General features: G+C 34.2%; 3 protein-coding genes across 3 annotated transcripts; all 3 read left to right on the top strand.

The window, feature by feature from the left end:
* The first annotated feature begins 7,600 nt into the window (after positions 1–7,600).
* Positions 7,601–68,543, top strand: LOC145685149 (uncharacterized). The gene is made up of 9 exons (XM_081757501.1): positions 7,601–7,785; positions 8,700–8,853; positions 42,461–42,579; positions 47,927–48,026; positions 49,516–49,795; positions 50,079–50,135; positions 54,964–55,045; positions 59,760–59,866; positions 68,233–68,543. The coding sequence occupies exons 1-9, from the start codon at positions 7,601–7,603 to the stop codon at positions 68,541–68,543; spliced, it is 1,395 nt and encodes a 464-aa protein (XP_081613627.1).
* A 5,865-nt stretch (positions 68,544–74,408) lies between these two features.
* On the top strand, positions 74,409–81,866 carry LOC145685148 (uncharacterized). The gene is made up of 4 exons (XM_081757499.1): positions 74,409–74,925; positions 78,408–78,642; positions 80,010–80,234; positions 81,604–81,866. Exons 1-4 carry the CDS (start codon positions 74,836–74,838, stop codon positions 81,864–81,866), a joined length of 813 nt encoding a protein of 270 aa, XP_081613625.1. The 5' UTR covers positions 74,409–74,835.
* A 2,546-nt stretch (positions 81,867–84,412) lies between these two features.
* On the top strand, positions 84,413–89,584 carry LOC145685968 (uncharacterized). The gene is made up of 3 exons (XM_081758761.1): positions 84,413–84,617; positions 86,040–86,199; positions 88,032–89,584. Exons 1-3 carry the CDS (start codon positions 84,450–84,452, stop codon positions 88,259–88,261), a joined length of 558 nt encoding a protein of 185 aa, XP_081614887.1. The 5' UTR covers positions 84,413–84,449; the 3' UTR covers positions 88,262–89,584.
* The last annotated feature ends 35,981 nt before the right edge of the window (positions 89,585–125,565 follow it).

Genomic DNA, 125,565 nt, shown 5'->3' with positions numbered 1-125,565 from the left:
CTACTCTCGATGATGTCTGACCAAAAACGAAATACCGCAAGCTACTTAGTATACAATTGCTCAGAAAGACTCGTAATTTTGTATTATATCGTAACAACTTTGAAAGTACAATATATTAATTATAAACACACACAATTATGCACAGTAAACAGAACCCAGTAATATATATGGAGGACCCAAATGCTAGTTCATACAGACTTAATTATATGGACGTAGCTACGTGATCTTGAATCAACAAGTGCTAGTAAAATAGTACACTTGTTATAGATCATAGTTGCATACCTGATTTTATGTTGTCGTAGGATGCAACATTGATGATTAGTTCATAACCGCGTGCATACGCCTGCTTCACTTCTTCATAAAATACATCTTTCACACCGGTCAGCAGTTCATTTCGGAATCTTTTCCGATACTGTGTTACTATTCTTCTCACTTCATTAGGAGCGACGTCACTGAGACGTTTCTCGTATATAATTCTGTCACATTGAGTTCTCAATTTCTCACGACATTTTTGCTTATTTTCCAATACACAACGCCAAGATGTAATGTCATCTTTACCGTGTCCAACTCGGTAACGACAACCATTTCGTATTAAAGAAGACCTTCTTTTATCAGTCTGTACAATTTCAAATTCACCAGCCATTTCTTTCACTTCACTCATCTCACTACTGTCATCAGACATGTACTGTACAAACTCGGTTGATAGTAGATAATAAAATTCTTGAAAAGTGAAAGGCCACGCCCCCTCGGTATCTCATTGGTATCAAAGAACAGGGAGAACCAATCAAGAGATGAACAACAAAAATAAACTCTTTCTACAGATAAACTTTTTAATTGTACTCAAGTTTCTTTCAATGAACGCAAAATAAATTTATATTTAAATGTTTATTTTAAGTACTTAATTACTTGTTTCCGTGTGAAAATATTGCACCTGTTATTGTGCATCTCTTAGTGCACTTGATATTATTCATATGCTTAATTGGAAACTAACATGGAAAATGGATTTTAAAAATTATAAATTTATGTTGTTCCTTTCTTAATGGTATAACTCTCACACACTTAACCAGCGAAAAAAAAGTTTTAAAAAATAATGGACGCCCGTGAAAGCTATACAAAATATAGCCAGTCAAGGTCAACCAGTATTTTGTGTTGCGCTCAGGACACACCAGACACCTGCTGTTGCGCTCAGTGCACTGACCCGGTGACTCAGTGGTAGAGCGTTCACCTCCGGTTCTTGGGGTCCCTGGTTCGATCCCAGCTCGCGCCGTGTGGACTTTGTGGTAAACACCATGCTCGTGGGTTTTCTCAGGGTTCTCCCGTTTCCTCCTACTTTCTTCATTCTACCATCTCACTCATCTCTCATCATCACCATCTCCTTTAGCCTAGCCGGCATAACCTTGGGACGTAAAACTTCAAGATTTCATTTCTTTTTTTTTAACAAAAGTAGTGAAAAGATCTAAGTGTAAGTTATATCACTTTCTTGTACTCAGGATTCATTTAGCACTCACAAGGAGAATCGATCCGTATAATCTTACATATTAGTTAGTGTAGACGTAGTTTAAGATCTAGATCAGATTAAGAGAAGCGCTAAACTTGTGTAGGATCGGAATATGACAATTAGAGTTCAATTACTTGCAGTAGAAAAACTTTTAAAATAAGATTGTGAAAAATTTTTACGAATACTGGGATTCAGAACTGCAAGTTCATACTTAAATGTTCTGAAATAAAGATTATGAGGATCTGCACTGACAACATATCTCCCACTCATTAGCCCTCATGCCCTACAGTGATGTATCCAGAAGGGACAAATTTAATAAAACATAACATTCAATCTGTGAAACTTAAGAGAAGAGCGGGATTGAAAGGGTAAACAGCTAACTTATAACTAGCATCTGCAGCATGTGATGTATGAGGATGCCTTAGCTTATATCATTGTAGCTTATATCATAAACAATAAGGTTGGTTATTTAGGCCAATATATCAATCCAAGAATTCTAAGAAACAGACATTTTGAATAATATTACTGAAATCGGGACCGGGTTGCTTTCGTAAGATGAAACTTGGTACACTAATGAGAAAAGAAGTTACTATTCCGTTGTATCTGTCAAAGAATAGAAGCACTCCCTCACATCGAAACGTGTATTCTGATTTTGATCATCCTGATGGGTCAATGAATTCTCCGTTCATTGATTCTATGACGCGAAAAGGAAAAGTACTATTTATATATGAGTGTCATAACAAATGAACTTTAGAAATGTAGGAAGAAAGGGTTTAACAACCTACTGGTTTATTTCTACTACCACTTACAGAAAAGAAAAAGATTGAGTTAACACTTTAAATAAATTCTTACATCTCTGGATGTAAGGAAAATATACGATGTTTTAAAAAAAATGGGAATTTAAATGTAAACTAATTTTAAATTAAATTTTCTTCGTATAATTCTCGTAAAGCTTATTCGATTTTAATGAAACTCGATATGTTTCTTCCTCCAATCTTTCAAAACAACCTTAATGTTTGATATTCAAGACTCTATCCTGTATAAGGGAGTAAAAAAAGAACAAAATGTCCCTAATGTAAATTTTCTCATATAGGAAACCGTTTTCTTGTAGGAACTGTGTAAAACTTACTTGGCATTCGTAAAACGTAATATGCTTTATTCGGAGTATATTAATCTTTTCCAATGGTGGCGTAGGAAACTGGTCAAGGATACGTTGGTGAAAAGTGGTAGATACCAAAATTTCGAAGTTACGTTATTGAAAAAATTAGATATGAATATAATTTTCTTTAATAACTTTCAGAAAAGTGATTTTATTTTTATGCAATATAACGTATCCTTTCTCTAAGGCTTCCTAATCACTCCTATGTATGGAGTTAAAGTCTATCAGGAATTTAGAGCTAAATTCCAACTACAAAATAAATGTACTCCACGATACTTTTGTCAAATATATATTTCATTCTTAGCAACATGATGGATATATTCTTTGAAACTTTTAGTGATTCCTCCTTGATGCACTTAGAGTCCGGACAGAATAATGAGTGAATTTATTTTACCTATCAAAAAACATGTCCCACGATAACTTTTGTAAACAAATATTAGTCTTTTGTGGAATCTAAAGATTTTTAATAATCTATAAATATGGGACAAACTCCAGATAACCGGGTTCAATAAAAATATACAATAAATTACAAATTTCACAGTAATTAATAATTATGGTTAGACCTACGTATAACTTAAGAAATTATATCATGGTATTTAAGTAGAAAATTATTTGACATAGAATATATTTGTATATTTTACATGTCGAAATATGTTACTAATGTAAGTACATAACGAGTTTTAAAAAAAAGTAACTTTCAACTTAATCATGTTTCCCTTTCATTGTGTTTATTTCCAGAATTCTTTGGTTCATTTTGTTCTGCCTATGTGTTACTGCGACAGTTTTAGTCATATTGAAGTCTTGGAGAAAATACCAAGAGAATCCCACTGTGTTAACGATTAACAGGAAACGAGATGAATGGGAGTTCAGAATACCATCCGCTATTGTATGTTCAGATCCCATATCGAAAGGTCGACTGGTGAAGAAGTTTGTCAAAAAGTAATCATTATAATTTTATATACTACAAACGTTATACTTTACAAAATAATAGTAGCATATAAAATGTATAATAAACGCATTAAGTATGCATTAAGTAAATAGTATTCATTAAGAAAAAATATTTAATGCTTCTTACATGTTTATCATGATTGATATTATATTATATTGGTTGATATATTATATATACTGCAGAAACGACAATTCTAATTCGACATGTGTGAATTCTAAACATCGCACTAAATATATTATCATAGTAATTAATGGTTACTTTTCTTTCCAAAAGTCATATAGTTCTCTAGTGTTTCAAAGAATGTATACGAAAATTTAATAATAATAATAATAATAATAATAATAATAATAATAATAATAATAATAATAATAATAATAATAATAATATGTAGTGCAACTACGTAATTCAGTAGAAAATGCAACAATTTTGTGTCAGTTCCTTAATTTTTTCTCTTATACTACGGCTTTTCTTTAAAGACAGGTTCTTTTGGAGTCATTAAGTAACAAATAAACATTTATTCTTCCTGAATTTACATTGGTCAATTACAGCATACGGTGAGAAGCGGCCCTGGGTCTAATATATAAGCATTAGCCGGAATCATTTGAAGTTGGACTTTACTTTAATTTTAGACACAAAAATATGTTTTAAAATCGTTTTCTTTATTTGGCATACTATGTTAGATATGGTTTTACACTTTCATATAAAAAAGAAACTATCAAATCTTAGAGTTTCTTTAGAATTTTATATTGTTTTAAGCTATCATGTTCGAACGAGAAAGAGATAATTTAATTAAAATAAAATGCTCCTTTCATACCCCAGTTCTTGAACTTCTTGATCTTGCAATGGAAGGAACAAAGTTTCCAGTTTTTTGTTTAGTGCCCTTATGCAACGCCGCGTCATAAAGGACAGGACCTACTGATAATAGCTCCCAAACGTCCCGAGTTACAGACATGTTCAGTTGGTAGATGCACAAACCATCATGCAAGATTACTTCTCATAGCATAGGCTGTTTCCAATCAGTCTTTCTCGCCTCCAGGGACAGCTGAATTAGAGAACCAGTCCACAGACCCCGGCAGCAGAGTTTTAGTCATGGTGAAACTTCCGAAATATTTATCATAAAAATGAACCCTAAATTTTAGATAAGCTTTAAAAGTTTTCTTTCAGCAAATTGCACTATTCTCAGTTGTTTTCTGAAAGTCAAGTATCTAGGTTTGAATTCTAAATATTTTCTTGAAAATGTCTTGTAGTTTGTATAAGAGATTTAAATCTTCAAGAGAAGCCGATAGTTATCGAATTTGAGAATTTGCAACATGGAAAATCAAGAAATAAAATTGAAGATCGGTTGTTCTTTGGTCAAATGTTAGTTAATATGTAGTAGTTTTAGAAACTGTTACCTTTAGTGAATACCTTGAAACGAAATATGCATATAGAGCGAAAGATTCTGACCTAAAATATATGCTGATATAAAAAGATAATACTAGTCAAGATTGTAGTAGACCATACAGATAACAACAACTATGCTACACCTTAGTACAACAAGACAATATTGGATAATAAACCCTAGAATAGTGTATTTAAATGGCCCGTGATTTACTATTCGGCGCGGCACTTAAAATTACTATAGAAGAACTGATTTTGACAACATAATTTTAAAACAATATATTATATTTAGAAAAATATTGATTATAGTAAAATTTTAGGCTGACTTTCCAATGGTGTCCTAAATGAAATTAAGTGGCAGACAGTCATATTCCCGAACGTACATGCTACGATGAGCTATTCTGGGTTACGTCCTAAATAGGTTTATTTGAATGATATGGAGAGAAAAGACACTCCTATTTCTTTAATGGAAATCACATTTTGTTTAGAACTTGAATAAGAAACAATAATCATAATATATATGCCAATCTGGTCCTCTAAAATCAAGCATTGGCCTTGTTAGATTATTCCTGTTCAGTCGTTTTATAATGTAATTAACAACTAACACACATTAATCTATAGGCAGAATCTCCAGTGTTGCTTGTGATGCTGTCCAATAGATTCAATTTTGTATTTAAAATGTTACTGAAGTTATACAAAATATAATGATCAAAACTAATGCACTTGGAAGTTTAATATAAGCTTAAACTTTATTTAATCGTACGCTTGCGAGAAGAGGGACAAAAAATATTTACACTAGGAGGTGAGGAAGTTCCTCAAGTTTAAGGAGGTAGGAAAGAACTAGTACCATGAGAATTTATAATGAAAAGTCTTCAACTTCTAACTACATCATGATTATGGCTGCTAGACGTCATATATACAAAATTCTGTATTTTACACTGTATTTTCCTGTCCGTTATGAAGACCGTAGAGGTCAAACGTTGGTCCAGTACATACTTACTACTACCACAATTCAAATTTTAAAGCCGTATTAAAGAGGATGTTCTCACTGTGCTAGCTTCATAGAAGAACTGTAACTGTAATTCTCTGATAGTGATATGCTACTCGCAAACAAGCACTGCTACTTAAGACGATCAAGTGAGTCGTAGACAATTTCTAAGAATAACAGTCGTAGCTGACAAAAATTCAGCTTCCCAGCTCATGATGGAGAATGTATACTTTCATTGGTGAGTCAACATTGAACTAAGGAGAAAAACGGACTTAGCTTCACAACAGTGTAATCCATGTTGCAGTTTTTAGTGAGTTTGAGCATGACTGGCAATGAATTTCATAACTGTAACTGAAGACAAACAGTTGCTGAAAAATGCCAAATCAGCAGATAAATTCATTTAAAAAGATCATTTTAAAATATCAATTGATGTCAGAAACAAACTTACGAATTTCATGAAATACTTAGTAAGCAAAATAATCAAGTAGCTAAATGTACTGTTAAAAATATTTTAATATATCTAATAACTTAATAAAATTTAAATGGTAAGTTCTTTGTGTGTTTAAAAATCTGCCTCTTACTTTTACAGTGCTTATTCACAGTTGTATTTACAGCTGCTCTTTTCTGTATTTATATTTGTCTACACTTTTATTATCTATTTAATAATGCATAATTACTTCGCGCTTCCACCTTATTCCACAGGTTTAAATCAATAACAACATATAAATATAAAACTGCTATTAACCGTTCATAATATCCTGTCTCTTAAAGCTATCTGTTTATGTTTCATATTTCAGATTTAAAACTGGTTTAAATAGAAAATATAAGAGCAAGTATAATATTTCAATGTTAGAGCAAATATATGTCAAACATTCTTCGTAATAATATTCAATTACTATAATGCTTAATATCCTTTAATCAAACGATAAAATTTCTAATACGAGGTAAGGAACATACTATTGTGTACCACAATGTGTGATCAAACAAAATATTTAATTGAATTGGAAAATGTGTATAAAATAGGCAATGTATGAAGTGGGGATAGTTTGAATATTCTTTAGCTTTCATAATCCAATGGAAAATTTAGAGTGCCTTGACATCTACGATGCAAATGACTGGGTATGACTTCTAGAACTAGAAAGACGCACAAAGGATGTTGACATGACGGTAAAATCATATAAATACTACCGGAGTCTCTTCCGGGTATTTTGATGTCGAGACTCTGTGAGTCAAAGCATTCATCATTAGTTTTTTCTACTCCGTCATTCTGTCCATCAGAGGTTCTACTTATCGCCGTTAACAAAAGTAATTTATTATGCATTGTCTTCTCTACCCTTAAAGTCATACTAGTCCATACCATGCTATGTGATTATTCAATTATTCAACATCAGATCATTAGATTTTTATTTTAATATATGTGTATGTTATCAAATTTTATCTTTGAATTTCTATTCCCATGTTTATAATCAATTCTGAGCTACGTTTTCTACGCCTTCAAGACGTGCATTAAAATATATTATATATTAATAGAACTTTTTAGATCAAATGAAAAGTTAATTCCATGTATATCGCTCTCAATACGGTTATAGTCTTAAGGAGAAAGATTATTAATGAAAGTGAATGATTATGAAAACCTTGGAGAAAGAGGATGTGGGAGGAAACGGGATAACCGTGAAAACACCCACGAACAAGATGTTCGTCACAAACTTACGTGTGCGTGGACCTGTCGATGAACCCTCGCACAAGATGTTTGAGATCTATTACTCAGGCAATGTGTTAAATAATAACAAGTCAACAGACAAATTCACTAAGTAAGACCATTGTTAAATATCGATTGATGTTAAAAGAGACATATGAAGTTCATGAAATACTTAATAATCAAAATGATCAAGTAATTAAGTGTACTGTTAGAAAACAGTTAATATTTTTTAAATGCGAACTTACTTATGTGTTTAAAGATTTTTTCTTTTACTTGCGTATCCTGATATATGGTTGAGAAATACGTCAACCCATAACCATTATTAAGCATTTAATAAATCATAATTGCTTCGCGCTTCTACTACACTCTACATGTTTCAATTAACAACATATAAAACCGCTATAATAACCGTACATATGTATATTGTCTCTAAAAGTCGATCCTTCATTTTACAGGTTTCTGATTTAAAACTGGTTTAAATAAAGTATCAAAACTATTGACAAATATATTTTTTATTCTATATTCTATATTTTTTATTCTATATTTTTTATTCTATATATTTTTATTCTATACAAATATATTCTATTTTTTCAATATTAGAATAAATATCGGTCGACCATTCTTCGGAATAATATTCAGATAAACATACATTAAACTTAAACTACGAGGTAATGAACATATAAAACACATTATATGATAGTAGATTTTTTAGATGAAACTAAAAGTTAATGGCATGTATACTACTCTCAATATTTTTATATCCTTAAGGAGATGCATCATTAAAGAAAGTGAATGATTGTGAAAGAATTAGTAGAAGGAGAATGTTGGAGAACATGGGATAATCTTGAGAAAACCCACGGATAAGATGTAGTTCACCATAAACTAACATTGATCTAACAAGGGACTCCTCGCACAATATGGAGGCACTCTTTTTCCCAGGTATTGTGTTTCCTTGTTATAATCTAAAGTTGGCAACTAGCTTGTAAATGTTTTTATCAAATAAATCTTGTATTTCTAATTTTAAAGGACATTTGGTAAGTCGACGAAAGAGAAAACTAATTTTTACCTGGAGTATGTTGAAGCAACAGCAAACATAAATGTTACAAACTTCAAGGAGGTGAAGAAGTTTCGAGAACATCATATTCCATGTAATGTCTCTTTGGGTGAAATCCGACAAGAAGTAAGTCAAAAATATATTATTTTTAGTTGACTACATTAAAAATCATGATTCTCTATATAGACTGATAAAAAGTGAAACGTAGGAAAGAAGAAAAATGTCGGTAGGGTGATATGAATTTGGTGACGTGTGAATATATAAAAAGATAATAATAAATCAAAGTGCATTTAAGTGTTGGTTTTTTGCTAAATACGGTAAACAAAGCTTATACTGTTAGCGAAAGTAAAATAAACGCCTTAACTTAGGGCATAAATCAAAATAAGTGTTGAAATTGCAAGGAAATCGTTCAGTTGAAACGATTGTGTGTTGTTTTTAAATTATTGACTATTTATTATAATATTAGTTCTAAGATATAAGTTTCAGTTATAAATAGTATGACCCTTGCATGAACTATACCTAATCTTCCTTTAAAGTAGATTAATAAGCTATAGGTTAAGTTCTAGTTTTAAAGATGGATGAGGATAATAATTTTTTAGCAATAGAAACTTCTGATACAAATATGTTGAATAATATGTCGGATCAAATAGACGACATGTCACTAGCTGAAAATATTGTGGTTTTAGATCTAAACCCAAAATTACTGGTATTGTCAAATACGGGAAATAATCTCATTTACAATTCCAATACTAAAATGAACAATAAAGCATTAATTGTAAATCAGAATACGAACTTCACGTAGTTGGAACACAATAAATACAAAACATCACACTGACCACCATATTACGGTTTTATAAACTCCAAACACTTGGAACTGGGCAGGAAACATATAATATCAATTAGCCGAAAGCTATACTTTGCGGAAATTTCAGGAATAGAAAAAAATGAAGGCATAGGTAGAAATCTCCTTAAAGTTCAATTCCGATCAGGCGACGAAGCAAATAATTTCTTAGACATGGTATATTAACACAAAATAAAGGGAAGCATTTATACCGAATCATCTGAGCTACATTACGGGAGTAATTATGGATATAGATACCAATGTTACAATAGATGAATCACTAACAGATATTCAATGCGACGTTCCAATAACATCGGCGAGAAGAATATAGAAAGGATACCAATGGCGAAATTCAACCGGCCAAAACAGTCAGTGTTACCTTTAATTCACAACAATTACCATTAGACGTGAAGCTATATTATATGTGCAAAAAAGTTGATACATATATTCCTTCTATAAGACGTGTTTAAATGACTGATATAAATACGGTCATTTAAAAAGAAATTGCCGTTTAAACAAAACATTGTGTAAAAATGGTGGTGCTAATCATCCATTTGAAACATGTACGAATTCAAGCAAATGTATTAATTGTGGTCAACAGCACATGGCAGATAGGACTGATTGTCCTGAGAAACTGAGAGAAAGACACGTTGTATAATTAATGGCAATAAACAAAATCTCATTTAGTGAAGCATATAAATTAGTAAATACAAAATGGTAAATCAAACCCTTCATACAAACTTTCTCAGGGAGTATTCACAAAACACATAGAAAATAGAGAATATCCCAATCAAGCAAAAGCAAACACAACATATGCTAGTCTGTTATATAATACATATACCCCTCAAGTTTTACAACAGAAAACCAATGTTAGGGAATCACCCCTAGAAAAGAAAAGACGAAATATTAATGATGCACCAAATCTAATTTCTGTCCCTCTTCCGAACAAAACGAATATTGGGGACGACTTTATTAGTACACGATTGAAAGACCGTTTGTCACACATTCGAAATTTAAAGAACTAGCTACAACTCATGAGCATGAGAAAAATCGCTCCATCTAAAGAAAAAATAACGTTATACGAATAATTCACACCAAGAATCAATGATAAGAACTCCTTTCACCAATAAAAGTCAGAAGACAATTTCAGAATCAAATAGAGATAAACTCTCAACCTCATTTCATGCCTTGTCCAAGACGGAAGGGTAAGATACAATTACCGACACTAACATCAAATATAAAGATGCAATTAGAAAGTGCATATTTTCTTTTTGGTGGCTCTTTAGCAAACAAATTTGACACTCATTTAGAGGCTCTTTTAACATCTTTATACTCTTCACTAAATTTAAATTAGGAAAAAACAGAATCAACTCAATAGATTCACAATAATTCAGTGGAATTGTCAGAGTGCTAGGGGTAAAATCCACCATATTTACAATTTAATTAATTTTTTTTATTCTGATATAATTTTACTTCAAGAAACTTGGTGCAATACCAAGTTCACATTCCAAATCAGAAACTATACAGTAGTTTATCAATACAGAACAGATAAGCATGAAGGAATTGCAATTTGTATTAAAAACCCTCATATTCCACTTTTACACTTCCAAATATTACTAATTCTCTACATAGTCAAACGCTAGGATTCATTGTAAACAATATCAAATTTCTTAATATTTATATACCACCTAAATCTCACATAGATGACAATTTTGGGGATCAATTACTAAATAACAATTTAAATATAAATTACATTGAAGGAGATATGATCATACATCATTTCATATTTGAATCGAATCGCACAGATTCAGCTGGGAAATTATTTTTATCGAAATTAGCAGCCTCTCAATATCTCTATTTAAATAATGGAGCTCCCACCAGAATTTCTTCAAATGGCCTTAGTGCACCAGATCTAACATTAACAAAGAATAATCATTATATTGAGACTGAATGGTGGACATATTTTACATCATGTAGTAGTGACCACTTTCCAATAATTTTTACAACTCATTCATTTCCTAATTCAGATGTAAAAGATACTGCAATAGAATTTGGTTTCAAATCGAAATTACAAAAGATACATGAAAAAACTGGAATGAATACAAACATATATTAGAAGAAAAAAATTCTAATTCCTCATCTGAATATATAACTAATCATCCTGAACAAATCCTACCTTCGTCAAATCGACAGTATCTACCATGACCAATCACAATACAGATACATCCTTTAATCAATTTTAAAAGAAAGATAAAATTAAGCGAAAACCCGTAAGGTGGAATCAAGTATGTCAACAAAGTATAAATAATGCACAAAATGCTTTTCGTATCTTTATAAATAATCCATCTAGGGATAATTTTCTATACTATTGTTCAAAGAAAGCTCAAGCAAAAAGAGTAATACAATACAGCAGAAGACAGAGTTAGCTGGAATTTAGTAATAAAATTTCTAATAGAGCTACGCTCCAGAAACTCTGGAATTTTTGGAGAAAGAACATAAGAAACATGTCTAATCAGAATACACCATTATATCTTCAATAATTAAATTGGATGCATAACTTTCATCAAAACTTATCGCCATCTTTCGTTAACAATTCACGTCTTCTATTACAGAAACATTTCCATAACTTCAACCCAGTATTAGATAAAGACTTCATGATGGAGGAATTAGATATAGTACTTAAAATATAACAAAATCAAATTCACCTGGGATAAACGGGATAACATATTTACATTACAAAAATTTAACAGTAAATGGTCTTAAAATACTCCTACAATATTTTAATAATATATGGAATACCACCGTTATACCAAAGGAATGGAAAAAGATACTAATTATAACAATTCCAAAAGAAAAAACAATCAATTGGCATAGCTGAGAATTATCGACCGATTTCATTACTCCCATGTGCATATAAAATATTTGAAAATCTCATTCTCAGTCGATTAAATTGGTTTTTAGAACACAATCAAATTTTGCATAGAAATATAACATGATTTAAAAAAAAATATTTCCACCTATGATGCTTTAGGCCCAATAGTATTAGATATGCATTATTCTTTTTATACAAGGCAATATATGTTAGCAGTTAGCATTGATCTACAAAAAGCATACAATTCTGTAAACTTAGATATATTAGTAGATAAATTATATAATCTAAAGATACTGAATCAAATTATTCGTATAATACCTTAATTAATAGGGAAATTTATATAAAACTTGGAAATACATACAACAAGTCCCGTACTACATCACTAAGCCTCCTACAAGGTAGCAAATTAAGTCCTATACTCTAACATATATATCAATGGTTTATTTAATCTAAACTTTAAATCAATACAATTAGTTTCGTTTGCTGATATTTTAATTAATACACTGACCACTGACTTTGAGAGTGGAAAAAATAAGATAGAGAACTTTCTTCAATCATTAACAATTTGGTCCCAGCAAAATGGATTACAAATAAATTGGAGAAAAACTAAGTTTATAATTTTTTCACGCAGGAAATCGATACCTACAACTTCAATTAATATACAAAATAATCAATTATCGAGCGAATCACATATAAAATATCTAGGGTTAATTTTATTTATGTCTATTTCACATTTCACATTTATGTCATATTTCACAGGAAGCTATTAAATACTCAAAATTTTTCAGTGCATATCTTCAAAAAATATGGTATTTATCCATTCGGTTTATTAAATACACTAAACCAAAGTGTTGTGACAAAATGTATATAGGTGCCTTCCATTTCAACTCAGGCAAAAAAAAATTGTACCATCACCATCTCAGATATTGTTGAAACTTTCTTTATGGCAACTAGACATGTTTCTAAGAGACCCATTTTCTTTTTTTTTTTTTTTTGTTATGTTGAAAAAAAATTTTCCCGCCAAGTAATGGGCCATCAGAAACGGGGAGTACAATTTATGAATTGTAGAAGACATGGAAAATGGTTAAATTCGGAGCCCCACCATTAAGCTATGGAGACAGGTAAAATTATAATTCTTGTTGTGGTATGTACATAAGTATATAAATAAACTATATTTTATTATAGTTTGTTTTGCGCATGCGCATCTTTTTGTATACACGACTCCAAAAGTGCATTACCACCCGCTATTCTCCTTTTCCTGCAATAGCAGGCAACCCAAAAAGCTCGGCGGTTTGGTTGGTTGTGAATTCGAAAGGCGTTGGACCAGACCTCAATTTTGTAACAAATATATCAGTGTGGCAAACTGCAAATAAAAGAATAAAACAAATTCTTAAGAATGATAATTTTATTATCGTGACGGAATTAAATGACATCAAAAGTTACAAAATGATCTTACTTAAGCAGTTCAAACAAGATGAATGGCAAGAAAGAGATACCAGAGGAAAGCATTTCTCTACTCCCCCCAAACAAGAATCTCATAAAAAAAAGTTACATAATGTAAACGTTCAATATAAAAGCCCCACCCAAAATTTATAAAGTTGACACCCGAAAGGCAAGAACAACTGAACCGAAGTAAATGAAATTCTGCACAGATAATGCAGACGTAAAAAGAGGAAATACGGTTTCGTATTTTCCTAAAAAAACGGTGCGAGGGGCACGGACCCCTCCAAACATTTGATCACGAAATATCAAAATTGCTAGTAACAGTATGTCAGGTGTATGTAAAGGACATGAAGAATTGCAACATAACTTTACGTATGGACAATACGAAAAAATAAACGAATAAGGGTTTTTTATGTTCTGCAGAAAAATGGTTTTAGAGGGGCAAAAGCCCCCACCCAAAATTTTGAATGTTGTTAATCGAAAGGCAAGAAGAAGTGAACCGAAGTGAATCAAAATTTGCACAGATATTGTAAACATAAAATGACGGAATACAGGGTTCGTATTTCCCTGAAAAAAAAAAAAGAGGTTGGGTGGGGCACAGACCTCTCCAAACCTTTGATCATGAAATATCAAAAGTGCTAGTAAGAGTATGTCAGATGTGTCTAGAGGACATGAAAAATCGCAACGAAACTTTGTCTATAAATAATAGTATAAAAATAAACGAATACGTTTTTTAATTTTCGGGGGAAAATGTTTTTTGTGGGCAAGAGCCCCCGTCCAAAATTTTGGAATTTGACCCAAAAGGCAAGAAGAAGTGGACCGAAGTGAATGAAATGTGCACAAATATTATAGAGGTAAGACGAGAGAATACGTGTTTCGTATTTTCTTGAAAGAATAAAAAACTTCTGAATGGACCATGGCGTTGAGTAGCGAGAGGAGTGGACCGAAGCGAAAAAAAAAATTGTATGTAGATATTGGATATGTAATATATGGCTTTCGTGTTTCACAAGTGTCTTGTCTCTATCCGTTTTTTTTTTTTTTCAATTTAGCAGATCGAGTACAAGCAAAAACACTATAGCGTATTTTATAGTATTTCAGGAAGCAGCTTTAACGCTTACAAAGTTTTTGCGCATAAACAAGAGCACGTATTGATTTATGTTCAGTTTGCTGTTGATCAGCCAAATTTGAAGCAAAACGGATAGAGGCACTTGAGAAACACGAAATGTCCTATTTTACATAGGGACTATATAATATCTACACACAATTTCACTTGCTTCCGTCCACTCCTTCCTGCGGTATTACGGTAATATTTACTTTTTTCGGATGGGGAATAGGCCCCAACATTGTTTCTCCGCAAATATTAAAACACGTTTAACTTATTAGTTTGCAAATTGTCCCTATGTGAAGCTTCGTTGCTATTCTCCATATTCTTTACGAACTTCTGACGTATGCTTATTTGCACTTTTGATATTTCGTAATCAACGGTCCTGACTCATTCAACGGTTTTTAATAGGAAAATACAAAACCTAATTGTCTCATTTTACGTCTACAATATCTCTGCACAATTTCATTCACTTCTGTTCACTTCTTCTTGCCTTTTGGGGCCCAAATTTCAAAAATTTTTGTAGGGTGCTTTTGCCCCCTAAAACCACTTTTCCGCACAAAATAAAAAACATATTCGTTTATTTTTTGCGTATTGTCCCTACAAAATACATCGTTCAAATTCTTCATGTCCTTCAAGTACTCTGACATACTGTTATTTGCACTTTTGAAATTTCACGATCTAAGTTTTGGAGGGGTCTGGGTCCCACCTATGCGTTTTTTCTTCTTCAGGAAAACAAGAAACTCGTATTTCCTCATTTTATGTCTACAATATCTGTGCACAATTTCATTCACTTCGGATTACTTCCTCTGGTCTTTCGGGTCTCAACTTCCAAAATTTTGGGTGGTTGCGTTTGCCCCCTAAAACCGTATTTCCGCAGAAAATAAAAATAACTTGTTTCGCCATATTTGTAGGCTCACTTTGATCCACTTGCGGTGACGCACAAAAAGTGAGAATAGGCGTACAAAATGGCACAAAACTTTTTTAAAAACCATCCCAAAATTCGTTAGTTGCGGAACAAGTTAATGACACCGGTGCTCACGGCATTTGACGCTGTCTCGTTATAAAAATCTATAGTCGTTTCGCTATCGAGACGAGACCAGATGCACTAAAAGTACCCCTCGAGATGCACTAAAAGTACGAGACAAAATGCAACCCTGTCATGAGCACCAGTAAAAGTATTCCACATTACTGTTTACATTTTTCATGGTTGCTCTTTCCAGTATAATCAGATCATGATTTCAAAACGAGTTAAAACGAGCTGAATGAGGGAGCTATTTTTCAAACTCGGCTCGACACGAAACTCGACATCAAATTATGGAACTAAAAATAAACAGAACGTGTCCTTGCATTTTTTGAAATCTCTTTTATGGAAGGAAGGACTTTATACACATGGGAAATTGGTAGTGGGTTGATTTGTAAAAAATAATCGAAAACGATCGATGTTAGTTGAGAAACAAATTGAGAAACAAAATACAGTGCTGCGCATTATATATCCACTGCTCTCTATTATAATAATTGCTGAAGCTTGTGTTTAGCGTTCAGAGCACAAGGAAATTAAATTGTGGAAGAAAGAAATATACAATTTGTACAGTAAGCTTAATTACATTTAAATTTGAAGTTTTGGTACGCTTAATTATATGAAAAATTTTATACTTTTTTCATTTACGTTGGTCTCCTTTACCTTGATCTTGGATTTCAAATTTTAATCCTTTTTCCACTGAAAAGTATCTATAATTCAATTACATAGATAATTATCAATAATAATTGTAATAATTATCTATGTAATTGAATTCATTGTAATTTGGTCCATGAGAAACACTTTACCATTTCGTACTGGTTGTTATGCCCGTTCTTCGCACTGATCAGATAAAGTATCAATGTAAATAAACTGAACAACTGAAGAACAATTAAGAAACATTTCTAAACTTGGATATATTTTGTGTGAATATATACCCAACAAGGTACATGTGTTTTCATTGGGAAGGCCGATGGGGGTTGAATTTGAACGTAAACACTATCGGGGATGTCACTATATATCTGAGAAATTCCGATAAATATGGATTCGACACAAATATTGCTCATTTTCTACTACTTTTACATGTCCCGGTAAACGCCCCCTGAGACCCCCTTGGTTCCAATTGTGAAAAAATCCCCTCTGGCCTCCAGCCGATACCGCGAAAACTATGAATGTAACACTAACATCTGCCATTTTCTACTACTTTCACATATCCCGGTAAAAGCCCCTATGATCCTCTGGTTCCAATTTTGAAAAAACAACGCCTCTGGCCCGCAGCCGATGGCGGCTGTATTTGAAAGTCAACGCCTGTGGAAGTATCACCATTCGTCTCAGCGACAGCGAAAACTATGGATTTGACACTAATATCGGTCATTTTCCATAATTTTGCATGTCTCGCAATTTACCCCCGGTGACTCCCGGCCCGCATACAATGGTGGCTGAATTAGAAAATAATCGCTAATGACAGTATCGTCATTTATCTCAGCGACCGCGAAAACTATGAATGTGACACTAACATCTGCCATTTTCTACTACTTTTACATATCCCGGTAAAAGCCCCTATGATCCTCTGGTTCCAATTTTGAAAAAAAACAACGCCTCTGGCCCGCAGCCGATGGCGGCTGTATTTGGAAGTCAACGCCTGTGGGAGTACCGCCATTTATCTCAGTGACCGCGAAAACTATGGATTTTACACTAATATCGGTCATTTTAGATTACTTTTACGTTTCGGTATCCCTTCCCCTCAGTTGATCCCCGGCCCGCAGCCGAATAGGGTGAATTTGGAAATTAATGCGATCGGAGTTTCACCATTGATCTCAGCGAACGCGAAAACTATCAAATCGACACTAATTTCGGTCATTTTATACTACTTTTACTTGTCCCGGTAAACGCCCCCTGAGACCCCCTGGTTCGAATTTAGTCAAAAACGCTTCGCCTTGGTCTGGGTCCTGAACCAAGGTATTCGTGGCCAAAATTTGGTTACTCTCGGCCAACTTGTCTGGTCCCCAGGCCGGTCCCGGTTGAAAAAAAAGCTCTTCGTCTTGATCTGGGGCCTAGACCAAGCTACCCGTGACCAAATTTATAAAACTTTCGTCCACTCGTCTGGTTCACAGGCCGCAACCAGATAGACAGACAGACACTCAAACAAACTCTATTTTATTTATATTAGAAAGGTCAGATCCACCGTTATTGCAATAGAGCGGTGCTTGATTGATTGATCGTAGAAATTCAAACTCCAATGAGTGATAAGTTCATAGCGTTGTTTTATTACGAGTTTAAACTCTTTAGTCAGTAGAGAAGAGGGCATGAATTATGGGTCAGAATTGATGATAATGGGTTTCTACGAGTCTGTGGGTCACAGTGGGTGAGAGTGGTTCATGGTGGGTGGTGGGTCAGAGTACGTCACGGTGGGTCGTGGGTCACGATGGGTGGTAGTTCAACTGGTCGTGGCTAAAGTTCTCATTGCCCCATACCCTCTCTGAACTACAGTGTTGAAAATTAATCAGTGAAAATTAATTGCAATTGATCAATCAATTGAAAGTAATTGCTGTGGAAATCAATTGCAATTGAATTAATTGCCAATTAATTTCAATTGCAATTGAATGACTGAATTCAATTGCAATAACTTTTCACTGCAATTACTTTCAATCGATTGATTAATTGCAATTGATTCTCCTTTATTAATGGTCAACTGCAATTAACAATTAACCATAACTTACTTCAGTTGTTAATTGCAATTAACAATTAAATTTACAGATTAATTGTTAATTCTTAATTCAATTGAAATTTGCCTAACACTGTGAATCTTCTCTTCCCCTACCCCGATCCGGCCCTTCAAACTCTTTTTTTTCTTCTATCGAAGCCAGTACTGCCTATTTGGGAAAAGTTTCAATGTAGAGGATTGATAGTGGTAAAAGCGATGCATCCGCCGTTCTGTTGGAGAGGGGGCAGGGGCTGGTGGAAAGTGGCGTAAAATTTTACTTTGCCCCCATAAGAAAATATTTAGATTCGATACTACTAATAAATATATATTTCAGCGACCGCGAAAACTATGGATTTTACACTAATTTCCATATATATATAATTGAAAAACACTATGTTTTTGACTCTAAATCTCCCGAACCACATAACAGATCTTGATCAAATTTGTAACATGGAGGAGTTTCACGGCTGGGCTGGTTAGGCTATTCACTTTGATGGTAGAACTGAGAGGGAGGAATGTAAAAATAAAAAAAGCTTAATAACTCCTGAACAACTCGACCGATCTTGATCAAATTTTCTACATAGATGAGCCTCAGACCTGGGATCGTTTTTGTAATTTAGGTTTGACGGAGCAACGTGGGGCGGAGGAGAAGCGGAGATAAATAAATACCAATTTATATATGACTGAAAGTGACTATTTTTGTAACTTAATAACTATGAACTATCTGACCGATCGCAATCAAATTTTCAAGATATATGAGGTTCGGATCTGGAAACGTTTTCTTAATTTCACTTTAACGGTACATCCTAGGAGGACGGGAGGGGCACGTATAAATAAAAACTAGTAAAACCTAATAACTTTTGAACCACTCAACCAAACTCGATCTAATTTTTTATATACATGAAGGTCAGGCCTTGAGTGTTTTTACCGTTTCACTTTGACGAGACAACGTAGAGGAGGGGGAGGGGGAAATATATGTAAAAAATAAAATATAAATGACTGCCTTTGTGACTTCAATCTTGAACCACCTGACCGATCTAAATCAAATTTTCAGCATACATGAGTTTAGGGGCAGGGATTACTTTCGGCTATTCACTTTGACGAAGCAACGTAGGGGAGGAGGACGGAGAAAATTTTAAAATGATCAAAAATGACCGATATTATTGTTGAATCTCCATAGTTTTCGGGGTCAATGAGACAAACAGTGACACTTCTGATGCTGTTTCAATCCAAGTTCAGCCCTAATAATTGGGGAGGGGGAAGGTGCAATTGAGGAGAGAGGATAAACATTTAAAAATGATCGAAAATGACTAATATTAGTGTCGAATCAATAGTTTTAGGATTAGCAGAGGTTAACAGTGAATATTCTGATGCCGTGTGCCGCACCACGGTCGTAGGGGAGCTATATATAATAATAATCAAAAATGACCAATATTAGTGTCTAATTCATAGTTTTCGGGATCATTCTGATGAACTGTGACATTTTCGATCCGGTTTAAATGCAAGATCAGCTCCGCCACTTGCGGGAAGGCGAGAAAGTGATATATATAAAATGATCGATAATGGCCGCTATCAGTGTCGAATTTATAGTTTTCTGGGTCGCTTAGATGAACAGTGGTACTTTCGATCCCGTTTAAATTCAAATTCAACCCCACAATTTGGGGGAGAGAAGAAAGAGATATTTAAAAATGATGGAAAATGACCGAGTGCTGAATCCACATTTGTGGGGGGTCGCTGAGATAAACAGTGACACTTTCGATGCCATGGCCCGCAACATGGGGGAGGAGGAAATATACATATAAATGACCAAAAATTACGATTATTGGTGTCGAATCCATCATTTTTGGGGTCGCCGAGATGATCAATGATCTTTCCGATTCTGTTTAAATTGATGCCATTAAAAACGAAAACAGCATATTTCACGGGTACTAAACACATGAAATACTGAGTTGTGCATTTAAATTTTCATTTCAACTCAGCAAAGCGGGTAATATATGTTAGTAATATTAAAAAGCTCAGGCACTGTCCTTTCTCTATTTCAAAACCAGCTACAAATCTCTTTCCTAGAATATCTATTACTGGAACTATCGTTATATTTTCGTCTTTCGTCCTTATACAACACCAAGGTTATAAACGAAGGTCTTTTGGTTGTGGGTTCGCAGCTTGAATCTGATCGACCGTTCCCAACCATACTATCTCGCCTCCAGAAAAACTGGATTACAGGGCAGAGCCTAAAGCAAGAAATGTATATATCTTTTGCTAAAAAAAACTTTAGTTTGCATACTAGTCACAGCACATGTATAGAGGTTTTTCAACGAATCTGTATGAGACGAGACTTGCAAATGACACTGGACTGAAAGTTGAGCTTACACCAGAAGTCGAATCTGGTATCATTCTTAGACAAAAAATCCTAATGTCTGACTACTTTAATGCTCATATTTCAATCTCATGTAAAAATTTAGGGTGAGCCCGGCCTCCTAAACTGCCCGTGGTTTCGGGCCTGTGTGACCCCCCACCCTCGAACACAATTTTCTGGAAGAAAGCCTCTATTCTTCCTTTTGTCTGTCTAGTTTACTGAAAACATGAAAAGCAAACTGGGTCACAGAGCAAAGAGTTGGAAATGATTGACATGTTGCATTGCAGACATATTTCGTACCATTCATGATTTTGGGAGGTTTTCGAGGGACAAAATTCCTTTCGGAGTTATATCTCCTATGGTGCTCAATATGCGTTGAGTTGATTTTATCGTCCCTTTCAGCAGCGAGGCTATATGAGACGGGACCTACTGATTAATCGTGAATTCCGAACTACATGAGCTCTCGTCGAAATCGAACCTGGGTTTCTCACGCCAAAGGCGCGTGGGCTAACCACTTAGCCACGAAGAAGCTCGGGGCTCATATTAGAAAAGAAGAAAGCACATTATGGGAATTTCAGTGCAAACAGCTAAGTATGACGACTGTTAAATGAATATTTTTCATCTTGAATATATTGTAATAATGGTCAATCTTATTCGATAATGTTATTCTCTCTTTAGAAAATAGCATTATCTTTTCTGTACCTTACTACAGTATACAAGTTAAATTTCACACAATGTGCAAAAGAGGGGAAGTGATTACAACGTATGATGGACTTCGCTTCCTATCCGATGAACAAAACCTTTCTTGTAAAATTCAGCGTTGCAAAGATTCTGCGTGATTGACTGATAGCTACACATAAATTGACAGAATGAAAGTCTTAATTTGAGTACTGAATCTGCTCTCAGGGAAAAAAGCAAGCTGCTCGCACTCGTGGCTTCTGTGTGTTGTAACATTGTGTTTAAAAAAAACAGACACAAGGTCAGTGGTGAAACAACTGATAAGGCTTTTTTCTTTTATACAAATCATATTTGTTGTTTGAAGCCTCTTTATTCCTTATAAAAGCAATATAACCAGATTCATGAAAACCCACAGGAATTGTAACGAAACTTAAAAAAAATACCTTTATCATTCAGATCCTTTATTATTATTATTATTATTATTATTATTATTATTATTATTATTATTATTATTATTATTATTATTATTATTATTATTATTATTATTATTAATATTAATATTTTGCGTTAGTCCTCACAGCAATTAATACTTAAATTAATTATAGGGGTAAAAGTGCGTGGGAACGCGGGGAACCCATCCTCACCTCCAAAAAACTGTGTATGGCGTCCCCCCAGTTCCTAAGCAATTACAATGGGCAAAGATAGGCATGGGAGACATCGTGACTCATGCCGCTACCTACCGTCCCCCTACCTTTTCAGATGATTCCATCCCATCTAACCTAATCCCATTTCGCCTAACGATTTATCAGCCACTTACATCACCAAGATAAGAATGTCCACCATTTTCGGATCTCACGTTAATCCGTAGCTCCATATCTCATGTAATTTTGCTACCGAAGGGATGCTAAACTGAAATCCGATCCAATAATAAAGAGAGATAATAGATGGAAGCTAATTTTTGGGAAATAATTCGTGAAAGGAGACATCCCGCAAACAGGAGAAAACAGGATAATCCCGAGAAATCTCACGGGTACGATGGTATCCACTACAAACTTTTATAATCTGGAATCGAACGAGGTCCATCCCGCACCAGAAGTAAGCGCTCTATCACTAAGTCACCCTGCCCCTACTTTGGAGGAAACAGTATGATCCTGACAGATGTATCGATATACTAAATATTGAGTATGGTAAACCAACCTACAAGAAGTACAAACGATCAGAATGTGGGATTCGTGGAGTTTCCTTTGTGCGAAAATGGTAAGCACGTTTTTCTGTCAGTTATTCTTAACTGGATGCCCGCTTCTCTTAGGGATTGGGGAGGACACGGTGACTCAGTGGTAAACAGCTTGTCTCTGCTGTGTGGGGCCTGTGGTTCGATCCTAAGCCAAGAAACTTTATGGTGGACACCATTGTATCGTGTGTGGGTTTTCTCGGGATACTCCAATTTACTTCCACATTCTCATTCCATCATATCTTTCATCAACATTTACTTGCCTTAATCATTGTCTCCCTTAGTCTAAAGAGCATAATCGTGTTCGTTAAAATGAAATACTTCATTTCATTTCACAGGGGTTGCTTATAGTTTATCAGTGGGTTACCGTTAAGATACTAATACTTGATACTAATATTTGTAAGAAAGAAGGAGTCTATGAGGCTCATAATTATCGAAAGGCTGATAACTACAATTGTACGTTGATTGTAAGAAATGCTAAAGGTACGAACTAAATTTGATTTGTGAATATTTTAGCGTTATTAGTCGTATTATGGACAAGAAATAATTCACATATCTACAAACCAAGAAAACTAACACTGAAATTTGATATTCGACAGTGAAATATAATAATATACAACTTCGATATCAAATATCGAGATTAGTTTTCTTGGCTTTGAACATGTTCAACTTACATGTGTTTTCGTGATAGTCCAAACTTTCAACGTACGAGTATCAGTCTCCTAAATTTTCGTAAATAACTATGAAGATTATCCTAAATCTAACAAATAAGTACAGATAACGATCAATAAAGTTCATAATTGACTTTTGAGAACATGCTGGCCCTAACTGATATATCATATCACTACTTTTCCATTTCCAAAATTATCACAGATTTCAAAATGGCCGATTTCACGATGCAGCCGGAAGTTCGTGATTTACTCTGCCCATTGTAGATCACATTTTGTCAATATGTGAAACTACCACCGGTTGCATTGTCTATCTTTCACTATTTTCACGATTCAACAGTTTCTTTGATGTATTTCAATAACATAGCATAGCCCTTCCCCATCAATTTTGACCCCCTCCGTTTCTTACGATGTTTAGCCCTTATAACTTTGCACATTTACATATTTCCACATCCTCTATCAGTCACACTACGTCTCATTCCGCAACTCGATTCATACATTTGGACCCTTTACTTGTCAGACAATTTCTTCTTCGTGGAGAAACAGGGAAAATAATTCTACAATGACTGACAAGTAACACTTCCCCAGTGTAACACTCCGATTTTGATAAAATTTGGTAGGTAGATAGTACACATAAAATAAACGAATACCGGTACGTGTATGTTTATTTTCTCCGTTAAAGCTGTTTCAGGGGTCAAAAACCCACACCCAAAGTTGACGCCCGAAAGGCAAAAACAAGTAGACCGAAGTGAACGAAATTGTGCACAGATATTGTAGACATGAAATGAGGGAATACGGGTCTCGTATTTTTACTGGAGAAAACGGTTAGGTGGGGCACGGACCCCTCCAAATCTTTGATCACGAAATATCAAAAGTGCTAATAACAGTATGCCAAAAGTCCTAAAGAACATGAAGAATTGCGACGAAATTTTGCATAGTGGCAATATAGAAAAATACGTTTTATTTTCTGCGAGAAAACGGTAAAGGGGCAAAGGCCCCCACCGAAAATTTTGAAAATTGACGCGCAAAAGGCAAAAACAAGTGGACCGTAGTGAATGAAATTGTGAACAAATATTTTAGAGGTAAGATGGAGTAATACGTGTTTCGTAATTTCCTTAAAAGAAGAAAAACTTTAGCGTGGATCGAGGCGTCTGGTGGCGGAAGGAGTGGACAGAAGCGATGAAATTTTGTGTAGATATTGGATATGTAAAATAAGACCTTTCGTGTTTCACAAGTGTATCCATCTGGTTTTTCAAATTTGGAAGATCAACAGTGAGCTCAAACAGTATATATATATATTATTTTATAGTATTCCAGGAGGCACCTTTAACATTTCAATGTTTTCGTGATTAAATGTTTGGAGGGGTCCGTGCCCCACCCAACCGTTTTTTCCAGGAAAATACGAAACCCGTATTCCCTAATTTTATGTCTACAATATCTGTGTACAATTTCATTCACTTCGGCTCACTTCTTTTTCATTCATTCACTTCGGCTCGGCCTTTCGGTCCAAAAATTTCAAAACTTTCGGTGGGGGCTTTTGCCCCCTTAAACTGTTTTTCCGCAGAAAATAAATAAAACGTATACCTTCCTTTTTTTGCACATCGTCCATGCGCATAGTTTCGTTGCAATTTTCCAGGTAAATACGAAACCCGTATACGCACATTTTATGTCTACAATATGTGTGCAAAATTTCATTCACTTCGGTTCGCTTCTTCTTATCTTTCGGGCGTCAACTTTCAAAAGTTTGGGGTGGGTTCTTTTGCCTCCTAAAACCGTTTTTGATGCCGGATGGCGGGATGGATCCCAGACTATAAAAGTTTGTAGTGGATACCATCGTACCCGAGAGATTTCTCGGAATTATCCTGTTTTCTCCTACATTCTCCTTTCACGAATTATTTCCCAAAGAAATAGCTTCCATCTATTATCTCTCTCTATCAGTGGCGTATTTACGATTTTGTTTCGGGAGGGGCTTTGCTAACTTTCGGGGAGGGCTTTGCCTGGAAATGTGAAAATTCTGTAAGATATTTGATTTACTTTACTATACTAAGTAAGATTTCGGGGGGGGCTTAAGCCCGGAAGCCACCCCCCTAAATACGCCACTGCTCTCTATTATTGGATCGGATTTCAGTTTAACATCCCTTCGGTTGCAAAATTACATGAGACATGGAGCTCCGAACGTGAAATCCGAACTGCTTGTGCTCCCGCTGATAATTGGAGCCGGGTCTCCTATGCGAAAGTCGCACACGCTACCCCATAGCCATGCGTGATCTCTCTGTCTTCCTTAGCCTAGAAGGCATAACATGTAAACTTTATGGACTTCAAATAACTTCGGTTCTTTCGCGATAGTCAATTCTATACTGAGACAAAGTAGATCAATCAAATATGTGCATCTTCCCTTTTTATAATTTTAACGATGTTCGTGTAACTTCGACCGTGTTCTAAGATTCCTGTTATTTGAAATATCGTATTTAATTGTAGTTAACTTGCCTCAGTCAAAATTTCATAAAATATCCCAATAATTCTTCAATTTCTTTGGGGTGATCTTTGTGCTGCCCCTGTACCATATCGAGTTGTGCATTAATGGAAGCTATGGCTAAAAATAATATACATTTCCTTTACCCCAACTTCGATCCGACATTCTGTTCTCGAGTTACATTTTGGGCATTTTCCCGACAGGTTTTTGGCTGATCATAGCGCCAAAAGGAAGTATTTGTGCACACAGATTCTTATCTTGGTATCAGGAATCAGCTAACAAAGGTTCTCGGTGTTGCTTTGAAACACCCTGTATGTTTCTATCCTGTTTCTGATTAGCTCCTGTTAGCCAATCAATTTCCAGTATTCCCAAAACAAATCAAAAGTGAACTAAATTAACTAAATCGCCATCCCCTATGCTTTCTCCTTGTATAGTAATTATTATATATTTATATTGTAGTTTACAGAGATTGCCAATATTGATTGAAATATCTGGTTATAATGCTAGTAGAGGAATTCCCTCTTTAGTACAGAAATTTCCTCCTTACAACCTACCGCGATATTAAGCGAAATGGGATTAGGCAAGATGGGAATTCCCATTTCGCCTAAAATGGTGGACATTCTTCTCTTGGAGATATAACTGGCTGATAAATCGTTAGACGAGGTGGGATTAGGCGAGATGGGACGGAATCATCAGGACGGTAGGTAGTGGCATGACGTCAAGCCGTCCCCCATGCCTATGTTTGCCCATTGTAATTGCTTAGGAACTCGGGGGACGCCGTAAAACATTTTTTGGAGGTGGGGGGCCGGATTCCCCGCGTTACCACGCACTTTTATCCCTGCTGCTAAATATTAATTGCTGTGAGGACTAGCGAAAAATATTATGCGGTAATAATAATAATAATAATACCAATTCTACTACTACTACTACTACTACTACTATAAATACTACTACTACTACTACTACTACTACTACTAATAATAATAATAATAATAATAATAATAATAATAATAATAATAATAATAATAATAATAAAGGACCTGAATGATAAATATATTTTCATGATAAATATAAATCTAGATATGTTTTTTTTTATAAGGAATAAAGAGGCTTCAAACAACAAATTGGGAAATATGATTTTGTATAACAGAAAACTAGCCTTATCAGTTGTTTTATCTTGGATCTGTGTCTGTTTTTTTAACACAATGTTACAAGGCAAAAAACAACGCCTGAGGGCAGGTTGCTTTTAGCCTGAGGCAGCTTCAGTACTCAAATTAAGACTTTCGTTCTCTCAGTTTATGTGTAGCTATCAGTCAACCACACAGGTTCTTTGCAACGCTGAATTTTACCAGAAAGGTTTTGATCATCAGTTTACAAGAATAGTTTACAAGAAGGTCCATCGTACATTGTAGTCACTTCCCCTCGTTTGCACACTGTCTGAAATTTAACTTGTATACTGTAGTGAGTTACAGAAAAAAGAATGCTATTTTTTTTAATGACATTATCAAATAAGATTGAAAATTATCACAATATATTCAACATGAAAAATATTCATTTGACAGCCGTCGTATTTAGTTATCTGCACTGAAAGTCCTATAATGTGCTTTCTTCTTTTCTAATATGAGCACAGTGCTTCTTCGTGTCTAAGTGGTTAGCGTACGCGTCTTTGACGTGAGAGATCCGGGATCGATTCCCGCCGAGAGCTCATGTGGTTCGGATTTCACGATTAATCAGTAGGTCCCGTCTCATATAGCCTCGCTGCTGAAAGGGACGATAAAATCAACTCAACGCATATTGAGCACCATAGGAGATATAACTCCGAGGGAAATTTTTTCCCTGGAAAAACCCCCAAAATCATCAATGGTACGAAATATGTCTGCAATGCAACATGTCAATCATTTCCAACTCTATGCTCTGTGACCCAGTTTGCTTTTCATGTTTTCAGTAAACTAGACAGACAAAAGGAAGAATAGAGGCTTTCTTCCAGAAAATTGTGTTCGAGGGTGGGGGGGTCACACAGGCCCGAATTCACGGGCAGTTTAGGGGGCCGGGCTCACCCTAAATTTTTACATGAGATTGAAATATGAGCATTAAAGTAGTCAGCCATTAGGATTTTTTTTGTCTTAGAATGATACCAGATTCGACTTCTGGTGTAAGCTCAACTTTCAGTCCAGTGTCATTTGCAAGTCTCGTCTCATACAGATTCGTTGAAAAACCTCTATACATGTGCTGTGACTAGTATGCGAACTAAAGTTTTTTTTAGCAAAAGATATATACATTTCTTGCTTTAGACTCTGCCCTGTAATCCAGTTTTTCTGGAGGCGAGATAGTATGGTTGGGAACGGTCGATCAGATTCAAGCTGCGAACCCACATCAAAAAGACCTTCCTTTATAACCTCGGTGTTGTATAAGGACGAAAAACGAAAATATAACGATAGTTCCAATAATAGATATTCTAGGAAAGAGATTTGTAGCTGGTTTTGAAATAGAGAAAGGACAGTGCCTGAGCTTTATTAATATTACTAGCATATATTACCCGCTTTGCTGAGTTGAAATGAAAATTTAAATGCACAACTCCGTATTTCATGTGTTTAGTACCCGTGAAATATGCTGTTTTCGTTTTTAATGGCATCGATTTAAACAGAATCGGAAAGAACATTGATCATCTCGGCGACCCCAAAAATGATGGATTCGACACCAATAATCGTAATTTTTGGTCATTTATATGTATATTTCCTCCTCCCCCAATTTTGCTTGCCATGGCATCAAAAGTGACACTGTTCATCTCAGCGACCCCCAAAAATGTGGATTCAGCACTCGGTCATTTTCCATCATTTTTAAATATCTCTTTCTCTCTCTCTCCCAAATTGTGGGTTGAATTTGAAATTAAACGGGATCGAAAGTACCACTGTTCATCTAAGCGACCCAGAAAACTATAAATTCGACACTGATATTGGCCATTATCGACCATTTAATATATATCTCTTTCTCCTCTTCCCGCAAGTGGCGGAGCTGATCTTGCATTTAAACCGGATCGAAAATGTCACAGTTCATCAGAATGATCCCGAAAATTGTGGATTAGACACTAATATTGGTCATTTTATTATTATTATTATAATTATTATTATTATTATTATTATTATTATTATTATTATTATTATTATTATTACATAGTTCCCCTACCCCACCTCCGTGCTGCGGCACATCGCATCAGAATTGTCACTGTTAATCTCTGCTATTCTTAAAACTATTGATTCAACACTAATATTAGTCATTTTCGATCATTTTTAAATGTTTATCCTCTCTCCTCCATTGCACCCTCCCGCTCCCCAATTATTAGGGCTGAACTTGGGTTGAAACAACAGCAGAAGTGTCACTGTTTCTCTCATCGACTCCGGAAACTATGGATTCAACTCTAATATCGGTCATGTTTGATCACTTTTAAATTTTTCTCCCCCTCCCCCTCCCTACTTTGCATCGTCAAAGTGAATAACCTAAAGCAATCCCTGTCCCTAAACTCATGTATGTTGGAAATTTGATTGAGATCGGTCACGTGGTTCAAGAGTGAAGAAGTCACAAAGGTAGTCATTTTTATTTTTATTTTTTACATATATTTTTCCTCCACCTCTCCTACGTTGCTCGTCAAAATGAAACGATAAAAACACCCAAGGCCCGACCCTCAAATATGTTGAAAATTTGATCGACATTGATTGAATGGTTCAAAAGATATTAGGTTTTATAAGTTTCTACTTATTCGTCCCCCTCCCCCTACCCTAGGATCTACCGTTAAAGTGAAATTAGAAAAATGTTTCAAGATCCAAACCTCATATATTTTGAAAATTTGATTGAGATCCGTCAGATAGTTCAATAGGTATTAAGTTGCAAAATAGTCGCTTTCAGTCTTATATAAATTGATTTTTATATATCTCCCACTCCTTCTCCTCCTTCACGGTGCTGCGTGAAATTTAAATCATAAAAGTGATCCCAGGCTTGAACCTCATCTATATTGAAAATTTGATCGAAATCGGTGGACTGGTTCAGGAGTTATTAAGTTTTATTTATTTTTACACACCCTCCTCCTCCCCTCAGTTCTACCATGAAAGTGAATAGCCTAAAACCAGCCTAGCCTTGAAGCTAATCCATGTTAAGAATTTGATCGATATCGGTTGGGCGGTTCAGGAGATTTACTCACAAACAGTTATTTTCAATTTTATATATATAGATTGGTAGTGTAGAATCTAGATATTTTCCCATTGGGCAACGTAGAATTTTGCGGGACTTTCCACACCCCGCCACTCTTTCCAACGGAACGGCGGATGCATCGCTTTTATAACCAGCAATAGTCAACATTGAGACTTTTACCAAATAGGCAGTCCTGGCTTCGATAGAAGAAAAAAAGTTTGAAGGGCCGGATCAGGGCAGTGGAGAAGAGTCATCTTTTATTAGCTAAACAACACGACTAGCCGACGCGACTGTCATCATGGCCTCGCATCATTTTTTTTTTAAATTTTCAATGGAGACCTGCCAACGTATTTTGAATTGCAGAGGAAGGTACGTTGTATGCATTAACATTACAAATATATGAGCATACTGGTATTGAAATTTGAAAGACGTTTAGGCCAAATTGAATTCAATAGGTGATTGTATTTCCTTTGTAGGAGCTTTTACTTTTTACTTTTGCAGCTTGTCGTCTCCTAAATTGCCGCTCGGAGCATTTGTCCCTTTTCCCCAAATCTGGCACTGATTATTGGAGATGACTGTGATCTGCAGAGGTCATGGCTTAGTTATAAACAATAATATAGTAAGAAACTAAAACGTAAATATAGTGAGAATAATAACAACTCGCTGATTGTGGGAGCTGTTTTTCTCTTTTTTTTCCTCAGCTGATTTAATAGTGACTCTGCCACACTCAGAACCCGTACAGGAGAATTGACAACACCACACGCGAGCCCACCTGAAACAAATCCGAGCTGAAATTTCTGAATGATTCTTCCAACCTACATTCAAGGTTTCTTTATAATGTCAAAAATTATATTGTATATTTTATGTTGAACTTCGCTTACAAAAGTTTGTTCTTCTCTCCAAGGTTTTAAGTTCAATCCCCTTCTTTCTCTTTGTTGATAAAACCTAATGACCTTTTTACTTATTGGTGGCATGATTTTTTTCCACACAAGTATTAAACTTTGAGTTTAGCGCTTGAGAGTAGCAGAAACATACGGGCTTGATATTCCTCCGCGAGACCAATATCCAGTCATCACTGAGTTCTGTTGCTTGCTACTAGATGGCAATATAAGATGCAGTTACGAAAAAGGAGCAATTAATGATTTGAATCAATACAATCATAACCTTGAAATTCAGTCTCGTTTCGGCTCAAAAAGTGGAATAGTTTCCCGTAAGAATCAATGGGGATCATTTTAAAAATTCCGGCGGTATTCACTCCTCTTAAATGGAAATTGTCGCCGATCAATAGAAAGTTAATATGGGAGAACTATGAAATAAAACTAACAGACACGCGTCATTTTGTAATAAAATTACATGGTGAATGCTTTTCATCTGATTCAAAGCTGTTATCGTCGAATATAGACAATTAACGGAGCCTTGATTGGCCAAATTGAAAAAACCTCAACAAATTATCCTTCTATAGGCGATTTTTTTTCGTCACCATCGGTGGGAATACGGGTTTCTTATTATCCTGAAAAAAATGTTTAGGTGGGACCCAGACCGCTCCAAAACTATGATCGTGAAATATCAAAAGTGTTAATAATAGTATGCCAGAAGTGCTTGAAGGACATGAAGAATTGAAATGACACATTGTGTAGAGACAATACGCAAAAAATAAACGAAATGCGTTTTTTTAATTTTCTGTGTAGAAACTGTTTTAGGGGGCAAAATACCCACCCAAAATTTTGAAATTTGAGATCCAAAAGGCAAGAAGGAATGCACCGAATTGAATGATATTGTGGGCAGATAGTGTAGACATAAAATGAGATAATTCGGTTTCGTATTTTCCTGAAAAGAAAAAAAAAGGTTGAGTGAGGAACGGACCTTGTAACCCGTTGATTACGAAATATCGAAAGTGCAAATAAGCATTTGTCAGAACCTCGCAAAGACTGAAAAATTGCAACTAAACTTCGTGTAGGGACAATTTGCAAAACAATGAATGAAACGTGTTTTAATATTTGAGGGAAAATAGTGCTTTGGCCTAGGCCCCTCCGACAAAAAAGTATATATTACCGTAATAGCACAAGAAGGAGTGGACTAAAGCAAATGAAATTGTGTGTAGATATTATATAGACCCAATGTAAAATAAGGCCTTTCGCCTTTCTCAAGTGTCGAAATTCGTTTTGCTTCAAATTTGGCAGATCAACAGCTAACTGGAAATAAATTGACACGTTTTTGTATGCGCAAAAACATTGTAAGGGTTAAACATTCCTCCTGAAATACTATAAAATACGTTATACTGTTTGTGCTTGTAGTTGATATGCCAAATCTGAAAAAATCGGATAAATACACGACACTTGTAAAACACGAAAGGCCTTATTTTACATATCCAATATCTATATACAATTTTATTTGGTTCGGTTTACTCCTCCCGAAACTCAACAAATCGTTCCACTCAACAGTTTTTTTTTCTTTCAGGAAAATACGAAACATGTATTCCCTCATCTTACCTCTACAATATTTGTGCACATTTCATTCACTTCGGTTTACTTCTTCTTGCCTTTTTGGGTCAAATTCCAAAAAGTTTGACGGGAGCTCTTGCCCCCCAAAACCCGTTTTCCCCTCGAAAATAAAAAACGTATTCGTTTATTTTTTTGTCTATTGTTCATACACAAAGTTGCGTTGCAATTCATCTCTTTTACACACATCTGACATACTGTTACTGGCACTTTTGATATTTCGTGATCAAAGGTTCGTGCGTGCCTCACCTAACCGTCTTTTCCAAGCAAATATGAAACCCGTATTCCCTCATTTTGTGTCTACAATGTCTGCACACAATTTCATTCATTTTGGTTCACTTCTTACCTTTCGGGCGTCAACTTTCAAAATTTTGGGGTCTATTTTTTGCCTCTGAAATCCATTTTCCGCAGAAAATAAAACAAACCTTATTCCAAACCTTAAACCTTATTGCCCATACACAAGGCTTAGTTTCAATTCTTCATATCATTTATACACATCTGACATATTGTTACTATCTCTTTTGATATTCCGTGATCAAAGATTTGTAGGTCTCTGTTCCCCATTCAACCATTTTTCCATGAAAATATGATACCCGTGTTCCCTTATTTCATGTGTACAATATCTGTGCACAATTTCATTCACTTTGGCTAACTTCTTTTTGCCTTTCGGGCCACAAATTTCAAAACTTTCGGTGGGGACTTTTGCCCCGTAAAACCGTTTTCTCCTATAAAATAAAATGACCGTATTGGTTTACTTTTTGCATGTTGCCCACACGTAAAGTTTCGTTGCAATTTTGATTTTCGTGCGTCAATATCAGAAATTTTGGATGGGGCTTTTGCCCCCGAAAACCGTCTTTCCGCAGAAAATAAAAAAACGTATTTGTTTATTTTTTGCGTATTGTCCATGCACAAAGTTTCGTTCCAATTCTTCCTGTCCTTTAAGCACATCTGACATACTGTCACTGGCACTTTTGATATTCCGTGATCAAAGGTTTGGAGGGGTCCGTGCTCCACCTAACAGTCTTTTGCAGACAATACGATACCCTTATACCCTCATATTATGTTTACAATATCTGTGCCAAATTTTATTCATTTCGGTTCACTTCTTCTTACCATTCGGGCGTCAACTTTCAAAATTTTCGGTTGGGTTCTTATGCTCCCTTAAACCGTCTTTCCGCAGAAAATAAAAAAACGTATTTGTTTATTTTTTGCGTATTGTCCATGCGCATAGTTTCGTTGCAGTTCCTTATGTCCTTCAGAAACATCTAATATACTGTTACTAGCACGAAACCCGTATTCCCTAATTTTATGTCTACAATATCTGTGTACAATTTCATTCACTTTGGCTAACTTCTTTTTGCCTTTCGGGCCACAAATTTCAAAACTTTCGGTGGGGACTTTTGCCCCGTAAAACCGTTTTCTCCTATAAAATAAAATGACCGTATTGGTTTACTTTTTGCGTGTTGCCCACACGTAAAGTTTCGTTGCAATTCTTCCTGTCCTTTACACACATCTGACATAGTGTTACTAGCACTTTTGATATTTCGTGATCAAAGGTTTGGAGGGTTCGGTGCCCCACCCAACCGTTTTATCCAGGAAAATACGGAACCCGTATCCTTATTTTGCGTCTGCAATATCTGTGAACAATTTCATTCACTTCGGTTCACTTCTTTTTGCCTATCGGGCTTCAACTTTAAAACTTTAGGTGGGGCTTTTGCCCCGTAAAACCGTTTTCTCCTGGAAAATGAAAATGCCCGTATCGGTTTATTTTCTGCATGTTGCCCACACGTAAAGTTTCGTTGCAATTCTTCCCGTCCTTTACACACATCTGACGTACTGTTACTAGCACTATTGATATTTCGTGATCAAGTGTTTGGAGGGGTCCGTGCCCCTCCAACGGTCTTTTTTAAGAAAATACGAAACCCGTGTCCCTCATTTTATGTTTTAAATATCTGTGCACAATTTCATTCATTGCGGTTCAGTTGTTCTTGCCTTTCGGGTGTCAACTTTTTAAATTTTTGTGTGGGTTTTATATTAAAACTTTACATTATGTAACTTTTTCGTTTTTATGAGATTATTTTTTGGGGGAAAGAGAAATGCTTTCCTCTGGTATCTGTTTGTTGTCATTCATTTTGTTTGAACTGCTTAAGTAAGATCATTTTGTAACTTTTGATGTCATCCAATTCCGTCACGATAATAAAATTGTCATTCTTAACAATTTGTTTCATTCTCTTATTTGGAGTTTGTCACACTAATATATTTGTTATAAAATTCAGGTTTGGTCCAACGCCTTTCGAATTCGCAACCAACCTGACCGTCGAGCTTTCTGGGTTGCCTGCTATTGCAGGAAAAGGAGGAGAGCAAGTGGTAATGCACCTTTGGAGTCGTGTATACATAAATTAACAAATGAACGTCGGTTTATCTGAAAAGTCGAAGTTTGTGAATTTTTTTTCGAGCACTTTCGGTTAGAATTTTAAAAATCTGTTTTCACTTTTGGTAAGACCTAGTTGCCGACTTTCCGAAAAAAAAATGTATCGCTTCAGTGTGCAATCGTTTTGTCGCAAAAAATTCGAGAAATTGCATAATTTTCAAAAATCGCCATTTTAATGTGTCATTTTTTCGAAAACACCATCTTTTAAAATTCTGAAATTTTGTCAGATAGTTCAACCTTATATGAATAATAAACAAACCAAATACCATTCTCGACCAATGCTTCATGAATTAACTACAGCCTTTTCAACTTAGCAAAGTTTCGTTAACTTTGATGTCACAGTTAGCAACACTTTAAACAATAAAAGTGCAATGATTTGATGATATTTGTGGTTCGCATTCATTAAATGAAGAATAAAAGGTTTTCCTGACTGGCTTTTATTATTTTGATCAAAAAGGCTCTCTGAAATAGTATAATGATCCTTCCTCTACTCCGCTGTTTTCTTAAACCGAAGTACCGGTAATCTGAGATGGAAATTACGATTACGAAACACACAAATTTGAAGCTCACTTTCTTAAAATGGTCTTCGAAAACAAGATTTCACTTTTTTTTTTTACATGCATCAATCATTTGCTTGCTTGGTGTCTTCTTCGCTAATAGCATGTAACCGTGTATATGCCCAATAGGTGTTGGTGCACTCACAACTCGTCCAGGGTTGTATCCAGGGGGCCGATCGCCCCCCCCCCAGAAGAACAAACTTTCTTATTTTATGATAAAACCCATAAAATAAAACCCTTCCCAGAGTTTAAAGTAGCTCTAAATAGCAGTATTACAACCCCGCTCCCAGAAGTCCGTCCTGGATCCTCCCCTGCGTAGCACATTGTCGATAGTCACAAAACAATTATTTTCACTTTTCTTATGCTCTTCTGGAAACCTGTACCCTGCTGAAGGTCCATGTGGAAGGCTAAACAGCACTTCTACTTCACGTAATTCATGATTTATTAATAATATTTCTGCTACGCATCACTGGTTAGCATATGTATATGTATCAGTGGCGGCTAATGTTAGTGTTGCAGCGTTGCGCAACGACCAAAGTATTTCAAGAAAAAAATATTATTATCAATAGTAGTAAAGAACAGAAAAAAATATTAGTCCAATTATTGCATATATACACTTTAAATGACATATTTTTTACTTCTGTAACTGTCCGTTCCGTTAATCCGTTTTAAAAAGCGAAAAATAATCCGTCACAGAGTCTCTAATTCATATTGTGTTGCAGCGAGCATACAACGACCAGATTCCTTCAGCGCGGCAATTGGAGCAAATGTTAAGTCTCCTTTCCCCTATCTCAGAAGTTAAAGGGACTGGTCGTTGCAGTGCTTCTGCAACACAGCACGGTTTCCAGTAAACGAGAAGGTTTTTTACGCTAAATAAGATTTCTGAATTTTATTTCACTAGCGATTAACAAATGAAATTTGTTTCTATGTATTCATTATTTTAAAATTACAGGACCACACTCAAGCAAATCAATATAATGACAATTAAAAAAAGTGATTGCAGAATTACAAATAAGAAATAAAATATCTAGTAGAGGAGAAAAGAAATGGAAGTAGACCCGCATTTACAAGTTAATTCTTAGCTTATATTGGTAATGAAGGCTTCTTCTACAGTAATTTGTGAATCAAATATTAATAAGTCAGTATGTAGAATCGCTCCCCCCCCCCCTCTGTGGATAGTATTTTAGTATAAACATACTTCTTTTATAAAATAAGTATATTTTATACTCTTGATAATTTCCACAGAAATCTGTATGATGGGGAACGTCACATTGAATTTGGGACAAACTAGCAATGCTCAGGGGCGTAGCCACGGGGGGGGGGTCCGCCGGGTCCGAACCTCCCAAAAATTTTGAAATTTGACTAACATTTGTGGACTTTCTTAACGAACTATACTTGTTTAACAGACAAACGATTGAAGTAGTAAGGCTAAATATTTTATTTTACGCCTCATCATGTACTCTTCTTTTCTTATAAAAATAATCGTTCTATCATTTTTTCTAATTACTTACCGTCTTTTCGGTGCAGTATAAGACAGGTTCCATATTATGTAGACGTATTGGATCTCCCTCAACTACTTTGGACCCCTCCCAGTTAACATTTCTGGGTGTAGAACTGGCAGTGCTGTTTGTTTTGATGTTCTTTTATTTTTATTTTTTGGTTTCTGTTACATGCTGATCCTTCATCTGGCGGGCTTAGAGGTTTCCTTTCCAGAACATATCACATTGGTAAGCATTGTTTCGCCTCGTGTGGAACTATATTTTGTTCATCGTGCATTGCGTAACAAGCAAGACGGATGATTTGGAATGTAGTTTTCTTTCTTTCACGCACATGTGTGTGTGTTGATATATGAATATGTGATATTCGGAATTCATATACCAGTACCTATTTTGTTTCAGCTGTTTTGGTTTTTAATTATTAGGTTTAATTTTATTCTGTGTGCTTTAATTCTGTAAATAACCTACAAATTCTGAATGAATTCTATACCATGACGTCGTAAGTAACTTACAAAAAACATTGACCAACTTTCAACTGAGGAAAAATAAGCAATTAAGGCTTAGACAAAACAAGCAAAGGGCAATTCAGGAGAGTGTTCGAAAAAAAAATTCCAGTTTAAATTTGCAGGATATCTTATGGCAGTAGTGTTGTTAGCACCAGATACATTTTGTCAATTTATTTTAAATTTTCCTGGATAAACTGTGAATAAAGTGTGTTCAATGTACATTTTTTTATAACTAATCTCTGCTACGAATTCTCTTCAGTCAACGCTGAAGAGGAATTCGGATCACTGTCAAGGACTGAGTTTGCTAGAATGAATCGTTCCCAATAGTCTAGAAAAAATATTTAGTGAATCTACAAAGCTTCTGAAATTAATATTAACTTTACCTATGGCGCCAGCAAAAGATAAAAAGTTTTTTTTTTCCACGTGAGAAAGAATTGACACTTTCAAGGAATTGAATGTCTCAAGAAAGGTTATCACCATTGGTTATGCTTTCCATCGAAAAAGACTTGACAATAAGAATACCAGAGTTCAACCAGCATGTATTAGACTGGTTTGCTCCTATCAAAGAGAAGAGAATGAACTTACTATTTAATTAAGGTGATTAATCGGATAAAATGTTCTGCATTTTTTATTTTTAAAAACTGAATTTTATTTAATTTAACATGTCACATAGCATTTGCATCTAAAGTTATGCTGATTAGTCAATGAGTCAACTTTATATCTTTTGCCTCTTATTGTTCGTACTGCAACACCCGAAACCACAATCCACCGGCCGCCACTGATATGTATGTAACAAAAGTTCCTTTTTTCAAACTTCTTAAATCTACACTGAACTGCAGAAGCTCGATTTTGGGGGAAGCATGAAGTTAGTTCATGGTGACCCGTTACTGCCATAAAAACCTCGCCATTTTCCGAAAGCCAAAGGTGACTTCGTTGAATACCAGTTACCGGTCGCACACTTTTCCCATTCTTGCTTTTCTTCTTCTTCCGGACGTTGTCGAATTCAGTTCCAGGCAACAAAACGAGTGTTACCCGGAGTTTGTACTTGTACTATACTCACGAACTCTTCTGCGGTTTTAATACCGTGTTTCTATTTTCGCCTACGGTTATGCCGCGTTGCCTCATTCTTTACAACCCCCCTCCCCGCCCCAATACCGTCGCAAAGACCCTTGCAAGGCCAGTTTCACTGGAAAAACACTGCTTTATCGGACCTGTCTGCATCTCGATCATCTGAAATCGATTTCTAAAGTGGGATGCAACACCATCAGAAATCACTTGACTCAGAAATCACACCATTAGAGAAATTGTAGACACTTATTTTCACGTATTCGAATCTTTTTCTATAACCTATATTTTCGCTTTTCTTCGAGTATTTTTAGAATCTTGTCTATGGCTATGAGTACATGAGCCGAATCGTGTGTTTTGTCGTCGCTTATTACAACAAAACTGTCAGTTGCTTCATATTCCGGTGATAACTGAATTTCACTTTGCGGAATAACAGTCCAGTTTTTAACGAAGTCCACATGAAGTAAAATAGAATTTGTATCTTGAAATTTTATACGATGCTTTTCGTTAGGAATTAATTATCTTCGGATTTTCTTGATGTAGTCATGAATTCAATTCTTACAGTTAAACCAGCAATGCACGATATGAAAACAGAAAGTGGCACAGTTTTTTAACGAGATCATTGTTTTCCCATATGGCATAAGTAACACTTTCATTTTCATCAGGATCAATAATTAGACTCCACACTTATTCCTTCAACTCCAGGACATTCACCACATCAGGCCTGCAACCAGCCACAGAGGTTTTTTTTGGGGGGGCATGAATATATTAGGGGGAAAATGATTAAAAATTCTCTTACAAATACCTAAATTGTGTTTTTTGTATTAATAATAGCATTTTGTGTTAAGGTCTGGAGGGGACACGAAAAGTTTAGGGGGGGCAGGCCACCTAGCCCCACTCTGGTTGCGGGCCTGCACTACATTCCTGAAGAAGACAACTGTCATTTTCTACGGATCATACTACTAAAGGAAATGTGTCACTCATGACAGCTTCAATACAGGCTGCACCTTTGATTTGTTGCAATGCAGTAGCATCTAACTTAAAATTGGCACAACACACACACACACTTCCCTCGCAGGTTGCGGACTGGCCCACTTTAGTCGAATACTATAAAATTCCGAGTGACCTATTCTTATGCTGGGATTGTTCAGTTTAAAAAGTCCGTAAATTTCTTTGTTGGAACGTGTAAGAAAACGTTTCGATTTTTAAAACTTTTTGTCCTTTTCCGATCACTGTAATGACATCGCACTTTGTCTGGAGCATTCCAAAGCATCACTGAGGTAATAGTTCACGCTTTTTAAGAATCAAAATTTATTGGATGGCCATTTCAAGTTAACTTAAAATTTGTGTGTTTCGTAATCGTAATTTCCATTTCAGATTACTTCGGTTTAAGAAAACAGCGGGGTAGGGGGAGGATCATTATACTATTTCAGAGAACCTTTATGATCAAAATAATAAAAAAAAACAGTAAGGAAAACCTTTTATTCTTCATTTAATGAATGCGAACCACAAAAATCATCAAATCATTGCACTTTTATTGTTTAAAGTGTTCCTATCTGTGACATCAAAGTTAACGAAACTTTGCTAAGTTCAAAAGGCTGTAGTTAATTCATGAAGCATTGGTCGAGAAAGGTATTTGGTGTATTTATTATTCATGTAAGGTTGAACCATCTGACAAAATTTCAGAATTTTAAAAGATGGCGTTTTCGAGAAAATGGCGCCAAAAATGGCGATTTTTGAAAATCTTGCAATTTCTCGAATTTTTTGCGACAAAACGGTGGCACACCGAAGCGATACATTTTTTTTCGGAAAGTGAGTAACTAGGTCTTACCAACCGTGAAAACAGAATTTTAAAATTCGAACCGAAAGTGCTCGAAAATAATTCGCAAACTTCGACTTTTCAGATAAGCCGACGTTCATTTGTTAATTTATGTACAAAAAGATGCGCATACGCAAACCAAATTATAATAAAATATAGTTTATTGATATACCTATGTACATACCACAACAAGAATTATAACTTTACCTGTCTCCATAGCTGAATGGTTGGGCTCCGAAGTTAACCATTTTCCATGTCTTCTACAATTCATAAATTGTACACCCCGTCTTTGATGGCCCATTACTTGGCAAGAATTTTTTTTCGACAAAACAGAAAAATATGGGTCTCTTAAAAACATGTCTGGTTGCTATAAAAACAGTTTCAACAATATCTGAGATGGTGTTGATTCAGGCTCTACCTGAATTGAGATGGAAGGCACCTATATGGAGGAGTATTCTACTCTAGTAATAGTAAACAATTTTATCAACGATTAGAAAACATCATTTATGATTTGCTTAAAATTATTTTTTCACAACCAAAATTCGGTCAAAAACAAGAACTTTTAGAAGAAACCAATTCAGTACCAATAAATATATTATTACAAAGATCGACAGAAAGATTCATTTTAACAAGATTTAGTCGCACATCATCATTAACGATTAATAAGTTAAAATATATTGAAAATTGATTCAATGGGAATAAAGATACCATATTTCAATAATCGGCCGTGGATTTATCAGCCATATAGTGGTTTAAAATATTTGATCCTATACATTCATAAAGTAAATCTCCTACCAAGTTTTAACTGGCAATATACAACTAATTTAGTTAATATTAAAGCTAACATCCCTAATTTCATGAAAATAGACAATCCAGACCTTCTACTAAAATATATAGAAGCTTTTGGGCAGAGCAAATCCAAAATTTAAGTTCAGATACAGTCTTGATTTCCTGTAATACTGTCCAGTAATAATGTAACGTATACTGGTGCATCTAAATATCCAGATATTTCAGCGGGAGCAGTAATATTAATTCCAACTAAAAACGTAGTCTTAAAATACAAATTACCATCATCAACATCACTTTTTGAAGCAGAAGCTTTTGCTATCCGTCAAGCTTGATTATGTATACAACAGTATAATATAATAGTTTCAGTATTTGTACAGATTCGCTTAATGTTCTCCAAGCCTTGCAAAATACTCATTGGAGTTTTCATTGTTAACAATTAATTTCCAACTGTTAGTTGAAAAATTGTATATTGTATTTTTCTCTTCCTTTGTATGTATTTTTCTTTTCCTTTGTATTTATTTCGATCAGCAAAAGAACTTAAATTAACAAAATATATATTCTAGAAAAATTGATGAAATAATAAGCATGTTCGAATTCAAATAATGGATATCTTAATTCGTATCATATCACAGTCTTATTTTCCCCAAAAGACACACATTAATCATAGTAATTCATTTCATGTATACCTTCGTAACACAAATTAACGGAAAATGTAAGCTTACAGTCTTTTCTTTACTACATGAGGAATGTTAGCGACAATACATAGGATAAATTACAACTAGTTAATAGCATAAATTCTAGGAAATTATTCAGAATTTAAATATATTTTTAAAAGGTTGAAACTGTAAGTATAAGATATATTTGTTATTGAGAGTTTGCCCAATTGTATTCTTATGTAATGTGAGAAAATTAAAAATTTTTCTTAAGTGTAAGATATCGGTTGTAAATTATCTTGCATATGATGTCCTAAACATATGCTGTTTCATATAAATTTTACTTTAAAGGTAGCTGATAATCCGAAAACGACGATATTGCATGGTTATAAGAAGATTCCATATGAGAAGAGTTCTATGAGAACCCAGTATGGACTTTGTTTTGCAGCTAATTCAGCTCTTATTCCAAGGTAAAAGAAATAAATTTACCTTTAGTGTCTCATAATGTATAAACGTAAAAATGTAAAACGATAAACTTCTCTGTCAGTTTTAACAAAAGAGACACTGACCAAAGCTTAAAGTCCACTTTATTTTAAATTATAATTTGTAACTGTTTTGGATATCTAGATATCTAACATTAATTTTTAATAGACATCTGTAGCGTTACTAGCTGCCACTACTTGCAATGCTTGCATGTCGGTTGAGTACAGGTAATTCCAAACAATTCTCGTGGTTTATTTTCAATTTTAAAAACTATTTTCTTTCACTTTAATTACTACGAAATAGAACAGGGGTCGTAGTCCATTTAGATCCGAGCATTACAATTTGTGTAATCACAGGTTGATTGGTGGGTTTAATAAAAAATATTAAATATAAACAAGTGAAGTTCCTAACTAAGCATGATTTTAACTTGCAATAATGGGTCAAAGACTCCGGCAAGGTAACTAATATTTGTAAACTTCATTTCAAAGAATTTTGCAGAGCAAACTTTATGTAGTAAATTCTTTATTGACATATTTGTAATTATGAACGATTGATTGAAAGTAAGCTCATTGGTTAAAGATATTTCAATTTTGCTATAGAGCGTCTCACACTTAGATTGCAGTACAGGAGTAAATGGCAATGCTTTTCCTTATGCCCATTGTTGCCAAACAGCCTGAATTTTAGAAATTGTTTTATTTACTAGATATGGATAGATTTTTGTAGAACATTGTATTCTCTATCAAATAATGTGTCTTTCTCATATCAAGAAGAATTTTCAAGTATTGAAATAAATTGAAATAGTGAAATCTTGCTAATGGCAAATTCTAACGTCGCGTTAAACATATCACGTCATAAGTTTGGAACTATAAGAGATACAACGTTGAAACTTATACAGCTATTAACACCATATTTGGTGCCAATGTTGGAAAAATTGCCATTCAAAGAAGCTTCTTGAATTTTAAAATAAAAAATAAAATGTAAAAAAGTGCATATACTATTGGAATGTAATATCTAAAAAGTTGACTAGTGAGAAACTTTTTTATTTTTCAGCTTAGATAGGGGTGCAAAGCGAGAAAAATATTGAGAAACGATTGAAGTTATTTTTAAAACAAATTGCCGGTCGATGTCTTTCTTTATTTAGGTTTTATGACTTTTAGTGTTAAGAGTCAACTTTCCAATGCGCGCGCATCTGACCAGAAGAAAGACAGTGACAAATCTTGCCAATGCTATTTTCCTTATAATGTTTGTTTTAAATTTCCTGATGTAAAGTGTTGTGTTATACCGATGAGTATTCACACTTGATGCTATGCGAGAACTAATCTATTGCTTAATGCAAGCATGATCGCAAAATCGAATCCTGGACCACACCTACGTGAAACATTGCGTCAACTCCATTCAATCTTACATTCCACTTACTTCGCTCCCTTTCCTTGAGTTACATACATACATACATAGATACACACACACACACACACATATATATATATATATATATATATATATATATATATATATATATATATATATATATATAAGACTGACATTCAGACATCGCGAGTATATAGTTCGTAATTTCTCTCTTCCAAGAAAGACAAATTTCAACCGCGGATGAATAGTAAGTACAGTAAACACTTGAATGAGGATAGTAATTCAGTTAGCAATATCATAAATCAAAAAAATGCAGTTGGTACTCAAACAAAACAAACTATTTTATCATAAGATCAATATCTATGGAAGAGGAAAAAGCAAACCAATATCTGTTAATAATAAAACTCTTCACTCCTGGTGATAAAACGTTATTTGTTTTTGTACTTCATTAATTTACAGTTCGCACGTGGTCCCTAATGTTTTTGCGAATGCTGGCAATTTTGACGATAAAAGTTGGTTTCGTTTGTAATTCCACTTCTTTATTTACTTTGAATACGCAGATGAAGATGAGAAAAACATTAGCAACAAATAACTTCGTGAGCTCACAAAGCAGAATGAAAAGATTCTTTGCTCTTTTCTCCAATGTTTCTTTTGGAAGCATGAAAGAAACAAAATACATTTTCGGAGGGTTTGATAATTCTGTTTGGTTTTGTTTCCTCGTCCAACGATCTGTACCTTGTTGGCTGTCACTCTACGTGATTTAAAGTCACAACTTGTGCGTTTGTTAAGAACAGACATAACAGGGTTTCTTTTCATTCTTCTTCTGTTTCCAGACTGACATTGTGTGTCTGAGGTGTCAGAAGTGAGCATAGAAACCAGGGAGGTTTAGTGTCTATTCACCATTACATTTTGTCATCATCATCATCATCATTACCATAGGTGTTGTGCCATTTTTGGCAGGTCACTTGCTGCCACTGAGAAGTATCCGTGATCCACGGTCTTACGTTAACCTCTTCGTCTTCACGTGTGATTTTTCTATTTTGACATCGTCCAGTAATTGTAGTTTCCTTTGTCCCCTCCCTCTTTTACCTGTCACCATACCCTCTAGCACGATCCTCATGATACATTTCCTTCTTAGTCAATGACCCAATCAGTTTCTCTTCTTTTCTTAATTATATCTAAATTGTTCTTTTGACCCCCACCATTTCTAATACTCTCTTATTCGTTTTTCGTTCGACCCAGCTAATTCTCTCCATTCTCCTCCACACTTCCATTGCGAAAGCTTCCAGTCGTTTTCAATCATTTTTTGGATAATGACCATGTTTCTGAGCCTTACAGTACAATACTCCACACGAAACATTTTATGAGGTTTTTTTTCTCAACTCTATTCAAGGTCGCACAAAAAAGACTTTCTTTCCCCCTAAAGGCTTCTTTCGCTATTCCAATCCTTGCTTTTATTTCACGTTTACATTTCGGGTTTATTCCACACATGCTCTTCGGGTTTTCACCTACAAATTGAATACATGGAAGGGATTTCACCTTTAAGCGGAATCAGCGGAAGTGATTAAAAGGTATTTACCATGCGTTCTTTTCTTCTTTTTTTAATTTTAAATTTACAAATCTTTCGTTAATATTCACAAATGCATTTACAATTTCTGTTATAGTGCGATGTTCCATTTAGACCTCCTGGTATTTTTTTAAATATCACACTGTTGTTCCGCGGGGAAAATCAGATCTAAACCATCGGAAGTGGGGAGCAGCCGCCTTCACAATATACTTTACAATGTAACTTGTTTGACACACGAAATTAGTTTTGCGGATATTTTGCGTATACAGACAAATGAGCGTTTTCGTACATCATATTTTCTCATCACATATTACGATCACCCCTACTCCAACACTCTTATTCAGGTTCAGTAGCAGTATCTTACCCATTGCTATTAGCTTGCCGCACAGTCGGTACAGGAAATTTCTTTGTGAAACAGTTTAGCCTGCCATTTATTTCAATCATATGTTTTCTATTCGTTTCATATATTCTCTCGATTTCATATTGCTCCCGTTAACCTTTTATTGCAACGATTTATAAATCATCATAAAAGGAAACCTCCTACCTAACACACAATTATTACTGTTGTTTCGTACCCTCCAATTCGACGTTCCAAATGAATTTGCGCAAATGGAATGGCAAAAGTGATGAAAATATATGAATTTGAGAAAGGCTTTATTTACAGAGTCAGGCACTCTTTCAGTCTTTCTTGTTCTTTCTTCAGAAGAAAACATACGGCGGAAGAAATGTGGCAACAGCGCCACAATAATGTATATACACAATAATGTATATACAATCATATTTTTTAAATTACAGTACAATACATCAAACTCATATTACCTTCTATGTGTAGCAGTAATCTAGTAAAAATAGTGTGCGTATTGCACTATATTGATAGCTCAATTCCTAGTGAAGTCTTACTTCTGATAAGAAATACCAGAACGCGAACCAAAGTGCACAGATTTAGAAGCTAAGTGTCAATGTAATGCCTACTCATAATCAAGTAGAGGTTAGTCATTTGGTTGGATGCATAAGTGGCCACACAGTATGTACAGTGATTGCAGTTGCACATATTATCTCTGGCCTTCATCTACCTTACAACAACTGTACGACATTCAGTTCGCAATATCTATCATTTCCTGCATTTGTCTCGTGGTGCTCCATCATATTGCTTTCTGTTAAAAAGTCGCTTTCTATGAACATAAATTTTGAAGGTGAAATTGTAGATTGGATCCATGCAAAAGAAAAGTGCCATTATAAACTCTCTTGTACTAATCGTACTTAAGCAGTGCACATTGTGAAATATACATTCTTACACACTTACTAGGGAAGTATCTGAAGTGGTACGCGGAAATCTGCATGTGTTATATATCGTTGGAAAGGTCACATCGAGTACACCTCACATATGAAATATCTCGCTTGAATGAGGCCTGTAAGGGGTGTGACGACCATTTGAATATCACAAAAATGCACGATCCGAAATGCCAGAAAACGCGGACAAAATAGGAACCTATGATGTAATTGTTTTGAGAGGTGGTATATTTAGTCTTAATACGAATCTGACATCAAATGTTTACAAATAAAAATGGTGGACACCAATTACAAAAAAACAAGCTATGGATCTGTAATTAGGTATATAGAGATATTCGACGTCGATATGTATATATCGAATACCAAAAGCTTAAAATTCAAAATGGCCGACAAAATACAAAACACTGCAATGGAATTCAAAGTCAGTAGGTAGAGGTTTTCGTGGTCGCTGAGTACGAATTCAACGTTAAAAGTGCAAAATCCAATTTGACGGATCCAATATGGGTGACGAAAAATAAAAAATGTAGAGAACGGACATATGTTATTCTTAGGCATGTAGTAGAAAAATACCTATAGTACATAAGGAGGAAAGTAGGGGCAGATGATGTTTTACTATAAACAGGGAGTTTGTTTTGCTATACAATCATGCCAAAATTGAGGCACAGAATGCAAAGCAGGTTTCGTATCGCATATGAAAGTTTTATGATACGGACATATTGCAATCATAGACAATAATAATTTTACTACTAACTCCCTCCTCCAGCCCCGAAGAGCTCATTAATATAATTTTACTTGAGATTATTTGACTTGTACAATTTGGGATCCCATTCAAATTGCTATTCATATCATACACCAACAGCATTGTGTCGGTGTTACTATCTAAAACAACATTCATTTCTTTAAGTTTTCGTAGTTTTAAATAAAGTCCTTAAGTATAACTTTCTATAGTTGTTCAAGGCTTGTAACCCAACTAGTTGAAAAATTTACCTCTGTGAAAATCCTATTTTACAATACACTTTCAGTTGCAAAAGTAATCAGATGCAATATACAATAGCTGACATCAGTTGTAGCAACAGATGTTAAGTAGACTAACTTACAACTTATTTCAGCACATCAAACCAGCCAGAAAGAAACCAAAAATGGAAAACCTACAACATAAACGATGATAGGTTTGGGTATTTTGTACTCAATCCACAGCAGGATCTTAAGGTAAGAGAGATTTTATTTTAGATCAATAAACTAACTAAGGTAATACTTATAATACTCGCGGTTAAATCCAATTTAAAATGTTTTCTTAGATTTCCGACTCGAAGACTGATAAATTGTACGACAAGCAAAGGATATTTTTTTTTAAACTGAAGAATATGTTTATGTATTTTGGAAATCCAAGAAAGTAATACAATAAAACGTATTCTTCCCACCGTGAAACACAGCAGCGATTTTGTGATGCTGTGGTCATAATTTCCCATTATTCCGTACGTCCTTTGATTATAATCATAGAACGCATTACTGTCAGTAGTAATGCACTCATTTCAGGTGACTACAATCATTTGTCAGACCGATGCAGACCAGTGTTGTTCCGGCTTAGTTAAACAGCGATATGAAACCGAATTTGCGTTAGTCAAGTCTATTGTAAATGGTGGTGTGGAAAGATATTCACACGATCGCCTTCAGATTGTTTATAAGTGTTGAGTCAAATTCAAAATGGACCAAAGCGGAGCTGGTACAACCGATATTGCGCGGTATTGCGCAGTAACGGTGTCAGAATATCTACCATCTCAAACTGCTTTGGACACCTCTTGCGTATGTTTCTAAAAAAAATCTATAATATCATTTACAAAATTGTACATCTCCAGGTTATCTATAATGTTGTGCTGTAATGTAATTTGTACATGTAATGCTGTAACTTCATGTGCTGTAATGTAGCAATTTTGTGCACCGGAAAATCAACTGCAGAAAGCTGTACAAACACTATCTGATTAAAGATCAGTCGAAATCTGTAATCACTGTAGACAAAGCCTGGATATAAGTTACCGATTTTGGAAAAGTTAGAGAATCACCTAAGAAGGATCGATTCAATATAATCGCACCGAAAATTTGATAATGGTTTTTGCTGGATTTTGATAAAAATAATAATTGAAGATATTTCTCGTTGTCAACCCTCTTAAAATAAATTCTACGTATTACAAGCACTGTTATGATGAAATCTCTACACTGTGTGGAGGGAACATCAACTACATATAATTTTATCAGCACAAGTCTCCAAATCATCGTTTGTGTACTTTTTAGACGAGTGGAAGTTACAACTGGAATTCGCTATTCTTCTGTAGAATGTCCTAATAAAGAGTCATGATTTCATTCGATTGAATACTGGACCTTTGGACTTTTGAAACAGCATTTTTCTTCTTGCATGATGGATATAGTTTGAGGACCCTGAAAAGCGTCTCAACAAAAGTGGTATAAATTACAACTTGAATATTACTGGTAAAAGAATATCCTTGACTGGCAATGACTCTGTCATGTGTTGGGTGTCATAAAATACAACCAGTGGAGAAATATGGATTGCCATAGATGAGTGCACACTTCAACGTCATCTATATTAAAAGATTCATATCTCTACAATAAATTGCAACATTACTAATTAGTACCAACACAACTAATACATGAAATGTTATTTCTTTACTTTTTTAACTTTTAGATTTTCGTGAATTCTCCGGATGAACTTCCTCAAACTACAGCAAATTACTTTGTATATCCTGGAAATCAAAAGATACACACTGTAGTGTTGGATTTGTTTGCTACAAAGAGCACTCCAGACGTTAGAGGTCTCTCAATCAGCCAGAGGAAATGCTTGTTTCCAGAGGAGTATAATTTGGATATAAGTCCTCTCTATACTCCAGTGGCCTGCAGGTTGCAATGCAAATTTAAGCATTCAATAGACAAATGCAAATGTATGCCTCATCTTTTTTACAATTATGGTAAGTGAACTGCTCTCTATATTTATTTTACTTCTCTATTTCTTTTTTATAACTGGAACATAACTCTGAAATAATTTTGAGAAAATTAGTTCAAAACAAAATAAAAAGATTGTGCTCTGATATGATTTTACGAATACTACATTTCATCTTTATTGATTCTTCTTGATTTTAGCTCTTCTTATATGCATTTACGCAATTATTTTTCATTGCTATAACATCAAATATAAACTTCCTTTATATTCCAGTGGAACGGTGTATTGATAATAACTACTTCCTTTTCTAGGCAACTACAAAGAATGCGATATCGATGGTCTTGCTTGTGTTGCTGAACAAGTAGAAAGTAAGTATATAGAAACATTAACTATAAAAGTGCTTGTATTGACCTGTCACTTTAGTATATATAATTTATCATAAGTATCTATATTATATATGAAATTTATCTGGGTACCGTGAATCTTTCATATGTAATAATTAGTATTTGTTACGTATGAATCAAGTTATTGGCATAACAATTAGGACTGGCGGAACAAACAAAACATACTATAAACAAGAAAGGAAGTCGACTACTGTCCGGCTCCAATTTCTTGACGTTTGGCAAAAGCCAATGGCGCATAAGAGCGAGGTTGTCAGATTTCATTTCCTTTCGTGTACAAATATGATGTGAAATGTTTCTTTCGTGAAGCACAAATGGGAGAACAAAGTAAACGCTTCAAACCGAGAAGGGGGAAGAATAAGCACTGGTTTAGATTGCCTTGTGTGTGAAGAAACAATCTTACAATAAAATAATGAACCTCAGTACGTAGAATCATGTTTTCCTCTCCTGATTATTTAAAAACAATTTCCTTTTTTCCTAAACATACACTAACATTCTATTAACAAAGACATTTTGAGTGCTAATAATATTTCTCCCAAGCATTGCGTACTAGACAACCTCACTTAACTTTGATTGGATTTTGCAGAAAAAGAGAGCATGCCTTAAACATCAAGAGATTTGAGCCAGACAGTAGTTTATGTTTTATTAGTATGTTTGCAAAACTAACATGCATTAGAGATAAAATTGTCCGAGTGCAGTTGTGAACATGCGAGGAAAGTAAGATGAATACCAGGCTGCCGTAATACAAAATCTTTTCAGATGTGAAGTAATATCTGACATAAGATTTCTGAACGCCAAAGAGTAGAATATGGCTAACGCTCATTAGGAATGGAATGCCATTTATGGACCGACAGTAACGAGTGAAGGTGAAACAATGGTGCAGAGAACTTCAGAACAGGCGTTCAAATATTCATGACGATGTGGGTAATGGAAAGCCTGGTGTTTAGATAAACTATCTGGTGGAACGTGTTAACGAGAAAGTGCCATCCAATCATCGGTTCACAATAAATAAACTCGCGAAAGAGTTTCCAGAAGTGTCTGTGAAAATAGTGCATCGAATTGTGACTGACAAGCTGAGTTATTCACAAACTGTGTACTAGGTGGGTACTATAAGTGCTGACATATGCTCACAAAGAGCAAAAATGGCATCTGCACGTGATGGTTTGGCCTGCTGTGGAGAGGTAGGGATGTCCTCTTTTCTCGCATAGTGATGGAGAATGAAAGCTGGATATTGTAAACAATGGGCACTTAAAATAGCAGTCAATGCAATAGGACCTCTCAGTTTCTTCAAAAGCGAAGAAATTCAAACAGAAACCATTAGTTCACGAAATCGTGTCAACTGTAGTTTGGGACCAAAAGGATGTGATTCTTGTGGAATTATTGGAGTCTGAACGAGCAATTTCCACACACTGAATAATCTTCGACTGTCATCCAAAATCGACTTAGAGTAATGATACACTCTGGAATTCTTTTGATCCATGACAAGGATTCGTTCACACACAGCTGCTAGTACTGTTAAGGTGACTCAAAGATTTCGATTGGAACTATCCGCATAGCCCAGACTTTAACCCTAACTGTTTCTTTCTTTCTCTTCACCTGAAAAATGTGTGTGGCTTTCATCGAAGCGTTTGAACAACAGTGAAGTGCTCAAGACATCATTTCAGTTGGCTTATATATATACACAGAGAGTATATGGAAGTTTGCGTCAAGTTATCAGAAATTTCTGGAGGTTTATGGTGACTAAGTCGAGAAATAACCACCTCTCAGTTACTTGTAATCAATCACAATAAATTTTTTCCTCTCATTTTCTTGTTCTTCTAATATATATATATATATATATATATATAATAGTAGCGGATAGATAATAGTAATGGCATGCATAATAGTAGTAACAGTAGTAGCTGTGGTGTTAGTAGTATTGAGGCAAAAGAAAATATTTTGTATAACAAACAATTTGTAGTTATTACTTAGAAGTTAATGAAGAAAAATGAAACCTTATGGCATTTGTAATTGCAATATTATGAGATTACTGTCTTTATTCTATGGCGATAAAGATTGAAGCTGGAAATTATTAATTTGAACCATTTCCGATTTGAATAGAGAGTTGAAAGAGGACACAAAACATACTTTTAGAAAGCTGAATTGATTACAATGAAACATATCTCGATGTCTCTTAGAGCTTTTAGACTACGAAAATCAGTATTGAAATAGAAAATAGTAGTAAATTTCAACCACTTACGCTTTCAGCAGATTACTATCGGTTGTGATTATATATTCCCTTGAGGCCTTGAATGGTTTGCAGGAAACCGCTTGTAACTATTACTATTCTTTTTTCTATGCAGATAAAGGCTGAAACAAAAAATGGTTAATTTGAACCATTGAATAGAGGGTTAACGGAGAAGTCGGAGTATATTCTTGAGAAGCTAAATCGATTGCAAAAAGCCGTATTTTGATATTTCAAACCGTTTCCGCTCAATAGATATTAGTATTGAAACTTGAGGATTTGCTTGAGTGTTTTGAGGTTTGATTATATGTTCCCTTGAGATCCCGAATCGTTGCAGAAAATGTCGTCGCTATACAATACGATTTTTGTTCTATGGAGATAAATGTTGAAACCGTAAATAGTTAATTTAGTCTACTTTCGTATTGAATAGAGAATTAATGGAAAAGATGGAACCTATTCATGGACTGCAGAGTTGATAGGAAGAAAAAGTTTCTCCTTATATGTTACCATTTTTACTTTTATACCTATCGACAGACGGAAGGACGGACGAAAAAAATCATTCTATAAGACTTCCAAAACTTATGTATAGGATAGTTTAAAAGTTGAATCATTCTACACGTGTAGCAGCGCTTTTCAAAATTCTATTTCAGTGATAAGGAAGGGATCCACTTCTATGATTCTTTCTTTATAATCAAATATACGTTGTCTGCCTTATCATGACTGATAAATGATTGGACCTTTTGATATGAATTTTCGAACGTAGATAGTACCTACTTCGAATAGGATATTTTATTTTGTATCACGATATTTTAATTAAAATACATATTCTAAGAGGGAAGAGTAAGTTAAGAACATCTCATATTAGGAAGATGAAACTTGTACATAAATTTATTGTAAAAATGCGTAGTCAGATAGCTGAGCCTTTGCAAAGTTCTGCTTCTGACGAGGGAAATTTGAATTTCTATGCAGTTTTAATTTCGCACGAAAGCGAGGAAATGATTGAACCACTTAAAGTGAGTTTACCTGTGGCTTTACTATTACACTTTAATAAATATATTCCTGAGTGGGGAAGACGATAAGTTCTTGCAAAGAATAATAACAACACCACGCAAAATGATTTTCGAACTTAAATCAAGCTAACCTTTTTATATATATAATTTCATTTTCATTCAAATATTGATCACAAAGGAAGGAGTGAGTGTTCAAATATATATTTCTAATTATTTCCATGAACTTATTCATCCCGCTGAACAATACATTTTAGTTAGTATGGTATATCATATGGTAGAATATCGTTCAAACCAAACTAACGTTGAAGTTAAAAAAGAGTAATGTAAAATGATTATGGAGATAATAAATACAATAATTTAGAATATTTTCTCGTTACATCGAACAATATTCACTGAAATACTTGTAATTCTTCAGTGTTGATACTTGTTAACCTGGGAGCTTTTAAGGCAACAACTCAATTTCAAAATAATTATAATGTAGGATGTCCACATGATACCTCACAGATTACAAATATTAATTGCATGGAAACTATTAGTGCAGAGAATAACGGTTAGCGGCATCTTGAAGAGCAACTCAAACACTTTTTTGTTGTTGACTCTGGCACTAACAGTTCCCATGCAATTAACATTTGTAATCAGGGAGGCTTCATGTGGACAACCAGTCTCATAACTATAAATATTCTTTTTTTAAAGCAGAAACATTTTTGTAAGCTTAAAACAATGCTGTTTATGTAAAAATATGTTGCGTTCAATTGTGTTTCACGTATGCGAATATAACATAAATAAGGAAAAATAATTCCTGTTCGGTTTCAGTCTCGAGACATAGGCTATCTAGTGTTGTATTTATAACAAACAATCTCGCCAACTGCAATATTTTTACTTTTGTTTCTTCAAAATATATGTGGAAACAAAGAAAACGTTTAACATATGATTTTGGACAGACGATTTTTCATGTATATACGTATAAATTTTGGCACAGATACAAATATTAAAATGCTGTATATAGTGTATGTACCAAATAAGTAATGGAATTACAATCCACAAGATTCTCTTCATTGTTCTTGGAATTAAAACTTTATAGTGACCACATACTTATGATTACCAGCATCTCCAAAAATATCGTGTTCAATTCCCAGCAGAGGTGCTTAACGAAACAAAAAGTTCAGCACACACACACACTGCTAAACTAGATAGTGCACATTTCCATCGAATATCTATTTTTTTATTATTCTAATTCTTGAAAATATGTGAAGGAAACAAAACAGAAATATAGTCTGAGTCCAAAAAATGTAATTGGATTTCAAATTATAACCATATAACCATATAGGAACAAATAACGGAAAGCGTCGTGATAGACTCTACTTTAGCCATTAGCAACAAGCGTTAATGCATCATGAAAGTTTTGAACCATAGAAACCAATCTCTGTATTTATAGGAGTTAAAATGTAGCGCAATTAGGAGAATCACTGTATGTCTTAACATTAAAGTAAATTTAAACATGTTGATTAAATACATATTTAAATTAAACTGCGATGTCTAATGTATCACTCTTTATAATTAGCTGCTGGCGATGAAGAAGATTGTGGATGTTATCCAACCTGCGATGAGGATAATTATCAAACTAAGACAGCTGCAAAAGACAAGTAAGTCTCTCATATTTAATGAGTACTTTGAGTTGATTTCCATTGTTAGTTGAGTACTTTGTATCCAAAAATCTAACATTCTGTTCTAATGTGTCACATTCTTATTTGTATGTTAACAATAGTTACGAGACGTGGAATATGGGATTCGAACCACATGTGCTCAAACTGGGAATCAAAATTTTGTCTCGTTAAATAATGACGTGTACACTAATATTATAGTCACTAGATAGTTCCAATATTACGTTTCTTATTGAACAAATTTTCAAAGAACTATATTCAATGTTGAATTGTTGCTTACAATTGTATGGAGCATTATGTATTGAAGTATTATGGGATATTCAATTTCGTTCTTTATCATACACATCGTTCACGGAGTGAATGTATGAATTGGACACGTGAGAAATCATTATATGTATTGAATACTTAATTTAAATAAAATCTTAGTTTCTCATTCTTCTTGTATCCACATAAATAAACTATATGTCTTTTTTGTTTTAAATGTTTTGCGTAACAAATTTATATTTGCGTAGCAATTTATGTTTTGTATTGTATTGTTGGGTGAAATGGAAATATTATTAGTAGTACTATTTGTCATGGTTAGTATTTTACTATCTCTCGTGGACGCGTAAAAAAATAAACATTACTTTTATATCAAACAAGGTTGATAAAAAGCAAAGTACAAACAAAAATAGTAACAAATATATCCAAAGAGAAAAGTACCAACTTTGTCAAAGTACAGACATTCTGAGAAGACAACTATTTTGAATGTTTCCTTTCGGAGTATTTTCTTTAATACTGGATTTCTACTGCGTCTAGAGACAGTAAATTGGTATTACGTAGTTCATGAAGTGAACTTTCAATTCTTTAAAAAATAATAATAATAATAAAACTTAATTTCATAAATATATGTAATATCTATACTTATATCGCAGCCAAATGCTACTTGGATCCAGGATTAATTCATATTTTTAAGTGTTCTAAATCGAACATTACTTTGTTTCACAATTTAAATGAGAAACTAAAGGGAGTAGCATATAGAATGTTTCTTGACCAAAGCTATGAAACAACTGGAGGTGTCATTTATGATACTTGAGCAGAATTTAAAAGAATTATAGAGAGATCTGAGAATAGAAAAGAAAGTTAAGTTTCTTAGTTTCCTAGTGATCTAGTTTCCGAAAAGTAAGTTTAAGTCTTGTATTTCAAAGTCCAATGAAGCCAGACACGTAGCCAGGATTTCGTGAAGAAGGGGGGTCTGTGACATGAAATACAAGGGGCTCGACCATTCTAAACTATTTTACTGGAACATATATTGGTTCTTTTAGCTAGGATTTCGTAACGGGGGGAGGGGAAAGGCGTGGCATGAAATACTGAAGGCCCAGGAGCTCGATCAACCTAAACTACTTGAGTGTCAACATATATTAGTCTGTTAGGACAATAGAAAGAGGATGTGTTGGTAAGTATTTTAATAACAAACTATGATGAAATCTCGGGTGAAAGAATAAAAACACGTATTGAAAAAGATTTTACAATATTTAAGTTGTTCCTCTGTTCATTCAAATATAACAATTTTCCTTTCATTAAGACCTCAACTATTATGAAAAGTACAAACTCAATAATGTCTTGTAAAATATTTTACAATATCTGCGTTCCTTTCTGTGTTGAATCAAATGTTAACAGAACTTTCCTTCCACATATTTTTTTTTTTTTTTTTTTTTTTTTTTTGTTTTTATTATTCCATCAGCCACTGTCTGCTCTAAATGACAGGTTAATAAAGGAGCAGTACAAAATTGTTTTTGAAATAGCATGTTTAATACTGCAAGATGCGATGACGAAAAATTATGATAAAAAATGTCCACGCTGTTACACAATGGCACTATGCTTTCGGACGCTTGAAATCGCCCTGACTAGCAGCAGAAATTCTGAAAATTCTGTAACTTCTCAAGAAATTTCAAATTCCTTGACTCTTCCAGCATATCTCGCTCACCTTGCCACCATGTATTTCAGATAATACAAATCTCCTCATAAAAAAGAGTAACCAAAAGCTTCCTGTATTTTTTATTTTTATTTTTAACGCTGATCTTCGTTTTTCTCATTTCATATTGTTTCATTCTTCCTTATTTTTTTCATTTCTGGTCTCGAAACGAAGGGGGGGAGGGAGTCCGGACCTCTGGACCCTCCCTTTGTTACGTGCCTGCATGAAGCTCTCAGTTTTCAGATGAAATAAAATGTCACAGGGCACATGGTCTTGTTATTGTCAATTTTGTGACAAATCTTTACTAGTATGCCGAGTGGTCCGTAGTATATTGGTCTATGTTACTGAGAACCTGAAAGGTACCTAAGGGAAGCCATTGGATTTCGTGGAAATATGCATCACTGAATTTAATTTGAAAAGAGAAGCATTGTCTCTGAAAGAGAAGTAAAAGCTATTACACGGATCCCAATAAAAATTCGTGTATTTATGAAATACGTGCAGCTGCCATAAAACAAACTCAACACAAGCAATGATGTCAACCTGAAACGCTATAAAATCCCATCTTCAGACGCAAAAAATCCCATTTTGCCTTTCAATTTCCCACGTTGTACTTTTTATGATAATAATAATAATAATAATAATAATAATAATAATAATAATAATAATAATAATAATAATAATAATAATAATAATAATAATAATAATAATAATAATAATAAACTATACAAATGAAGCAAGAGAACACGTGTTACTATTTTCAATTTCAGGGTAAATTATCAATAAATTTCGACCTTCTACGTATATAGAATAGTTTTTAAATAACTATCTTCCTTAATCGAGAACAAGTATATTTTGTTATGTTGGCAGAAATGCAGTAACTACATGATACCCTTGAATCATCACATTATACTGAGCCAAATGACACTAGAAAAGTTTTGCTCTCCATATATTTCGTGTGGAAGGTTTGGAAATAATTGTTTCTCGTTTCAAACTTTATACTTTCTTTCTTTCATTCTTTCATTGTTTTGATTTCTTCTTTCTTGAAATACGAAAGCATAAATTTCGTTTCCTGGTATTTGATTCTTAAGAATCACATGATTAACAACTCTACACTAGTACGGATTTGCCAATAACAAAGGAGAAAGTTAAAACTAAAAGATGACAACGCTAATACGTTTATTGATGACTCATTATGCCTGCTTCTCGCTCATTTTGTTAGCGTGGAGTATACATATAGTGAAATATCTCATATAGCTTGTCTATTTCGACGAAAAATTCCTTTATCCCATTCCGAATAATTAATGTCAAAACATCCCATGAAAGAGATTTTTACGACGGGTTGGCATCTTTGAACACAAATTAAAAGAGTCCAAAATGTTATTGGAGGCCAGAAATGAAGCAGAGAGACTTCTATTTGAAAATCTATTTATTCATTTAAGAAAATCTAAATTAAATTTAGACAAGGGATAGTTAAGTAGTGAATGGGCAGCAGTAATAACAAAAATCGGATTGCATTGGCATAACAACAAAAATAACAAAATGAGTTGGCAACCTTTTACTAACGAACAAAAAAGTGCACGAATTGACTCCGCCATTTTGCAATTTATATCACCAAAATTTGATGTGTGATCATTGAACTTGCCAAAGTGTGTTCCAACACTGCTTTTCTCTTGATAAGTTCGGCCCATTTTATTTCCTAATATTTTTATTTTTCTTCTTTCTCCTTTATCCTCCGTGACCAAGACTGTAGGGAGAGTCGAGAACTCGAAAATATAAATATAATAATATTCAGGAATTACAAAAATCTTTAAGTAGAATGAATCATCTTTCTCCCTTAGCTTAAAGGCCATGATCGCGGGGTCTTAAACTGAAAGATTTCATTTCTTTTCATTATTTAAGCTAGATTTATAAAACTCCTGAGTGTGGTTTTACATTATTTGAAATATTCTACAAAAATATTTTCGTGAAGGATCAACAGATGAAATAAAAAAAAATGTAACGTGTTGATTATTTTGACATTGTCGTTTCTAAATTTAAAGCAATTTTACAAACTATTTGTAAACCAGATGTTTTGAACTTACGTTTCTACATAGTTATATTTCAAAGTGGGTACATGTTGCAGATTACGAAAATTTTGGAAATTTTGATTTCAACTCAGATCTTGATGCGTTTTTTTCTTCTTTCTAGTAAGTTTTTGCCAATAACATTGCTATATTATTTTATAACACTTAATGTATTAGACAATTTTTTATTCAGGTTTTAATGGTATTAGAAATAATTCACTTTTTCTTCCGTACATGAGTATGTAATAATGGCAGCATTAAATTTACCATCATAACGTGATGTGCTACTTGACAGAAATAAATACATACTTCATGTTTTTAGTCTTTAGTGAACTTTTATTTAGTCTTTAGTAATTTTTAAACTTGGTAAGAAATTAGAATTTTTTTCATCTTTCTAGAAAATATTTGTTTTTGATTTCTGAATCATTATGCCATCTTCTGTCTTTTAGGAGAAATAATATAAATGCATCTCTGAAGCAGGTCGGCAAACTAAGTGAACATCTTTAAGTATAATCTTTACTCTGTAGAAATCCCTGATAAATAATTCATAGATGAACTGCATATTTTATACTACTTCTGTTGGTATTGTAAATAATGCATATTTTACGAAACCAATATGCGTCTTGTGATTGCTTAAAAATAAACACATTTCACTTAATGATAAATTGTTTCTTTTTAGGTATGGAGGTGAATATGCAGGAATGTATGGATATTTTTTCGGTATGCTGGCTTTTCCCTCAGTGGGATACACAAGAGATGTATTATTTGGAAAATTGGAAATGCTGGGTGAGACTTTTTTTTTTTGATTTTGTATGGTTTCATATATCTTACTGTTACTTTCGAATTTATTACTAGCTGAAATGTCCGTTCATTACACGGAAAAAATAGGTTTATGAAGAATAATTGAATCTTTTTCACCTCATGACACGCATTTCAAAGAAAATCTAATTATATATATGCAAAATAATAATAAATAAATAAATAAATAAAATTAAATTTAAAAAATAAGGTACTCTATTTTTGGCATAAATGTTGAACTCCCCGACTCTATTAGGATATGTAGCGCAGTTGCTAACGCTCTCGCCTTCGGTGCAAGCAGTCCTGGGTTCGATTCGGGGTGGGGACACTCGGTCGAGAAAGTGTAAAACCTTTTTCAACTCAGCCACCCTGAATAGGGTTTCCTGGGTTTTCCTCATTTACACCAGGCAGATGCCAGGGTGGTACCTAACATATAGGTCTCAGGCCGCTTCCTTCTTTCCCCAATCCTTTCTTCCTTCACTTTCCTTGGATAGTGTGCTCGCTGAGGGACATTATCCCTCAAATTTGACAAGCTAAATGGCCATAGATGCCGAAAGCCCAGAAAGCTAAATCTCTTAAGATATGTCCCTTAATCAATGTAACATGAAATAAACCTTGAGGCAGGAACTGAATTAATTCCAAGATTTGTTTCAAACGGGTAAGCAGTTTTTCCGTGATACGATCCGAAACAACAGACAACGTCTATTCTAATATGGAGAAAACATAGATGTTACACCTTCCTCCCTTAAAGCCAGAATTTAACCAAATACTAGATAATTTGTCTGATTATTTCTAATGACCATATCATATATACAGATTTTTACCTTCCTAACTTTAGAGGTTCATGAGACACTCTATTTAACGCATTAATTTTGAATCTGATACTCCTTTAGGCAGGGGCGCCCGAAGGGGAGGAAAGGGAGGGGCCCGGTCTCACGAAAATGTATTAAATTTCTTAATATTTTCTTAATACAAATAAAAAATACCAAACGTAATATAACAACCAGGGAAATAAGCCGCCCCTCCCCTCCCCAGAAAATTTTCTACCGAGGCCCATGCCTTTAGGTCATGCCTTTCAATCAAAGTAATGATTAAAACCTAGCTAGTGGTAGATACTAAGGATGTTCCAAAATTCTTTTCGATATTTTCATCCATTTTCTCTTGATGCGATCACATAAAATAGACAAAATTACTTTCAATGTGGATGAAAAATAATAGTAAATGCCTCTTTCTTTTTAAAACGGGAATTTTTTTTAATATTATGGGACACATGTCCATTTATTTTTAGTAACTAGTTTATATTCTAAGGTTCTTCTCCCTAACTTCAGGGATTTATGTGTTGCCTTATTCTAGACAAAACGTTTAAGTCACCTTTACCTCCATTAGCATACTTATTTTTTTTTTTTAAATGTTCTTTATTATTCATTGCTCTCATATGACAAAAGGAGATTTTTGTTCATATCTCAAGTTTCTGGATATATGAATTTGCCCTGAATTCTAGTGAATCACTTTCGCTTTTTCATATAATCATATATATTGCCCCGCCCCCTTCCCCTCATCCACTTTCCAGGCAGAACTTTCAAAAACGATGAAGCAAGTATTTTCCTTATTTCTAATAAAGAATATGTATAACAAATCTCACACCTTCAACATAAGCGAGTCCTTACATTAAGTATTTTCTAAAGTAATAACGAGAAATTTTAATAGTATAGGAACTGTCCTCCTTACCGTCTTTAGAAAGGAAATTTTCGTAGACGCTGAAATACGCAATTAATTATTTTCATTTCAGAGTTTATATGCCGATTTTTACGTCAAACTTAAGTTAATCCTCAATATGGGCTGTTTCTCAAAACAAAAAACAAACAAACAAAAAAAAAAACCAAGCAATTTTGGAATTGTTAATGCAATGATCACCTTTTCCCCTCTAAGGAGCGCAACTTTCCAAAATGCTGAAATATATCCCAATATTTGTACTGAAAAGTTTATATATCGAATTTCACGTCTTTATCTTAAAAAAAAAAAAAAAAAAAAAAAAAAAAAAGAAAAAATCAGATATAGCACTTTCTAAATAAATAAACGGAATTTTCAAAAGCACTAAAACATGTATTCTTCTATTTTTAGTTAAGAGTTTATAAACAGACTTCCACATTTCCAACTCAAGCAAATTCTTATAATAAGCATTTTCTGAATAAACAATGCGAAATTTTAATGTTATAAAAATTACCCCATTAGCTTCTTTAGAAGTGGAATTTTCGCAGATACTCAAATAAGCTTTTAATTACTTTTATTTAGGAATTTATATAAATTGATTTTAACATGTCTAACTTAAGCAAAACCTCATAAAGGACAGTTTATCAATGAAGAAGGGAAAATTTGGATATTATTGTAAGAGCTACCTTTCCTAAGGAGCGGAATTTTCTTGAATGCTGAAACACATATCACATTATTTTTATTTAATAGATTATATAAGGAGTTTCATGACTCTAACATAAGCAAATCCCCAGATATTGCGTTTAATGAATAAATAAAGGGAATTGTCAAGATTATAGAAATATCTTCACTTTTTCCATTCGGAGCGGAATTTTCAAAACTTTTGAAACACATATTTTCTTACTTTTAGTTTAGAGTTTATGAACCGAACGTCACACATACAACCTAAACGAACATTGGACACCTTTTATTTTATTTTATTTTATTTTATTTTATTTTTATTTTTATTTTTTATTTTATATTATTTTATTTTTATTTTTATTTTATTTTATTTTATTTATTTTTTGGGAAATTTGGATATTATAGACTTGACCCCAGTTTTTCCCCTCAAGAACTTACTTTTCAAATACACCGAAATACGTTTTCCCCAGTTTTATGTGAGTTTATAGTCTATACCGAATTTCATATCTTCAGCTCAAGTGAATTCTCTCATTGAGCACTTTCTCAATAAAGAAATTGAAATTTAAATGTTATAGAATCGACCCCTATTTTACCCTCTTAGGAGCGGAATAATCGAAGCCGTTGAACTATACATTCCCCTATTTTATAGTACAGTTTATATATCTAACTTCTGGCCTCTAACTTAAGTGAATCCCGACATTCGACACTTCGAGAATAAATAAAGGGAAATTTCAATAAAACATAAATTGACACTTACTTTTCCTTAGAGGCAGAATTTTCGAAACGGTCAAATATGTTTTCCTTTTGTTTTATTAAGAGTTTCTACACCGAATTTCACGTCTTCATCTTAAGTAAATCCTCACATTGACGACTTTCTCAATATAGAAATTGAATTTAGATATTAAATAAATGACCATAATTTTTACTTCTCAGAAGCAAAATTTTTGAAAACGCAGTTATTCCCTCATTCCTGCCTCCCTCTCCCCCCGCCTCGAGTTTGTATTCCGAATTTAACATCTCCATATTTAGCGAATCCTTACATCTGGTATTTTGTGAATATATCAATAGAAATTTGAATATGACTAAAATAATTGATCAGAAACGCTTAAATATGTGTTTCCTTATTTTTGATTGGAAGTCTATATACTGAATATCAGATTTCGAACATAAGTACATCCTCACATTTTGCAGTTATTGACTAAACAGTAAGAAAAATTTGAACACTTTATAAATTTCTATTTTCCCCCGTTTCCAGTGATTTTCTTTTTTTTTAAAAAAAAAAAGAAAAAAAAGAACGCTGAAAAACGTACTTCTCTAATTTTAATGAAGATTTCATTTGCCGAGCTTTGTCTCTCTAACGTCAGGAATTCGTGAGATACTCCAGTCATAGGAAAAATTTTGGACTATTTTTTTGTCTCTTTCTTATGGATATTTCCAGAAATCTATCCTTATTCCCTATCTTCGTGGCAAAAGGAGTATTTTCTTCAAATTTCATATTAATACCTATAGCAGAATCATTTAGAGGATAATCAGTTACCCACTTCTATTCTTTTATATAATAGTATAGATTTCAACATGCTTTAAATTACACTTTCTACAATTTTAGAAGCTTAAGAGCTCGTTTATCTCACGAGGATAATATTTGTATAGAAAATACTTGAATCCTCTTCTCGCTTAGGATACGTATTTCAGTGAAAGTGTAATAATAAAAATTGATAAGGTACTCTCCGTTTAGCATAATGTTACAACACTCTACCCTCTTAATCTTCCAGTTAATCAAATTTACACGATCAAACGACCAGTTTAAGATGAATGCTAATTATTTTTCAACTCATTTCAAACGGATCAGCCGTTTTTCCGATTCTAAAAACTATGAATTCCACACTAGGCTTAGTCATTTTGGACATTTAACTTTTCATCCCATCCCAGCCCACAACCTGATCGCTGAACTTGAACTTAAGCGACATTGGGAGGGTCACTATTCATTTCAACGACACCGAAAAGTATGTATTGCACATTACTATCAGCCATTTTATATTATTTTTATATGCCACACTCTTCTAGTTCTCTCAGGGTGCTAATAAGAGATGAACGTGAATTAAAACACATTTGGATTATCACTCATCCCGACGATTATAAAAATATGGATTTGATACTAATATTGGTCACTTTAGATTATTTTTACATGCTCTCTAGGAGCTTATTTTTACATACTATTGGTCTTAGCTTCATTGGGGTTGAATTTGAATTTAGACGGCATCGGGTCACCACTCAACCTAGCGACGATGAAAACTATGGATTTGACACAATTATCGGTCGATTTTGATCATTTTTAACCTTCTCCCCCGCGTCCCCTTCCCCTGCGATGTGCTAAAGAAGACTAAACTTAAACAACATCAGGAGTATACTTATTCATTCCATCAATTCTCAAAATCTGGATTCGAGAATAATGTCTCACATATTCGATTATTTTTATCCATTTTTATCACCACCCTCTTATTCCTCTATACGTATTCAAGCGTTGTCTTACCACTACAATATTTTTTCCATTTAGTAAGTAATATGTATAGCAAGTATGGTTGAAATTACCCTCGAAATTCCAGAGGAATTTACGTACATATCTATATATATCTATATATATATATATGTTTATAACTTTATTTATCCTAATTGTAATTTAATTTATAATTTCTAGTATCACATCTATATACATGCATTTTTAATTTACATTAGTTTTCATTTCATATGAAAACTACTTTCGAACTTTTAGTTTCAACGGTCAAATTTTCCGTTGGTTCGGGAGAACCATGTTCGATTCTCGCTGATAGCATGTGTGATACGAATTCAAAGTTAAAGTTAAACTATAGTTCTAAGTCCCACATAAATTCCTTGCTGATAGGAACGCTAAACTTCAATCCAACCAAGAAGGTAAAATTTTGCATACCTTTTTTTTCTCTATCTCTTGAAGAATGACTTTGCACTAAATCTGGTTACTTCTTTATCATTGAAAATGTTAAATTTGAAAAGGACCAATCCAATAAAAGAAGTCTTATTTATCTCCAGCATTTCGTAATTTATCTCGTTTCTTCTGTATTCACTGATGACGAGCCATCTACAACTTGAAAGTTATCATTTATTTTCTCGGTCTTGCTTAAAAACCTTTTGTATGCATATGTACAGCGAAATTATGTAATTTGTCTTTATTTCGATTCATCATAACAAAGCTTTGAACATTATGTTTGTGTACAGGATAACAAAGTTCCGGATCACTAAATGAATTACAAGATCTATTGCATTAGAAATCTACGAATCTTAAACATAACTGTAGAGGTCCTGATTTATTTCGTATAAAACTGAATACTATGCTCGATGAAATAATACGTATTCAACTTCAATTAAGTCAAAATATTATTCTTGTCTTTGATATAGTGCGAATTTTGTAGGGAATGGAAAAATAGCTCTGGTACATCAAGTTTGCTGTGGAGCAGTTTGATGTGAATTTCTCTATTTCATGTACTGTTCTTCTGCTACAAACGAAGTATTACTTAAAAATTTAACTTAAATAAAAATAAAACCTGACCGAAGCGTACACCTATTATTACTATTTTGTATTATAGTTTTCACAAAATAAGATTTCCTTAGTGAGATTCATTATCAGAGTACAATTTGAGAGTGCAGATTTTATCTAGAAAATGACAGATTACATCTTTTAACTTCCAGTAAAATTATCACTTTCACTTTTACCTTCAGAATTTCTTTCTTATGTCCAGACGCCTTTTTAGTCCTTTTTCTTTTCTGCCTTATAAAAAAACCTTGTTTCACAGATCATACACTCGTGTAAATCGATCTGTGTAGTTTAAGTTCATTGAACTTTCTTTTGTTTTTCCTGTTTATTCATAAGCTTCTATCCACTTTCTTACAATCATTCTTCTTTACCTTTCTAGTCCTTCCAAACGTTCCTAGTCTAGTCTAATCTAATCTAATCTCTTGGCCTGTTTCTGTTACATGATATGAATCATGTTTTCCCTCCGTAATCAAAAGTCATCTTTGAGCTGTTTATCATATTTTTCTTAAACTTTTCCCTCTGTCTCGTACACTCCTTATTCACTTTATTGTATCCACATTCTTTCCCATCACCCCTCTCATTAAATCCAGTATTATTCTATATCCTTCTCCATATGTTCTTAATCCTCCTTCTTTCGGCAACTTGTTAAGAACTTTTGTTTCATCTCCAATATTTTTTTTTTTTTTTTTGTCAAAAAACATATTTTCTTTTCTTTCACTTATTCCTCCCTTTCTCATTTTTCTTTACTGTGCCCATTTTTAACTAGCAAGCTATGGAACATATCTGTGTATTCTTTTCTCCCTCAATTTCAACTAGCAATCTACGGAACAACTCTATATATTATTTCCTTCTCTCTTCGTATCAAAATAGTCTTTTCTACAATGCAGAATTTTAGAAAAGTACCTGCCTATAATTTTCAATCAATATTTACTTATATCTCTTATAAGTCACATCATTGTATACGTATGAACACTATTCACGATCCTGCATAGTTCTAACTTACACTACATGTAAAGGTACTCGTGTTAGAATTAAAAAGCGTAGAAAGCAGCAGTTTTTTCTTTTTAATTTTAAGTTTAGATATTAATTTAATCTTTTCCTTGCGTTATATTTATTTATTTAGCTCAGATCGGCAATGTTGTCTTACAAATAGCGTTGCATTCAGAGCTGCAATTATAGGTACTAATGAGTCAAGTCAAGAGCTAACATTCTTGCGCATATTCGCTCGGTTTCTGCTGGAACATTATATGTGTTTTGAACAATAATTAATAACTTATAAGATGCTATTATATAGCTAAAAGCAAAATGAAGTTACCATGATTATATATTCTGAGAATTTGTTCTGAGCTTTCCCTGAATAGTGACAGTTTTCTCTCTCTTGCAAGCTTAACTTTTCTTACGGTTTAACTGTCTTGGATATCGAATATGCTATTAATAATTTACTTATTCTGAAGTACGGAACAACCAAAACCATAACAAACATTTACTAACACACGCAACGTCTTTGTGGCTGGAGTTAGCGAGAGAGAGTTTCATTACGGCCTAACTAAATTTAAAAACCAAACATTTATGTAAAACAAAAGTAAATAACCGAATTTCAAACTGGAGTTTCAGAAGCGTTAAGAAGGGAAATAAATGGTAACAGAAACTTTGTTTGCAAATTAAATATATAATTCAAAAATCCATTAAAAACAATATTTCCTAAAGGCAAGTAAACCGTGTAATTTAATACGACAACATTGTCTGTATATTTTCAAGAGATGACGTTCCAAAAATGTCCTTAACGTCATCGCTTCCTATATTAAGCATAAATACTCAAACGATATTTTAATTTTATACATATAGAGTTAATAATGTATGCCATTTGCTGTTTACTACTATATTTGACTTAGTGGGCTTTGTGGTGGTCTAACGCCGTGTTGGGTATATGTATATGTATTATTTTCAGAAAGAACAAGTCTTACTTTAAACCTGAAAAATTATGCATTTCTTACCCAAAATTGATTATGTCTATTGATATTAGGCGAAATATTATATCAGTAACTAAGAACACACTTGTAAAATTAAATAAACGATAAATAAATAATAAAATAAAATAAATATAAATTCTGTAACATTCATGTATAACGATATCTTACAATTTTGAAGAACATACCTCTCGGTCTCTCTCTCTCTTTCAAGTACTGTTGTATTGCACAGTATGATTTTTATTTAGGATTTTGACAAAACTAAATAATCTATCGGAAGTGTGACTTATAGACACAATTACGTCTTATTCTGTTGGTTAATGTAAAAATAATAAATGTAAACACAAAAATAGATACATATATCATTTTTTTTACTTCTTTTTTTCTTATCACATTTTTCTTCTCACATTTTATTCTTTTTTTTTTTTCAGTGTCGTTTGGAGGCCTTGGTGGTCTTTTTTTCGGGTGTAGCATTATATCCGTCGTTGAAATCATCTTTTACTTCACTATTCAGGCCTCTTTTTATGCATATACTAACCTCAAGAACAAAAAGGAGGTGGCACCAAACAACAATCTAGAGTCTCTTGAAAGAGAGAAACTGAATCCATGGGTAATTCCAGGGATACAAATAACAACTATACAAGTTCAATCTCTCAACGAAGACAACGACAATAGTGTTCATAATGTAAATCCTCAAAATGTACGTCCGTTGGAAAAACCTGGAAAAAAGGAAGCAAGGTAAAATAGTCTTCTCAAGTACATTTAGGCCCTTACTCCACGTTAAAAAAATTTTAAAAAAATAAAAAAAAAAAAACTTTATGCGTATATATTATGTGAGTCTAATATATCTTTCTGTTTTAAGTAGAAAGATCTGTAAGTAATTTGCACTCAATTGATCTCTTTAAACTACTACACTTTAAAGCAATATAATGAATTTGTCTTCCTCTAATTAAATGTATTTCCATTCTTGAACCTAACAATATAGTTTTGTTCAGCTTCTAGAGTGATTCATATGCAAAAGCAAAAGCTCCCAAATAATTTCCATGGATTTTTGTTTGTATGTATCAAATGTAAGTCGAGCAGTTAAAAAGAAATCTCAAATTGAGTTTACTGCAAACTTACGTCATGTCAATATCCCTTAAAAATACCACAAAATTTTCTGCTTGCTTCCTGGTTAACGCTAACAAGCTAGTGTCAAGTTTGGTTACATATGATGGATAAACTACCCATGAACAAGGGAAATTTTCATAGGATAATAGTTTGTATACAGGGTGTCTCAAAACTCCCCTGACATAGGGTAACTCTGTTATTATCAGAACTACAACAAAATGAAAGAGGGAAAATCGTCTCCAAATATGTTGTTTTCAATCTAAAGTGAAGGAATTTTTTTTTAAATCGGACGAGCCATTTGGGCTGTACAGTCTTTATGCGCCCAGTGTTAAATGAAAATGAAACGTTGCCATTTACCTGGATCCACAACCAGTGGCGACGATTGGAGGTTGAAAGTGTATGTGGGGGGGGGGGGGGAAGGGGGGCAAGACACGAATATTTGTATATCAATGTTAGTTTTCCTGGTTGTTTTTAACACATTGATTGCGAAAGGTTGTATAACTAATAGAATACTATATTTTTCAGTTAAAATACCGTAAAATGTATTTCATAGTTTATTAAGCAAATTAACAAGAACAGCGCAAGAGATACTAGCCCTTTGTATTCTTAAACAACGAAGGTGTAAGAAGAAAGTTGATTCCTTGCTTATGAACATCTTAAAATTCTATCTGGAAAATTGTGTGATCAGATTATTTAATAACAAATTGCAAAACAAATACATAGACAGGATAATATTAAACATAGTAATGAATAATGAGGCCTGTTTTGCAAAATTATATTTAAACCAGGGATTAATGAACAACTTACATCTTTAATTCCACACATGCTATTAAATGTATGTTATTACTATTAGAAAGACAGTAAATGTTACAAGCATACGCTCCCGAAACATATTCGTTGCCATTAGGTGCAGTTTTCACTTTCTTGAAATACATCAAAACTTAACAAAACATAGATACACTCCACACTTCAGTTTTACAAAACAATCCTAAAACTTATAATTATTACGAATTCACTAAATGTAATTGTATATACACTCGTACACCCCTAAACACGCCACTTCACTCGTATGTTACACTACAAAACAATTGAAAAGGTAGAAGTTGTTTCTTATTACTCTCTTTTTAATTATTTGGCGTGGGAGCTCATGTGGTTTGAAGGTCGTGTTTCATATAGCTTCGCTGCTGAAAGGGACGTTAAACTCAAAATCAACTCGCTTTGTAATCAATATTCCAATACTATTAGAAAGAAGAAAAGACATTTTAGGAACTATCAATTTTTGTGTAATTAAAGAATAATTTGTGACTTTTCTTTTCTTTTCTTTTCTTTTTTTTTTTTTTTTTTTAATGTTCTCTCAATTAGTTTCAAAGAGCCTGATTAACATATTGAATCCTTGTAAGAAGAAATGAAAGTACGCTGGAATTGTTGCACTCCAATAGGTTAATTTTTGGACCGTTTTCTGTGGCAATTGAAACGCAATTCCTATAGCTTTCTTGACTCCACGGGAAGACAACCAATACGAACTCACAGAACGGCAAATATTATATGTAACTATTTTTTTTTTTTACTGCCCCCATTTACCCCCTAATCGCCGCCTGTGTCCACAACATAAGTGAGTGAAGTTACTGTTTGTTATGCAGACTTGTCGATGGCCAGTTCCAATTTCAAACATGTTCCCATTCACCATTCTGTTACAAATTTTGTTAACCTCCTGTCCCTTCCTTCCCTTTCCCAGCCCCAGGTAAGTGGCAATATTACATTTTCATTTAACATTGGGCATATAAAGAGTATACAGCCCAAACGGTTCGCCCGATTTAAAAAAAAAAAAATCCTTCACTTTAGATTGAAAACTTTATATTTGTAGACGGTTTCCCCTCTTACATTTCACTGTGACTCTGATAATAACAGAGTTACCCTATGTCAGGGAACTTTTGACACACCCTATATATGCCCAATCAGAGATAATTATTACTTAATATGTGGGAAAGTAAGCGAAAGTTTCTTTTTTATTTATGTCAGTAAACATATAAAAGGTATAAAATCTTTTGGGACTATTTCTGATAGTCGTATAAAGTTGTCTTAAATTATCTATTGACTTAGAGTTCTTTGACTTGGAAATTATGCACATACAAAAGAGTTACAAAACGTCGTAATAATTTAAATTAAAATCTTACTTAAATTACGCTCCATCAAGCGATTTTGACTATTACTACCATAACGATTATACTTTGGAATGTAAATAAGCTGTATACAGTATGTGTTAGACAACTTATCAAGACATATTGTGTATGATTTTCACGCTATATAAACCGATTTACAACCAATTGACGACAACATGGATCTTAGCAGAGTAAAACGATACTTCTTAATAAGTAAAGAACAGAAACCGAACGTAATGTAGGGAGATGAGCAAAGCAACACCACTTATAATAGTGATTTTCACCATCTTCCTTTAGTTTGTCCACTGTATGTCCATTTATCCTTGTTCCTTCCCTCATTTCCTTATCCTTCTAATGTATGCAACCTCGTCTTGAAGTAAGACGGAAATATCTGTTTCTTTATAATATTCGTTTTTTCTCTCTTGAAATTCGTCGTTTCCTTGTAACTTGCTGTAAACAATCTCCTCCAGTATTTCTTTATGAATTTTAGTGAGAATACCCTATCCTTCCTCAGCACTGCCTTCTGCTTCTGTACATTATCTAGGCCCTGCTTCGCCTTCTAAAGCAGGTGTCGGTAAATAATTGTAGGTGGGGTCCAGACACTTTTGAAAATTTTTATAGAGATAAAAAAAAGACTCACATTCCTTACTAATTTTTTAATTTTAATTTTTACTCATAAAATAATATGAAATACAATAGATAGGCATAATTGTTTTCAAAATTCAATGGGAAAAAATACATTTGAGGTCTTGAGCCAGTTTTCTAAAGTTAGGTTCATACGGGAAGAGCTTATGCGAAGAGTGTTTTCAAGGTACCAGTAGCTGCCTGTTAACCTTCAGTGGTATTGGTTCTTCAAAAAATTCCTTTTTGAATATGCAGTTTCGCAAACATATGTGAAGCCAAACATAGTGACCAGGTAAATTTCTAATTGTTTGCAATTTCCTTTTTTTTTTTTTTTTTTTTTTAGCAATATGTTTACTCCAAAATTCTTCGGCAGAAGCAGTTTTATACGTTTGCTAGTCTATTATTTTCTCTATTTGTAGTAAAGGCTCTGAAAGGCGGAACAACTTTGCAGCCACATTAGTCCATTCTGCTGCTGGAGAAATATCAAGAGGCAATTTTAAGAATTGCAACAAATTTTCTATCTACATTTATTTAAAACAATTGGCATGTTAATTGAAGTTATTATAAAGCTTTAGACAGTGAAACGGAATAATGCTTTCATAAGAGTGCTAAGTGGGTTCCCAAGAGTGCTTTCCCAAAGATATTTCTGTATTGTGTGGGTTGCTAAATACCAATAGAGAAAATGAAATCATTATTGATGCTTAAATTAGAATTTGGTGGCAATTCTCGAGATTACTAAAGATTCAACTATACGTGATATGGCGTCCAGTAACTCATCCGTGACATCGGTGTTTCCACGAAATCTGCTTGTCCTTTAAGTATGTATTTACTTACGTCACTGTGATGTATTTACGTTATTAATTACTTCGACTGTAATAGAATTTTTCATTTCTTGTTGCATTTTGTTCCTTGTTGCAACTGATTTCACAACACATTAAACATGTGTTTCGAACTATGATTTTCATAAATTTTTTACATATAAAATAATCTGTTAGTAGAGCAATTTCCCATTCGAGGAATCGTAGTGAATTTTAACAGCTTTTCTTACAATTTAATTGCAGAAATCATGGTCTTAAAACTAAATCCTCGCAAACTGGCATCTGGAAAAACATATCCATCTCATTCATGAAGTTTACGAAGATCAGTGCATTGGATGGCTTGAAGCCTTTGAGTTATTCATCTCTGCCGATTGGAATCAGGTATACTTTAATTCAAAATTACGTTATTAATCTTTAAGTGTCATCTACAGGGTGAGTAGAAAGTCCTATCATCCCCCTGAAATACTAAATATTCAAGCTATGTAAACTTTAATTATAACTACAGATACATAAGCTATTGATTGAGTTTCATGTGTACAGGACATCTGTTGCTTTAACGTCTAAATGCTTTACATCATTATGAACTTCATTGTGCTCCGATCACAAAATAATACGTCAGCAGGTTCTGTGGGACGTTCTTCTTAGCATTGCTGAACAATCCTTCTGAAGGTAAAAATCACATCTTCCTTCAATTCATCAATCGTACCATAACGTTGTGCTGTGTCAATATTTTTTATGAATCCCCAGATCGAATTGTCACAGGTTGCTAAGTCTGATCTTCGAGGTGGCCATTCAAATGGAGTGGCCAATCTAGCGTCCTAGAAACACCTCATTAAAATATTCTCGAACCGAAGTGGCAAATTGAGAAGATGCTCCATCTTGCTGAAACCAACATGTCCCCTTGATCCCTCGAATTTCCGAAAAAAAATGGAAAGGAACCATTTTTCTTCATTTCAAGATATCGATGTTGGTTAACAGGCTCATCAAAAAAATGTGGACCGTAAATGGATTTGCTGTCCACACCAGTCCATATCATAAAAGATTATAATCAATCTACTTATTAAAAAAAATGTGTTTTCCTTTGATAAGGAGACATCATTTCTTGCTCGAGAGATTCAGTATATGATATATTCGCAACAGAAAATTCCTTTTCCACGTTTGTGGATAGTATCAAACACCTGAAGAAATAGATCACATGCCTGCTTCCTTCGGTTAAAATCATCGTCTGATAATTGTTGAACACATTTTGGTCGATATGGGTTTAATTTTAAGTCATATTTCACGTGTTTGCTCAGAATTGATTAGGGTTTACCTAGTTCCGCAGACCATTTGCAAGTTCACTTTATTGGTAAACTCTCCACTGACACAGCGAGTTATCTGTATTGCTTCTCTCTTATTGATGGTTTGCCACTTCATGATTTATTCCTAACATAGTAGTTTCTGTTCCTAAAGCGAAAGTATAAATAATATTTTTTCTTCGATCGTTCTTCATACGTATACATGAGTAAATGTCCAAATGTTTTCTTAATTATTATTATTATTATTAATTGGAAAGGAGCGTTACTTTGTGACTATATTATAGAACTGTCTCTGGTGTCAAAGCGGGTATGTTCTTTGCCCTCAATTCCACAGAAAGTTTCCAGTAATTTTGTATGTAGTGCGTAGTAGATTGTGTTCTTGAGAACCTAACAGACACAAACAGAAACGTCAGGTTTTCGAAGGAACTCGTTATTGAGCTTTGACGGTATGCAAGATCAAAAGACAACCATTCTGTAGTGAAGGGAAAGCAATGATTGACTATTTTCTATTGACAGAAACAGTCACTTTAATAATAAACTAAGATTATAGATGCATCACATTTGAGATACAATTTTTTCGTTTGTAACTCCCCCAGTAGCACGCCGACGTGGGACCCATATTTGTGCGACATCGGCCAATGTCGGCGTCGTGGATCTAAACTGGCCCACAATAACCCACCAAGTTCCCATATGGGTCCCACATGGGAACTTGGTGGGCTTGCCGAGGTTGATTTACTGATATGGGTCCCACGTGGGAATTTGGTGGGCTTGCCGATGTTGATTTACCGATATAGGTCCCACGTGGGATATAAATAGGCTTGCCCACCAAAAAGAAAAAAGCATGGAAACATTTCCTTTTTACAATGAATAAATTTGAAACACATGAAATTAACATTTTGATGGTTCTGTGGCAATTATTTGAAAAAGTAATTTTTCGATTCGGCCTCGATCTATGTCGAATCGATGTCGATCGGAGTACGCAGATTGTTTGTCAACTGTTCACAGTTTTAAAACCATAACACCGTATGGCGCCACAAGCGGTGCGAAGCGAGGGAAAAGCAGGAATGACTGTTGTTTGTTGTGGTTTTACCATCAATTCGTATTTATTATTGAAGGTGAGTATTAAAATTATTTTTCTTCCATTAATAGAATGCATATTTTATCTTTGATTTGCATGAACGATGTCGACTATAGATTAAGAGATCCACATAAACTGTTCCAAATAAATTTTGGTTAGTTTATAGTCCGCGCTCGATGCAACAAATCTGGTACTGGTTTTGTTGTTACAGGTGCAAACATGTGTAGATATCACTATACTTAGTCGTGAATAATTTTGATTTATAGTCTTCAGGCATAGGAGGCTCAGGCCGAGACGGCCAAATATTGGAACAAGTTTATTTACTACTTAAAAATGCGTTAAAAAGTACTTTAAATTGAGAGATTATGACAAATGGAGGTACTATCGAGTTATTCACTACCGAATTGGCACATTTTCGCATAGTTTCAGGTTAGGTTAAGATCAGCAAGATTTTACTTTGTATAAAACAGTGGTAGATGCACACGCATCACAACTGATTTGTGTTAAGTACAAGGGACACAGTGTTGATAAATATAACTTGTAACTCAATTTTAAGTAAGTTAATTTACTATTTTGCTCCTTGTACTTAATAAACTTTAGGTGAGCGCATACTTTCGCTGTTCTGCGCAACGTAAGATCTTGAACCCAGCTGTTGGTCTAGGGGAAGAGCATCCGCCTGTCACGCAGCACTTGGGTAGTTCGAACGTGGGTTGGAATCCTGCGCAGGCCTGCCTGAGGCTTTCCTCCCTCCCACAATGCGAAGTACGTTCTCTTGAAAGGCCAGGGCCACTTCCTGTCCAAATCCTAGTTTTACCTGAAGGATCGATCCCTTTTTGTCCTTCCCATGAGTAAATAAATAATCAAAATAAGGTCTTGCCGATTAGGTCATATTAGGTTAGTTTATGTCTGCCACTACGTTGGTTTGCCTGTAACCGCCATTTGAAAACTAGAATTGGCCATGAAAATACAGATTCACACGTAGGTTACTTAGCCTATGATTGTCACTCAGAAACTAGATTTGCCTAAAAACTAGCTAGGTTGGTTAGATCTCTTCTGAAATAACTTACAGGATGATGTGCCAACCATGAAACAAGTTAAGGAAACAGTACAGTGAAGTTCTGGGTAGTGACGTGTAAAACTTGGAAAAGTCATTGAATTTGATCTTGGCAAATAAGTGAGAAAACTGTTTGAATAGTGGACCATGGTAATTGAGTGTGAGTGGATTCAAGTTAACGTTTTGAACGAGTTGTTGAGCTTCCAAGGACGGGACCTACAGTTTTACGTGGGATACAAATTACCTTTATCCCCACAGGAATCTAACCCGGAATCATGGATTATAAGGTAGCAAGTGTTACCACTTATCTACGGGGAACAACCCCTGGGATCAAGCCCAGAACCTCCTGAATGCTACCCACGCTCTACCATTGAGCTACGGTGCTTCAGTGGTTACCGCAAACCTTTTATACATCATGTACAGGTAGCAAACATATTCCAGATATTGTATGAGAGAAACAGTAGGCCGTATAAATACATTGTTAAGGTCGAAACACAGTTAATATAGTGTATAAGGGTTAGATACTAGAGATGCTATATTTTTTATGCGAATAAAAAGCGGGGCAAGTCTGGTCATAACAATTTTAGACGTTCGATGTCGTTGAATTAAAATTTACTTCATTGCCTAAGAAGGGAAGATAAGGAGTAGAGTGGATATATCACATGGATAAAAACGGAGCCTAATGACAAAAATGGTCCAAAATAAGGAAAATAGGAAATGTACTCACGAATAGACAATCAGATTATCTTAAATAATAAGCATCCTCGACGTTATGATTGGAAAATGCACATAGATGAAACAGTAGAGAAGAAAAACAAACGTGACTTTTTTTTTTTTTTTTTTTTTTTTTTACTGTTTCATCTATGTGCATTTTCCGTCCACAACGCTGCGGATGTTTAAGCGAAAGCTACGAAGATAATATGATTGTGTCTATTCCAGGGTTGGCTGGTTTAAACCAAGGTTTAAACTAGCTGTTTTTTTTTCTTTTTCAAAAAAACCAACTGGTTTAAACCAAAAAACGAAAAATGTTCGTAAAAGTGTAAGTGTTTGTAAAATCTTGATAAACACACATTTGTGGGTTATTACGTTTCACTCCCGTATATTATTCGTATTATATTCAGACCTAAATTCCCCATTCATTACTCAAAAAGATTATACTACAAAAGCAACTTTTTTAAAGTAAGTTTATGTATGTTTGTTTTGTGATTTTTTTTGTAGTTGTTGTTATTGTTATGTAATTGCAATCAAAGAAAAATTCTAAATATTGTTTCGTTTCAATGTTTACTATTGATAAAATACATCGAAATGCCGTACTTTGTGTGTGTGTGTGGGAGGGGGGTCATACAGACCTCACGAGAGGCATTTAGTGAAATGAGAAGTATCTTTGATATCTATTTATGTATAAATGAGTCTGAGCCAAAGTGGACTCAAATAATTCGTATCTTTAATCACTTTTCTTACTGATATGCAAATTAAGTCGTTGTATTTCTTTAATTTCGACCAATAAAAGTCGTTGTTAACTAACTTGAACTAAATTACTGTACTCCGTACTACTTTGAAATTGTCCATATGTAATTCTGTATAATGGTTTCACTTGTGCAACTGTTTATCTTTTTGTTCTTCTGAAATGACTCTTGACAGTTATATTAAGAAGCATGTAAAGATCAGTACAACGTATTTTTATCAGGATTCCTTCGTGAGTGCGTCGGCAGACGTATTGCATTTGTGGCCAATTAGTCCTGGTTCCGAGTTCAAATGGAGGACAATTTCTCTCGGATGTAACTCGAGAAGCGGTTTTTATTCCGCTTTAAGCTTATGTGACCCCTTCCAGTATAACCCAGTTGTTGCATAATAACATCAAGGCGAAACAAACTTATTTCTGTCCATATATGATATGAATATATGGAGCAAATTATTTAAACCAAAAAACCTGGTTTAAATAAAAAAAAACTGGTTTAAACCAAAAAAAAAAACAGTTTTTTTTTCAATAAAAACCATGGTTTTTGCCAACCCTGATCTATTCGTGAGTTCACTTCCAGGAATACCGCAAATTAGCTTTGAAAAAACCGTATAGCGGAGGACCATATGTTTAGCGGTTGTGGGTGAAGAATATAGAGCAGTGAGTTACAGTGGATTCATGATTGGTATCTCTGTTGATAAGGACAATTTTGTTCAAGTCACTACAGGGAAAATAGGCAAAGTTACTAATATTATTGAGACAAATAGTTCGAATGATCACCCATCCATTTGGTTGATATATTTGGATGTTCCGATAGAAGGTGACTATTATTCCTTCCCATGCAGTTCGCAGTTGGTATTTGTTTATGTGTGGCAAACTGTCGAATAAGATATCCCGTGCTTCCCTTACCTCTGTGACATCAAAATGTATTGTGTGTTTGGAAGAGAAATACGCTGCAGTGTTTTCTCATTCAGGTTTTTTTTTTTTTTTTTTTTTTTTTTTTAAGAGCATATCTGTGGACAGAATCAACATGAGCTCAGGAAGAAAAAAGTTTTGCGTAGCAGCTTTCACTGACGAGGACGGAGCATTAGAAGTTATACCTAGTAAATGGCTTAAAAACGAAAATGAATGCCTTTGGCCTAAGACATCATCCGTTACGCGTATTCAAAATTTTATCAGGGACTGTAAGGAGCCATCTGCTGATTGGACAGTTGTGAACATAAAAATCTATGGACAATCCAGTGAGTACTATTTGTATTTTCTTTTTATCTGTCTCGTTGTGTTTTTGAGTATTTATACCTCAATTTTGAGTCAAAATGTAATATTATTTCACTATTTTCTGCATTGAATAGCAAGATCTATCATACGGAGCAGCCGTGATTCAGTTGGTAGCGCGTTATCTTAGTATTTGGTAGGTCGCAGATTTCAGCCCGGTGGCTGGCCATCCTGACTAGACACCATGTCCGCATTCTGGAAAATCAGGAAAACAAGAAATAAACATAAATGCCAGGGAAATTGCAAGAGGTTGTTTCGGATTACGTTTGTTCCTGTTTTATTCGTTTATAACGGTTACTAACGGTGAACTCACCTGTTCGACGCTCCAGCGTTACAGGTCGAAATTTGTGAGGATATTTTCGTCAAAACAAGGAAAAGTTTAAATGTTTAATTCCATTGTAATTTGTATACTTGTGACTACAGTTCGAGAAGCTTAGTTGGTAAATAAAACTCATAAAGTAAGCTTGTTCAAATTCATAGCTTCCTGTCACCAGTTGTTTCGTGACAAATATGCTTAAAAAATGTCTTCTATTTTAATACATTGCTGGAATACAGTCTTATTGAAGAAAAAAGAAAAAATGGTGTCCTCTACATTACAAGTTGGTATGAGTTGATATATATTTGTATGACCTAAAATGAACTTTTTATGTTAGGACCTTATATACTAAATTAGCTTTTAGAATCCATGACGTTTCTTATAAGATTCCCAAAGTGCTTTTGAAATAACGTTAAATAAAGTAAATAGTATATGGAAGAAAATAAAGAAGTCAGGGAAAAGTAGCAACTCCAGTCAGAGAAATAAGAAGGATTTTTTCTTTGTGTGTGTGTGTGTGTGTGTGTTTGTGTTTGTGTTTGTGTTAACTATGCTAGAGTTTTTTCCGGGATCTTATACTCAGTCAAATCAGGCAAATGCTGAATATAGTACCTTAAAGACAAGGCCTGGATAACTCTCTCCAAATCCAGCCTTGCACTATCTTATCGTGAGCAGGAAATGTCAAAGGTACGTTAAATAAAGTTAAAAAATAAATAAATAAAATAAAAATGCTAGTATTCTTAGGCCTTCTATTCTTAGTTCTGTTACAGGCTTTCTTACTCTCGAATTTCAGTCGTGAATAACTTTACATAAACAAGAGTATTTAGTTCGTAAACAGATTTGTTTTATTTGGGATATTCTAATATTTAATGTTTTACAGTTAGCAAAGAAATCACAACTGAGGGTAGATCCATAACCATGTTGCTTTCTTATCGTGTATGGTTTTCATGCCAAGAATAATTTCGCAGCTACTTTCCCTTATCAGTAACTGTAGAATATATGTATTTTTTAACATTTCAGATTCATTTCAAGAAGCTGCAGCAAAGGCTGACAAAGCTTTACTGACTTCAAACGTTAGTAGTGATTCTTCTGACGAAGAAATTTATTCAAGAAGATGTCGCAGAAAGCCACAAAGATATTTGTCTGAAGAGGACAGTGATGACTCATATCCAGGAACTAAGAAAAGACCATATGAAACTTTTAACGAATGTAGTGTTCCAAGTCCCCCAGCACCTATTCGGAAAGGTAATTATATTTTATATTCATGCTAAATATATTTTATATTCATAATTTCGTTCAAGAACACTGCTTGTCTCCTCATATATATATCTCTCTTGATAGTAATTTCAACGCAAATTAAAAGTTTAGCTCGTAGCTGATTTGTTTCATAGGACTATGTATTGAATCGCGTTTTAAATATATATTTTTTTAAATGTATGAAAGTTAAAATTATCAAGATTTCGTGGGCGATTCTTTATTGCCAGAGAGTTGACCTTCTTTCGCAGTGTTTGTTTCAGAAAAAAATGTTCCGGGGGTTACTCTTAGTATTCGGAGGGACTGAAACCATATATTTCCCTCTGCTGGTTCTATTCCAGTACGTTTTAACCATTTCGTCCGGGGGGGGGGGCAAAAAAAAACAGGCCTGAAAGAAACACTGTTCTTTCGTATTACTATGCCAGTGCAGACGTTACTTAAATGTGAAACTATATACTATTTTGGAGAAAGTTTATTGCTACTTCGTCTGAAAAACATTCAAAAGTAAGGCTGGCTGAAATAGTAGACAGATAGAAGTAACCTACAATGTTTTATGAACCTCTTGAAAACAGTTTATTCGTTAGATGTGCAGAGTAGTTGTTGTAATGTGTACAACAAGCTTGGAGTGAGAAGCCCTAACAACTAAAAATAAGATGTCTAGTTTGTTTATTTTTATAAACAAGTTTTTCAATTTGGCGTCCAAAATTGGCTACTTGCTATATTCAAGCAAGTCTTACGTAACAAATCATTCAGACTCAGATCTAGTCTCAAGTAATTTATTTCTATGAAAAGGCTTGCTAGTTGTTTTTGTTTTTTTTTTTTTTTAACGAGGTTGTTAATACTTTCCCCTTTTATCGGATAAATGCTATCTTCTCATGATGGTTAACTACAGAAAAACCGGGCTCGTAATGCAAACTGTGTCGTTAAATTGGTTCTATTATGAGTATACATCAATAAATAAATAAATAAATGAAAAATAACGTACACATTAAATATTCATTTAATTATGATAGGGAGTCTATTTAGGACAAGATCAAACAAGCAGATAAACAGCGTTAGTATCTTTTAACGTTGTGAGTTAATGTAATCAATGTACGATTTCTGCGATTTCCGGAGAGGGGGATAAATTCGTCAATAGCTCAAAAAAGTGGGTTTTATTTCCACCATATCCAAGGTTGAGAGGTATTTCGAGAAACAGAGAGGAGGAAGTTCCAGCCATCCCCCTACAGATAGAATACTGGATGTAATCATTGTAACATTTTAAACATGCTTTTAAAACCATAAGTTGTCACCTGCTTATTGTATACCTAACAGTCTAGTAAAAACTGGATGTTTGTATAATTTCATTACTTGCTTTCAGAGTCGCTTGGAGTATCTATAGGAGGAACTGCGGAGGTAAACGTATCATCTATGGTGCACAATTCAAACGGAGGTTGCTCGTCTGCATCACATCGTAAAAGTCCAAACGGACCTTCACCATCCCACTCCCAAATCCAAACTCCATGCAGAATGTCAGCGTCGTCAGTTGCCACTACTTCATGTGCAGATACAGACAGTACCTTCATATCAGCTCGTTTAGGAATTGGCAGTAGTAAGTATCCAAAGATTAAACTGTATTGCTAAGCTTAGTTACGTGTGTCGTCATTATTAAATAACCAAACAAAATGAAGACTATATTGCTTCTTTAGAGACATTTTGAACCCTGCTAGCTCGAGAGTGTGGTAGCACGTAGTCAATGTATCGATATTCTCCGACCACTTAGTGTGGCCGCCTTGACCTAGTAGTCTCCGAGATTATCACCAATTTTTGTTAATGAAAAACGAAATTATGGTAAAACTTATGCTTGGAAATTGAAATTGTTATGTTCCAAGCCGTGCGAAGGAAGGGGGGGGGGGGGAGTCCGGACCCTTCTCTTCCTCAAAAATAGATTTTTGTGTAACTAATATAAATTTCGTACTAATTACATTTTAAAACATATATATCATAATAAGATTTACTTTTTACAGTGAAACCTTTAGTGTTTAAGATCTCCTCCGAAAGTATTTCTAGATCCGGCGTTCCTTTCGTAATGGAAGTACTTCTTGGCTTTAAAATTCAGAACATATAATCTGTAATTCTAGTTTTATCACATTTTGTTTTGCAGCGCATCCTGTTGGAATGGTTGCTTTGGAACTATTCTGTTCCATATTAGAGGAGGCTTGTGGGCAAGCGTATGTTAGGAGCGATTAAACTCCCAACCTTTTGAATGCTAAACCGACGGGCTGACGATATAAAGTTTGTACTATGAAACAGAAAAATTTATATTTTTGTACAAAACAGCGTCTTGTTAGTCATTTGTTTTTTCTTACTGCCTGTGCGCAGGTAGCAGACAAAATTGTCAAGTCGACACCGATACGCCCCAGTGTTGCCAGAGTTACTGATTTTGCAGGAGATCTCCTGCTTTTTCTACGTTCTACTGATCTACTGCGAAAGAAAATTAAAAGTGAACAATCTCCTGCTTTTTCCTTATTTCGAGAAGTTAAAGAAATATATTATTATTAATATAGAATTTTCATTTTTTTCCTTATATGAAAGGAGGAAATTTTTCTGTATGCATCCACAAAGCTCTGTACAGCATATAGTTATTGGGCTTTGCTCATCTTCTATATGCATGATGGTAGGCGTTCTTTAATTCTTACTGTAAGATTTACGAGTACGTGCTGTTTAGATTGGTACTTGGGTTGGAAGTGTTTGAACGTCGTTACTCCAATTCCAAAAAATATCTATAGCGTCCCCCCATTTCCTAAAAAAATTATAATAGGCAAAGATAGGCACAAGGGATGGTGCGTCACCCTACCTTTTCAGAACCACTTTTACCCCTGGTTGGAAAAGTAGCTTAGATCACCTCTCCACGATCGTCAGCGAAACACCGTCTTATGTTACGTTTACGTGTGACTGTATCATATAGCTATACTATAGTTAGGTGTATGATAAGACATTTTCCCACCCCACTTTGTTCTTACACTACGTCTTACTTCACACACGTTTGTATCAAACATTATTAATATATCTAAAGGGGGCATGAGGGTCTTTCTATCTCCAAAAGATTACCTTATCATTGGAAAACATTTTGAAGTAATTACAATTCATATTTATGTTTTGCATGTATTGTTTTATTTTGAAATGGAAGTAATAATGAATTCTGGACTGCTTGTTTTGACCACTGTCCCCTTAATAATGACAAAATTTTTCTCTCCCTGGATTTGAACTCAAATGCCGCCGCTTTATTTGTCTACCGCTTTCTCCTGTTTTTTATCTTCGAGTCTTCTGCTTTATCAACTGATCGGTCTGGCAACACTGATACGCCCTCTCGTGGCGCTCCTGGTTTCTTCGCTTGCTTACCAACACACACTCAAGTTTTTATTGTTGCTCTGGCTGAGATTCGAAGGAACCCAAATTAGGCAAATTCCGTTCAGGTGTCTTAATTGTCACACCACAGAGACGCGATCAACGTTCTTTGAATGTTAAGCATTCCTCGCACCCCATTTGAAACCGTTACTCTGCTAGTATCGATATTTAGACATTGTTCCATATACGGAGGCTCTGCAGAGAAACATTGGAGCATATCATTCTTATACTACATTAAGTTGAAAGTTGAAATATCAAATGTAACTGCATTCTCTCGCAACAGGAGTTTTTGCAGTAACCTTTTTCAGCAGAACTTCCGTATACGGTAGAATGCCTAGATATTGACACGAGCAGGCTATTTTATTCCATTAAGACACTTGAAATGCTCTACAGACATATAAAATTGACCCAAATGTGGTGTAATGATTAGGAAAGCCCTCAAATAGCAATTAGTAGTTTTCTTGCAATAGACTTAAAAAAAATAAAATAAAAATAAAACTGTTTATGCATTGATTATGAAGCTTTTATCAATATGTGATTTAAAATTCATCCCGTATGTTGCTGTGGGTATCGACTTCAGGGTCAATATGAGCTATGTGCCGGTCAGAACCTAGATGACTTTTGTTAATGGTAGTTGCGGCACACACTATCTTAATGTAGAATAAAAAATATTTCAAACAATGTGTACCATTGCCTCCTTGGTCTTGTATTAATTTACTTTTTTTTCTTTCTTTTGATATTTCAGCCGTTGAAAAAATATTCCAGTTACTGCAGAGAATCCAGCTAGATATAAAACATCTCAAATGTAAAGTTGATAAAATGGAAGCCAAAATACATGAGCTGCACCAAGTTCCCTGTAGTGGTAAAGAAGCTTTGCAATCTATAGAAAATGCAAACCTGCTAGCTGACAAGCTCCCTTTACGCAGTTTGTCTATGGTTCACAATTTAGAAGAAGATTTAAAAGACAGAGAGATGGCTTCAAAATTGGTGAGTGGTATTCTTAAGTTCGTATTGACACGAAGTATTTGTAAATATCCTTCAGGTATTGTTTGAAAAAGAAAACTTTTATTCTTTAAAAATAGATCTCGTGGCCAGATGCTTTTTCGGATGTACAGGTTGTTAAAATTATGCGTACCAAACAATGTAGGGGTGGGTACCTGACATGGAAACAAGAAAATGCTTTGTGACATGTGCATACCGATCAATAGGTTGGGAGATGCAGGCCGTCGAAAGCGTGGGAAAATAAATTTCAGAAGCCTAAAATTCAAACACTGTCCAATCAACGTAGAGAGTGCAGCTTCATATCTCATAAAGGAAGTCGTTGGTGTTCTATTGCAAAAATGAATGTTTCAAAATTCAGCAATGCATACAAAATTAATTTTACAAGGTGATGGTAAGCCGACAATGACTTACACTTCGGCTTTTCGGTGCCTTTGAAGAGTCCTTTCGCACGCAATGCACATTCTTTTAACATGCATTTTTATATAGAACAGGTATGACTTCTTTTATATGTCATGAGCCTATTACATTGCTGCGTACATGTACGGTACATCAGCCAAACTGGATTGGAGATGACGTATTTTTTTTATTTTTATGTATTTTATTTATTTTTTAATCCAAAGCTGATTGTGACGTATTCTTAATAATACACTTTCAAATCAAATAAAATCGAATCAACTATTTCTCTAGCGGTAGCAGTTTAGACTGTGAATTCTTAGGACTTATAATTGAGGTGTCCATATTGGATCTTAAATACTACTACTACTACCAATAATAATGCAATCCAATACTAGTTCGAAAATCTTGCTTTCACTGTATAGCACCTTCGTGTTTCAACAACAAAATCATAAGGTAGGATGGTATACGGTTTCCTCGTGTCGTAGACATGTCTACAGTTATGCCTTGTTTGGCAATACCGGTACCATCTTCTACAACCTTTCCAACCATCCGCGGGTTCTCATAAAAATTAAGTGTTGAAGGGCAACTTCCACAGGTGCATGGATTCTCCAAGCCTTCGCTTTGCAAATAATTGAGAAGTCCCTTCACTTTTCGGGAATTCGGGAAGTCCTGGATACTTTCTTTGAAGTTCTCTAGCACCCATCTCCACCTTGGTAAGTGGAATCAGTGACTATGATGATGTCACGGTTTTGCAGGAAGCGAACTTGTAAGACAAACGGGCAATACGATCTCAGCAATTCTCGACTTCATCTGCAATCATTTAAAGTAGTCTTAGTGTATTTTAGTGACCTGTGCAGAAAATATAGAAGATTGTTCAGAATGGAGAACTGCATGAACGAATGTTACATAATTTTTAATGCTTGATGACAAAATAAAATTTTATTTCATATTGCTGTTGTATTTCATATGGTAATGTACTAACTATGCTTTTTTTTTTTTTTTTTTTTTTAGTGTCATTATCTTTCCAATGGGCGTGGAGAGGACTACAAAAAACTGACATTGTCCATTCTGAAGACAGTATTTTCGAGGGACGTCGCAATGAAATTTAGCATTGACGGATTACGTGGGAAGGAAAAATTTTGTGGATTACAACTGTTCCATGTAGTTATAGGTACGTCATGTACAAATTGTATTTCATTGGGCAAAAGTCATCCAGGTCTAGTTTTAAAAGTAGTATCCCAGGATTTCTTTGTGTAAGAGTAAAATCGCTGGAAAAGTCTCATTAGGAATGTGTATTTAATGAAAAGTCCTAGTCTACGTGGGCCCAGGCGTTTTTATTTATTTATTTATTTTTTTTTTTATTGAGAAAGTACGGTATAAGTGCCTGAATACACCATTCGATTTTTATCGCTCGATAATAGACATACGACATGGTTATACAATGATTTAAATCAGCCTGTTCCTGTGCATTTGATTACGATTAGGGATCGAACGAGACTGACAGAAGAATTACTAAGTTTGATTTAGTTCAGTGAAACTTTTGTATAGCGGACACAAATAGGGAATATAACTGTCCTATTATTGGGAAATGTCCGCTATTAAAAAAAATTACAGTATAAACTTAACGTACTACTCGTATAAGCAACATAACGTAGGCAAAATGTCTTTCTGTTTAATAATGAGCTAATACAGTTTTTTTTTTTTTTCTATAGTATTATGTTCGGACAGAATACTCTTTCTCTCTTCGAAATTAACAACTTGCAGCAAGGCAAATAGACAAAGATTAAATAAACTTTTGCTGAAAATGGATACTAAACTAAATGCATGTTGAAAACAAATAAATGGAGACATTTGCGTTCGATTATCACATCCAACAATGCGCGGTACATTAACGATCCTGCCTATTATTGCTTGAAATTCAAGAAAATAACAAAGCTTTATTTCAGGCTGTCCGTTAGTTGGAAGTTCTACATAGACGCTGGGGAATAGTTTTCAGTATCCGCGTCCGTTATTGAGAATGTCAGCTATTCAGAAGTAATTTTCACATTGCACCCAATGTATTTCTGCCAGGAAATTGAAAACTGTCCGTTATTTTGAGATGTCCGTTAGAAATTTTACTGTAAATATAATTTCTATGCGTCGTATAAAAGTCTAATGAAGTCGAAACAACACATTTATCCTTCGATTTTTGTCGTGCGACGAATATGGAATGGTTTAAACAGGTAGTAAAGTGACCTCACTTCAAGATATGTGCACTAGATTCACGCCACGATGTAGTTCGGGGCCCCTAATAATTTTAGGTCCTAGCATTCTGCCGTTCACGGATGAGACTGAGGAAAAGCCCTATTCGCGATGGTGTCGCTGATTCGCCTGTGCAGGATCTGAGTTCCTAAAGAATTTTGTTATATATATATATATACTAGAGTCTAATTTCATCTTTCGGATGTATGGCGTTTTTTAGTATATATTTTTAGGGATTTTGGAGGGGGATTACTACCAGTGAAATCCTTTGTTTAGGTGCCATTCTCGCATTATCCTAGTAAAAGTAAAGCTTGCGGTAATATCTCCCATACCCCGTCCTCGTAACTCTGGTATCATTGTTTTCCTTGTTTATGCCTCTGAAAGAAGTTGTAATTTTCTGTCAATCGCACCGTGCAAGTGAATTTTCAATTTTTGACTTGAAACGAGTGGATATTCTGAGCCATCCACATATCGTTTTCCACTCCCTACTTCCTCTGTTTGACACCGAACGACAATGTCCTATTAGATTAGCCTTTCGAGCACGTAATAATGCGCTCATGCGTACAATGGATGTTTCTTGTGCAATGTATAAAAGGTTTCTTTCTATTTTAGGAGAAAGTTATATTTTCGTTCGAATTTTATTTATGTAACTTCAAAATTAATCTGTTATTTCTCAATGATGACATTTGCTATTTAAATGTGTAGTCCCTTCTGGTGATACAGTATTATTGCATTGAGTTTTTACCATTTTTTCTTCTTCAGGAGCAGTACAACTCCGATTTCCTGATATACAAACTAGCGACATTGTCCGACGGATTGGGAAAGTCTTAAGTGGTTCACGAGATTGGGATGGCTATAGATGTAATCGGAGAAGAGAACAGGCTCAAGACTTAGGGGAAGATGCACAGTCGTTCCGCGGGGAACCCGCAAGAGTCCAAGGACCACTTGAATTCACCTTGCAGAGTCGCCCCGGAGAGAAAGCCGTAGGGTGATCGGTCCCGCGGCTAGTTGTGGTCAACCCTCAGCAGCGTGTCCGATATAAACAAACTTATATGAACGAAATGTCTTATTGTAAATAAAATAGTAGACAATAATATGTTAAAGTACAAGAGAATTATAAACTTCATGAAAGTAACCGTTATTAATAGTTTTTTTTTTTTTTTTTTTTTAATTTATCACAGTAACTTTCAGTTCGCTAATTTGCAGAAATATTTCCTAGTGATACATTTTTATAAGTTTTATGTTGTATTTTACTGCAAAGAACCTATCCAAATTAAAACTTTATAGTGGCATGCATATTTTACTGAATATAATGAGCTTTCCGAACTTCCGTGCTGTCTGTGTAAGTGTAAGGGATGAGTCCACACTACAGACCAGTGTGCGAATTAACGGATATTTTACAGTGGGATTAAAAAAAAAAAACTTTTGAGAAGTTAAAATTTATGGGAAACTAATAATTTACAGAAGAAAAGAACTTCCTAAATTTTCTCTAAATTATTTCAGGTTAAGTAGAAAGATAAATATTATCTGCATAGTTTCTTTAATTATATATTAGTTTCCCTAGTCGGGATGTGTAGCGGAAAAATTCAATGTTTGAAATAAATTTATTTACAGTGGCTTTTGTTGACGTAGAGTGTATATGATTTTTACGTGTTTAATTTTATTATACATATGATATATTGACATAAGGGTCAGGAAAATAGCCACTTATCAGTGAACCCTTTTTTGAATAAACTAAATAGTTTCCACACGTCGCGGAACAAGAGCTGGTTCCTTCTTCAGTGGAAGGAAACAATGATGTATATGAAGAGTACGCGTTAAGAACAGTGAAGGTCACATTTTGAATATGCTCAAAAAATATTTTCTCCACACCAAAAGATGCAAAATAGTTGGTGAAAACAGGGCGTAGTCCACTCGCGAATGTACACGTGAGCGAATTACGACGTGTTTTCACCATCTTAATTATACATTTTGGTGCTGAGAAAGAATTTTCTGAGCATTTTAAAACGTGCCCTTCATAGTCCTTCCTGCGAACTCTTCATATGGAATGAAACAAAATGGTGAAGACAGTGTCAACGTTTGGTAACTATTAAGTTGATGCAAGAGAAGATTCACTCATTTTTTATGTTGTTTCTATATTAATGATAATAAGTTACGTGTTTAAAAGTATTTATTTCCATTCGTTATGTTGGAAACAGCAAAACAATTGTACAATATATACCTCTATGCAATGAGTGAAGTTCACGATAAAAAAAAAAAAAGTTAGGGAATATGTTTTGTGTAAATTTTATTTTAATTATTTTTTTAAAAAATAAAAATGTGAATACTTCAATCTGAAAATGTTTTTATTATATACTGTTTTGTTTAGTCTAAATACTGCATCTCTGAAACACGCTAAATGTCCGACCGCCCTCTTGGATCCGCCATAGATAGAAGTGCGGCAAAACTACTTGCACCAGTGACATTTTGAAAAAAATGTCAGATGTATCCGATGTCATTTTCTATTATTTTCATTAGAAAAACATAACTTGAATCCAAAATGGTGGACAAGCATGTAGCGTGCGCCAGAGATGCAGTACATGGCCCTATTCAAATCTGATATGGTGACATATCCATCTGGTGTTAAATCTGTAAAAATTATATGGTCACATCTGGTTTACCGATGTGGGTGGGATCTCCCACCCAGATCTTCCCCATACCCACATTGTCATTTTAGCTTCCATGGTTAACCGATGTAGCTCTATATGGGTCCAACCCAGATCTACAACATGCAATACAAAAGAACATATCCGCACTCAGGTTTGAATAAAACTTTTCATATTTAATCATTTAGTGTGAAAAGAAATAGGCTGAGCTCGTACGTTTCGCAATTGTGTATAGAAGCTGGACGATCAGAAATGTCGCCTATTCTATGTTCCTTGTGAAAAGTACTGGGCGATTCAAATACATTTGAATAGCTCCGTTCTTTTTACAATGAACATATAGAGCTACATCGGTTAACCATGGGAGCTAGAACGACGATGTGGGTATGGAGGAGATCTGGGTGGTTCAACATAGATTCCACATCGGTCAACCAGGGAGCTAGAACGACGATGTGGGTATAGGGAAGGTCTAGATGGGCCGACATGGATCCCACATAGATCCACATCGATCAACTATGGGAGCTAGAACGAAGATATGGGTTCAGTGAAGATCTGGGTGGTTCAACATAGATCCCACATAGGTCAACTAGGGAGCTCGAACGACGATGTGGGTATGGGGCAGATCTAGATGGGCCGACATTGATCCCACATAGGCCGGTATTGTTCAACCAGGGACCAAGATCGATTATGTTGATATAAGGCAGATCTAGATGGGGCTACATGGATTAATGTGGGGCCAACATTGATCTGGAAGAATCCACATGGGACCCACATAGATCAACATCGACGCCGATGTCGATCGACATAGATTTGCCGATATTGGCCAATGTCGAAAAAATGTTTGCCATTCTGCATCGATCGTCATCGACAGCGACATCGATCCCACCAAAAATTCCCATGTTGATCGACATCGGCCCATCAACTGTGCTACTGGGGTCATTTCCATTATTTTGTATTGCAAACTATAATGCGATATCGCTTAAAGAAAACGCTGATGTATATTTTACTTATATTTTATAGGATGTGTTGGTTTGCTATATGGGTCCTTGCTTTCTGCATTTCCGTATACATATCAATTTTGCTCTGGAAGAGATATTACTTTAATGCAACAACTTATGAAGTAGATGCTTCCATGAGTCCTGGAAATGGCATTTCTGTAACGTTATCCATTTGTTACTGGGAACGTATAAATTGGACAGCTACGTAAGTAGTGAGTCCTTTCTTATGTTCATTTCGAATTTGCAATGTTTCTATCTTCAAATTTTATATAAAACAAAACACGTAAAATGATATATATAAACCAATATACGTAAGCGATCTATACGAGGCTTGGGTAGAAAATAACGGGACTGGCACCCTTGAAGCAGTGGAGGCACATACACACAGAACAACTTGAACCTTCGGAAAAAGAATGATATACATGAGTTTACGCACTCTCAGTTGGTTTAATCTTCGACCAGAGATTCAAGAGAGAGATGTGCAATCGTGTTGCAAGAAGAATAGTAAATATGAAAATTGAGCAGCGCATTAACATGAAATTCCTTCTGAAATCACCGAGTAAGTGTGTGAAATTGTTGCAGGATATCGATAGTGATTAGAGATGCAAAAAAGCCGGATTTTTTGAATCGATGGTTTTCTGCACATAAAAAACCGGCTTTTTTTTTAAAAAAAAACGAGAATTTTGGAAATTTTGTTTTTTTTTTTTTTTTCATTTTCATGATTTTTTCTGTTAAAACAGCTTTCTTATAGTATACTCTGAAGTTAAATAAGATCTCATGACCGGAATGCCATATTTCGCTCTGGAATTCAACAACATGATGGATGGAGCACATGGTTTATGAATTAAAGTAAACATAAAGTACGTAGTATTTGAGGACAATTTTTAACTTTTGAATTATCGACATTTTTCTTCTCTAGATCATTTCTTTTTAGTCATCCGTGTTTCACTTCTTAGAGCTTAGTACTCTAGCTTCTAGCACATAATTAAACTTATGTTTTTCAATTTATCCATCAAAGCGTACGTTTTTCAATATATCTGTCAGAGCGTACTTCCACATTTCCATTATACTGTAGCTGTGCAATGATTTAACAATAATCTTCCGAACACAACATTGAATACCATTTGATAGAAATAATCAGTATCGGATTTAGAAAAATATTTAGGAGGGGTTTTTCTGAATAATGTTTGTTTTTCTAAAAATTCCTAACTCTTATTTAAGAGAAGCTTAAGTTTATGAGTACAGGCATAACAAATATTTAGTTTGGTTTGCATATTCAGCTATAATCTTCCAGATATAACCTTGAAGACCATTTTATACTGATAATCAGTGGCGGATTTAGAAAAGTATTTTGGGAGGGTGTTTTCTTATTAATGCTTAGTTTTTCTAAAAATTCCTATTTTTTTTTTATTTGAGGACAGCTTGAAGTTTATGAGTAAAGGCAAAAATAATATTTAGTTTGTTTTAGAAATTCCGTAGTTTCGGGATAGAGGTTTCAATCCGAAAGACATTCCCACCCTAACCCTCTTCGCAAATCCATCACTGCTAGTAATTAGTAATAACAGATTTAAAAACGATTAGAAAGGAAGTCGGCCAGGACTCACAGTACACGCACTATCTCTACATTCACAGATGGAATTAAGAAAAACTTTTGTCTAAATGGCCGAATGTGGGGTTGAATCCCGGACTTCACGATGGAAGCGCGAAAGGTAACCACTCAGTCATGTTTGTTGTGCAGTTGTGCTTAACTTAAATGTATTCTCTCTCTCTCTCTCTCTCTCCTTCTCTATGGCCACAAAAGCTCTCCATTGACTTCTGTCCTTTTCCAATTCAATCCAGTTTCTACTCTGTATTCCTATTTCTGCTAGATCCATCTTAATTTTGTCCTCCCATTTGGGCCTAGGTTTTCCTAATGGACGTTTCCCGATTGGATTTCCAGTTAAAACTTTGAAAGCGTTCCTACTTTCTTCCATTCTGGCTACATGACCTGCCCACCTGAGCCTCCTAGACTTGATGACTCTAACGATGTTTGGTAAACCGTATAAATTATGTAGTTCTTCCTTATGAAGTTTTCGCCATTCCCCATTCCTGTTTCTCTTGGGTCCAAATATTTGTCTCAGCATTTTATTCTCAAATAATTTCAGTCTGCGTTCTTTCCTCAGCGTAAGCGACCATATTTCACAACCTAAAGCATAACAGGCATGATTATCATTTTATATATTTTAAGCTTTAAATTCCTTGACAGAATTCGCGACGACAAAATATTTTGAACTGAATAATAACAAGAATTTCCTGATTTCAGTCGACATTTAATTTCTTTCTCGGTATGATAGTATTCGAGTATTTGTCGAATTGTAAATATCTGGTCGATTTCGAATAAATTCACACTAATAATCTCCAATAATTTCATCTGCGTATGGGATTAATCTTATTAATAGAATGTTAAGAGAAATGCTTCGATAATTATCCAAGATATTTGAAAGTATCCACTGTGTCGAAAGTATTAATTGATATTTTAACGCATTCATAATTTGCCGTATTACGATCCTTATGAACTTCCTTGAATTTAGATTTCTCTGCATTTACTCATGTCTCTGCAAGCGTTTAATAAGGCCTCTGCATTTCTTTCGATTGTTCTCCTATCAGATTTACACCATCAGCATACACCATAACCTGGTGAATACCATTCAACTCTAGGCTCTGGTTTCTATCTTTGATTTTTCTTATAACCTACTCCGCAACAAAGCTGAATAATAACGGCGATAACGCATATCCTTGTTTCAGGCCAATTTTGACGTGAAAGCTCGCATTTTTCTACTCGGGCTTTACTCTGGGATTCATTTAAACACTTATTAAATCTAGCTTTTTCGGTATTCCAAATTCAGTAAGAATGTTGTACAATGTTTCCCACCTAACCGAGTGGTAAGCCTTTCTAAAATCAATAAACAGTTGATGTACTGGGTAATATATTCTATTCTCATTTCTTATCGAGTATTTGTCGAATTGTAAATATCTGGTCGATTTCGAATAAATCCACACTAATCATCATCATCATCATAGGTATTCTGCCTTTATTGGCAGGTCACTTGCCGCAGCTGAGAAGCTTCCATGCTCCACGATCCTCCGCTAACCTTTTCGCCTTCGCGTATGATCTTTCTGTTTTAATATCATCCATTAATTGTAGTCTCTTTCGCCCCCTCCCTCTCTTTCCCGCCACCATACCCTCTAGGACGTCCCTCATGATACAATCTCTTCTTAGGCAATGTCCCAACCAGTTTCTCTTCCTCTTCCTAATAATATCTAAAAGTGTTTTTTTCTCACCCACCATTTCTAACACTCTCTCATTCGTTTTCCGCTCGACCCAACTAACTCTTTCCATTCTTCTCCACACCCACATTTCGAAGGCTTCCAGTCGATTTTCGTCACCCTTACGCAATGTCCACGTTTCCGCCCCATACAGCACAACACTCCACACGAAGCATTTTATGAGTCTTTTTCTCAACTCTTTGTTCAAGGTCCCACAAAACAGACTTTTCTTTCTTTTAAAGGCTTCTTTCGCCATTCCTATCCTTGCTTTTATTTCACGTTCGCATTTCATGTCATTACTAAGAACACTACCCAGGTATCGAAAACTATTCACTTGTTCTATTTTCTCCCCTCCTACTTTTATATTTGACACAGACCCCTTCGTTCCAATCACCATGGCTTTTGTCTTTCTAACATTTATTTTCATCTCATATTCTTCAAAGCCCCTTCTCATTTTTTCTAACATTTTATTGATTTTCTTTTCAGATTCTGCAACAAGGGCCATATCGTCTGCAAATCTTATGCATCTAATCATTCTCCACACTAATAATCTCCAATAATTTCATCTGCGTATGGGATCAATCTTATTAAAAGAATGTTAAGAGAAATGCTTCGATAATTATTACAATCAATTTTCTCGTCTTTCTTGTGAATTGGAACAGTGATTGATTATTTGACTCTTTTTAAATGAATTCCATAGTTTTTCTTTTCTGTAAAAAAAAAAAGAAAGAAAGAAAAAGTTTCCTAACTATATGTTGAATTTTCTTGTTAAAAATTCAGAAACCTTCAGGACTACGTAAGCCGTGATGGTGGTTATATATTCTACAGCCTAGGAAACCATACGTTCAGATGAACCGTCTATTACGTATATGATCCATGAACAGAAAATTCGATACTTTTCCGATTCTGAACAAGCTTAAGGAACAGTCAGTGCATTACAGAATTTGGAGCTTTACCGATTTTGCAGATCCGAAGCACCCGATAGATGGTAACAGATTATTACGTATGTGATCAATCAGTGAAAAATTTGTTCGAATGTATATGAAAGTTAAAACTTAACTGAAAAATTTCAAGAATGTACAGAACCACCCGAAACGAAGCTCTTGATATGCAGATTTCTCTCATGTTTTTCTTTATTTTGCTTCAAAAAGAGGGTGTGTGATATTTTGAAGTAAAAATACTACATACAATTTTGCTAGTTCAATTGTGTATCATTTTTTGAAGTACTTATTGTATATAAGAGGTTAAAATATTATTACATATATTGATTAATCCTTTGGAATTCATAATGTAAATATGTTAAGAATTTTGAAAAATCTTTTTGAAATTCATGGTTTATTTTCAAGGTTTCATATTACTATCTGCATCAACCACTAATTAAATGAGTTTTTTTGTTGTAGAGAAGCGAAACAAAGTCTGTTTTAACAGTTTAAAGCAAAATTTTCAAAAAGATCCCAAAATTTCCCAAGCAAAAAAGCAAAACAGAAAAACCCGAGGTTTTTTTTCCTTAAAAAGCCGGGTTTTTTTCGAGCCCTTGCATCTCTAATAGTGATAATACGACGTCAAGTACGCGAATACTTGAATTGGCAGAAGCGATTTAGCAAGGAACGCGAGAACGTTGATGATGGTGATAACCAGGTCGTTCTGCCACAGCAACAACAGTAAAAATGTATAAAATAATAATAATAAAAAACTAACATTGTATAGAAAGATCTCAGGTTCTGCGTTCGAATTATAGCAGATATGATGAACATTGATAGAGTCTGTCCGAGCATTTCTACATGACCATTTGAACATGAGCAAAGTTTGCTCTAAAATGGTATCAAGAAACCTCACTCAAAAGCAGAATGACTTCCCGAAACATGTATGGAGTTACACAATGGAACACTTGGAAAATGAACCGGATTTGATAACGAAAATCCGTCAGTGGTGACGAGACGTGGATCTTTCAGTATAATTCTCAAACGAAAAGGCAATCCATGCACTGGAAAACTTCCTCATCATCACGAATGAGAAAGGCACGCAAGAACAAATCGAAAGTGAAGGTCATATTCGTTCTGTTCTTTGATATCAATGGCATGGTCCTAATTAAACAGGTAGCATTAGGTCATACTGTGAATAAGCAGTATTATCAGCAGAATTTGGTAAAGCTACGAGAACATATGACAAAGAAAAGATCCCTTTTGTGGAAGAAAAATAAATGGATTGTGCATCAGGTCAATGCTCTTTTGCATAATGCTTTAATCGTTAAGCAGTCTCTGGCAGCTAAGAAGACTCCAGTTTTGGAACACCATCTCATTCGCGAGATTTGCGCCATGCGATTTTTTTCTTTTTCCGAAAGTGAAATCGGCCTCGAAGAGAACTCATTTTCAGACTGTGGAGGAGGTGAAGCACAAAACGGCAGCGGTACTCAAGAAGGTACTTGAACATTTCTACAACTGCTTCCAATAATGAGAATTTGGTATGAAAACGTATATAGAGAGCAGAGGGAAGTAAGGCAAACCTCGTACACACGCACGCACACACACACACACACACACATACACACACACACACACACACATATGTATGTGTGTGGTTACTTTTTTTCATAAGTAGTAAACTAAGGCAATGTGAAAAATTGCAATATTATAGGTATCTGCTATGATACTGGTTATTTGATGGCGAATAAAGTCTTGTTTTTTCTTAAATGGTTTGGCCTTTCACATTCGCTTTTCAACTACTCATATAACTTTCCTTTGTATTCAATGACATATTGAATTAATGTTAAATTTTAAGAGAAAGGTTCTACTAATGTTTCATTTTATTTTACATATATTTATTCATCCTATTTTTTAGTCATTAGATTTCGAAATAAATTTTAATTTTGTATGTTGGATTATAATATCATTGTCATCATAAATATTCTATCTGGTAATAACGCTTACAGGTCGCTTGCAAGAAATCAAGAAAAAATCATGCATTAGTGAACTCAGTTACATTCTGAAATGCTATGCTCTGCTTCCTTGAATAGTTATAATTAGGCCTATCTCTGACATAATTAAAAACTTCCCGGAAAAAATATGAAATTCTTAGACTATGTTCTTTCTGCCTCACACAATACTTAATTTTCTGTAAGTGTTTATTTCTACTTTGAATTTCAGACCATGTGAGAAGATGTTCATTAGCTGCACATTACAAGGTGTTCCTATATCTTGCTGCGATTATTTGAGAAACGTAACTATGGGTGATTACAGCTGTGTTTCTGCGAACTCCTATCAACTGAGGTAACACAAAGACAATTAATTATGGATACTAATAAAGAAGTATAGTAAGATGCATGTAACTAGTACGAACATCAAATACCGATATGTTTTGTACGGGAAACGCTTGTTAAGTTTTAATAGTGTAGCGAGCTAGCGAAGAGTAGTTTCATTTATCATATTCAGGATTGCAAATAGCTTGAAGATTTAAGATAGTAAATAATTTTATTAAATGTTAACATAGCAAAAAAAGTTGAAAAAAAATTAAGACTCTGTTGTTATTTATTATTTTATATCTCTATCTGCTTCATGACAATTATTGATTGGTATTTGCTGAGTTCCAGAGAAAGGAATGTTAGACTCCAAGCCAATCAATCAATAGAATTCTGTTTGATGCAATTTCTCAATCACTTTATTTAAAATTATAAACATTCAACATCTTTACTAACGTAACATGTAAAGTACGTTTCAGTAACAAATCGGTTCAAGGTATATCTATTTCTGATATCTCGTAGAAACTAAATGATATACTGAAATCAAAGTGGCTAGCCGCAGGATTCAAAAGCAATATTTTTTGTTAATGAGTCGAGGTTTAACAGTTCATTTAAATCAATTTTTCCAAAATGTATTTTGTATTTCTCAAACGGTTTAAAATAATGACCTGTCTACTGTTGTAACCCGATAAATCGATAAATGTTTCTGACTTGCATTGGAGTTTATCGTTTCTTTTCAGCGATACAAGATGTAGCCCCGTAGCTTAAAGTGGATTATGTAATTATGTAATGCGTTCAAAACTCAAACTGGGAATCTAATTCGGGAAACCATACATCAAAGGGCACGCACTAACCACTACACTTTCTGAAGGGTTTGATAATAGTCAGAACTGTGTAGTTTCCTTCTATTAGTTTGTAAAGCTATTTCCGTACAAGTGTTCCTTCAACATAATATTTAGACTTATTATGTACCTTTTATTTTATAAGACCTAATACAAGAAATCATGCATTATGCCTGTATGTATGATTAAAATGTTAAAGTGTATTTCAATCCTTTAAAAGTTCTTCTTTTCTAATTTTTTATCTTTATGACGCAACATAATTTTATTTAATTAAATTTTCCACCTCAATTTTCATATAAGACGTTTCCGGGCAAAATAACTTAAGAAAATAATTTAATTATGCTAATATAATTGTAAAGTTTAATATTACAAATTAAACTTATTACAATAATAAACTCCTATATTCGTATTCAGCGCAGGTACTCTTTGTTATTTAGTAGTTTTCGCATTTGACAATTACGGACTGAATGGAACAACTTGCACGTGTACTATGCCTTCTCTCACAGTCCTACGATTCGGCTTAACGCTCAAACCGACAAAGTGTTCATATATGGTGATGACTCGTCTACGCAATACAAACGGTTTCCCTCATACACTCAATAGGTATGAAATGACAGTACTTCATATGCAAATACGTAATGGTCACTTCCTTTCGGTGACTAGTATATTACAACGTCTATAAGCTGCTCCAAATACATAGATTCTACATAATGAATCATATTCTTGTGTGGGCCCAATATGCTCTCCAATAAGAGCGCATCAAACGAAAAAGGATGATTACAGAAGGGATTTGCACAGCGTAACATCTGTGGCGTTATTGGGTGCTTTATGACACCTTTGTCGACAGAAAAGTCCAGTTGTTGTGTCAGCCAAAACTGTTGCTGTAACGGATTGCGTCTCATAGCAAGGTTTCGTACGAAGACTGGTTTATTAAATAAATTCTTTAGGATTTTAATAATGCTTTGAAATCAGTAAAAGGTTATAGAGATACCTCGTCACTCTGTATCAACATCTTTTCTCAAAATTCTATTGTGCACCCAACAGTATTTTTACATGTCTTGCCACACTTCAATATTGCTTTTATTTCCCACTGTTATTTCCTTACGCTTTACTGTACATCCCCAACCTCCACATTTCTCACTGTTTCCTTAATTCCAACCGTCTTTCTTTTATAATTTCTAAACAAATTATTGATAAATTTTCTTATATTGTGTATCATGCTATTTGTTTTATTTATATTTCACAATACGTTCAGTTATCATCGAGAAGTTGTAACCCTTAATAAATTTAATCACATCTGACACTAAATACTTTCTACAGGGTATTTGAATAGAACTAACATTACATTATGTGTTTACTAGTTCGATACTATTACATGAAAGGCAAGAAGAGTGCACTTTGTGCAGAACAAGTGATTTTGTCACAATAAGTAGGGTAGGGTCGGGTTGGCTTAGAGTTGGGGAAGATTGGACCCATTTTGTTAAAATTAATAGAGTATGATTTCTGATATTGCTATTTATTGCACGTTCTTAACAAAGTGCACATTCCTGTAAATGTTCTTCACAAAGTACACTCTTACCATATGAAATTATTTAATATTTGATTTTTTATTCAATATGACATTTCTGATTCTACGAAATATTTTGATTATTGTCTATTTAGATGTATGAAAATTCAGAACAACTTTATGGCTTCGTTCTTTTATTAATTTTATGCATAAGCTAAACAAAACAAAAGAATACCTAATGTAGTTCGAATTATTATTTTATTTTCTCTGGACTTAATTAGTCATAATTATTTAATTCAGCTGTAATTATGCTCTTTCCTTTGATAATGAATTCCTGAGAGCTATTCATCGAATGTAAACATTTCATTTACTGTCTTAATTTATTTTAGTCTATAAACATTTAGCCTAGGCATTTGTTTCTTATGTTATAATTTAGCAATGTATCAATTATATTAGTTTAAGGTTTCATTTTGTTCGCGTATGGCCTTGCTGTCTTAGGTTCTATTGTGTTAGTTTCGGCCACCTCTCTATTTCCATCTATGTCTTGTTTCTGTATTTTTAATACTTATTATTGTTTGTCTTTATCATCGTATATTTTTGCATTTTTTAAAAATCTTGATTGTACTTGCTCCGGCTTCCCTTTTGTACTAATTTGTCTTTAGATCTTGCCCAAATGGATTAAGTTCTGATTCCAAACATTTTCCTAACGCTCTCAATGTTTATCAAAAGTTGATAATATATAGTAAACAATACATTTTTATATCAATTTTGTTCTATCTACAAATTATATTACAAGTTAAATGATTTACTCGATTGGCAATCAGTGTTTCTTTCAGACATGTTTTTTGGGGTACTGCTTCCTCCTGGAGCTCTGAAAAAACCCTTCCGGAGGAGGCCTTTTTTTCTTTTTAATGTTCAGATTCTAATCTTCAGTTTCGGTATCTGAAGACTTTAACTGAAACGGGCTATCATCATCGCATTTTATTTTTCTTCAGCCTTTTCAATCATCCTTTATTTGTGGTTATTGTTAGGAAGAAAGAGAACAACGGAAAGGTTAGGAAGAACAAGACCACAATACTCAACATGAGCAAACAAACTAAACGAAACAAAATTTCGAAAACAAGAAAAGGAGACAAAAATAATGTCTATAATATAAGAACAAATAGAATAGTACCATGTGAAAATAATATGTGCTTTTTCAAATATTAAGTGTGCTCCCGGAACACTTTTTCTTAAAAAAAAAAAAAAAAAAAAAAAAAAGCACTCTTGGAAATTATGATCGACTATGGTGTTCTATTTATTGTTTGTTAAATCATCCACTCGGTGTAAATATAATTATATTTAAAAAGTAAATAGCTCGGCAAAAATGATTTTTTTTCTATCATAGTAAACATAACTCTTTAGACCTTTGTAGAGGTTGATATTCACTATGATTGATATCGATATAAAATATAGCAACATATTATGTATACAAATATAACTACACAAAAAGAGTAAAAAAGATTTCGTGAAATTAATCACTGTTAAACATTACAGGGAGCCTGAAGATAATACCTTTCTTGTGCATGACGAAGAGTCCATGACAGTTGAAATTGTTACATTGTTACCGGCAAGTGGCACACAGGTAAATACATCTATATTAGTTAGTAATATTTTAAAGGAGTTTTAAATATTATTACATTTATTATATCAATAAATGTGTTATGTTTATACCTATTGTCTTAACAAAATTATATATTTATATTTATATATTTATATATTTTCTTGACAATGGGGTTGTATTGCAAGGAATATTGCATCTCCTTGATAATAGCGGTGTTAAAGTCAATAAATTTCATAAGTTAGTAATGTCAAAATTAATTGTCAAGGAAGTACTAAGGATTTTGTCAAATGTGCCAACGCGAAACCATGCGATGTTTAACGACTAAGATTAACCCGTGTAAACAGGATCAAACGAGGATATTATTGATTAGATTAAAACCGAGGATTAGATTATTTGTCGCCAGAAAGATTATTAAGGAGTTTGGTTTACTAAAACTCTTTTATATATTTACCATGTCCATGTGTCCATCCATGAGATGAAAAAAATCATAAGAACCACCTGGATAGATCACCATAAAATTTGGTGAGGATGTAAAGGGTAGAAACTTGGGAAATGAATTCGTTTCTGGAGGCGCTATTGAAACCAAAAGTGACATAAATTAACCATTTACGTTTTTCGCGCTGATTAGTATTTATATAAAGTAAAATCGGTAATACTTTAGATGTAGAGATGCTGTTTCCTGCAATCGACTAATTGTCTTAAGAATACATGATATCTCCATCCTTAGGACCCTTCTCAAACCGTAATTGTAGGAATCCATTGACCTACATACAGAGAAAACAGTCAAAAATAGCGAGAAATTGTTCTTTGCAATCGATTTAGTGTTTTAGGAAAAGGTATCATCTTCTCTCTTAACACTCTATTAAAACCGGAAGTAGTAGAGATGAACCACCTCCGGTTTTAACGTTGATCGCAATAGAGAAAACCGTAACTTACAGCAAGAAACGGTATTCTGCAATTAATTAAACATCTCAAGAATACCGGGTACGTGTATAAAATGTATACACGCTTTCAACTGTAGAAAATTTGTTTTCCAATTTACAAGGCAAATTTTCTGTGAAAAGTAAGTGCTGTATGGACACACCCCAATTTGGAAAATAAATGTACTTCTGATCAAATTAGACGTTTCAAATGGTGGTTAAAATAAATGCTCAGAATGTTGGTCTTCAGCATCAATACATTTCTGAGTAAGATTCACGATTGCTTCCGTTACTTCGCACCAAAGTAACCAATGGGATTTCTGCAAATAAAATTTTAATCTTATCTCAATGGATGTCCAAGATACGCGGTTTACGACGGCACACCTAATCTTTTACTGTCCCCCATAAGAAAAATCGATTGGCGTAAGGTCTGAAGGGCGTACAGGAAACTCAATTGATGCCCTGCGTCGTATCCATTGGCCTCGTACACTTTGATCCAAATATGCTCGCACATCCCTATGATAGTGCAACAGCACGCCTGGCAAGAAAACCTGTTATTACCATACCGAATGATAGGGAAAATGGAATCAACAATCATTGTTAAGCACTTTTCTCTAGTTACTAACTAACTAACTCTATGGCCTATGGAACCCGAAGGTTCAGTGCCGCGTTCACAAAAGCTCTCCACTGACTTCTATCCTTAGTTAATTGGATCCAGTTTCTACTTTGTATTCCTATCTCTGCGAGATCCATCTTAATATTATCCTCCCATCTGCGCCTAGGTCTTCCTAATGGTCGTTTTCCTATGGGTCTACCAGTCAAGACTTTGAAAGCGTTTCTACTTTCTTCCATCCTAGCTACATGACCTGCCCACCTAAGCCTCCTAGACTTGACGACCCTAACAATGTTGGGTAAACCGTATAAACTATGTAGTTCCTCGTTATGAAGCTTTCGCCATTCCCCATTCTCGTTCCTCTTGGGTCCGAATATTCTTCTCAGGATCCTGTTCTCAAATACTTTCAGTCTATGTTCTTCCCTCAGAGTAAGCGACCATGTTTCGCAACCATACAGAACAACAGGCATGATTATCGTTTTATATATTTTAAGCTTCAAATTCCTCGACAGAATTCGTGACCACAAGAGATTTTGAACCGAATAGTAACACGGTTTCTTACTTTTAAACATTATTTCACTTACAGCTAGTTTTCTTTTTTACTTTCACTTTTATATTTCTATACTTTTGTTTCCCTTTCCTAAATGACAGTATGTTACATCTTACAAATCACGGAAACACTGTACTGTACTGGTGACAGCGCCTCAGCCTTCCACCGCCCGAAACAGAGAGTAAAAACAATTTGTTTCTCATAAGACCTTCAGCCCTTGCACTGTTGTCTGCAGAGTGGGAGTCTTGGAGGGGGAGGCCTAGGAGGAAAACAGTGCAGCCACCACATCCAATATCGCAAACGTCGTAATGACGTTGTTCAGTAATTAGACATATTCCAATATAATTATATAGCTTAGAAAATAATAATATTATTATTTTCTAAGCTATGTGATTAGAAAAAAATAATATAAATTACGAAATTTTAGATTGGAAAGCTTTCTTGTACCTAATGTACGTAAATACGGGACATTTTGGCGTCCCGGGAAAAATTTTCGGAACACCGGGAATGGTAGTGAAAAAACGGGACAATCCCGTTTTTACGGGACGGTTGGTCACCCTATTCTAAACCCATGTCCCTGCAAGCGTTTAATAATATCTCTGCATTTATTTCTACTGTTCTCCTATCATCCCCTATTAAATTTACACCATCAGCATACACAGTACCATCAAAATGCAAAGTCATGGTGGGTCCGATAGGAAATAAATCATACCACGCCAATTCGCACTCTTTTTCAATAGTAATATGGAGATTATGTTCAGTCCAGTACACATAATTATACCTTTTGACAGTTTGACAGTTCTGACAGTTTGACAGTTCTGACAGTTTGACAGTTCATCCGACCAAACAATGCTATTCTACACATAAATCCCAGTTCACGTCTAACCGTCTGAAACCATTCATAAAACTGTATCTTGCGATTTGGGTAGTAATTAGTTAGCTGTTATACCAGCCTTGAAATCTACACACACAATTTATCTTTCTTCAGTTGCGTAACATACTACTAGCATTTACACTGCTATCAGGTGACCATTTCCTTGAAAATTTTTGTGGTGAACGCTGAAACACTTCCAGCACTGCAACTGAAGATTCAGCACTTGTAGCCATGCGAAATCACCCTGATCGGCCTTCCTTCATGCCATACACTGTTACGCGAAACTCAAATTTTCTCATAGACGCGTAATTGTTACCCTTGAAGGTGGATCAGTCTCATACTCACGTCTCCACTGTTTCTGCACTACAGAAACATTCTCAAACTTCCAGTAAAATTTAATAACTTATTTCCCCTCTTCTAGGCTCCAACATTTGTCCATGATGTTGATATCATTTCCTTTTGCCCATCTAGAACGACAAATCTGCTACCACCTGTTGAGAAAACGTAACATTACCTTCTCTCAGAATTTTCATCTTGTAAGTAAGAAAATACACTTTCTATAATAGCTCAAAGTGTGTAGATTTGAAGCCGGAGAAGAGGCTGGAACTCTTCGATATATACCTTTTATAGATCGTTGTTAACTTCACTAATGTGTTTCTAAATACGGAAGTTAGCATCACACGTTAGTCAGGCTCTTAAAGATAACGCTAAAAGCAGGGTTGGCTGCTTTAAACCAAGGTGGTTTAAACCTTGGTTTAAACCAGCTGTTTCTTTTTTTTTCTTTTTTTGTTTTTTTTAAAACTGGTTTAAAGCAGCTGTTTTTTTTAAAAAAGAAAACAACTGGTTTAACCCCCCCCCCAAAAAAAATGAACGAAAAATGCTTTAAATCGTGTGAACTTCATTGTGACGTTTCCACATATCAAACCATCTGCATTCGTTTTATCTCCTTTTCACCTTTTAATCAAGGTGTCCCATGTTCAATTCTCGGTCGAACCACAACCCTTCTTTCATGTGTAAACCAAGTAGCGGTTCGGATGTCACTTTAAAGTGAAACCGTCTTCTTTATAACCCCGGTATTACATAAAGATGTTAAGCCTAAACATACGAAACGAAGCCAAATTATATGTTTTTGCTTGTCTGAATGCTTGTTGTTCTATAAAGAAGCATAGGTTGTCTATATATATTAATAGACATTGGCAAAATTTATCGACTGCCTAGTAGCTTCCAACATTAGCTTGGATTGGACTTCGTTTTAATTTTATTGAATGATATCTACATACTAAATTTGGAAATTAATACCTCAGTTTTAGCGTATTGATTATGATACGTTGACCTTATATACGTTAACAGAATTTGCTTTGTATTTAAAGTAATAACAGGATTTTCCCAATGGCTAACGCGGGAGTTCCCCGATTTATATGTAATTCTGTATAATGGTTTCATTTGTGCAACTATTTATCTTTTTGTCCTGATATGACTCTTGACAATTATATTAACAAGTATGTAAAAATCAGTAAAACATATTTTTATCAGGAGTCCTTCGTGAGTGAGTCGGCAGACTCATTGCATTTGTGGCCAATTAGTCCCGGTTTCGAGTCCAAATGGAGGAGGATAATTTCTCTGGGATGTAAGCCGCGAAGCTGTTTGGATCCCGCTTTAAGCTTATAATACCCCTTCCAGCATAACCCTGTTGTTGCATAGTAACAGAAAAGCGAAACAAACTTATTTCTGTCCATATGTAATATAAATACATAGAGCAAAATATTATTTTTTTTAAAAAAACCTGGTTTAAACCAAACAAAACAGGTTTAAATAGTGCTTACTTGTTTAATAAGGAAATGATTGATGAAGCATGGAAATTTTATCTTACACTTCATCTGTACTCTTTTCTTATAAAAACAATCTAATTAGTTCTATAATATCTTTCCGAAAATATAGCTGGAAGTATTTTACAATTACTTATCGTCTTTTTGGGTGTAGAATAATACTTGTTCAATACTACATAGGCGTTGTGGCTTTAGTATTGGACCACCCTTGAAGCTTTTACCCCTCCTAACCAAAATTTCTAAGTACGTGCCTTGTCAGAGTCAACTTAGTGAACTTCGGTCTTCGTAATATGATAAGTTTGAGTGCTCTGTAAGAAATAAAATATTCTGTTTCGTCTGTATTATGATTAAAGAAAAGGAGCTAGAGTGATGTTTCTGGTTTGGGTGTTTTCCTGAAGAGAACTGTAAAAATGAATCATTAAAACAACATTTGCTACATAGTGAATCTTTTCATTTGTTAAGAAAAACTCGCTTTCTTCTGTATTTAAAGTCCGAATGTTCAGAACGACTGTCAAGATAACAACCCCTGAAAGAAAGTATTAAATGCAAAATTCAGGACTATTGTTTTATATCAGTGTGAGCTGATGGAATCTTAGGCATCCCATGCAAAAATCAAATAAGCAAAATACTTCGTTATTGTGTAAGATAGAATAAAAGAGAGGTTTATAGGTTAACACTCATCACTGGTGCAAGGAATCTCCGGTTCAATTATAAGCCATGTGAGTTTCTGCACAATGGGCTTTTCAGTGTTCTCCCGTCTCCTCCCACATTATCATTATTCTAATTATTTCACAATCATTCATTTCCGTTAATCACCTATCTCCTTTAGCCTAAAGGATGTAGCTACAGGCCGTTAAATAAAAAAAAATATTTCTTTCTAATCGTACTTCAGTAATAGTTATATAGTAGATTATATACTAAACTTCAAATTTTAACATAATCTGAAGATAATTTGTGTAATATAATTAAGAGAATGTGTCATTTGAATGATACTAGTTCCTAATGTTTTACAGTAATTCAGGACTATAAGTTTTTTCATTAACTTTATCATACGTAGTATTGAAAGCAGAATTTTATCAAAGAGGATTCCAAATTCACATTAAGAATTTTTGTATACTTACCTTAAAAAGTAAATTCTCATCTTTTCATATTATCTTAGAAGCTGAAAACTTCCGTTGCGTAGGCAACTGTGCACAAGTAATTGTGTATTGATTCATTTAATATACTTTTCAAATCTTACATGAACCCTGTTCCTCTCCCTTGGTTATAATGTTAGCGTATGCTTCTTGGGCGTGAAAGACTCGGGCTCGATTCCCGGTTGGAACTCATGTAATTCGAATCGAACGTTGTTAAGCTAAAGGTCAACGTCATGTTTAGCCTCAATACTGAACGGGATGCCAAACTCAAAGTCAATCTTTCTTTTATAACTTGGTGCAACATTAATTTTAAATGGACAATTACTGAACGTTTGTTTTTGATTCAACGGCATAACCAGAAAAATAAGGGAGAAAGTTAAATAAAGTCCAAAAACGATGATCCTTACTAGAGGAATCTAAAAAGACTTAAAATACAATTTTGCTAAGAATTACTCACATTTCCCCTTAGTATATAGTGTTTTGCGCAGTGTAGTGCATTATGTCCCAAGTGATTTATTTTGACACCTCCATTACGGAACATCACGCTACTACGTACTTCTACTAGTAATTCCTAATTTTGGAATTTAAAAATCTATTTATGACTCGTTTATGATTGATACCAAATATTTGAGTTTAAACCATGGAACCATATTAGAAATTGTTTGTTTGGCACTGACAGAGTGCAACATCACTCTTTCGAATTGTGAAAAAGTAAAACTAACGTTAGTGCTTGGTGATTAATTTCTTTCTTATTGTACTTAACATTTCACGATTGCATGTCCATCATAGGCGCCCGAATGGGGGGGTCGGGGACCCTTGGCTCACGAAAATGTATACGTAATATAGCAAACCACGTATATTAAATACCAGAAACATCAGACGTAATAGAACAACCATGGAGATGATCCCACTAGAAAATTTTCTTCGGACGCCCCTGATGTCAATAGTATAACCAAAATGAAGAACCCTATTCTGTTTGGATGTGGAAAACGTACTTCTCACAGTCTAGTTTGATTCCTTTACTACTTTTTAATGCTTACCTTGAACTGATTTGTTGATCATGATTTTGATCGTCATATACGATATTTTGTACTTTAAGGATGTAGTTACCATAGACATAGTATCTATCTGGTACGAGAATGAGCATATTGTCACACAAAAATAATTTTGTGTTTGTCGTTGGAGTTTATTTGGACTTTCTATGTAATATTTGGTGCTTCATTGACAAAACAACTTATATATTATTATTTGGGAATTTATCGGGGAAAATTTGCATCGGAACTAATAAACTCCATATTCAAGTGTCAAGAACTTAACCTCAATAGCAACATACTGAGCTCCTCCCTGGCTAAGCGGTTAGCATACGCGCCTTTGGCGTGGGAGACCCGGGTTCGATTCCCGGCCGGAGCTCATGTGGTTCGGATTCCACGTTAATCAGTAGGTCCACGTCTCATATAGCCTCGCTGCTGAAAGGGACGTTAAACTCAAAATCAACTCAAAATCAACTCAATAGCAACATATACCTTAGACACTTTGTGCATCATATTTAAACTTTGCTTAACTCCTTGTACATTCTTTTATTTCTGGAAATGCTTTTAGAATTATATTTGCAAACGTCATATTCAAGGATGTAGCTATTGACCTCATATTCACCTTTCAAATTTGAACTTTCCTGTATTCCAAGACATGCTTCAAAACATATACTTCCGTAAATTGATGTTTGCATAGTGCAAAGAAAAAAAAAAACATAAATTAGAAGGAAAGAGTGTTGCAGAAAAATCTAACAGTTATGTACATCTGGAAGATCTAAACAAAATTATACTTGAAATGTATCAGTTAAAGGATTCAAAGGAAAAATTAAAAGGATTTAAATTGCTTATTTATAAAATAATTTGTATTTTTTTCAACACCATTGTAAGAAAATATAAGCGTTTGTATACAGAGCAATACATCAAAACTTATTAAAATACAGAGGAACGCCAGAAAGTTCTTACCATAACAATGATATACAAGTATAGATTGGCTAGCGATTCCCATTTGGTCCATGACATGTCATTCTCTACATATTCTGACACCGTTAACACCATTTTCATGAAATATAAAAGTTGGAGGAAAATCACATTTCATCATTCTCGTAATTACTATTCAGACACTTTTTCTTCATATTTGTAAAGATGGAGTAAAGGACGGAGCCAAAGTGGGTGAGTAGAGAGTTAGTAGCCACAGTGGAGTACAAAAGTGAGTGTTTCTGCTGTTTGGTGTGTCAGTACATTGTCTGCTAGAGCAACACATCTCTCGAGAGCAAACCTCATTTCTGTCCTTCTGATGGTATCCTGCGACTTTTCAAACAGCTTTATTATGTATCATTGCACAAATAGATGGAAAATAACTTAGATATGAATATATTTCTACTTGAAAATGTGAAGATAATGTGACAAATATATATTATGTACATTTGTGTAATATCTAATGTGACAGTTAATACGAGGAAAGATCAGGAAATTTTTACCTACGTAATGATAGAGTTAAGCTAGGGATATGAAATTTGGTCCACTGATGCATCCCTTTCTACACATTCGTCTCATTTTGCCTCAAACTTCTCACATATATGGATCAATCTGTTAATACCATCTGTATAAGAGTTGGCGAAATTGGAGTCAAATTATTGTTCCACCGCATTAATAACCTCATCATCATTATCCGCAAAACACCTTTTCCACAAATGTTTCTTCATATTTGGGAAGAGAAAAGATGTAGTTAGACATATTCAATTGTGTTAAATATGGTGAGTGGGGCAGGCTCATAGCAATATTGAAGAGAGAAAGGAGTGTTTTTGCTGCACACTGTTCTGGTGCATTATCCACAAAGAGCAACACACATTTCGAGTACAAACCAATCTCCTGGCTTTGATAGTATCCCACAATTTTTGCTGTAGATTATTGTAATATGATTCTGTGAACTAACATCTTTTGTGAGTAACAAGTCATGAGCTTACCTTTATGGTCTAAGACATGGTCAACAAAACGTTGGTAGATGAATGTTGAGCTTTACAACTTTTTTGGAATGGTGGACGAGGTTTGTTTCCATGCGTTACTCATTTCTTTAGTTTGTGGTTCAAAAACATACGCTAACATTAATCCATAATTACTTTCCTGTGTCCTTATGATACAGGCTCAAAATGCTTTGTGCATATTGCACACATTGCTAGTGTAAGGATGTCAACAATCGTGTAACCCATCTTGCTGCTACTTTTCCCACGTAAAGAATTGTGTATAGTATGCAGTGAACGGATCCCAAACTCATGTTCACCTATCTAGTTATATATTCATGTACTAGCTGCTCAACTTTCGGCACCACTCTTTAGTCTATAGCCCTTGAGTTATATCTTCTTCTGGGTAGGATTGTGCGACTGCAATAAATTTTCTTCCAGCGTTTCTATGTGTTGTAAGATGGGTTTCTTTCCATACTCAACTACCATCTCTTTATATATTGTTTGTGACGATTTTCCGTGAAGACGGAAGACATTATTCACGGTTTGGTATTTGATTTTGTCCAACATATTATCTTCGCCTATTTCTGCCTGTAACATTACTTGGATAGGTCCTACAAAGACACAAATTAGCTTTCTTATTAGTGAGATATCTAGATATTGTTGTACAAATTGTTGCCTTATTAGCATACCACTGTCATGCTGAGAATAAGAACTTTGTGACTTTTCCTCGTCTAGACTTTTATTATTATTATTATTATTATTATTATTATTATTATTATTATTATTATTATTATTATTATTATTATTATTATTATTATTATTATTATTAATATTATTTATTTATTTATTTTTCAAAGAATTGACTTATCATTTTATGATACTGCGTCTATGATTTCGTTGCTGTCAAACGTTCCCAGTGATATTTTCAATTTGCTTACCTTGGTTTGGTTATTAATTTATTATTACCCTAGTTATTCTACAGAGACAGAATGAGAACCATTAAGAAAATAACAAGAAAAAAAACATAATTTATTAATGTCACAAAAATTTGCGATTAGATGTTTCAATACTTTTTATAGGCAAAATACAATTTTATAGACGGGTATCGAATAATCATTTGCTAACTGCAACTAACATTCATTATCCTCAAAACACTAAAATATTAACTAGAAATTTTTTGAAATAATAACTAATTTTGTCCATCTCTATAATGGAGTACATGACTTGGTATGTATGATATAATTATCAACTTCCTTCTTACCAACGACATAGTTTTTATCTTAAGAATGGAACATTCGGATACATTGTTCAAATACCAGGATCAATGTCTAATGATAAAATTTTCAGACATGATATCGAAATTATGTTTCGTATGTTCTCCAGATCTACAGAAAACTCACGTATAAAATTTTCTCATATGTTTATTAACTATGAGCAATGTGTATGTCGATAAATTAAAATTATCCAAAATAATCATGCTTCTTTCAATAATATTTACAAGCTCTTCGTTGCAATTTGTCTTATGTAACGTTACTCTTCTTAACAACATGCTATCCCATAAAGTGAATATAATTAGTTTTCTATTATATTTTGCTCTCGCTCCATGTCATGTGGTTGCCTTTCGTGTACTTCATAATGGTGTTTATATTAATTTGAATTGTTATCTGTTTCTCTTTCTTGGCTAAGGCGATTGTCATATTTATCCTCATCAGCCATACTACGGATGGGCAAACGATTTCGGATACGGATTAGGAATTGCATCTAGATCTGAACGTGGATCCAAGATCAAAATTTTAAATGTGGACCAGGATTTATTTTCATATGTTTTTTTTTTCTTTCTTTGTTAATCCCTAGGTATTTGTTTTGAAAACTACTCAACCATTTTTGTAATACGGTATATATTTCTCCGTATCTTCACTTGTTAAGGACTATCAGGTATTTATCTCTTTTAAATGTTTATTGAACATTTTATTTATTCATTAATTTCTCGAGGATTGTTACATAGATCCATATCAAGTGTTGATTCTTAATATCTATACTCCAGTAGAAGGGAATCATAGATCTTTACTGAGTATATTAGGACGGAGCTCCAGCCTATTTTGCTCTTCAGATTGTATGATTTCATTAATGAGTAATTTAAAAATCGCTGAATTTGGTATGATTCTCCAATATATTTATCTCTAATGAAGTAGTCCTCACAAATCTTGGACCTTACCACATCAGACAATTCACTATGGTGAATAATCAAGTGACACGTTTCTTATCCTAGGTACAGGGCATATTACGTGCGCGAAAGGAAGTCTTTAGAACGATTATTTCTCAAATGTTCCGCAAAATGTCAAGGAGAACATGGAGTCGCATTCATTTGTATGTACAGCGGGGGACACTTCTAAATGGTACACCTTAGCCGTAAATCTCCATATGGCTGTACCATTTAGAAGTGTCTCCCGCTGTACAACGCAATGGAGTACAGTACATGCAGATACATAATTTGTATAAGCTTGTATGCACTAGATAAAAAATCTAAAATTTTCCTGACATTGCTCATTGTCAAATTCAAATCTAACGATGCAGAGATTTTTCGGGCACTTGAAAGTTTTCATTTAAAAAAAAAAGTTTGGCTAGAACAACCTCGTTTCTCTTTACTTCAATTCCAAGCAAAAATCCCCATTGTAACGATTCAGTGAAAGTAGTTTCAATGCTCCAAGAAAATCTAAAAATTGGTAGATAACTTATGTGTTGGTGTAACATGTTATTTTATAATATGTATTGGTTCACATCCTTGGTTGTGACTGATTACAAACCCAAGAAGTGTCAACTATTAGAAAGAATTACAGCACACGATAAGTATAATGAAAATCTTAATTATTTTTAAGAGATGAAATTAGTGTTAAATTTTAAAGAAAAGTCATTTTTATGATATTAGTTTCATTTCCTTCATATATTTTTATCCAAATCAATACACAATCCTCATTAAGGAGCTTGTACAAAACAATAAGCCATATATGAAGGAATTCCGAAAATTTGTCAGCAAATTAATATCATTAGGAAAGACGTTATCGACAGAAATTGATAAAAGGACTTTCGCCTCATATGTCATTACCACTAATTTCAATTTATATCAATAATGATGATTTTAAGTTTGAAAAAATATGCATGTTTCCTGTACCATGTAGATCTTTTGAAAGTTTAATTATAGTACAAAATAATCTAATAGAATAAATTCTAACTTGTATAGCAATAGCATCACCAAGCCATAAAAGTGATTGAAATGCATTTACTGAAGTAATTTTAAAATCACTGATAGATGAATCATTTAGTTGGCAACAGTTCCAAAATATATTCGTGGAATTTCTCAATTTGTAATATTTCTTAACTAATAATTATCAATATAACAAATAACTTGTACGTATATATCAATTACAGGTATACTGCCATGAAGTGTACGAAATACCAACACTAGAATCTCATACACCTGGAACACCTATGTTTTTCCCTCCGAAAATTCTTATTTTTGAAGGGATGTTTACCGAAGAAATTGCTGAAGACGATGTGCGGGCAATTAACATAGAGTCAAGGGGATGCAAATTTCCGGAAGAGAATCATGGGTTGTGGACCTTTAAATACTACAGCTATACAGCTTGTATGTGGCAATGTATAATAGAAAGGAGCATGGAATTATGTAACTGCACGAGTACAATGGCAGGAAGCAATAGAGGTGAGTACATGTGTTATAGTAATATTGAGAGAAACCAATCAGTGGCTAAAATTATTAAAGCAATTAAGATAAAACATGTTTCTTGCAATATTTATAAAATATTACTTTCAGTAATAATAATTTCACCGTTATCAACAGGGAGATTTAGTAAAGCCACAAGAGAAGGCATAGTGAGTAAGAGATCAATACACGAATAGGTAGAAGGAATAATAGATAATAAGTTTGATTATTGTCATTGACGTCAAGAACCCTCACTCCTGAAGGGTTTGTTAGCCCAGGCTCAAGTTGGCTAGAGAAGGCTGAAAAATTAATTCTTTGCAGATAGGCAATTTCTGGTGAATAAACCAAAGGTCGGTTGTTTAAATCTCTGAGGTAATTGTTAAATCGTTCATGTTCCATTCAGCAATTACTATTAGTAAAAGGTCAGTGTTAAAGTAATCTTGGTCACACTAGCCAATTTTAGTCTATCAGTTTCGTCATCCATAGAATTACATTTCCGTGAAGTTGATAACTCCTTTAGAACAAATTCACCTCCCTTTCAGGGAGAATAATGTCGTAAAAACAACATACATACAGACTTAGTTGCATGCTACCATTGTATGTTGAGTAGTGATGAGATGGCATAAGGTATGAAACCACACTTCAGACAATAAATATAGTCTTAGGCATATACACCGGATAAGGCAAGGTCAGGGTTTTCGTGTGTATAGTGTTAATTTCTGTGGAAGCTACTTGCATAAACACGTTAAGTTCTTTGTGTTAGAACAGATTTACGAAATATTGGATACAAAAAAAAAAGAAAGAAAAAACGATGAGTGAAGTCAGAAAGATCATTTTGATATGATATCTAGAGCCACTTCGTGGCTAATTGGTTAGCGTTCACGACTTTGAAACGGGAACTCGAATTCGATACCCGGTGGGAAATTATGTGGTCCGAATTTCATGTAAAGCTGTAGGTATATCTCATATAGCTTTCTTGCTGGAAAGGACGCTAAGCTCACAACCAAGTACCCAAGACACAACAAATTAGCATCAGCAAATTATACATTTACAAATACCTTGTTCTAACGAATCTGTTTATTGCTCAGGTTAGAAAGCCTCTAGATCGACCTAAAGTATCCCCCTTACATTTTGCACAATAGGGAAAGGTTTCTATACTGTGATTCATATCATTGAATCAGCAGATTTCTGATATTTTAAGTATTAAGAGGGTGAAAAATATTCCTCATTTGTAGACAAAAGTAAGTGCATCCTGAAGAGTAAAACAAAGATAGCAACGTTACTAAAGATGAACTAGTACTAACTAGGGGAAAACATAAGGAATATAATGATGTGAATATCTTAACTTCTCCATTTCTAGTTGCTATTAAGAACGCAATGAAATACCCCCCTCCCTCCCAAAGAAAGCACTAATATCGTACATCAGCAGGTCGAGATCTGTGATGTAAAGAAAACTTAGAGGAAGATTCCATTCGATCTTCCTCTTCCCAGTTTTCCACCAACCACGAAAGGTTTTGCAGCAGTATTAGCGGCTGAAAAAACAGGCGAAGAACAAGTAAATGAACGGGTAACTATAAATGAAGCTGGTATTTCTTCTTGTTCGACAATGAAATAAGTAATGAGCTGTTTTGAATGTAGATTTCAACGGCTTCTAGTTATCTCTCTCTCTCTCTCTCTCTCTATATATATATATATATATATATATATATATGTAAAGAAGGTTTACGAAATTCGCCACATTGAAAGTATTTGCAGAAAAATTTTTAAAAAACCTTCCGATGCTATATGAAAGACTCTAGTGTTCTTTAGAAGAATGCAAGTATGAATATTTGTTGAAGATAAATATGTAAACACTGATGTATGATCTACCATTACAGTGTCCTTATTGGAACTTAATTAATTTTTAGCAGTTTAATGTAAGTGAACTTGTTGGTGTTTTCGAAAAAGAACCAAGTTTGATGTAAACGTTTTAAACGATGCTAACATTCACTTCATTAACCTGCATCTTTTCATGTTATTAATTATTTTATATTCATATTACAGATAAGCAACGCCTATGTGACCAAAAAGGAGCAGAATGTCTAAGCAAAAACGCAGGTTGTTATTTCTTTATTAACTTATGGACTAAAGTGGTGAATGAAATGTTTCTTACCATTCAAACTTTTCAAATATCCCACTGTGTTCCTAGCCAATACAGACAATAAGTATTATTTATGCATTTATTAAATTTCAAACAAACACGAAAGTCAGTTATATACTGAAACACAAACAAAATTTAAAAGACAAAGGTTTATTTTGAATTGATTTAGACATCACCATTACGGTCGCCTTAAAAATAGTAAAGTATTCAAATAAATAAATAAATAAATAAATAAAACTTTTAACTTCATTCTTATTTCTTTATCATGAATGCTAAGTATCAAATATACAAAATTTTCATATAATTATTTTTGTTCAATGTATTTGCTTAAATCTATACAGGTTATACCTGTCATTATTAATATTAGCTGCAATTTATTTCAGTAAATAAGATAACTTAACGGGGTTTACACAAAAGATATTCGGAATTTTCCGCACTCATTATATAGTCAACATAAGAAACATTAACAAACTACCTCTATGGCCTATGGAATCGTGAGGTTCAATGCCGCGTTCACAAAAGCTCTCCACTGACTTCGATCCTTAGCTAACTGGATCCAGTTTCTATTTTGTAGTTCTATTTCTGCGAGATCCATCTTAATATTGTCCGCCCATTTGTGACTAGGTCTTCCTAATGGTCGTTTTCCGGTTAACCTAGTCACGAGAAACATTCGACTATGAAGTTAATGCGATGAGAGGGTATATTTGATTATTATTATTATTATTATTATTATTATTATTATTATTATTATTATTATTATTATTATTATTATTATTATTATTATTATTATTATTATTATTATTATTATTTTGTATCTTGAAGATTTCGATATATGTACTATAGGTGACCCTAGATATGTTCATCCGACATTTTATCTCCTGATATGTTCGTGCAAGCTTATCTGGAGGATAGAAGCTACCATGCTCGTTATTCTCTGGTTACGGTGATTTTAATCGTGAGTTTTCTGAGCATATATCAGAGGTTTTACGTGGTTAAAAGAAAGCAACCAAAGTATTCAGATCAGATTTATGAAGAGGCCAGCAATTGCTTCTTCTCTGATGACCCATCTGAGAGAAAACAATTCTTCCATAGCTTAACAAACGTCATAACTTAAATAGGACATTTCCCATAACTTTTAAGACACCTCCTGTGTCTTTAAATTGTTTCAACCACTCAGAAATACTCTAATCTAATTTGAATCGCCCATACTCACGAAGAAAGTAACGTTTTGAACTTTGCATTTTCTCTATTGGATTCACCTTCGCAATGCATTCACATTGATACCAAATGTTTTAGTCAAAGTCAAATGGAGGTAAAATCTGATGAGCAACAACCTCATCTCTCAAGAGAAATAATTTCCTGATTTTTTTTTCAGCCTGCAACAAGAAAAATACATTAGTTAAACACATAAGACAAATGAAAAGCTTTTAGAGTCGCATAATCATTTATTATTTTCTACATCCAATATGAGAACAATTCACCCCGCGTCCTTATGAACATTTTAAGAATTCTTGAATTAAGTCTTCTGCTACGTTTCATCAATTCTTTTACTTTTATTACACAAGTACGCTATTCTAAGACAAAGTTAATGAACACCATGAGTAGTAAATGACTGGTTTCAGAATATTAGGTATTCAAAATGATAATTATTGCTTTATGCTCGAACTTTACTGAAAGTATCACTGAAAATGACTCCTCACATGAGTCATTTCATGACACATGAAAATGAAATGAATGACACACAAAAGTATCACATGAAAATGAAATTGTGTATTTGTAGTTTAAAAATACCTTAATGATACATTTCAATTACATAAATTCTCACTGGGAATGAAACCTTCCAATAACTCTTATACTACAGGACAATTCTTACAAGCGATAGCCTTACGATAGCCTTATTTGCAATACTTGTAATAGTTTACTAATATATATATATATATATATATATATATATATATATATTAGGGTGGTCCTTATTTATATGGGTAAAAATAAATTTAGGAATTTCCTTAAACTCACCCCCTAAAATGGTTCCATATGAGTCAAAAATAAGTCAGGAGAAAAATTAGATCCATTGAATAATTTTAAATGGTGCCCCAAACGACCTAAAATTTTGAATGCGTTTACAATACATAATATATGGGGAAAAGCTGGAATAAACTCTTGTAATTTACAAACTGCTTAAGGGAATGGAAAGATATCTTGGATAATGGAACTAGAGGAAATGACCAACCTAATTTTGTATAGCATTATTATGGCGGCCATCTTGAAGTCCGCCATCTTGAATTTAGGTCAAAATTTTCAAATAGGAAGAGGGTCATGTTACATATCATTTTGAGGTGGCGTTTTCCCAGAAGCACAAATCTCGTATTATTTTCAAGATACCAATAATCTTGTAAGAATTATTACATGTGAAAAACGAAATGCTTCGATATAATGTTATTTTATTGTAGTTATGGACCACAGATTTGTAAGAATTTTGGCAGTATTTTACATAAACTGGAAACAAACTGTTAGAGAAAGTTAAATCTTTGTTTCCCCATGAACTACCAATAAGTTTTTCCATCAAGATGATTCATAGACCATTATGAGGAAAAAGAAAAAAATATAACATGCAAGAAATTGAAATATCCCTTATTTATGTAGTACTGTAGGTTTGGGGTAAGTTTTCAATAGGTTTTCAATCTTATATACTACACAGTTCACTTTTGTCACATCTAGGAAAAGATTATCTATGAGAATTCACTATGTGCAAAATAAACTTTTTCTGATACTCATTTTTCGTAAAACGATGTTGTAATCTTCTGTTAGTTTCACTCCTCTTTCTGCTGCATCGTTTATTACAGAGATGAATTTAACTATTGTCTTTTCTTGAAGATAGTCATTGTTATCTGACCATGAAATCGGATCACTCAAGAAACCCTTTGGGTATTTTAAATCTCACGAGAAAAAAAATGTTTGTTGTATCAAAATCACTGATTTCTCTTTTCGCAAGATTTTTTATGATATTATCCTTGCGTCAAGTCTCTTTGCTGCTTCACGGTCTCTCCTTACAGTTTTAATTCTTTCAACCAATTTTTGTTTTTCCACTATGTTAACTTCATCATCAAAAAGCTCGAATGCTACGTATTCCTTCTTCAAGTACCAGAGATGCGAAGAAAATTTAGAAAGAGCCACTTCAGATAATCCATTATCTATTTGCCTATAACTGTACAAAGACTTCAAAAATTGCAGGTCTTCTAATGGTGAATGGGATACTTAATCACATCTAAATCAAGTTTGGCCATATAGTCGTATCAGAAAAATTCATGCATTCCGAAGACCCGTTTCTATTTGCTTCGTTAAACGAAAATATTGGCGAAAGAGAAATATTTTTAAACAGTATATTGCTTTTCCCATCTACCTTGCATGGTGAATTGCTCCAGGCAAACGAAAGAAAATTCTTCGAGGAGGTATGCCATCCAAGAATGTCAGTTCTAAAAATTTACTATAATCTTCTCTGTGGTGTCCTGCTTCTACAAGTTTGATAGCAAAATTCAATACTTCATTTCTTACATCTGAAATGTTGTTCCTTACGTTATTATCATCATCAATTCTGGAATAAAGTTAGTACAATTTATTTTAGACCAATCGTTCTGAAAATGCTTAAATAGGGAACGTCCGGTCCAGATGCAAACGAAACACAACACTTGTTAAATACACGTTTTAAAACCAATTCATAAATGTAGTGTCTACAAGGAAGGTATAGAAGATCATTTTGGAGCATCTGCTCTAGCAGAATGAAAGCACCGTTCACATGACACATATTGCAGGGAATAGTGTGACAACAAACTGCTTGGACGAACTTTACCAAGTTCCATTCTTCAAGCTAATGAACTGTAGTAGAAATAATATGTTCGTTCTCCTCTTCATGTTGACAAACTGAGAACACCAATTAGCCTCTCATGAGCATCTCCTGTAATAAATTTGATAACCCGTCGATAGTCTCTCTACCAGTCAAATTCGGCAGTAGTTTTCCGTCTCATTGCACAACTAACGCACTTGATGCACTCCGAAATTGTTTTTGTGGTCTTATGCAACTTCGCTACGGATTTTCTCTCAGCATCGATGCATATTTATTACTAGTTCCTTTACATTATGGCCTAATGTTTCTGCCGTCGCTGTCAGAATATGTATTCTCGTTCTATCAGTGAACTTGTAGAGCAGCAACCTGTCTTGGAGTTTTAAAATTAGTTTTTCCCCTTTTACATCTCTTGCAGGGTCCGGGCGCACACAGGCACATATTTACATTTTATCTTACATATTCAACTGGGTTTTCCTCTTCATTTCTTGAAATGCTTACCTCCATGTATTTTGGTGTAAAATTCATACAAATCATTTTCAGAAGTGCATTTTTCTTTTGCGTTCCTCTTTCTAATGAAGCCGCACATATCCCTCTTGTTCTTTTCGAGCCAAACTCATGTCTTTACATTTAGTTGTGTAAGAGTTATTACTTGTGAAAAAGAGAAATATTTTCACAGGTAATGATTCTTAGGCGACTCAAATTATCTTTAAAATAGTGCCAGATTTGTGTTTCTGGTGAAACGTCACCTCAAAACGATATGTCACATGACCCTCTTCCTATTTGAAACTTTTGATCTGAATCCAAGATGGCGGACTTCAAGATGGCCGCTGTGACGATACTATACAACATTAGGTGTGTTTCTTCCTCTAGTTCCATTATCCAGGGTATTTTTGCGTTCCCTTAGACCGTTTCTAAATTACAAGATTTCCTTTCAGATTTTTCCCATATATTATGTACTGTAATCGGATTCAAAATTTTAGGTCGGTTGGGGCACCATTTAATATTATTCAATGAAGTTAATTTTTCTCCTTCCTTAATTTAGTCCCGTATGGAACCATTTTAGGGGGTGAGTCCAAAGAAATTAGGAAATCAAAAATTAAGGACCACCCTAATATATACATATATATATATATACAATATTTTTCTTACTTTATACGTAAATCTCTCTTTTATACGTTACATTTATGTCCACAACTCGAAATAATATGATAAGTCACCACTATCATGCACCACAAGAACTAGCAATTGCATAACCTGGAAATTAGACACATCTAATACACATCACAAATACCTTTTTATTTTCAACTCTCCATTAATATTTTTTTTCAGTTGTTATAGCAACTTTTAAACAAACAACTATATCTTGTTACTGTAACTACCATTACATGAATATCCATCTGATATCGACATATATTTTATACATTTTTTCTTCTTCTTCGCAATAGATTGTGCACTTTTAAGCACCGTTGCCCAAAATAACTACAAGATAAAAATGAAAGTAATTCACAGATATACAATAATTCATCGTTGTATACTGCTGATGAACTGTGAACTGCGAGATTTTCCAAATATGTACAGCATGATTTTAAACTGATTCTTCTTCTTCCACAAAACATATGGTACATCATATCATCATATCCCAAGTTTTTCTCTGATATACACCTGTAGGGAAATTTTTGATCCGCTATACGTCTACACTTACACCGACATTTTTCAATTGCTTCGTTTACCTAATGAATTTACCGTAGCGTAAGTATGAGAAATTCTACTTCTTTTTGATGAAGTGATAAAACAATCATGCATCCTTTGAGGTTTCGAAAATTGTGCCCCTACGTAGAAAATAACTTTATGAAATGTCTAGTGGTGATTTAGATCCCTCTTATGCAGCAGATCCGTCCTTAAAATATTGAAAGAGGGCTTTATACATATAAGAACCATTCAGTAAATAATTTAAGGCAATGAACTGTAACAAAATATCTGTAGTAATATGTAGTTACCAAAGGCCGGCAGCTATGCACGACACCCCAGTTTAATAGAAACTTATTACCTTCCCATATAAACATTACACATAGAGCTCAGATGATGTGATGGCCACATAAATCTAATAAACATTTGTCTATGATTTCTCAATCACCTATTGATTCGTAATGGATATATATAACTTGAATAAACTTTAAAGATTTTTCCAGTCTACAGCACGAAGTTAACTTTCTATCTCTCATTCAATATCAAAAAAACTTCTTGGATAGTTTTGAAATTTCATAATATACTAATAAAGTATTTTTAACCACATTTTGCGAGAAAAGATAACTTAATCATAAAACGCATATAGTAATTCTTTATATATATACTGTTGTCAGATTTATAAGTTGTATCAAAATAGTAAACTATTTGCATAGATATTTAAAATTTAGATAAAGATAAATACAACATTGACTTTATCAATGCATTTTGGTCTAATAATTATATAGCAAATAGTAAAAACAATCCTGACAACGTTTGAGAGGTGATTACTGACATCAAGATACGACTTAATAATTGTCCGACCTACTTTCGGAAACTTGACCAGCCCAACATTTGTCGTAAAATAGCGAAACAGCCTTAACTCTCGCACAATATGTCGGACCGAATTCAAATAAAAGAGAATGTATGTTACTTTCAGTCGTACATTACACCAATGCACAGTTAGATGTACAGTTTAGGAGTGGTGAAAGGATAAACCCAAAAGAAATCTTATAATTCCTGGAGTGAGTGAACGTCAAAGAAAGCATAAATATTTTGTTTCCTTTAGTATTTTATCAAAAATTGAACGAGGGAAATAAACAACAACCAAGTACAATATTTCAACGTTCAAAAGTCATAGTACATTGTTCAAGTTACAGTAGCACTTTTAGAATTCCGAGTAACGTTGGATACACACTACACATATTTGCTCAATCCATTTTGCCTCAGTACAGAATAAAGTCTCTTTGAATATTAAAATACTGAATTAAAACGAAGTCTCTAACCTCTCAGAATTTGGCCTTTCAGATAATGGAGACGGACAATTACTGGAAGCTGTTATGGAAGAGTTTATAGGATGAGAGTTTTGAAATAAACAGAAAAAAAATAGAGAAGAATTTGTACACAACAAACCTTCATGACCAATTATCAAACCAGGAATTCCTTGCAATAGAAGTGGGAGCTCTATCATTAAACCATTGTGTACTCACTTCGCAAAAATAATGTCGCACCCCCAGCTTCTCACCTGTGTTGTACAACTAAAGAAAGGAGCAGGTGACTCTTTTTTTCATTTTTCGTTTCTTTCTTCGGGTCGTCGCATATTACAATAGAGATTTTTCTCTCGACAAGATTTAGTTAAGTCATTCAACGCGAGCAACAACATATCAACATTAAAGGACGACAGGTCATAGGCCAAATAATACTGAGTTTCGTTAATCAAAATTACTTCATTTGTTTTTGTTCTTTTCTTTTCTTCTCAATACGCATCATGACATGAGATGATGCAAAGTTCAGTATGCATGTGCCAGAATTCTGATGCTAAAACCATATATGAGGCATTCATTTATTTTCGTAACCCAGAAACACAAACCATATCGGCTTATTTCTTTATAATTCTTTAATAAATGAAACAAATAAAGTAATAAATTACCGTTAGTTCCTTGTCCGTTGACAAGCTAAATGTCTTTTTGCCTCTAGAAGCGACATGCTGGCGTCAACCAAAGGACCTCGGGGCCTCCTTGTCACCCCGGGTTCACAAAATTAGGACGTCAATCACGTTGCTCACGTTGAATGGTCATGTGTCCAGGGCGCTTGGGCCAACTGATCGTTGGCCACACGCGTCTTCAAAATCTCGATGTACATCCCCAAAACTGGTGGTGGTAACACGTGGATAAAGATAAGACTTCAACAAAACCACTTCGAGTGCGAAAACCGTCATTCAGTTGCAATCCCAAATTGCTGCCGGCTGAATCGCGTTTGTTGAGGGGCACTAAGTCCTACCTCTGTTGTAGTTCATACGTAGTTCATACTAAGTTCGTACCAAGTTTGTATTTATTCTCACTAAGTCCGAGCTATTCTACTTGAAAGTAACTCAACTCCGAACCTATTTCTAACAAGTCGTGGTAGTGTGCGTCACCTTGCCAGTTTTGCGGATTCTTATGTAGTTTTGTGAGTTTTCTGTAAAACATATCATCGTCTTGTATATACATCTGTAGTTAGTCAAATATTATTGGAAATAAACAGCAAAAAGGAATCCGAGAGAGTTTCAGTTCGATCCTTGAGGAACTCTAAGTGCTTTACATTAGCGTTAAGAGACCAACGACGTTGCTCCACTCTATTACTTTTGCCGAGTCGCCCCTGTGTGAACTCTTGGAATTTGTACTCTACACACATTTCCACAGATCCGGCACGACAATAACTATGATTGCGTTATAGGTACGGTTAACTAAATACCATGTGTGATAAACAACATACAAGGAGCACTGAGACTCAAACTATGGAATTCATAGATTATTCTCTTGTCCGGAAACTTTATGCATGTTTTTTCTAGATCAGTTATTCTCATCTAGTTGAATCATGACTCTCATGGTTGGGGTTGCGAAAATTTTTCAGTGAGGTACCATTGAAGTACTTCAAAAAATTAAGATACATTATTCCAGGTTAATTGGAAGAAAATTGAAATTTGATAAATAATTAGTGTATAAAGACATAATGTCACTTTAATTTATGAGACTTAAGCACTATTAATTGTATGACGGATAACGAAGTGATCCAATCTGTCCTTTAATTATGGAGGAACGGACAAATAGATTCTGCCATACCGAAGTAGAAAGCTCAAAACCAGACAAGAGAAATATGTTGTAGTAGCTGCGAACTGCGTCGAAGAATAGTAAGACAACTTCGAGTCATATCTTATTAGGTCCAGAATATTTACTAGACATCGCTCGTATTAGTGTATGTAGCACTACTATGAACAATATTCAGAAGTTGTTTTAAGATCAATTACACAAGACCTACATATGGTGAAGTAAGTTTCATTGACTGCTGCATTGATCACAATAATATTTCCTTAACTTGTGAAACATTTGGCGAAACGTATTTTAAGTTGGGAGGAAATCAATACAGGAGTTCACTGGAAAATTTTTAACCTATATATATATATATATATATATATATATATATATATATAAATCACGCATTACAAATGTATTAGGGTGTTGAAAGTAAAAGGGCACCGCAGAGGAAATGCAATTATGAAAAATAACTTAAAAGGAAACTAAAAATAACTTAAAAGGGAGAATCAAGAAATAAATGCGATAGAGCTAACACAAATGTATAATACAAAGTTCAGTGGAATACTAGTTCAGGAATGTTAAAACAAAAGAACAGATTCTACAGTAAGAGACGTAAGACTATAGAAATTAGGAAAAGTGGTGAATTGTCAATGTAATACAAGACATTCTTAATAAATACAAAAGCAGTGAACTCCTACACACTATTTTTTGTAATAGATAAATCATATCTTAAACGATGTGTCTGTCTGAACTA

The sequence above is a fragment of the Thermobia domestica genome, chromosome 5 (genome assembly GCF_964235325.1).
Source record: "Thermobia domestica chromosome 5, izTheDome1.hap1.1, whole genome shotgun sequence".
Taxonomy (NCBI): domain Eukaryota; kingdom Metazoa; phylum Arthropoda; class Insecta; order Zygentoma; family Lepismatidae; genus Thermobia; species Thermobia domestica.
This window is presented reverse-complemented; position numbering and strand designations above follow the sequence as displayed.

Bases quoted from the DNA above. Each gene is read 5' to 3' on its own strand.
- LOC145685149 (XM_081757501.1), top strand. From the start codon at position 7,601: ATGAAAACCTTGGAGAAAGAGGATGTGGGAGGAAACGGGATAACCGTG. The intron at 7,786-8,699 runs GTAAGACCATTG...CTAATTTTAAAG, and splicing joins TCAACAGACAAATTCACTAA to GACATTTGGTAAGTCGACGA. The intron at 8,854-42,460 runs GTAAGTCAAAAA...TTTACTTTAAAG, and splicing joins TGGGTGAAATCCGACAAGAA to GTAGCTGATAATCCGAAAAC.
- LOC145685968 (XM_081758761.1), top strand. From the start codon at position 84,450: ATGGAAGCCAAAATACATGAGCTGCACCAAGTTCCCTGTAGTGGTAAA. The intron at 84,618-86,039 runs GTGAGTGGTATT...TTTTTTTTTTAG, and splicing joins GAGAGATGGCTTCAAAATTG to TGTCATTATCTTTCCAATGG. The intron at 86,200-88,031 runs GTACGTCATGTA...TTTCTTCTTCAG, and splicing joins ACTGTTCCATGTAGTTATAG to GAGCAGTACAACTCCGATTT.
- LOC145685148 (XM_081757499.1), top strand. From the start codon at position 74,836: ATGGCGCCACAAGCGGTGCGAAGCGAGGGAAAAGCAGGAATGACTGTT. The intron at 74,926-78,407 runs GTGAGTATTAAA...TTTTTTTTTAAG, and splicing joins ATTCGTATTTATTATTGAAG to AGCATATCTGTGGACAGAAT. The intron at 80,235-81,603 runs GTAATTATATTT...ACTTGCTTTCAG, and splicing joins CCCAGCACCTATTCGGAAAG to AGTCGCTTGGAGTATCTATA.